This window comes from Anomaloglossus baeobatrachus, chromosome 9, assembly GCF_048569485.1.
Source record: "Anomaloglossus baeobatrachus isolate aAnoBae1 chromosome 9, aAnoBae1.hap1, whole genome shotgun sequence".
NCBI classification, from domain to species: Eukaryota; Metazoa; Chordata; class Amphibia; order Anura; family Aromobatidae; genus Anomaloglossus; species Anomaloglossus baeobatrachus.
In genome coordinates, this window is record NC_134361.1 from 29,888,094 (window position 1) to 30,009,334 (window position 121,241).

The 121,241-nt window shown below is 45.2% G+C and overlaps 4 protein-coding genes and 1 pseudogene across 4 annotated transcripts; 2 read left to right on the forward strand and 3 right to left on the reverse strand.

The window, feature by feature from the left end:
- Window positions 1-1,517: 1,517 nt before the first annotated feature.
- Window positions 1,518-2,468, reverse strand: LOC142251772 (olfactory receptor 6C3-like). Its single transcript, XM_075324822.1, has one exon. It carries the CDS (start codon window positions 2,466-2,468, stop codon window positions 1,518-1,520), a length of 951 nt encoding a protein of 316 aa, XP_075180937.1.
- Window positions 2,469-36,350: 33,882 nt separating this feature from the next.
- Window positions 36,351-82,815, forward strand: LOC142251773 (vomeronasal type-2 receptor 26-like). Its single transcript, XM_075324823.1, has 9 exons — window positions 36,351-36,361; window positions 36,454-36,675; window positions 39,127-39,418; window positions 45,501-46,292; window positions 61,532-61,583; window positions 66,898-67,013; window positions 68,040-68,255; window positions 69,568-69,691; window positions 81,920-82,815. The coding sequence occupies exons 1-9, from the start codon at window positions 36,351-36,353 to the stop codon at window positions 82,813-82,815; spliced, it is 2,721 nt and encodes a 906-aa protein (XP_075180938.1).
- A 6,696-nt stretch (window positions 82,816-89,511) lies between these two features.
- Window positions 89,512-90,455, forward strand: LOC142251774 (olfactory receptor 5V1-like). Its single transcript, XM_075324825.1, is given in 2 exon segments — window positions 89,512-89,968; window positions 89,971-90,455. Coding segments are annotated over 2 exon segments (942 nt in total).
- Window positions 90,456-99,596: 9,141 nt separating this feature from the next.
- On the reverse strand, window positions 99,597-100,528 carry LOC142251775 (olfactory receptor 6C1-like; annotated as a pseudogene).
- Window positions 100,529-110,666: 10,138 nt separating this feature from the next.
- Window positions 110,667-111,620, reverse strand: LOC142251776 (olfactory receptor 6C1-like). The gene has a single exon (XM_075324826.1). The coding sequence runs from the start codon at window positions 111,618-111,620 to the stop codon at window positions 110,667-110,669; it is 954 nt and encodes a 317-aa protein (XP_075180941.1).
- Window positions 111,621-121,241: the final 9,621 nt, after the last annotated feature.

Below are 121,241 nucleotides of genomic sequence, written 5' to 3' on the forward strand. Positions count from 1 at the left end.
GCGTCTTACAATCCGAATGTAGGTTACCGGGAGGTCAAGAATGAGTGCTGTGTTGGCGGCATGGATTGTGCTGGCGGCAAGTGCTGTGCTGGCCAGGCTACTGGGGCTCATGCTGGCGGTGAGGGCCCATGCTGGTGGCAGGGGCTCGTGCTGGTGGTGGGGGCCAGTGCCTATGGCAGCAGCCCACCTGGCTGTGTGGAGCAGGGTTATGCGGTGGGTGTTCCAGATGCTCTGTTGGCGGTGCGGACTTTAAAGAAATGGTACCCAGAGTTGGCACGTGCATAGATGGAGCTCGCAGCTCAAGATCTCATCTGCACACATGCCGCCTCCAGCCCATTAATCCCCCAGCAGCGGACTTAAGGAAAATGATACCCAGAGGTGGCACATGCGCAGATGAGATCTTAGCTTGTCATTGAGCCAAGAGCTCAATCTGCACACGCACCACCTCTGGGCACCATTTCTTTGGGATACCACCACACCACCCTGTTTTGCGCGGCCCCCGCAGCCAGGACAGACCCCACAGCCAGGATGGCCCCCACCGCAGCACCTGCAGCATCGGCCTACTCCAGCACCATCCATACCTCCTGTTACCCCGCTCCACTACTGATGGCGCCCCCCTCCGGTAAGACACCACCAGAGTATAAGATGGACTCCATTTTTATTGTTTTACCTTTTTTTCTCTACATTTGGGTGCATCTTATAATCCGGTGCGTCTTATAGAAAGAAAAATACGGTACTAACTCTACTGCTCGAAAACATGTCACATCATTTTTAAGTTGGCCTATGTAAATGTTATGGTCAGTAGCAACTCACAAAGGATAAAGGTATCACATTAAAAACCATTGAAAACTGCAACTGACCCTTCCGGTTCCTGTACAAACTAGAGATCCCAACCCCACAGTCCCTTGTGGACCCTGCATGAGATGGAATAGCCCTGACCAAAGACTAAAGAATGGCAACTCGGACCTATTCAGCGATCGAGTGCTTCACGTTCCTCCTCCGAAAGGCAGAGCAGAGTGCAAATTACTTACAGAAGTCAAGGTGTGCTCAAGTAGAAAGTGATCATAGAGTAATACAAACAACAAAATACAATAGAGGGTGCATATTGTTAAAGAATATGCTGCCTACTGACTAATACAAGCAGAAGATAGGTGCAGAGTAAAGACCATAAACAGCAGCGAGAGGTATGTTAGTTTCTCTTCCACTGACTGGCATAAACAAACAGCAATATGACTGTACATCAAAATGAGAATATCACCAGCAGGAAGTAGTAGCAGGGGGAAAGTATTTAAAGCCGCACCCGAAAGGTGATTGGGCAGACAAATGAGTAACTGAATAAACCTGATATTCTAATAGAACTAAAGGAAGGATAACAGAAACTAAACACCTAACAAAAAGGTGTATCAGCTGTGATCCGAGCGACAGAGAAGCCGACGACAGAGCACAGACTCCGGGGTTTGAATCCAGACTCATGACAGTAATTCCCTGTGTGAGAATTGAGCATATGCAAACATCTCTCATGTAGATCTCCTGTAACTCTTAATATATCTTAATGTTCGTATCATTGCCGATTTAACATCTTTATTTTTTAAACTGTAAATAAGAGGATTTAAGATCGGGATAGCGGCTGTGTTAAATAGGGAGAAGAACTTATTGGACTTTGAAGTATCTAATGATGTAGGTGTCAAATACTGGAACAAGAGGATGGAGTAAAGAAGTATGACCACGGTGAGGTGTGAGGAGCAGGTGTAGAAGGCCTTTCGTCTACCAGTGCTGGAATGGATCTTCAGTATGGTGGAAATGATGAAGATGTAAGATATGAACTTCATAATAAATGGGGTAAGAGTAAGGAGGAGAAGACCTTCTGTCAAGCTTAAGATCTCCAAGGTTGACGTGTCACTGCAGGACAATATCATGAGCGGCACAAGATCACAGAAGAAGTGATTTATTACATTTGATTTGTAACAAGTAATGGCCAAAAGCAAAATCATGTAGGGTATCACTTCTATCATGCCCAACAGCCAACAGCAAATCGCAAGAATAATGCAGAGTCTTTGGTTCATGACCATGTGGTATCTCAAAGGATCACAAATGGCAACATAGCGATCGTAGCTCATAGCAGTTAAAAATAGGAACTCATCACATATCAGAAAGCCAGAAAAGTACATCTGACAAATGCAACTCTCATAGGAGATCCTGTTATTCCCCGTTATAAAAATAATAAGGATATTATGAAGAGTCACGGTGGTGGAGAACATGTCCAATACAGACAAGTTGGCCAAGAAGAAGTACATAGGCGTGTGAAGATTAGAATACAGACAGACCAAAAACAGAATGATCATGTTACCACCAATGGTTAGGAGATATATAAGAAGAACTAAAAGGAAGATTATCATCTGCAGCTCTGGAGCATCTGAAATTCCTTTAATAATGAAGAACATGACAAGACTTTGATTTTTTTCTATCATTTCCATGTTGTTACCTGTTGGTAAGATCAGAAATGTTCAAAAGATATATAATACACTACTAACGTCATTTAAAATATTAAAGTTATATTTGTAAATGGAAAGGTTAGTGATTGCTTAACTTTTTAGAGACAGTTAAGAAGCAGTAGTGTCACGGCCGGGGATAGAAGCTATACCAGCCATATAGGACACCACAAAGGGAAGGGGAAAGGAATGCTCTATTGCTAGGAAAAGGATGAAGTGGTCACCCCTGATAACAACCTGCAGCTCACCCTCACTGCCCTCACTAGCCCTATACAGGTTCCGCACCTGTTGCCAAGCAGTAATACCTCAACCCTAGATAACATTGATCTGGGCCCTAAGTAAAGATGGAATGGATGAGCGCTTCATCAACACCACTATCACTAAAGGAAGACACAGGGAAACCACAACTGCAATCACCATGCCCTGGTAGATAGTAAAAGAAAACAATTATCTGTGCTGCAGCAACCACAAAAGTCTGGAGCACAGAAGATGACCTTTCCAGAGCTCAGCAAGGAACAAACTATAAACTGCATTCAATCAACACCAGGGTGAGGTTTATAAAGGAAGTCAGAGGCTGTCAACTGAGAGGAAAAACTGACAGCTTCCCAGGGTACTAGAGTCTGCTGCTGCATAAACAAGGAATTGTCAGATAATAACATGTGCTGCCAAGCTCTGGAATATTCTAACACTTGCTGCTACTGGATTGTCAGCCGGCTGTGACACATCCGTGACAAGTAGCTATAAAACAATTTTTGTAGTATAACTTTTCTGATATTGTATTTATTGTATTTTTTCTTATACTGTATATATTTGGATATATACTGTGTAGTAAAACAAAAGTGTAAAAAAAATAAAGGCATCCTCTGAGAATGTGATAAAAATGGATACCTTCACAGACCAAGTAGTTTTCATGGCATAACCACCATTAATTGAATAAGATCCATAATATCATGAATTTTAATATCTCTAAACCATGATCCCAAGATTTACATTAAAGCCTACAAATGATCACTGGTTATTAATTAACCCATGAATAACAATCCAAATGGACACGTCTTTTTATGAAAAATTGTATATAAATCTTTATTATCAAAATTAATTTTTTATAAGGGCACACAATATAGATAGACAGTGTTATTAAAAACATGTGCAAACCACCATGTTAAAAACCAACAGGGCAGTGTGGTCAGTAAATAATATCATTCACATGAAGCATAATACAGCGGTCATGATTATACATCACAGGCTCAATTGTCCTTAGAGGGATAGTGATCAACACATTACAATTATATAACAGCTTGAAGTGGTGTTACCCATGTCACGTACACTGGGAACTTCAATCCATAAAGCATAAATATCACATCTACATTAATCCTGACAACCAGCAAAGTAGTGCAATTTATTGGCAACATATATAGAGGTGGTCAATATTTAGCCTCCTTATTATAGGTAATGTGGACAAATTTATCAGCCAAAATTGCAGACATAATTGCGGGTAGTCATGAATCAAACACGATTGTAGATATTACATCCAGAAGAGCACATCCTTACAGCCAGCAAGAGTACAGCTAGTTAGTATACATAAATATAGTTAAATAGTACAGTCAAATACATAAATCCATATATGCAACCAAGGCTGTAACAGATTTTTATCAGACAGTCAAGTGTGCACAATTATATGTCAGGATTGTAGGTAGCATCATGTGCCATAGAGTTTATCATAGACATTGAGCCAGAGAATGATATAGGCATAAGCCCAAACTTAGAGAAAACTTAGAGTATTTGTCTGAAGATACAGACCCGCTGTAGCCATGGTATCGATCCCGACCACACTGCCCTGCACCTCGACGCGTTTCGCAAGAAAGCTTCGTCCAGGAGGTGCAGAGGCAGTGGGGAAGGCACTTTTTAAGGACACCAGGATGTAACGCACCTGTGTGCATCGGCGCACGCCATCCTGTCACACCTCCATCACCGCGGCTCCCGGCGTCCCGGAAACCAAACCGCGCATGCGCGCGCGGAATGGATTCGATAGGACGCCAGGAGTCACGGGGAGGGGAGGAGAGACCCGAACAGCGCGCGCACCACAGTGCTGCTGATACGGCCATATCATGTGAGGGCAACATAAGGGCAAAACCCTGTCCAATAGGTAATCATTGTCAATATAATACATTAGTCCACACAGGAGAGTCAGGGGCGCACAACTCTGTAATGACAAGCATCATACAATGTATATGAATATATATGATGTAGGACATGGTCATTATACCAGACCTCTAGAGAACTACATTTACCAATTTTTTTATATATTATAGAGTTCTCACACCCCGACTACAACTGCGCAGACAAATGCAAATGCATATACACCGTGGTAGCAAGTGACATATTTATGAATCATCTTTGCTTGATCTCAGATGTCCTTCAGCATATTCATTTGTAAATTGATATTTGTGCCAATCCACACAGCCCTGTAAATTGACAAATATAAAACACACATTAAAAACAGTGCTAGGGACAGATCACTGCAGTCATTGTTATATACAGCGGAGAGCTACAGGAAGGGTCTGAAACTGATTGCATCATTTAACCCTTTCGGCTTGATTGTATCCAAAAGGGTGATCCACTTGGCCTCTTTCTGAGCAAGTAGGTTTTTGAAATTGCCTCCTCTCATTCCTGGATATACCCTGTCAATTCCCCTGAATTTCAGGAGTCTCCAGTTATTCGCATGAAATTCCCTAAAATGCTTAGGGATATTTTTAAGGGCTTCCACATCTTCCCCACTGACGGCTTTGCTGGCATTTTTGATATCTCTTATATGTTCCATAATCCTCACTCTGAGTTCTCTAGATGTCAGCCCCACGTATATGAGCCCACATGGGCATATAGCCCAATAGATGACTCCTGTCGTACGACAATTTATGTAACGTAGGATCCTATACGTGGTGCTGCCATCATTATTGGAGAAGTCACTAACCCTCATAAGCTGTGAACAAGCGCCACAGTCACCACAAGGGTAAGACCCCCATCTTGGGCCCTTTGTGCTGCCCAGAAAGTTGTTCGGAGGGGGGACATAGTGGCTGCGAACAACTAAATCCTTGATGGTTTTGGATTTTTTAGGGGTTATAGCTGGTCTAGGTGTTAAAACACCAGCTAGATCGTTGTCTGACAACAAAATAGGGCAGTATTTGTTGATAATATTCGTCATTTCACGCCATTGGGCGTGATATGGGGTAATGTATCTTACCTTGTGATCTTGTTCTCTTGTAGCTGTTTTAAGGAGCTGGGATCGTGGAGTTTCTTTTGCCCGTATATAGCCCTTATATATGGAGTCCTCCCTGTAATGACGGGAACGAAAACGCCTTTTTAGGTCATTTGCTTGATATTCAAACAACGTATTAGTTGAACAGATACGTTTAGCACGTAGAAACTGACCTATTGGGACAGCTTTGATGGTTTGTGCCGGATGTGAGGACCTCGCACTCAACAAAGAATTGACAGCAGTTCCCTTCCGATGTACATCTGTTGTTAACACGCCGTCACTTCCTTTTGATACTTTAACATCCAGGTATTCAATACTTTCGCTGCTGAAATTGAAAGTAAGTCCAATGTTTAACCTGTTGTTATTAAGTCCATCCATGAACTGTTTTAGCTGTTGGATCTTCCCCTCCCAAATCATAAATACATCATCTATAAAACGCAGCCACATGTGGACTGCGCCAGTTGGACCAGACGGAAATTCAATAGACCGCTCCCACCATCCAAGAAAGAGGTTAGCATACGAGGGCGCACAAGACGCCCCCATTGCGGTCCCCCTCTCCTGGAGGTAGTAGCGGTCCTTGAATAAAAAATAATTGTGGGTTAACACAAATTTTAAAAGTAGGAGGAGGAGATCCACCAGCTGTTGGTCCATGTCTGTCATTCTCAAATAAAACTCAGCTGCACGAAGCCCATCTTGATGCACTATAGATATATATAGTGATTGTACATCAGCGGTGACCATGACCATGTCAGCTTCCATGGTCAGATCTTCTAGCCTATTTAAGAATTCCGTAGAGTCCCTTATGTAGGAAGGCAAAGTACACACACTGATCTTAAGGTAGTGATCCAGGAATCTACATATTGGCTCACACAGGCTATTATTTCCCGATACTATGGGTCTTCCGGGGGGTTGTTCTATACTCTTGTGTATCTTAGGCAAAAAGTATATTGTGGGAGTTACCGGATGTTCTTGTATAAGACCCTCAAAGACTGATTTGGGAATAATCCCCTCATCATAAGCCTTCTGGAGTATGGCCAAAAGCTCAATACTGAATTTAGTTGTTGGATTCCCCTCAAGTTTAGTATAGCAGGCTTTATCATGCAGTTGTTTATATGCCTCCTGCTCATAAGCTTTTGTAGACCAAATAACCACGTTGCCACCCTTATCGGCCTGCTTGATCACTATATCCTTCATCGATTGTAGTTCTTTTAATGCTTGTCTCTGATGACTGCTTAAATTGTCATGAGTTCTTTTTGATGGTAGAGATCTAAATTCTTGAACTACCATCTTGACAAATAATTCTATAGTGGGGCAGGCCGATAAGGGTGGAAAGGTGGTTGATTTCTTTTTAGTATACGAGGGGAATCTTGTAAGATCAGTTGAGCTTTGTTCTGCCAAAAGGGACTCTAGAATCTTGATTGCCTCCTGTTCTTCCCTAGAAAATCCAGTAAAATTTCCCATATCCTTTCTCGCAAAGTATTTTTTACAGTCCATCCATGAACTGTTTTAGCTGTTGGATCTCCCCCTCCCAAATCATAAATACATCATCTATGGGGGGCGTGTCCAGGATGCTGAGCTGAGTGGACGTGGGGAAGAGGAGTTCCTGTTGACCCTCAGCTAAATCAGCACTTATCATAAGCATCAACCTACTCACCGGCTCTCAGGATGGGACCACGGAGGATTAAACCATCGCAGCAGGCATCGGTGGCCCCCCCGCTGCACACCACGGCGCTGGATACTTTCTTGGGCCTGGAACAGGGTCCAGGGGAGGCCCGGACGCCATCTTTCCAGGAGCATGGAGGGGAAATGGAGGCACTGGCCCGGCCTGCTAAGCAGCAAGAGAAGGAGGAGTGGGTGAGCGGGGACACAGGGGGGAGTGGAGGAGTCCCTGCAGCAGATCCAACAGGGGATGCCTTGGCTCAGCAGCCCTGCACTGCATCGGATCCTCAGGCACAGCAGCAGCAGGCCCAGGAGCACATAGTGGCTGTGGGAGATAAGGTGGAGGTCGGGGGGCAGCCCTCCCCACTGCCGGGAGAAGGGACTGCAGCCACAGCTGGTAATATCAGGGAACAGAGCAGCCTGCTTCCCCCCTCTGGGCCTCGGTGTGGAGATCAACCTTCCCAGCTTACCCAGCACCAGACTAAAACTCCAGTGTCTATTACTGCAGGTGCTCACCTTAAAGGGCCAGACACCTTCTATAAGGACATGCATGATTTCATAAGTAAACTTCCTTCTAAAGAGGACTTTCAATGCCTCATACATGAGGTTAAAGCAACTTGCAGGTCAGAAATAGCTGAAGTGAGGAGAGATTTGCAGCAATTGTCTGGCAGAATTGAATCCCTGGAGGAAGAGCATGACATCACCAGATCCCATGTATCAGAATTACACAAACTGGCAACATCGCAACAAAAAATTATGGAGGATATGCAGTCTCACATAGAGGATCTCGACAACAGAGGACGCCGTTGCAATGTCCGTGTGAGGGGGGTCCCAGAGTCAGATGGGCCCGAGGACACAAACTCCATACTACAATCCATCTTTAATGAAGTGTTGGACGCTCCCCCTTCTAACATCATCAAGCTGGACAGGGCACACAGGGCTCTACAGCCGAAGAATTTATCCACCCAACCCCGGGACATCATTTGTTGCATTCACGACTTCTCCACCAAAGAACTGATCATGGCTAAGGCTACAATGAGGCGCACGGCATCTGTGTTCAATGGCAAGGAAATCCAGCTTTTCCCGGATCTTTCTCGCATCACACTCCAGAAAAGGCGACACCTCAAACCCCTCCTCACGAGCCTGAAGGAGCACCAGGTTCCATACCGCTGGGGTTACCCGTTTGCACTAACAGCGCGCAGAGGGGGTAAATCGGCGACCCTTCGCACTCCAGCAGATACTACTCTGTTCTGTGAAGCATTGGCCATTCCAGCGGTCTGTATCCCAGATTGGGACTTGCAAAGGTTGGAAGGTCCGCCCCCTCCCGTGTGGTCCAAGGTGAGGGGTGGAGGGCGTGGGGCTTTGGGGGGGAGAGGAGGTAGGGGCCGCGGGTCGCTCCCCTCCCCGGCTCGCCGTTGAGGACACTCCTTAACCTGGTTGGTGCCTATTTCTTATACCCTCTGAGTTCCAGTGGCTGAGCATGCTTTGTGATACTGTGACTCTCTCTACAGCAAGCCTCTGACTGTCCATTGTGTCATCTGCGGCCCTCTGGGTCTGTTGAGCTGCATAAGGGGGGGGGGGGGCTGTAGCCACAATGATGCCGTGGGGGGTAGGGGGGTTGGCGGGAGCCCGGTCCCCTTACTTGGAGTTAGTGGTTGAGGTTTTTTGTTTTTTTTTTTTTCTCCCTTGTTTCCTTTAGGCACGGGCCCGTGCCCACTGGACTGACCCCCGTGGGAGGGCTACTGGGGAGTGAGGTGGGTGGCTCTCTCAGCCCAGACGGGTTGGGGAACCTCCCTCTAGGTCTCTCCCTTCCGGGTTTACCCCCCGGGAATCTATGCCTAAGGTTTATGCATTTTGGTTAATGTTCTTAATTCATGTTCATTTCTATGTTTGTCCTTGTCTTCCCCCCTCCCCGATGTTTTTTCCTTATGTGTCCTTTCAGGTACCACCCCTTCTAGAGTCCCTGGGAGCTGCGGCCCTTTGTCGTATGGACCGTCTCCTCTGGCCGGCTTCACAGGGGAAGTCATGCCCCCGACGGTATAGGTGTGCCATTAGCTTTTTCTTACTTCTAAGTTTTAGATATGACCAGCATTATCTCTCTTAACGTAAAAGGTCTGAATTCACCCCGTAAGAGGAAATTGCTGCTACAGGAACTGAAAACATCAGGTGCAGACATAGCCTTTATCCAAGAAACACATTTTGTGGAATCAAACACTTTCAAATTTCCGTCCCACCGCTTTCCCATCCATTACTCGGCTTACTCGGGTTCCAAGAGGGGGGGAGTTGCTATTTTAATATCCTCCAGTTGTCCTCTACAAATTACGGGTTCTCACTGCGATCCAGAGGGTAGATATGTGATTCTGGAGGGCCAACTGGGGGGATCCCCGCACATACTGGCCAACATTTATGCACCTAATGAAGGGCAGATACGCTTTCTTAAGAAAATACTCGATCTGATAGGCGGACTGGCACCGGCCTCTACGGTGTTGGGGGGAGACTTTAACATCCCCTTTTCGGAGGTGGCCGACAGACTCTCTGTGGGTGGACACCCTCCATCGGGTGCTTTGAAAAATTTGTCCCGGGACTTTCGTAGGCTCATTAGATCAGGCGCTTTATACGACGCTTGGAGGGTGGACCACCCGGGAGAGAAGGCCTTTTCCTTCCACTCGCATCCGCATCAGACGCACACCAGAATAGACTATTTTTTCATTGACTCACAGCTGCTGGGGCGTCTTGAGCGGGTGGAGATGGGATCCATTACGTGGTCAGACCATTCCCCACTCATAATGGACTTCAAGAAAGATGGTCCTCGACCTAGGCCTCAGCATTGGCGCCTTAATGAATCTCTGATCAAAAATCCCGACACTAGGGCCTTTTTAAATAAGCAACTGGTCGAATTCTTTCAGTTGAACACGGGCACGGTCACGTCGCCGGCAACACTCTGGGAAGCTCACAAGGCAGTGATGAGGGGACTATGTATTAGAGAGGGCGCCAGGGCTAAAAAGAATGCCACAAGTCAGCGGGACTCTATAACGGCCCATCTTAAGCTACAGGAGGGGAGACTGGCGGCTGCCCCATCACTGACTATTCTTAGGAGAGTCATCAGCCTTAGGGAAAAGTTGAGAGACTTGGCAATTGGCAGAGCAGAAAAATTGCTAACCTTTTCCAAACAAAGATACTATGAAAGGAGTAATAAGGCTCATACCTTACTCGCCAGGCAGCTTAAGGAGCGCGCTACATCCTCATGCCCTCAGGCTCTGCGCGACGAAAAGGGCACTATCCACTATCACCCCGCTTCAATAGCTGACATTTTTTTCAATTACTACAACAAGCTTTATAACCTTCCGGTTCCCCCGGGCATGGCTTCGCGCGGGGCTGGGGCACTTGGGGACTATTTTTCGGCCCTTGAGCTCCCTTCACTGCCTTGCGGAGCAGCCGCGGCTTTGAATGAAGAGATTACTACAGAGGAACTAGAGCAAGTTCTGGAAGCCCTGCCTGGCGGGAAGTCACCGGGCCCGGACGGCTTTACTTATTTTTATTACAAGGTGTTTGCGGCAGAGCTCCTCCCACACATGGCCGCCTTGTTTAACTCTTTCCTTCAGGGTGACCCTATCCCTCCATCCATGCTACACTCCCATTTAATCCTCCTGCCCAAGCCACCCAGGGACCCATTGGACTGTGCTAATTATAGACCAATAGCCCTTTTGAACTCCGATTTGAAGATGTTCACCAAGCTCTTGGCGGCCAGGCTTAATCGATGGTTGCCCCAACTCGTGTATAAAGACCAGGTGGGTTTTGTCCCTTGCCGTCAGGGGGGTGACAACACCAGGAAGGTCATAGACCTGGTGGATGTGGCAAATCGGACGAAGCAACAGGCGTTGGTGTTGAGTCTAGATGCAGAGAAGGCTTTTGACCGCCTTGCGTGGCCTTTTCTCTTCAAGACACTGGAGGTCTTTGGGATCTCGGGTGGCTTTATGCGGGCCTTGAAGTCCCTGTATAGCGCTCCTACGGCCTCTATCAAACTCCCCCTCCACATCTCTAAGCCTTTTCTCATCTCCAATGGCACCAGGCAGGGGTGCCCCCTGTCCCCCCTCCTTTTTGTGCTATGCATAGAGCCCCTCGCGGCCTCGGTCAGGAGCAACCCAGACATTTCGGGGGTCCTGGTCAGGAATAAACCGTTTAAAATCTCGCTTTTTGCCGACGATGTGCTCATTACACTTACTAACATCCATGTGTCCCTTCCAATTTTAATGTGCACCTTGGGTAGGTACGGGAGCCTTTCGGGGTATAAGATCAACTCTAGCAAAACGGAGGCAATGCCCTTGAATCTCGACCCGGTGGCCCTGGATTACCTGCGTTTGAATTTTAAGTTTCGTTGGAAGACAGATGCGGTCAAGTACCTGGGGGTTAACCTCACATCTACTTATGATTCCCTCTATAACCTTAACTTCCCCCCCCTTTTCCGAGAGCTGAGAAATCTTTTGAGCAAGTGGTTGCCCCTCCCTCTTTCGTGGATGGGGCGCATTGCGGCGGTTAAAATGAGCTTGCTCCCAAAATTATTATATTTCTTTGAAACCCTCCCAGTTAAGGTACCAATAAAGGAGCTGAAGTCCCTTCAGGCGGCTATCCTTAGATTTATTTGGTGTAACAAACGTCATAGGGTGGCCAGGGAGGTGTTGATGGCTCGGAGAAACAGGGGGGGGCTTTCTGTCCTGGACATCCTAAAATACTATTGGGCGGCCCATCTTAGGAGGATCCCCTGTTGGGTGTCCCTTTGGGCATACAACAGGTGGACTGAGATTGAAAAACTTTGGCTGGCGCCTATACATCCAAACACGCTCCTGTGGCCCCCGGCCCGGTGTGATTCGCCCCCCCCTCTTCTTGGACCGATGCAGTTCAATAGGGACCTCTGGGCATTTTGCATTAGAAGATTTCCTTTGGCATCCCCCTGCTCCCCTCTGGTATCCTTCATATACCAACCCTTGCTCCCAAGCAGTCTGGAGTCGGACATGGTGCACCCCTGGCTCAAGGCAGGTCTATTCAGATTTGCAGACATTATAGATGGAAGTACAATGCAGATCCATTCCTTTGAGTACCTTAGAGATAAATTCTCTCTCTCTAATCGAGAGTTTTTCCAATATCTGCAGATCAGAGACTTGGCTGGCTCCTTGTTTGGCAGGGCAGGGGCCTCGATTCCCACAGATTTTGAGAAAATTTGCAGAAGGGGCACTGATACTAAGGGACTAATTTCGGAAATTTACATTTTGCTTTCTGAGTCACGGGAGGGGCCCGAGGGGTCTTTTCCATACATGCGGAAATGGGAGTCTCTATTGGGAAGGCGGATACTTCCTCAGGAATGGGCAGCAATCTGGGGAAACGCCGCCAAGACGTCAATATGCACACTATATAAGGAAAATATCTATAAAATTTTGCTATTTTGGTACCACACTCCAGATTTCCTTCATGGCATAGACCCCTCCATACCGGCTTGTTGCTGGAGATGCGGGGGAGGCAGGGGCACCATTCTGCACATATTCTGGTCCTGTCCAGGGATAGTCCCCTTCTGGGAGCGGGTTAGAGGGTTGATCCATAAAGTACTATATATAGAGGTTGATCTTGATCCCCTGATCTATGTTCTAGGTCTTGGGAATGGGGGATTGGGAAAAACGGCCTCTAAGCTTTTGTCCCACATCCTTACGGCGGCCAGATGCTTAATTGCAAAGATTTGGAGGCAGCCAGGGACACCCTCACTCCAGAGCCTCAAGTATAGATTACTGGACGTTAGACGCATGGAACATCTCACGGCACTATTGCATGACACAGTTGACCGTTTCCAGGCCGTGTGGGCACCATGGGACTACTTTGCGGGACAGGAGGATCTGTGAGACTGAGGCCTATGGGTCCTATGGAAGGAGCATGGACTCTTGAAACCCTTCCCTCTTCCCTCCTATTTCTCCTCTCCCCTCCTAACCCTCCTCACCTGTCCTGTCATTGTTTGTCTAGGTTCGATAAGAATTCTGAATTTTATGTTTTATTTTATGTATGAAAAACGTAAATTGAAAATCTCAATAAAAATTCAAAGTTTAAAAAAAAAAAAAATACATCATCTATAAAACGCAGCCACATGTGGACTGCGCCAGTTGGACCAGACGGAAATTCAATAGACCGCTCCCACCATCCAAGAAAGAGGTTAGCATACGAGGGCGCACAAGACGCCCCCATTGCGGTCCCCCTCTCCTGGAGGTAGTAGCGGTCCTTGAATAAAAAATAATTGTGGGTTAACACAAATTTTAAAAGTAGGAGGAGGAGATCCACCAGCTGTTGGTCCATGTCTGTCATTCTCAAATAAAACTCAGCTGCACGAAGCCCATCTTGATGCGCTATAGATGTATATAGTGATTGTACATCAGCGGTGACCATGACCATGTCAGCTTCCATGGTCAGATCTTCTAGCCTATTTAAGAATTCCATAGAGTCCCTTATGTAGGAAGGCAAAGTACACACATTGATCTTAAGGTAGTGATCCAGGAATCTACATATTGGCTCACACAGGAGCAATACCTAAGTAAGGATATAACACCTAGGGGGCTCCGGATCCAGGTGTTTCCGGCTTTCCCAGTTGAAGATGAGAATTTTAATGAAAGGTGGGAAGAAGCATGCAGGATGTGCTCACGCACGATGATTGAACTCTTAATAGGTCATGACAAGAAACGCCTTGATGAGTTGGAGAAGGATATAGAAATGCTCAATCTTGAAATAAAACAAAAATTATCCAAGGAATCATTGGCTCAATTTGATACTGAGTTGGAGGAAGAATTTAAGCAGTGGGAAACCGATATTAAGACCAAGAAAGCACGTAAATTTCAACGAGACCTAACAGATTATAGAAACAACACGGTCTTCAAATGGTATCATGAAGGAAATGGTCGACATCCGGTTAACCATAGGTCTTCTAATCAGTCCCTGGCAGAATCAGTCTCATCAGCAGAGAGTGCTGGCAGCTCAAAAATTTCAAATCGCGAGGCCCATGGACAGATACCTCATCGAGGAGGTGTGGAAACTAGAAACTCCTATAAAACCAGCTACAATCAGGACAATTGGAGAAAAGATGGTCCCCATGCCAAGGATACCCTAAAGGTAATAAATTTAACAGATAAAATTCTGACTGGGGCTCAGCTTGAGGTGCTGCAGCTGGGTTTGTCCTTTTCTCCCATGGCCAATTTCGATTTGTTCACGGGAATAAAGGACATCCAGCTGTTTGGACGTAAGCTTCTGCTTAAAAAATACTTTGCGAGAAAGGATATGGGAAATTTTACTGGATTTTCTAGGGAAGAACAGGAGGCAATCAAGATTCTAGAGTCCCTTTTGGCAGAACAAAGCTCAACTGATCTTACAAGATTCCCCTCGTATACTAAAAAGAAATCAACCACCTTTCCACCCTTATCGGCCTGCCCCACTATAGAATTATTTGTCAAGATGGTAGTTCAAGAATTTAGATCTCTACCATCAAAAAGAACTCATGACAATTTAAGCAGTCATCAGAGACAAGCATTAAAAGAACTACAATCGATGAAGGATATAGTGATCAAGCAGGCCGATAAGGGTGGCAACGTGGTTATTTGGTCTACAAAAGCTTATGAGCAGGAGGCATATAAACAACTGCATGATAAAGCCTGCTATACTAAACTTGAGGGGAATCCAAAAACTAAATTCAGTATTGAGCTTTTGGCCATACTCCAGAAGGCTTATGATGAGGGGATTATTCCCAAATCAGTCTTTGAGGGTCTTATACAAGAACATCCGGTAACTCCCACAATATACTTTTTGCCTAAGATACACAAGAGTATAGAACAACCCCCCGGAAGACCCATAGTATCAGGAAATAATAGCCTGTGTGAGCCAATATGTAGATTCCTGGATCACTACCTTAAGATCAGTGTGTGTACTTTGCCTTCCTACATAAGGGACTCTACGGAATTCTTAAATAGGCTAGAAGATCTGACCATGGAAGCTGACATGGTCATGGTCACCGCTGATGTACAATCACTATATACATCTATAGCGCATCAAGATGGGCTTCGTGCAGCTGAGTTTTATTTGAGAATGACAGACATGGATCAACAGCTGGTGGATCTCCTCCTCCTACTTTTAAAATTTGTGTTAACCCACAATTATTTTTTATTCAAGGACCGCTACTACCTCCAGAAGAGGGGGACCGCAATGGGGGCGTCTTGTGCGCCCTCGTATGCTAACCTCTTTCTTGGATGGTGGGAGCGGTCTATTGAATTTCCGTCTGGTCCAACTGGCGCAGTCCACATGTGGCTGCGTTTTATAGATGATGTATTTATGATTTGGGAGGGGGAGATCAAACAGCTAAAACAGTTCATGGATGGACTTAATAACAACAGGTTAAACATTGGACTTACTTTCAATTTCAGCAGCGAAAGTATTGAATACCTGGATGTTAAAGTATCAAAAGGAAGTGACGGCGTGTTAACAACAGATGTACATCGGAAGGGAACTGCTGTCAATTCTTTGTTGAGTGCGAGGTCCTCACATCCGGCACAAACCATCAAAGCTGTCCCAATAGGTCAGTTTCTACGTGCTAAACGTATCTGTTCAACTAATACGTTGTTTGAATATCAAGCAAATGACCTAAAAAGGCGTTTTCGTTCCCGTCATTACAGGGAGGACTCCATATATAAGGGCTATATACGGGCAAAAGAAACTCCACGATCCCAGCTCCTTAAAACGGCTACAAGAGAACAAGATCACAAGGTAAGATACATTACCCCATATCACGCCCAATGGCGTGAAATGACGAATATTATCAACAAATACTGGCCTATTTTGTTGTCAGACAACGATCTAGCTGGTGTTTTAACACCTAGACCAGCTATAACCCCTAAAAAATCCAAAACCATCAAGGATTTAGTTGTTCGCAGCCACTATGTCCCCCCTCCGAACAACTTTCTGGGCAGCACAAAGGGCCCAAGATGGGGCTCTTACCCTTGTGGTGACTGTGGCGCTTGTTCACAGCTTATGAGGGTTAGTGACTTCTCCAATAATGATGGCAGCACCACGTATAGGATCCTACGTTACATAAATTGTCGTACGACAGGAGTCATCTATTGGGCTATATGCCCATGTGGGCTCATATACGTGGGGCTGACATCTAGAGAACTCAGAGTGAGGATTATGGAACATATAAGAGATATCAAAAATGCCAGCAAAGCCGTCAGTGGGGAAGATGTGGAAGCCCTTAAAAATATCCCTAAGCATTTTAGGGAATTTCATGCGAATAACTGGAGACTCCTGAAATTCAGGGGAATTGACAGGGTATATCCAGGAATGAGAGGAGGCAATTTCAAAAACCTACTTGCTCAGAAAGAGGCCAAGTGGATCACCCTTTTGGATACAATCAAGCCGAAAGGGTTAAATGATGCAATCAGTTTCAGACCCTTCCTGTAGCTCTCCGCTGTATATAACAATGACTGCAGTGATCTGTCCCTAGCACTGTTTTTAATGTGTGTTTTATATTTGTCAATTTACAGGGCTGTGTGGATTGGCACAAATATCAATTTACAAATGAATGTGCTGAAGGACATCTGAGATCAAGCAAAGATGATTCATAAATATGTCACTTGCTACCACGGTGTATATGCATTTGCATTTGTCTGCGCAGTTGTAGTCGGGGTGTGAGAACTCTATAATATATATAAAAATTGGTAAATGTAGTTCTCTAGAGGTCTGGTATAATGACCATGTCCAACATCATATATATTCATATACATTGTATGATGCTTGTCATTACAGAGTTGTGCGCCCCTGACTCTCCTGTGTGGACTAATGTATTATATTGACAATGATTACCTATTGGACAGGGTTTTGCCCTTATGTTGCCCTCACATGATATGGCCGTATCAGCAGCACTGTGGTGCGCGCGCTGTTCGGGTCTCTCCTCCCCTCCCCGTGACTCCTGGCGTCCTATCGGATCCATTCCGCGCGCGCATGCGCGGTTTGGTTTCCGGGACGCCGGGAGCCGCGGTGATGGAGGTGTGACCGGATGGCGTGCGCCGATGCACACAGGTGCGTTACATCCTGGTGTCCTTAAAAAGTGCCTTCCCCACTGCCTCTGCACCTCCTGGACGAAGCTTTCTTGCGAAACGCGTCGAGGTGCAGGGCAGTGTGGTCGGGATCGATACCATGGCTACAGCGGGTCTGTATCTTCAGACAAATACTCTAAGTTTTCTCTAAGTTTGGGCTTATGCCTATATCATTCTCTGGCTCAATGTCTATGATAAACTCTATGGCATATGATGCTACCTACAATCCTGACATATAATTGTGCACACTTGACTGTCTGCTAAAAATCTGTTACAGCCTTGGTTGCATATATGGATTTATGTATTTGACTGTACTATTTAACTATATTTATGTATACTAACTAGCTGTACTCTTGCTGGCTGTAAGGATGTGCTCTTCTGGATGTAATATGTACAATCATGTTTGATTCATGACTACCCGCAATTATGTCTGCAATTTTGGCTGATAAATTTGTCCACATTACCTATAATAAGGAGGCTAAATATTGACCACCTCTATATATGTTGCCAATAAATTGCACTACTTTGCTGGTTGTCAAGATTAATGTAGATGTGATATTTATGCTTTATGGATTGAAGTTCCCAGTGTACGTGACATGGGTAACACCACTTCAAGCTGTTATATAATTGTAATGTGTTGATCACTATCCCTCTAAGGACAATTGAGCCTGTGATGTATAATTATGACCGCTGTATTATGCCTCATGTGAATGATATTATTTACTGACCACACTGCCCTGTTGGTTTTTAATATGGTGGTTTGCACATGTTTTTAATAACACTGTCTATCTATATTGTGTGCCCTTATAAAAAATTAATTTTGATAATAAAGATTTATATACAATTTTTCATAAAAAGACGTGTCCATTTGGATTGTTATTCATGGGTTAATTAATAACTAGTTTTCATGGCATGTTGACATTCAATGACTCAGAATCCTATTCTGTGCTATTTTTGGTGTATTTACAGTAATTACATATTTCAAGTATGCTACCCATCTTAGTGCCATGTAGCATAAAGAAACATTGTTCGCTGCATGTGGCTCAACTGTCAGAGGAGCAGCATTGGCAACAAACATACCTGATTTTCTCACTCAGCCACATAGAAAAAACCTACTGGGCTGGTTGGCACAACAGGATTATTTTCTCCAGCTTTTTTTTCTGTTTGCGTCCCCTCAGTCAGTCTCTCGAGCTGTTGTAAAACTGGCAGACTGGCTCAGGACAATTGATTTACAAATGAGCACAGAACAAGATGTACTGAAAAGGCTTTTTTATCCCTCTTCCGCAGCTGAGTGAGCAGATCAGATATATTTGTTCACAATACTGCTCCTCTGACAGTTGAGACATGTCATGAGTTTTGTTTGTTTTCGCTTCAATCTGTCCTGATAGGACTGCAAGACAGTTAAAAAAAAGACATGCGCTGCTGTGTAGAAATCACTGGCACAGTGTATTAGATGAACGGTGGTATCACTCACCTGATTAGCAGGCACAACACTGAAGACAGCTTGCACTAAAGGTCCCAGGCTCGAATCATCACACCGTGATACTTCAATAGGGACCCTGCCAACAGGATGACCACAGCCCTGCACGCCGGGAATCACACATCCAAGATCCTGGAAAGACAAAGGAAATGAATTCCTCGCAGTGCTCTGCTCCAGTGAACGCCAATGCACATGCACCGTCATCGGCAGTGGAGGAGTTCTGGGTCTCACCAATTGTTCTTCGCCACGTGGGTCAGTAGTTCCTGATCTTGTTAGGTATTTATTCCAGAGGCATATAGCCTATAGCACTATGTGTGGGATCGTGGTGGTTGCTGCCTCAGCCACTGGAGGAGTAGAAATGCATATTATGGATTTGAAAAAAAAAACCTGCGGTTTCTTCGGCGCCACACACCATTGAACCATGGCGGTTGAAGTCAAAACTTAAATTTAATTATCACACACTACACATTTCGGGGATGTACTGTCCACGAAACGCTCAGTGTTTGATAATTAAACTTATGTTTTGTCTCCAGCATGATTCAATGGTGTGTAGCGCTGAAGAAACTAACTTTTTTTTTTCAAGTCCATTATCTGATAGGACAGCATGGATATTGAAAATTATGACTAGTAAATTACAATGGGAAAAAAGGAGAAAAAGACAGCTTGCCCAATCCTTCTGGAGCCCGGAAAAACTGTCGTCGTCACAGACGATGATCAGACAAGAAAGGAAGTATGCCCGAGTAGCCTTTCCTAACGTTTGCTGGTTCTATTAGCTGCTCAGTTCAGGCTCCTCTTTTGCACTTATTAAAACCTTTTAGTCCCTCTTTTCGAGCAGTACTATCGTACCTACCATATTTTGGAAAAATGTATAAAATTGAGAACATACTAATTAACCAAAACATAAAATAATTTAATTAAAAGTCAAATGTGTCTGCGTCATCTTTAGTTATATTTTTTTTAATAAAATATTCTAATTTAAAAAATATAAAAGAAAAAAACTTCATTATAGCCAGATTATTCCTTACAGTCAAGGGCAAAAGTGTTGGCACACTTGAAAGTGTTCCCAAAAATAAAGTATTTCTCCCAGAAAATTATTGCAATTACACATGTTTTGTTATATAAAAAAAACTGAGAAAAAAAGGCAAATTGGAAATAATTTCACACAAAACCCCAAAAATGGTCCAGACAAAATTGTTGACACCTTTCCAAAAATATAGGTAAACATCTTTGTTTCAAGCATGCAATGCTTTTCAAAACTCACCTGTGGCAATTAACAGGTGCGGGCAATATACCAATTATACCAGATAAAAGGGGGAGACATTGACCTCATCTTTACATTGAGTGTCTGTGTACCACAGTAAACACAGAGAACACAAATAGGAAGATAGAACTGAGGACTTAAGAACCAAAATTGTTGAAAAATATCAACAATCTCTAGGTTACAAGGCCATCGCTAGAGATCTTGATGTTCCTTTGTCTATGATGCACAACTTCATGAAGAAATTTACAACCCATGGCACAGTAGCTAATTTCCCCAGATGTGTACAGCAGAGAAAATCTGATAATAGATTGCTACCCAGAATAGTACGGATGGTGGATAAGTGGAAAGAGGCCTATGAATAAAAGAACATAGTACCTACAGTTAAATATAGTGGAAGGTCAAAGATATTTTGGGTTTGTTTTGCTGCCTCTGGCAGTGGGTGTATTGATTGTGTGCGAGACATCATAAGATCTGAAGATTACTAAAGGATTTTAGCTTGCAATGTCAGAAAACTGGGTTTACTTCCTAGGTCATAGGTCTTCCAGCAGGACAATGACTTGAAACATACTTCAAGAACTCCCCAGAAATGGATGGAAACAAAGCACTGGAAAGTTCTGAAATTTCAGCAATGAGTCCGGATCTACATCCCATTGAACACCAGAGAAAAGATATTAAAATTAGTGTTGGGAAAAGGCACCTTCAAATATGAGAGACCTGGAGCAGTTTGCAAGAGAAGAGTACAAAATTCCAGGTGAGAAGAGTAAGAAGCTTGTGGATGGTTATAGGAAGCGATTAATTGCAGTTATTTGTTCCTAAGGGTGTGCAACTAAATATTAAGTTGAGGGCGCCAACAATTTTGTCTGTCCCATTTTTGGGGTTTTGTGTGAAATTATGTCCAATTTGTCTTTTTTCCCTCTGTTCTTTTTGTGTTGTTCGAATACACACAAGGAAAAAAAATGCGTTGAACAAAACATGTGCAATTGCAATAATTTTTTGGGGAAAAAAAATACTTCCTTTTCGAGAACAATTTCAAGAGTGCCAACACTTTTGGCCATGACTGTATGTATTAAAGGGTTTCCTAAGGCTTTAAAAAAAAAATCTAAAGAGAACCCCTCTCCATAAAGAATATTAGAATATATGAAAATTCCTCTGTTAAAACATACATGAAAATGTTTAGTGATACTGTATATTCTGAGACCTATGAGCAATTGACAGAAACAAGAAAAAAAAATGTTCTCAACCAAAATTCTTACTTACGGTAAGTTATAAGGACCCATTAAAAAAATCTGAGGAGCTATCCCATAGATTTAAGGACCTACTGTGTAGCAATTAGCAGGGTAGACAATTCTCATGAGTCGTATTCGTATTAATGAGATTTACCAACAACCTCTTAGTGTCGGGAGTCATCATCTGTTTTTAATTGTGGTGAGGGCAGAGCAATATATAGTGTTGACAATCACCCTGAGATGTTTCTCCAAGGACACACAAATTACTTTTGTACTAATCTCCAGAGTCTTTCTAGAAAAAAATACAATGTCTTAATAGGTAATGCAAAAATAGCTACAAAAAAAATTCCCTTAAGTTGATGGATATTTTAAATTCAAAATGTAAAGATCATTGGATTTCCAGTATTTATGCCAAATGGCATCTGAAATATTGGCCTGGAGTTTGGTGTTCCGCAGAAGGAAAATGCAGACTCAGATCTCCAGTCAGAAAGGGGAGGCAGCTGCAGGAACGCAAGACAGAAAAACTTTCAGAAATGTGAACATTTTTTTCTGGGAAATAGTATTGATAGTCTTGGATAGGTTGGTCTTTAGCAGACATGAACAATTCTGCCGAGATTCGAATCTTGTAGATGGCGGCGGTGGCAGAGAAATTTGAGATTCACATCAAAGTTATATGATGCAAATTGAATGTTTGTTTTTATTTTTTTCTGGAGTCTTTCCAGACCCCAAAGCATAATACGTGCATGCTGTAAAAAGTTAAATAACTTAAAGGGAGCCTGTCACCTCAACAATCACTATTTACTTGCAGCTATAGGGTTAATCTGTAGGTAAACAGACATAAAATTATAGCTATCTGCTTTCTTGGAGTAGTGGCTACAGGGAGAAAATGAAGTTACTGTAAATCCTCCCTGCAGCCACTTGCTTCCATTCATCAAAGCAGTGCAGGGAGAGGTTACAGTCACTGGTCTCAATTTTGCTGAACTCTCACGATGTTTCAGGAGAATCCAATGTTTTTGTAAAATTAAAAGAGAATTCAAATTTTTTTTAAATCTTGAATAAATTTGCTAATTTCTATACTTTAGCATAGGCAATCATTGGTACAATCTGATAGAGGAAAGATTACTTGCTCGTTCTGGCGTCTTTTCTGCAATAAGTATTTATGTTTATGCATAGGTATCTTTTACAGCTTCTTATTTCTTTTCAAATGATGGCATTGAAATGCAAAACCAAACATTAAGGTCCCATTCAGATGTCCATGCCAATTGTTCTAAGCACAGACCACTTCAGCAGAAACTGGCTCTCCCAAATCCAGCATGGCAGAGTCACAGAAATATATGAATCTGTAATGCGCCAGTCAAGAGACCTACAGCCAGTCCATGCATTTTGTTCCGAGATCGAACCAAAATCCACAGATGTCTAAATGGGACCAAAAAGAGTACAAGGTCATCAGGAAGATGATATGCAGGTTACCATAGACCAAGAGTTATAACATTATCTCAGAGCACCATTAGGCTATGTGCCCACGGGAGCTTGCTTCTGCGGATTTTGCAGCGGAAAACCTGCGGATTTATCTGGATTTTCCAGATAAAATATAAATCCGCAGGTTTCAGCAAGTACAGACACTCCCTATGTTATCTTATGGGACATGGGGAGTGTCTGTGTCCATGCTGCGGTATGTGCTGCTGCAGAATATGCTGCGGATGTCCCGCAGCCGCACATAACTGCATGTCAATTATTCCTGCGGAATTACCTGCGGAAATCCCGGCCCTCCACTATGGAGATAGAGGCCGGTACGTCCGCAGGTAAATTGCATGAAAGTCCGCAGGTTTGCCGCAGCTATTCCATTGTACTACTGCAGCTAAAAATAGCTGTGGATGCCGGCAGGCAGCTGCGGTAAACCTGCAGCCGTACCTGCGGATACATCCGCAGGTACGAGCTCCCGTGGGCACATAGCCTTACAGTTTTTTTCAAAGGTACATCACCAGTTTTGTTTCGATATTGGGAGATTTTATGCAAGTTTATCTCAAACAGACATTTGTGGCTTGTCGTAAAGATTGGTCATTATAATGTAGTATTAAAGTACCCTTTTAGGGCTAAACTAGATTGTACTGTCACAGCCATCTGATATGACCAGTAGTGATGAAGAAGCATTAAATTGCTCGGGTGCTCAGTGTGACGACTTAAGGTGGTGTCACACACAGCGACAACGACGACGCTGCTACGTCACCATTTTCTGTGACGTAGCAGTGACGTCCCGTCGCTGTGTGTGACATCCAGCAATGAGCTGGCCCCTGCTGTGAGGTCGCCGCTCGTTGCTGAATGTCCTGCTTCATTTTTTGCTCGTCGCTCTCCTGCTGTGAAGCACACATCGCTGTGTGTGACAGCAAGAGAGCGACGAACTGAAGCGATCAGGGAGCCAGCTTCTGGCAGCCTGCGGTAAGCTGTAACCAAGGTAAACATCGGGTAACCAAGGGAAGCCCTTTCCTTGGTTACCCAATATTTACCTTCGTTACCAGCGTCCGCCGCTCTCACGCTGCCTGTGCTGCCGGCTTCCTGCTTCCTGCACGCCAGAGTACACATCGGGTAAATAAGCAAGGGTTTGCTTATTAACCCAATGTGTACTCTGGCATGCAGGGAGCTAGCGCTAAGCGGTGTGCGCTGGTAAATAATGTAAATATCGGGTAACCAAGCCCTTGGTTACCCGATATTTACCAAGCGCAGCACCGCTTCCACCCGTCGCTGCTGGCTGGGGGCTGGTCACTGGTGAGATCTGCCTGTTTGACAGCTCACCAGCGACCATGTAACGACACAGCAGCGATCCTGATAAGGTCAGGTCACCCGTCGTGATCGCTGCTGCGTCGCTATGTGTGAACCCAGCATTAGCATATGGCCACTTGTGTGGAGGTGACTGTTCTTAATTGGGCCAGTATGTTTCCTTTGTTTGTTAAATCAAGAGAAGTTAAGCCTGCTTTACACACTTCAATAAATCTTTCAATCCGTCGTCGGGGTCAAGTTGTAAGTGACGCACATCCTGCATCATTCGTGACGTATTTGCGTGTGACACCTACGTGCGATCAAGATTGAACGAAAATACGGTGATCGCATACACGTCGTTTATTCCTCATACATTGGACGTTTTGTTGTATGAACCTAGTCAATTGTAACGTGTGACATCCCTCATACGATTTTGGTGTCTGAGGCTATGTGCGCAGGTGTGCGCTCTGCACCGCAGCTTAAAAAAGGTCCGCTTCAGAGCGGAGCTGAAAAGCTGCGTTCTGAAGCGCCTCACAATGTCTGTCATTCACTAATCTCTGTCAGTCCGTCACTATCTCTGTCCCTCTCTCTCTGTCCATGTCAGTCTATCCCTCTTACCCCCTCTCTCATACTCACCGATCCCCGATCTCCGGCCCGGCGCTGCACGACATTCACACTGCTCCGGCGGCTTTTACTGTTTTGAAAAAGCCGGCCGCCCATTAAACAATCTCGTATTCCCTGCTTTCCCCGCCCACCGGCGCCTATGATTGGTTACAGTGAGACACGCCCCCACGCTGAGTGACAGGTGTCACACTGCACCCAATCACAGCAGCCGGTGGGCGTGTCTATACTGTGCAGTGAAATAAATAATTAAATAATTAAAAAAAACGGCGTGCGGTCCCCCCCAATTTTAAAACCAGCCAGATAAAACCATACGGCTGAAGGCTGGAATTCTCAGGATGGGGAGCTCCACGTTATGGGGAGCCCCCCAGCCTAACAATATCAGTCAGCAGCCGCCCAGAATTGCCGCATACATTAGATGCGACAGTTCTGGGACTGTACCCGGCTCTTCCCGATTTGCCCTGGTGCGTTGGCAAATCGGGGTAATAAGGAGTTATTGGCAGCCCATAGCTGCCAATAAGTCCTAGATTAATCATGTCAGGCGTCTATGAGACACCCTCCATGATTAACCTGTAAATTACAGTAAATAAACACACACACCCGAAAAATCATTTATTAGAAATAAAAAACACACACATATACCCTGGTTCACCACTTTAATCAGCCCCAAAAAGCCCTCCATGTCCAGCGTACTCCAGGATGGTCCAGCGTCGCATCCAGCGCTGCTGCATGGAGGTGACCGGAGCTGCAGCAGACACAGCCGCTCCGGTCACCTCCACGCAGCTAATGAAGACAGCCGCGCGATCAGCTGAGCTGTCACTGAGGTTACCCGCTGTCACTGGATCCAGCGGTGGATGCAGCGGTGGCCGCGGGTAACCACAGTGACAGCTCAGCTGATCGCACTACTCACCTCAGTTGCTGCGTGGTGGTGAGAGGAGCAGCGGTGAGTAGCGCGATCAGCTGAGCTGTCACTGAGGTTACCCGCGGCCACCGCTGCATCCACCGCTGGATCCAGTGACAGCGGGTAACCTCACTGACAGCTCAGCTGATCGCACGGCTGTCTTCATTTGCTGTGTGGAGGTGACCGGAGCGGCTGTGTCTGCTGCAGCTCCGGTCACCTCCATGCAGCAGAGCTGGAAGCGACGCTGCATCATCCTGGATTCCGCCGGACATGGAGGGCTTTTTGGGGCTGATTAAAGTGGTGAACCAGGGAATGTGTTTGTGTTTTTTATTTCTAATAAAGGATTTTTTCGGGTGTGTGTGTTTATTTACTGTAATTTACAGATTAATCATGGAAGGAATCTCAGGGAGACGCCTGACTTGATTAATCTAGGACTTATTGGCAGCTATGGGCTGCCAATAACTCCTTATTACCCCGATTTGCCAACGCACCAGGGCAAATCGGGAAGAGCCGGGTACAGTCCCAGAACTGTCGCATCTAATGTATGCGGCAATTCTGGCCATAACGTGGAGCTCCCCATCCTGAGAATACCAGCCTTCAGCCGTATGGCTTTATCTGGCTGGTTTTAAAATTGGGGGGGACCGCACGCCGTTTTTTTTAATTACTTAATTATTTATTTCACTGCACAGTATAGACACGCCCACCGGCTGCTGTGATTGGGTGCAGTGTGACACCTGTCACTCAGCGTGGGGGCGTGTCTCACTGTAACCAATCATAGGCGCCGGTGGGCGGGGAAAGCAGGGAATATGAGATTGTTTAATGGGCGGCCGGCTTTTTCAAAATAGTAAAAGCCGCCGGAGCAGTGTGAACGCCGTGCAGCTCCGGGGATCGGGGATCGGTGAGTATATGAGAGAGGGCTGCTCAATTCAGTCACTCAGGAGTTTAGCGGTTACCGGTGAGTCCTTCACAGGTGACCGCTAATCGGGACGCGACACAGACAGAGCCGCAGCATGACCATGAAGTCGGGTGAGGTTCACCCGAGTTCATTCTGACAGTGCGGCTCTGTCTGTGTCTGCTGTCATCTGCCATTCAGCTCTGCTGCATGGCTGTCTGTGTCTGCTGTCAGCGGCCATGTAGCAAAGCTGAATGGCAGATGACATAGTAAAAACGCATCTCTACATTACACACGCTTGGCAAGTCAATAAATAAAAAAAAAAAAAGGTGCCCAATGCATACGTCACAGAACATATGATCTAAAGGATCGCACACAAAATTAATCAATTTAACATAGACTACTAACGCACGTGTGACAGCAAATGAACGACCTACGTGCAATCTCATTCAATCGCATATGCGACCTGGGCGTGTCACATCGCATACGAGATCGCATACCTAATTGTAAGGTGTAAAGCTGGCTTTAGCCAGTGTCTTATGTTAGATTGATTGGAACCCTATTGTCTGTAAATGTGGATTGCCTCAGCCCTTCTGACTACACAATTCAGAGGAACATTATGCAGCTGGAACTAGAGACCAATGAGAGAGCTGCCATCTCCTCCACTCCTGTCAGTAAACTGAGGGGTATAAAAGGGACTTAGTTCTGTCACCAGAGAGTTATTCTACATGACCTTAGCTGAGGAGCTACGGTTCCAGCTGGGGGATCACAGAACTGCTTCACTTTAGATATTCTACAAGACCTCAGCAGATGAGCTTTGGTTCCAGCTGAGGGTTCACAGAACTGCTTCACTTTGGATATTCTACATCATCTCCGCTTAGGAGCTACGGTTCCAGCATTAGCCTAGGATCCACAGTTCCAGCTGAAGAGTCACAGAACTTCTTCACTGCTCAATGCTGAGCTCACAAATTCACTTGGAGAACCCAGGTTAGGACAACTTGGTCACTTGTCTACATATCTTGCTATGCTCGGTCATCTTTGTAAGCTTGCCACTATCTCCTTTCAGTGAGTGTACACCAAAGTCTGCTGGCTGGCATAGTAGTTGGCTCTGAAAGCCCAGGGCCAGCAGAAGGGTGATGCTTGTACCATCTTGTCTTCTTGCTAGGAATGTTCAATATGTTTTTGCCTGTTTGTGAACCAATAAAGTCATACAAATGTTTGGCGCCCTCACTCTGTGTTATCTAAGTAGTGTTTTACCCAGAGTGAAGGAGTGCGGGCGTTCAGTGGGATGAGCCTTGGTCCATTCAGTCTTTCTGAAGACAGCCAGGCCAGCACACGAGAGCACCCACTGACCCTCTTGTCTCCACACTCAGTTATCGAATCAAGCTAATTGGACAGCTTAGGTGCTTGTCTCAAGTAACGAATATAATTTAGGTCAATGTGAAACTGGAGGATTTTCAAGAAGATGCTTCCCATTATATGACAAGATGGTTTCTATAACAACAAAATGGATTGCACTCTCTCACACATGACACTATAATACATTGTCCCTTTTAAACAGAAACTCTCCCTACACTATTTCTGGGTACAGTGCTCCAATCATGGCATCACCGTTTCTTATATAGATCCGATGTCGCAATGCAGCCAGCCAATCACAGTAATGGCAGTACATAATATGGCTACATTGTAGCACCCTGGACTAGCCAGGTCGTTACAGGTAACATACAAACACCCCACCCCCACTAGACAGGGACACCAGCCAAACAAAAATCCTTGTTGCCTCCCTCCAGTGTCTGATGTGCACACCAGGTGGGGCGGAGTCAAGCGGTTGGCTCCCCCCACCGAGGAGTTCACAGGCCTGGAGGCGGGAAAAGTGTCAGTTCAGAGTCGAGTGTTGGAGTTTGAGGAGTGAGGAGTAAGCACTTGGGTGTCTGGGTTTGCGGCCCAGACACTGACAGCAAGGTTGGCAGACGGTGGTGGCCGTCTGCAGGAGTGGTGGAGCAACGCGGAACCGTAGGACCGGGGTCGGGCGTTGGCCCGCCGGTACCGACCGGGGAGCGAAGTGAAGCCAGCACACACAGGCAGGGCCATCGGACCCCGACCAGGCTTGGAGCCGCCGATAATAGTCAAATCCGAGTGTGACCGGAACCCCAGGGGTTTCCTAACAACCAAAAACCCGATAGAAGGCAACCGCCCACACCGTGAGGGTATACAGCTACCGCCTACGGCTAGAGACCGAAGGGCCAGCGCCTGCGGGCAAACGGGCTCCTCCGGTACCCATACACCGGGGAGCGGACTACCATTGGGAATCCATAGTAGTCAACTGAGAACATCAAGGTGCAGGGAAAGACAGCCGCCATCACCTGTCAGGGGAGGGACACGGCAGCCGGCTGCGGGACCCGTCCATCCAGCCGTTTGGTTTACCGAGGACTTTGTACCTTTCTTGCTGAGTGAGTACACCCGTGCCATCCGGCACCGCGCCGCGCTGTCCCTGCGACCCTGCACCTCACTGACCCTGCCTCCCCGTCTCATCATCGGGCCCCGGGACCACCGACCCCTACCCACGGAGGGGGAAAACAACATCCCAGCTGCTCCCAACCATCGCTCCTGGGATCCCCGTCACCAGCAGCGGTGGTGCCCATCTTCACCACGACCCGTGGGTGGCGTCATGGACTAAACCCCCCAAACCAACCACCCCTTTCACTCACGGGCGAGGAGCGCCGCTCGAGTCCCCGGATCCGGCCCACCGCTCGAGCCACCGAGCAGTGGCAGCGGCAGCCGCAGCAGCGCCGGACCTGAGCGCTAGCGAGAGCGCAGCAGTGACGGCGTCGTCCCCACCCGCGACAGCATCATTACTGTAATTGGTAGCCAATCCCCTCATGTTTATTGGCTGAATAATAGCTGTGGTGTAGGGACTTGAGTATGGCACCCAAGTACCATGATACTCAATCAAGTATCAAACGTCTTGAGCACCCCAACGCTCCATTGAGTATTGAGCAGAGCCATGCATGCTCACCCATAACTAATGACCAGTTCTTAAGTGGGTGGTCCGGTACTTTCATATTGATGTACTAGCCATAGGATAGGTCATCATCAGATCATTTGGGGGGTGACAAATGGCACTCCTACCAATCTGCTATTCTTGGTAGCACAGGATGTGCTCAGTTGTGAAGCAGAACATCACAGCTTTGTCAACTCTATAGTGGCCACAGTAGGGTCATCATAGTATCATAGTTTTTAAGGTTGAAGGGAGACTCTAAGGGTATGTGCGCACGTTGCTTTTTACCTGCTTTTTACCTGCTTTTTTGCTGCTTTTTCTTCTGCGCTGTTTAATGCCAAAATGGATGTGTTCTTCTATTCAAGCAAAGTCTATGGGAATTTGGGTTTCTTGTTCACACTATGTTGTTCAAAATGCTGCCTTTTTGAGGCAGAACTTTGGTCAAAAACTCAGCTTTGCAGTGCAAAACTCAAATGGCAAAAACAATTAACATGTTGCTTCTTTGAAAAGCTGAGTTTTTGCCCAAAGTTCTGCCTCAAAAAGGCAGCATTTTGAACAACATAGTGTGAACAAGAAACCCAAATTCCCATAGACTTTGCTTGAATAGAAGAACACATCCATTTTGGCATTAAACAGCGCAGAAGAAAAAGCAGCAAAAAAGCAGGTAAAAAGCAGGTAAAAAGCAACGTGCGCACATACCCTTAGTCCATCTAGTTCAACCCGTAGCCTAAGGGTATGTGCGCACGTTGCTTTTTACCTGCTTTTTACCTGCTTTTTTGCTGCTTTTTCTTCTGCGCTGTTTAATGCCAAAATGGATGTGTTCTTCTATTCAAGCAAAGTCTATGGGAATTTGGGTTTCTTGTTCACACTATGTTGTTCAAAATGCTGCCTTTTTGTGGCAGAACTTTGGTCAAAAACTCAGCTTTTCAAAGAAGCAACATGTCAATTGTTTTTGCCATTTGGGTTTTGCACTGCAAAGCTGAGTTTTTGACCAAAGTTCTGCCACAAAAAGGCAGCATTTTGAACAACATAGTGTGAACAAGGAACCCAAATTCCCATAGACTTTGCCTGAATAGAAGAACACATCCATTTTGGCATTAAACAGCGCAGAAGAAAAAGCAGCAAAAAAGCAGGTAAAAAGCAGGTAAAAAGCAACGTGCGCACATACCCTAACATGTTGATCCAGAGGAAGGCAAAAAAAACCCCAATGTGGCAAACAAGTTCCAATGGGGAAAAAATTTCCTTCCTGACTCCACATCCGGCAATCAGACTAGTTCCCTGGATCAATACCCTATCATAAAATCTAATATACATAACTGGTAATATTATATTTTTCAAGAAAGGCGTCCAGGCTCTGCTTAAATGTTAGTAGTGAATCACTCATTACAACATCATGCGGCAGAGAGTTCCATAGTCTCACTGCTCGTACAGTAAAGAATCCTCGCCTGTGATTATGATTAAACCTTCTTTCCTCAAGACGTAGCGGATGCCCCCGTGTTCCAGCCGCAGGCCTAGGTGTAAAGAGATCTTTGGAAAGGTCTCTGTACTGTCCCCTCATATATTTATACAGATCCTGCAGATTCACTCTGATTCATTCGAATTCGGGCAGATGAACACTACCTGGCCATGACCACTATATGGTTTACAGAGCTGTGATATTCTGCTCTGCAACTGAACACAACCTGCTGGCACTGGGAACAGCTTATTGATGGGAATGTTGAGAACAGCTAATCGGTGGAGATCTGGATGTCATATCCCAACTGATCCAGCATCGATCACCTAACCTACGGATAAGGCATCATTATAAAAGTACTGGACAGCACCATTAAGCTTTGTCCTTTATTTCATCTAGTTTTTTCTTTTTTTACAATTTATTGTCTTCCTTAAACTTTTAGTTATCTCAGTTTATTCCCTATCGTACTTTTTTTTTGGGTAATTCATAATTCATGTAATTACTTCCTACAGAATAACAAGATATAAAAAGTCAACCAAAGACAGTGTTTTCTACATCTACTTATAGCTACATAGCCAGTATTATACGCTGGTAGAATATATAAACCCATGCTTTCCAGGTGCATTGTCTTTGTTCTTGAAAGCAAAGGCACAGACCCAAGAGGAACGTTATCCGTGAGCTTCTATCAGGAACGATCCTGTGATTCGGCCTCTGACTTCCCAGTGCTGGTGACATAGATTTTCTGAGACTTTTCTGAAACTAAGCAAAAATATGATGTAATTGTTTCCTTTTATTTCTCTGTGATTTATAAAATGTATTGAAAATTAGTCAATAGTAATATTATGGGACCCTTAGAGAGAACCCTGGCTGGTCAGCTCCCCATTGCCATTGGGGACAAAGAACGTGCAAAGGACATCACATCACTCTTAAAACAATCTCCAGTAAAATTAATTAGATGGGAAATTGGCCCAAGAGTCATGGGAAGGTAAGGTATGAGGAACAGTTACCAGGCCTTTCTATCCTGGGTGGCAAAACCAAGCACCAAAATGAGAGTCTAGTAGGAAATTCTGACGTAAGGGGATAGCACCAAAATAGTTGGTGGGCATAAAACACTGGGACCTACAATGGTCATGAGAATAGGTGGATTATAAAGAGGGAAATCTTGGCTACAACTCAGGGCCCTAGGCTCCAGAGGAGCCCATTGCCAGATTGCCCTTATTATAATGTTGTTTGCGATGCCACATGTCCGGGCTGGTAGCTTTCCCGGAGCTCCACTGCTGGCAAAACAGGATGGCAGTGCAGCTCCATTAGAGCTCCCGTTGCCTCTTCTGTGACATGCCGGCGTGATGACCTCCTCAACCAGCACTACCCAGCACGTACGCACCGGCCACAAGAAGAAGTGGATCCCAAGGACTAGAACAGAGTGCCATGGGAGCAGGGTGGAGGTGAGTATGTGCTGTTGTTTTTGTTTTTTTTTTTTTAATATGTGTATAGAATGTGTGAGGGCTCATCATCTATACGGAGCTATGTAGGGGCTCATACCGTATATATGGGGCTGCTTTAGGGCACATACAGTACATAGGATACTATGTAAGGGCTCATACTATATACATAGGTCTTGTTGAGGGCTCATAGCGTATACATGGAGTTGTTTAAGGGTTCATACAATATATATAGGATGCTATATAAGGGCTCATACTGTATACATGGGCCTTTTTGAGGGCTCATACCGCATACATGGGGCTGCTTTAGGACTCATACAATATATAGGATGCAATGTAAGAGCTCTTACTGTTTTCATTGGGCTGTTTGAGAGCTCATACTGTATAAATGGGGCTGTTAATACTTTATCTTGGGAGCTATGTGGGGGCTCAGTCTGTATATGGAGGCTCTATGTGGGGGCTTATATTGTATATAGAGGAGCTATGTGAGATCTCATACTGTATATTAATGCCTGTGTGGGGCTCATACTTTATATAGGCGCTATTTGGGCTCATACAGTATTTAGGGGATGTCAGCATATTTAATTATGCTCAATATTAACTGATGCAATTATTATACAATAATTACGGTATATTTACTATGTTAATATTAATATTGAGCAGTATTAATGTAGGCCTAATATATTAATTAATATTAATTTCCTCTTGTTACATGCCACGTGATACATCAGGGCTGGGGGGGCCACACCTTCTAAACTGCACAGGGCCCTGACTACTCTAAAGGCCCCGTCACACGCAGCGATATCGCTAGTGAGCGTACCCGCCCCCGTCGTTTGTGCGTCATGGGCAAATCGCTGCCTGTGGCGCACAATATCATTCGGAGCCGTCACACGGACTTACCTGCCTAGCGACGTCGCTGTTGTCCGGCGAACCGCTTCCTTTCTAAGGGGCGGTTCGTGCGGCGTCACAGCGGCGTCACTAAGCGGCCGCCCAATAGAAGCGGAGGGGTGAAGATGAGCGGCCGTAACATCCCCCCCACCTCCGTCCTTCCTCATTGCCGGCGACTGCAGGTAAGCTATTTTTCGTCGTTCCCGAGCTGTCACACGTAGCGATGTGTGCTGCCTCAGGAACGACAAAAAACGTGCGACCTCAACAATCAATGAACGACGTGTCAATGATGGATGATTTAGTGAGTATTTTCCATCATTAACGGTCGCTCGTTGGTGTCACACGCAACGACGCCGCTAACGATGCCGGATGTGTGTCACGGAATCCGTGACCCCGGCGATATATCGTTAGATACCGTACCTTGTTGCGTGTGACGGTGCCTTTAATCCGCCTCTGGTCATGAGTATGGAGTTCTTCCAAGTTTTCTATTTGAATGGAATGGAGGTCGATCATGTCCAGTGCATCTTCATCTAAAGTCTACGATACTGAAGGAGTTAGCGGAGCACTGTACTCACCTATCTCTGCCCATAGCTTTTGAATTGCAGATGGTCAACCACTGCTCTGTCATACAGTCATATGAAAAAGTTGGGGCACCCCTATTAATGTTAACCTTTTTTCTTTATAACAATTTGGGTTTTTGCAACAGCTATTTCAGTTTCAAATATCTAATAACTGATGGACTGAGTAATATTTCTGGATTGAAATGAGGTTTATTGTACTAACAGAAAATGTGCAATCCGCATTTAAACAAATTTGACCGGTGCAAAAGTATGGGCACCTCAACATAAAAGTGACATTAATATTTTGTAGATCCTCCTTTTGCAAAAATAACAGCCTCTAGTCGCTTCCTGTAGCTTTTAATGAGTTCCTGGATCCTGGATGAAGGTAGATTTGACCATTCCTGTTTACAAAACAATTCCCGTTCAGTTAAGTTTGATGGTCGCCGAGCATGGACAGCCGCTTCACATCATCCCACAGATGTTCAATGATATTCAGGTCTGGGGACTGGGATGGCCACTCCAAAACATTGTAATTGTTCCTCTGCATGAATGCCTGAGTAGATTTGGAGCGGTGTTTTGGATCATTGTCTTGCTGAAATATCCATCCCCTGCGTAACTTCAACTTCGTCACTGATTCTTTCACATTATTGTCAAGAATCTGCTGATACTGAGTTGAATCCATGCGACCCTCAACTTTAACAAGATTCCCGGTGCTGGCATTGGCCACACAAAGCATGATGGAACCTCCACCAAATTTTACTGTGGGTAGCAAGTGCTTTTCTTGGAATGCCGTGTTTTTTTGCCTCCATGCATAACGCCTTTTAGTATGACCAAACAACTCAATCTTTGTTTCATCAGTCCACAGGACCTTCTTCCAAAATGTAACTGGCTTGTCCAAATGTGCTTTTGCATACCTCAGGCGACTCTGTTTGTGGCGTGCTTGCAGAAACGGCTTCTTTCGCATCACTCTCCCATACAGCTTCTCGTTGTGCAACGTGCGCTGTATTGTTGACCGATGCACATTGACACCATCTGCAGCAAGATGAAGCTGCAGGTCTTTGGAGGTGGTCTGTGGATTGTCCTTGACTGTTCTCACTATTCTTATTCTTTGCCTTTCTGATATTTTTCTTGGCCTGCCACTTCTGGGCTTAACAAGAACTGTACCTGTGTTCTTCCATTTCCTTACTATGTTCCTCACAGTGGAAACTGACAGTTTAAATCTCTGAGACAACTTTTTGTACCTTCCCCTGAACAACTATGTTGAATAATCTTTGTTTTCAGATCATTTGATAGTTGTTTTGAGGAGCCCATGATGCCACTCTTCATAGGAGATTCAAATAGGAGAACAACTTGCAAGTGGCCACTTTAAATACCTTTTCTCATGATTGGATACACCTGCCTATGAAGCTCAAAGCTCAATGAGGTTACAAAACCAATTTAGTGCTTTAGTAAGTCAGTAAAAAGTAGTTAGGAGTGTTCAAATCAAGAAATTAATAAGGGTGCCCATACTTTTGCACCGGTCAAAGTTTGTTTAAATGCGGATTGCACATTTTCTGTTAGTACAATAAACCTCATTTCAATCCAGAAATATTACTCAGTCCATCAGTTATTAGATATATGAAACTGAAATAGCTGCTGCAAAAACCCAAATTGTTATAAAGAAAAAAGGTTAACATTAATAGGGGTGCCCAAACTTTTTCATATGACTGTACAAGGGACTCAGGACCCCTACTCTCATGATCCATGGTGGAGCCCAGTTTTTAGTCCTGACTTACACACTTATCATCCATTCTTTAATGAGTTGCGATTTTAGTACAACTCCTTAAATAGAAGGTGATCTCTAACATATTTTCCAAAATTTAGTGCAACTACAAAGATTATTTTTTGTTCTTCATGAACCGGCATATACATATATTGCAACGACTGTCCAATAAATTCAATGAGAATTGTGTAATGCTTCACTTCCCCGGTCAAGGCAATGCAGGAAGGCAGTCAACAAGTGTCAGGTAGGTGTCACTCGGTGATCAGCGCGGTTGGGTATCTACTTTTTTTAAAAATAAATAGTAAAATTAAAGGAATTTTCCATTTTCAGAATACCCCCCCACTTTAGTTTGTTTTAGAAAGACCCCCGTAAAGCTAAGCTTTGCTTACCTTCCCTGGGTCTAGCCTTGAGCCTCTGCTGGTGCCCCGGTGTCTATAATTGTCTGTAGTGCTAACATCACATTAACAGCTCTGCACCCGATCAGTTCTGTCTGTGTAGACAACTCAAATCACCGAGCGCACTGATTGGCAGCAGCGCTGTTGACCTAGCATCATCGCTACAGACAACAGAAACCGGGAGCAGTGGCGGAAACTCGGTGGTGGATGCATAGAAGGTGAGTAAAGGAAAGAAACTCTAAATTTTAGTTTTGAAGTTCTTCCCTTCCTTTGTAAATGTCCTCAAGATTATCTGTTGTCTACTCTATAGAAAGAAGCCAATGAAAGCGGTTTTCACTCTGACCCTGCTATGTATGTTCTGGGTAGAAAGAGCAGGAAGTAAGAAAGGTACGTGTTCCTTGAGCATATCTGGAAACATGAAGCGATACATGAAGGACGGTGACTTGATCCTGGGCGGAGTGTTTCAGCTTTTCCAATTTTCGTATGGAACAATTGAGCTTCAAATGGTTCCAATTTCAAAGCAGTGCCATATGTAAGTGAATGCATGGTCAATGGTTTACATATCTTCTGATATAGTGTTTTGTATACTTCAGTGTGGGCCATTTATATGGCTACACCTAAATAAAATGGGAATGTTTGGTTATATCAACTTCCTGTTTGTGGCTCATTAGTATTTGGGAGGGGGGAGCTTTTCAAGATGGGTGATGACCATGGCGGCCATTTTGAAGTCGGACGTTTTGGATCCAACTTTATATTTTCCAATGGGAAGAGGGTCATGTAACATCAAATTTTTTGAGAATTTGACAATAAATACAATGGTGTGGTGGTGCACATCACATTTTGGGTGTCAGGTCTGAGTATTCCTACATGAACAGTGTCCTAGAAAGTGGATTGGTCATCGTGAGCCAGTTGAATAGCCACCTAGGTCTGACCCCCTTAGACTTTTATCTTTGGGGTCATCTGAAGGCAATTGTTTATGCTGTGAATACACAAAATGTGCAGCATCTGAAACAATGTATTCTGGAAGTCTGTGCTAGCATTTTTTCTGCGGTGTGGCTATCAGTGTGTCAAAAGTAGGAGAATAGTGTTGCATTGACAATCCAACACAATGGGCAGCACTTTGAACACATTTTATAAGTGGTCATAAAATTTTAAATAACTGATGACCAAATAAAGTTACATTAAAACCAAGCACACCATTGTTTTTCTTGTGAAATTCCCAATAAGTTGGATGTTTTACATGACCCTCTTCCCATCAGAAAAAATAAAATTGGATCCAAAATGGCCGACTTCAAAATGGCCGCCATGGTCATCACCCATCTTGAAAAGTTTCTACCCTCCCATATATTAATGAGCCACAAACAACAAGTTGATAGCACCAACCATTCCCATTTTATTTAGTTGTATCCATATAAATGGCCCTCCATGTATACTAGGCAATGGCGGACACAGACCGAAAAGGCCCCCTGTGCTGGAACAGTATATGGGCCCTTTGTAGTTCAATAGTTCTGTCTATGTCTGTATTTGCTTCTTGCTTTGGAGGTAGAAGTGGCACCTTTTCCACTTAGGCTTCTCTGCGGTTACACCGGTTTCACCAATGATACGTCCTCCCCTGATACTAGACGTACATTGCAAATATTCAGTTTTTGTAGTTGGTAAGTAGAAAAGGAGTCTGCATTGAATAATAATTGGTACAGTCTGTTAAATACTATGTAAGTAACTCAGCTAATCAATTTCATAGCTCACAATTACTGGCGGGCTTTTATATGGGGGCACTTTATACAGAAAACACGGTGGAGAAAATTAGGCACTCTTAATTACAAAAAAATCGATGTATAAGTAAAAACACCTTTATTAGTAGGAAAAAATCCATTAAAAAGAGTCAGCGCATGGAAAGGAGAACAAAACTGACGCGTTTCGAACACATTAAAATGTTCTTAGTCATAGCTATGACTTCAGTTTTGTTCTCCTTTCCATGCGCTGACTCTTTTTAATGGATTTTTTCTACTAATAAAGGTGTTTTTACTTATACATCGATTTTTTTTTTTCCACTAAAGAGTATGGATTTTCTCCTCCCTTTTTTTGCGATTCCCTGATGCCGCACAAGATCCGTGCACCTATGCTTTGTTGAGTTGGCATTTCTTCTACTTTATGCAGAGGTATGAGAAACATCAAATAATTTTTATTTCAATATCATTTTGAAAATGTTTAAATTTAACATTTATTTTCCATGTTTTACTTTTAACTTAAAGGGAACCTGTCATCAGATTTGTGCCTAAAAGCTGAGGCCACTACCAGTAGGATCTTATATAGAGCATTCTAGAATACTGTATATAAGAGCCCAGGCCACTCTGTAGAACATAAAGAACACTTTTATTATACTCAGGGGGCGGTCCGGTCCAATGGGTGTCGATGCTCTTGGTCCGGCGCCTCCTCGATCTTGTCCGATCACCATCCTCCTACCCAAACCTGTGTGCATTTCATATCTTGTATCATTCATGGAGAGGCCTCCATTGTGCTCCTGCGCATGCGCACTTTGATCTGCCCTGCTAAGAGAAACGCAAAGAACTGTAATGCGCAGGCGCGAGGAAAGGTCAAAGACTGTCCGTGTATGCACACTACAATAATTTGATCTTCCCTCAGCAGGTCAGCTCAAAGTGCATGTGCGCATACGCGCAATGGAGGCCTCTGTGTGAATAACACAGGACGCGTCATGCACATGGGCCTGGGCAGGAGGACGGCTATCGGACAAGGTGGAAAAGGCGCTGGACTAAGAACAGCAACACCCATCAGACCGGACCGCTCCTAGGGGATTATAATAAAGGTCCTTTTTACATTCTACAGTGTGGCCTGGGCCCTTATATATGGTATTTTGGAATGCTGTATATAAGAGCTCACTGGTGGTGGCCACAGCCAAAATGGAAAAACCTGGTCACAGCTTTCCTTTAAGATTCAGTTTTTGTTAACATATTTGTTTTTTCAGAGCATCTCCTCGTTTTCTAAGGCATTTCCTCGCAGTTGACTTTGCCATTGAAGAGATAAACAAAAATATAAATATTTTACCAAACATCTCTTTAGGATATGATATTTTTGATTCCTGTTTTTATGAAGAAACTGCTGTCGAAGGGGCTATGAAAGTTTTATCTGGAGGTACAACTTTATATCCCAATTATGATTGCCGCAAAAATAATAAGGTGGTCGCTTTCATTGGACACTTACTATCGTCATCATCCCAAGTCATTGCAAACCTTTTTAACATTTATGGCTACTCCCAGGTAAGGTGAATCTTGTCCTGTATAGTCATTAATTGACACAAGTAAGCCTTTCTGATAATGTGTATTATTTGGGTGTAACAACTCTCCCGCTATGGCAGATATTAGGTAAAAAAAGTGTTAGAGGCATGTTGGACCTTAAGAGTGTTACTTCTCTCTCTCTAGCTGAATAAAGCTTGTATGTGTTTGGGATGTTCAAAAGGATTGGGTTCACCACTATATTTGTAAACTGCATGGGCAAGGCCAACATGGAGAAAAAACCTAAGACATATCACAGGAATCTTCTCTCCATTTGACCATTGCCACTCAAAAAAGTCTCTATTTGACCGGAAGCGTCATCTGACCATGCAGCCATTGAGTAGTCATGATGTTGTCACTTTTAGTCCAGCGGTGATCGGTGGTAGCTATGTCCTACTTGGGCTTTCTCCAAACTAGCTTTACTCTGTGATGTTAAAAGGGAACCTGTCATGTAAAAAAATGCAATTAACCTGCAGATATAGGTTTACATCACCACCGCCCCAATCACCGCCGGTTTCTCTCTCTCCCTGTATTTGGACATATGAGTAATCACAGGAAGGGACCGGCCAGCTGCAGCTCTCATTTCCTGTTGAGTACTCATAGAGTCATGGCTGAAAGTGTTGGCACCCTTGAAACTGTTCAAGAAAATGAAGCATTGGAATAGTGCCAGCTCAGAAGCTGACTATGAGTTTTTTTTCTTCCAATCTGGCCAAACATGGGGAACGAGAAGGAGTTGTTCTAGTAATGGACAACCCCTTTAATCGACAGGTAAATAGAATTCTAAAACCTCCTGGCCACCGAACTGAAAGCCCATCTACTGGAAGTCTTCATTCATCCCGGCAGGCTCGGACTTTCTATCTTAGAGGCGCGGTCAGCAAAGCTTCAGTCACCGCTAACTACGTAGTGAGCGATGGCTGTAGCCACGCACCGGCTCTGATTGTTATCCAACTTTCCACTGCGTCAGTACAGATACAGTAGAATATATTTGTCTGTACCCAAAATTGCTACCAATAAGAATAACAGCTTGCCATGGAACCACAAGCCCTACAAAGCTCCATCAATGGTAAAAATAAGATACACAAGACTAGGTGGACACATGTCAGCTGTGGTGCATGAAATTCAGTATGGGCGCCAAACAACAATATAAGCAGAAGGTGATGTGACGCCCTGGGCAAGCCAGGGGTCACAGGTAATGACATCACCACACCCTACACCCCGGATAGGTACACCAAAGCTAAACCTAAAATCCTTGTTGCCTTCCTCCAGGGGCTGATGTCCACACCAGGGGGTGGGCCAGGCGGTTGGCTCCACCCACCGAGGAGTTCACAGTCCTGGAGGCGGGAAAACCAGGCAGTTAGAGTTTGGAGGAGTGAAGTGAGAGATTAGTTTGAGAGGGAAGTGGTAGAGGAGCAAGTGAGAGGAGTTGAAGTAGAAGAGAAAGTGACAGTTTGGAAAGCCTGAAGTTGGTCCGGGTGTGTGCCCCGGACTAAGACAGCAAGGTTAGCAGATGGTGGTGACCGTCTGCAGTGGAGGCTGATTAGAGTTGCCGAAAGGACCGCGGACGGGTGGTGGCCCGGCGGTACCGGACCGGTACACAAGGAGAAGCCAGCACCAGTGGCAGGGGCCTTTCGGATCCCGGCAAGGCTAGGAGTCGCCGTGAATTTGCCAAATCCGTCAGTGAAGGGGACCTCCTGGGTCTCCAAACAACCAAGTCCCGATTGAAGGCAACAGTCCAACCGTATGCGAGAGACACCGCCACCGCCAAGGCACCAGTTTCTCAGGGCCAGCGCCTGCGGGCAAACAGGGGCTCCTCCGGCCCAATATCCAAGTTGGGGAGCGGGTTACCGGTGGGAACCCATCGCTACCAACATTGACTTAGGTGCAGGAAAAGGGACAGTCACCGCTAACTACCGGGGAAAAGCAACAGCAGCCGTCCGTGGGAACCGTCTTTCCGGCCGTGTGTTTTACGAAGAACTGTGTCACCGTCTCAGGCTGAGTGAGTACCACCGTGCCGTGAGGCACAGCGCTGCCCCCGCGACCCTGCACCTCACCAGGCCTGCCATCCCTCATCCCCCATCTCATCACTGGGCCCCGGGACAACCACCCCCTGCCCACGTAGGCGAGAAATAACAACAAAGCTGCTCCCTGTCACCGCTCCCGGGATACCCATACAGAGCAGCGGTGGTGTCCACCAAAATCACCACAACCATGGGTGGCGTCACGGACAATATAAATCCCCAAAACCAATCCCCTTTTCACTCACGGGCGAGGAGCGCCGCTCGAGTCCCCGGGATCCGGCCCATCGCTCGAGCCACCGAGCAGCAGCAGGCCGCAGCAACAGCGGCGGCCGGACCCGAGCAGTAGGGAGAGCTCTGCGTCCCCTCCTCCGCCCGCGACAACTTGGCGTCACGAACAGGATCTTACCGCTCTGCCATTGGGTAGAGGTGCGCCTTGTTACCGCCGGAGGTATCCGGCCAGAAAATTTCAGAAGCCGCCATCTTTGGCGCGAAAAGTTCCCGCTCGAGCGTCTTCTCGAGTAGTGGAGGCGCGAAGGCCAAAACCCCGCCCCGATAGAGGAGGGGCCGGAAAGAGGCTAAGGGGGACTAAATGGCGACTGGTCGCATGTAGCCGCGGCTATAAAAGCAGAGACGCCAGGACTCGGCGGCCATCTTGTTGCTAGTTCCTGGAGAGCGTGACTGCTAGGATGTCCGCTCCAACTAACAGCAGCGAGACCCCTGCACCCGGCACAGCGGCGTGGGTGGAGGACCGGACCGTCCCGCTGAATCAACGTCTGCAGGCCCGCATGCAGCTCCTCCTGGAGGAGTGGGAGGCCGACATGGTGGACGTGGTGGCTACTATGCGGAGATGCGAGGTGGAGAAAGATTTGGAGGAAGGGGTAAGAGACCCACGTCCCTGTATTCCCGAGGGATCGGCCGCTGCGGCTGAGGGGCCCGGCCTACACCCGTTCACCCTACTGTCTTCCCCGCTACCCGCGTTAGCCGCTGCCGCCCCGCCACTAGGCCCGCTACCTGTCCAACCGGTAGCGGTACCCTGCCCGTCCGCCCAAGCGGACCGACCGGCTGCAGATGCCCGGCACAGCCCTGAATTGCTTCCCCAGAGGCCACCAGAGCCGAGGCCCCTTGCTGAAGGTCTGTTGGAGGCCCCGGCAGTGATTGCACCGGGGTCCGTGCCCGAGCCCGGGACTGTGGCGTGTATGAGGGCCAGAGTGGTTGCGTTCAACCAACGTCAGCAGAGTCGGATCTTCCGGATGATGGAGCAGTGGACCGATGAGATGGAGATGCTGATTGCAGCTACCCCGATGTGCAGGGCGGGAACAGAGGTGACGGAGCCGACTGGTGACCCACGTCCCTATGTCCTACCAGGACCGGCCGCTGCGGCTGAGGGGCCCGGCCCAATCCCGACCCACGCCTCACCCGTACCGTTACTTCGGGGGTGCCTCAGTGTTGGCCAGCCTGACCTATTGCCCCACGCTACAGAGGAAGGAGCTGAGGAGCTGGATACTGAAAGCCAGGAGGCTGCGGCAGCTGGCGGCAACCCGCCTGACGCAGATACAAGTGACAGTGACTCCAGCGACTCCAGCTCTGGTGCTGAGCCCGCCCCTGGAGGTGAGGAGACAAGTGAGCGTCTCCGCTATGTGGGGGAACCGGTAGTTTATTACACCACGAGAAATGGTGGGAATGGATACCGGGCACCCATGTCACAGCAAGCCTGTCACTGGATGTTTGATATGCTGGTGGCAGAGGATCCAGCGGATGCTGAGGAATCAGAGTAAGGCAGCGGAGCACCGTTGTCACCGTCCTCATTGGGACCACCTGTGTGTAGAAGTTTTGAAAGTTTGAAAGATAAAGATGAATGATCAACCGATGAAGTCTCACCTGATTGTACCGTGATTTGAAACCGGCCGTTGCCGGCATTGTTGTCCCCGTGGGGACCGTCTACAGTTTTTACATAGAAACTTCTATGAACAGGCCCGAGAACTTGCAGGGCAACCACAAACGTTAAGTGGAATGTAAATAAAAATGTTTTTGTTGCAGCTAACCGTTACCGCCTCCGGAGAGGCAGGTTGGAGGGAGGGCCCGCAGTGGAGCAGGCTGGGGCCCAGCCACCACCGGAACCGGTGGCTACCCTCTGGAGGGGAAGGACAGATCCCACTTGGGTAACTTGGTTCAGGACTGGGGTCAAGGGGTGCTGCCTGTTTCTTAGGGGCAGCATCAGGGCCAGGTTACTTGGGTGGGAGAGAGCGGCAGCAGCAACCGTTTGAAATGTTACAGTAACGTTTAAGCAAAGTGCCTCCCGCTGTGGGATGAAGTTATTATACTTGTATTATGTTTTATCTTTTTTCAGAAAAATAAAACCGGTGTTGGACGGGCAGCCCGCGGACGGTCTGCATTTTGCTAAGGGGGAATGTGACGCCCTGGGCAAGCCAGGGGTCACAGGTAATGACATCACCACACCCTACACCCCGGATAGGTACACCAAAGCTAAACCTAAAATCCTTGTTGCCTTCCTCCAGGGGCTGATGTCCACACCAGGGGGTGGGCCAGGCGGTTGGCTCCACCCACCGAGGAGTTCACAGTCCTGGAGGCGGGAAAACCAGGCAGTTAGAGTTTGGAGGAGTGAAGTGAGAGATTAGTTTGAGAGGGAAGTGGTAGAGGAGCAAGTGAGAGGAGTTGAAGTAGAAGAGAAAGTGACAGTTTGGAAAGCCTGAAGTTGGTCCGGGTGTGTGCCCCGGACTAAGACAGCAAGGTTAGCAGACAGTGGTGACCGTCTGCAGTGGAGGCTGATCGGAGTTGCCGAAAGGACCGCGGACGGGTGGTGGCCCGGCGGTACCGGACCGGTACACAAGGAGAAGCCAGCACCAGTGGCAGGGGCCTTTCGGATCCCGGCAAGGCTAGGAGTCGCCGTGAATTTGTCAAATCAGTCAGTGAAGGGGACCTCCTGGGTCTCCAAACAACCAAGTCCCGATTGAAGGCAACAGTCCAACCGTATGCGAGAGACACCGCCACCGCCAAGGCACCAGTTTCTCAGGGCCAGCACCTGCGGGCAAAGAGGGGCTCCTCCGGCCCAATATCAAGGTCGGGGAGCGGGTTACCGGTGGGAACCCATCGCTACCAACATTGACTTAGGTGCAGGAAAAGGGACAGTCACCGCTAACTACCAGGGAAAAGCAACAGCAGCCGTCCGTGGGAACCGTCTTTCCAGCCGTGTGTTTTACCGAGAACTGTGTCACCGTCTCAGGCTGAGTGAGTACCACCGTGCCGTGAGGCACAGCGCTGCCCCCGCGACCCTGCACCTCACCAAGCCCCGCACCGGGCCTGCCATCCCTCATCCCCCATCTCATCACTGGGCCCCGGGACAACCACCCCCTACCCACGGAGGGGAGAAATAACAACAAAGCTGCTCCCTGTCACCGCTCCCGGGATACCCATACAGAGCAGCGGTGGTGTCCACCAAAATCACCACAACCGTGGGTGGCGTCACGGACAATATAAATCCCCAAAACCAATCCCCTTTTCACTCACGGGCGAGGAGCGCCGCTCGAGTCCCCGGGATCCGGCCCATCGCTCGAGCCACCGAGCAGCAGCAGGCCGCAGCAGCAGCGGCGGCGGCCGGACCCGAGCAGTAGGGAGAGCGCTGCGTCCCCTCCTCCACCCGCGACAGTGACACCAGCAAAATAATTTGTTTATTTTTTATTACAAACTTCTGAAAACATTATCATTGCTAATATACCGAAAACGAATTATGAAGACTCGTAATTGAGGAAACTGTGGGGTTTTTTCATCATTTCACCCTACTGGATTTTTTCCCATTTTTCAATACATTATATGATAAAGTGCATGATGTGATTCAAAACTACAACTTGTCCTTTAAAAACCATGACCTCAGACTGCTACGTAGATGCAAAAAAAAAATGACACTTAAGAGAAGCGGAGGAAAAAATAAAAGGGCAACAAGTGCTAGGAAGGCATTAAAGAGTAGGTTATTTTCTAGATTTGCAAACTTAATGGCCTCTCAAAATTTTATGTATGTTACGTTTTTATTCTAGGTTAGCTATGGTGCTACAGATCCCATTTTCAGGGACAGAATGCGCTTTCCGTTTTTCTTCCGTACTGTTCCCAATAAACAAGTTAAGAACAGAGTTTTGGTGAAGTTACTGAAGCACTATGGATGGACGTGGGTTGGAATTGTCTACTCAGCGGATGACAGTAATCAAAAAGCAGCAGAGGAACTGATACCCCTCATACTAAAGAGTGATGGTTGTGTGGCCTTCACAGTGAAGATATACCAGGAGGGCAGTGAAATATTTGAAAAGGCTCTCGGTGTAATCCAGAACTCTTCCGCTAATATAATTATAGTTTTCAGTCCATTGGAACATCTGCTCTCTATGGTGGGCCATTTGCATAGACATGATCTACTTTCTGAAAAGATCTGGATTTTATCCCATTTTCCATCCATTCAATATCTTCCTATTAAAAAGTACATGATCATTTTTAATGATTCCCTGATCATCTCACCCTACAGAGAGGACATTCCAAATTTTAAGGAATTTCTATACAATGCAAATCCATACAAGTATCCTAACAGGTTATTGACACACTTATGGACGCAAACATTTAATTGTTACGTTCCATCACCAACTAAATTATATTTAGCATCAGAATTGTGCAAGAGTAACCTGTCTCTTAGAACTGTTCCTCTCTGGGAATATGATGTAGACAATTTTCGACTGACCTATAGTGTATATATAGCCATTTATGCAGTGGCCCATGCCCTTCATAGTATGAACCTTTATCACCGTCAGAAGGAAACCACTTTCATATACCGTTATCCTGGAAAGGTAATGTCATCTAAATGATCCAATATTTATGCAATCACATAATAAAATTAAAGACTAAATGCAATACTCTGTATGTGATGGAATACTAACACTGTGTTGCGGGGGGTGTCTGATTATACAAACCAAAGGGATATCAGACAGTCAGGGTCCACTGTGCAAAGTCTGTGCTGCAGACTATGGCAGAGGATAAGGGGTATCTTGTACTACGGAAGCAGTACTGACACTGATACGTCTCAGTGATACTAGAGCCAATCACGGCGTGTACTGTTAAAGTCACAGCGATTACCGTATTTAGCATTAACGTAAAAGGGATAGGTTAATGAGTGAGGAAGAGTATATAAGTGTGCCGCTGTAAATAGTAGTCTAGAGGGACGTGCACAGAGCATCTACCCTCATGCATGAACCAAGAGGACTGAGCGCCGGGCGGCGTGTGTCAGGGTCTTATATAGACTCTGTTCCTCATTCAAGATGGAGGACACCAGAGCCAATCCGCTGCCAGAACGACAGCAATGACGTCACGCTGGCCTATCACCGAGCAAAGCGTCACAAGCACATGACCAGCGACCAATCGGCACAGAAGGTATCAGAGACATGTGACCACGTGTCACAAGCACATGACCAGCGGCCAATTAGCTTAGAAGGTGTCAGAGACATGTGACCTCGTATCAGCGATGATGTCACCCGCACATGTGCAATGGCTCCAAGATAGGACTTAGTCTCCAGCGCTTGCACATGTGCAGTAGCAAGAAATCCGAACATAGTCTCCAGTGCTCGCACATGTGCAGAAGCAAGAAATCTGAACATAGTCTCCAGTGCCACAGCAACCGTAACAGTACCTCCCCCTCAAGGGCACCCCTTCCGGCGACGCAGGTAATCGGCAACTAAGTTGGGAGCATGGACAGCCTCCTCAGGCTCCCAAGAGCGATGTTCCGGGCCGTAGCCCTCCCAATCTATCAAGAAGAAACTGCACTCTTGAACCATCTTAGAACCAACTATGGCTCGTACCTCATAGCTAGAGCGAGAGGAATCAGAGGCAGGAGAGTACACTTCACGACCGTGAGGTAAAATAGCCGGCTTTAACAGTGAGACATGGAATTCGTCATGGATCCTAAGATGGACGGGTAACTTCAATTGGTAGACTACAGGATTTACCTGTCGAAGAACCTCATAAGGACCCAGGAAGCGAGGAGCAAATTTGACAGAGCTCACTCTAAGTTTCACGTGTTTTGCAGAGACCCACACAAAGTCCCCAGAGAAAAGACAGGAGCCGGGCGACGAAACCGATCGGACACCGTCTTCATACGGTCCTTAGCTGCTTGGATCGACTCTTGAGTCCGATCCCAAACCTCTCTGGCATTAGTTTATAAAACCTAAAATAATGTAGCCCCAATTTTTCCAATAAATAGAGGTGGGGATACAAAAGAAAGAGGACCACGAATAATCAAAGTGAAATACAAAATTTAATAATTTGTACAAAAGGTGATACAGGACACACAGTGGAGGCAGGCTAGATGGAAACAGCCTGCCAGGAAACAACCCACAGCAATACCAGGACACACCACCAGATAGCAGCCTGCTGACAGGCAACAATGTAATAAAGATAGTACAAGGTAAAAAATGGCCCGTAGAAAGTCAAAAGGGACAGTGTAGAGAACAAGTTATAATGAGGAGATCTGTAAAACCCCCTAAAGAGTCCCAAATGGCAAAAGGGCATGAAGGATTAATCACTGTTACCTTGCGTCATGTCAGAGCAGGGATGGTGGATGTGTCCGGGCATGGGGGCCGGGCCTCGACACGCGTTTCACCAAAGGCTTCGTCAGGAGCGAGGAGCAAATTTGACAGAGCTCACTCTAAGTTTCACGTGTTTTGCAGAGACCCACACAAAGTCCCCAGAGAAAAGACAGGAGCCGGGCGACGAAACCGATCGGACACCGTCTTCATACGGTCCTTAGCTGCTTGGATCGACTCTTGAGTCCGATCCCAAACCTCTCTGGCATTAGTTGCCCAGTCGGCCACAAGAGGATGAGGTGCAGCAGCGGGAAATGGTACCGGTACCCTAGGGTGTTGCCCATTATTGAGTACGAACGGTGTCTGCCCAGTGGCCTCAGCCAGCGAATTGTTAAGGGCAAATTCTGCCCAGGGTAGGAGGGAGGACCAGTTATCGTGGTTCTCAGCAACAAAGTGTCGAAGATATATAATCATGGATTGATTGGTACGCTCTACCAAACCATTGGTCTCCGGATGATATGCCGAAGAGAGATTCAACTCAATTTGCAGAAGGCTACAAAGATCTCGCCAGAAACGGGAAGCAAATTGTGGGCCTCTATCATAAATGATACGATCTGGCATCCCGTGAAGCCTAAAGACATGCTTGAGGAATAGTTTGGCAAGTACCCTGGCAGATGGGATTCTCGATAACGGTACGAGATGAACCATCCGGGAGAAATGGTCCGTAATGACCCACACAAATCTATGTCCCTGTGAAAACGGAAGATCACCCACAAAGTCCATGCCTACCACCTCCCATGGTCTATCTGGCACTGGTAAAGGATGCAAGAGCCCAGCCGGTCTCTGCCGTAACAGACGGTTGCGAGCACACGAGTAGCAGGACCCGACATATCTCTTGACGTGGCTGGTTAAGTGTGGCCACCAATACCACCTCTCGAGTAACTCTCGTGTCCGTCTAATACCAAAATGCCCACCCACCTTTGAAGTGTGGGCCCACGACAGTATATCATTCTGTCGATCAGGCGGAATAAAGGTCTTGCCCGGTGGGATTTGGTCTAACGTCACAGGGGAGAGCGTATGAAAAACCTTGGAGGGAAGGATAAGATGAGGTTCGTCAATCTCTTCCTGGGTAGAAACCATAGAGCGAGACAGGGCGTCTGCCTTGTTTTTCTTACTCCCAGACAGATAGTTGATGGAGAAGTGAAAGCGGGAGAAAAACAAGGACCAGCGGACTTGGCGAGGATTCAGACGCTGAGCAGTTTGTAAGTACGTCAGATTCTTATGGTCTGTATAGACCTGGAAAGGATGTTTTGCTCCTTCTAGCAAGTGACGCCACTCCTCCAAGGCTAATTTCAGGGCGAGCAGTTCCCTATCCCCAATGGTATAGTTTCTCTCTGCCGGTGAAAAGGTTTTAGTAAAGAAGAAACACGGCCTTTTTCGACCTACACCGTTCTTTTGATACAAGACCGCACCAGCACCCACTGAAGAGGCATCAACCTCCAAGAGGAAGGGCTTATTCTCATCGGGTCTTTGAAGTACGGGAGCAGTTGAAAAGTGTCTTTTTACTGCTTCAAAAGCCTGGGATGTCTCAGTAGACCAGACTTTTGGATTAGCACCTTTCTTAGTCAAGGCCACCAAAGGGGCCACCAAAGTGGAGAAATTGGGTATGAACTGCCGGTAATAATTTATGAATCCTAAGAAGCGTTGCAACGCATTCAAGGAATGAGGTTCGGACCATTCCAGGACAGCAGAGAGCTTCGCAAGATCCATAGCCAGACCCTCTTGTGAGATAATGTAACCCAAAAAAGGCAAGGATGACTGCTCGAATACACACTTTTCGAGTTTAGCAAACAATGAGTGCTCCCTTAAACGGGAAAGGACACGAACGACTTCCTGACGATGAGTCTCCAGATCAGGAGAAAAAATCAGGATGTCGTCCAGATACACCACGACGGAGGATAACAGTAAATCCCTGAACACATCGTTTACAAAGTCCTGAAATACTGCGGGTGCATTACATAAACCAAAAGGCATGATGAGGTATTCATAGTGACCGTCTCGGGTGTTAAAAGCGGTCTTCCATTCGTCACCCTCTCGAATTCGTACCAAGTTATACGCACCCCGCAGATCCAACTTCGTAAAAACCTGAGCTCCCCTCAGTCTGTCAAAGAGCTCCGAAATTACTCGTTGCTACTGTGATCAAGTCCTCCAGAGAAGCAGGGACCTCAAGAGTAGCAAGGGCATCCTTGACATAGCCTGCCAACCCTCTCCAGAAGATAGAAATCAACACCTTCTCTGGCCAATCTAGTTCTGCCACCAGAGTTCTAAAAGCAATGGCATAAGAACTAGTGGATAACGAACCCTGATATAGGTCTAACAGTCTCAGGGCCGCATCATGGGTAACCTGCGGACCCATGAATACCGCTTTAAGAGCATCAAGATAGTCTTGATGTCTCAGAGTAACTACATCAGAGCGCTCCCATAGGGGAGTCGCCCATTCTAAGGCTTTGTCCTGAAGTAAGGAGATGATAAAACCTACTCTGGACCTCTCGTAGAGAAGCGAGAAGAGTTGACCTCTAGGTGTATCTGACACTGACTAATGAAACCACAAGATGATCTGGCATCGCCAGAATATCTGTTTGGCAGAGCAAGTCGAGGATCATGTGCAGATGTCACCATGGTCTGAGGTTTAACCTCTATACTCTTGAGCCGCGACACAAGTACTTGTATGTAACGATGTAACTGCTGATATTCTGCCATAACTGCCAGACCCTTGGCTCAGTCCTAATGTTACGGGGGCTGTCTGATTATAAAAACCAAAGGGATATCAGACAGTCATGGTCCACCATGCAAAGTCTCTGCTGCAGACTATGGCAGAGGATAAGGGGTATGTTACAAACCGGCGCTGCCATAGCCGCAAGCAGCCAGCTGCGGTTTCTGTTGCGCCCAGGCACCGGCTGCCGTTCTTGGCCGTGCCTCGGGTTGTCCAGTTGGCTGCTCCTTCCACCATGTCTAAGTGTGGAGAGGCGGCTAGTGCGCATGCGTGCGCCGATTTACCCCAGCCAGAGTCTAAGCCCGGTGTTTTGCCTAGTGAGCATGCTCAGCAAGATTGTGTTATGTCTGAGACTAAGTCCTCAGTTCAGGCTACTGAGCATGCTCCCACAATTAACCCTAACAGCCTCTTTGCACAGGTACTTAGACTTCGTGCTGTGTCTAAGTTCTGGGATGTGCCTACTGAGCATGCTCAAACTGATAGTCTGCTTTCTGAGCCTGTTGCTCAGGCTACTGAGCATGCTCAGGCACTTAGTGCATCAGAGGCTAGGTCCGGTAAGGACCTCACTGAGCATGTCCGTGAGGTGGCAGGCCCTGATAGGGCAGAGGGTGTCAGGTGTCCTGATGATGTGGCAACTCCAGACTGGCTCGCAGAGACCCGCCCCTATGATCTGGCACCTCACCATTGGTCGTCAGATGATGACTGGTGAAGTGTTTGGGACGTGGCTGCCATGAGGTCATCAATGACATGGCGGTTCCGGACAGGTCGCATGTGACGTCACTGATGACATGACACTCTGCTATTGGACCTTGGTGGTTCCACCCTGGGTTTGGGGTGGACCCACGTTATAAAAGGGGCTGGAGACAACATGGAGGTGCGCAGTCTTCATTTAGAGTTCTTGGTGGCATAAGCCTTGTTGGAAGCGGTAGGTAGGGCTAGGCAAACGGTGCCTGTCATGCCAAGATTCGTGGCTCAGCACATGAGGGTCAGGCGCCGTGCTTCCTCGCTACCGTTCCTGTTGTGCTAGAGCAGCTCAGTGGCGTTAACTGGACTGCGGCTGCTGCGTCACCTGTTCAGTTGCGCCTCCTACGCACATGGACAGAATACCTGTTGCGTCGCCTGTCCGAGAGTGCCCTCTACGCACACGGACAGTGTACCTGCTGCGCCACCTGTCCGGTTGTGCCCTCTACGCACACAAACAGCGCACCCCAGAACCCCTGTGAAGTTAACAGGGTGTTCCTGGATTGGGTGTGTGAACCCTATTATCCTCCTCGGCTTCCCAGTCAAATGCAACTGGTGGGACTACCTGGTCTGACGTGTCCTTTACACACGTGGCCAGTCGAGTGGTGGCCAGAAACGCTAATCGGAGGACCGCTCGGCCTGACGTTTCTTACACACATGGCCGACAGGGCGCTGTCTCAGCGGTCTTCTTGGTCAACGCTAACTGATTACCATCCGGCCTGACGTGTTGTTACACACGTGGTCGGAGTAGCGTCCGCTCCACCGAAATGCTAACTGGGTTAGCGTCCGGTCTGACGTGTCCCTACACACATGACTGGTTCCTTGAGTTATCTCAGAGCCATCCAGCTCTATAGTCTCTGCCTAACCCACAGGGTGCCAGCAGCTCCATTACCATCTGGAGCACGGTGGGCCCCGATTGGCGATTGGGATATATACCCCTGGTCCTAATCTGCCGGTCCCCCCGTAACAGTAAGACTGCGCTAGGGTCTGGCTGGCATGGCGTAGATGGAGCAGCTACGTCCGTTCATACTGCAGCTTGATGCCAGAGTGAGGTCTCTGGAGAAGTCTGCTCTTGCTGCTGATATGGATGATGTGGTGGCTCAAGCGGCTGCAATGGTGTCCGTCACCAAGCCTACTCCAACCCTCCCTCACCTCTCGCTGCCCAACAAGTTTACGGGGAACAGCAAGGCATGTAGGGGATTCGTGAACCAGTGCTCAGTCCATCTAGAGCTGTTGGCTGCACGGTTTCCTACAGAGAGGTCGAAGGTGGGGTTTATCATCTCCTTGCTCTCTGATAGAGCACTGGAGTGGGCTATACTATTGTGGGAGAGGAATGACCCCGAAGTACAGGACTCTAAGGAGTTTTTGGAGTCCTTGCGACAAGTGTTCCTGGGGCCTCAGGTCACTCACGACTCGACCCTACAGCTAGTGACTTTGGAGCAGGGGCATACCTTCTCAAGTCAATATGCTGTGAGTTTCAGGACACTTGCTGCAGAACTGGGGTGGTCAGAGAGGACTCTCATTCCACTGTTCTGGAGGGGATTAGCTTCGCACGTGAAGGACGCATTAGCGTCTCGTGAGGTACCAACTGCCCTTGTGGGCCTCATGACTCTGGCTACCCGCATTGACCTGCGGACCTCCGAACGTCAGCTGGAGCACAGGTCAGAGGGTCGTTCAGCCACTGTAGTGGTCTCTCCTACTGCACCTCCCTTAGAGGACATCTCTGTCCCTATGGACATCGCTAGGGTTGGTGTTGCTAGGTATTCGAGTCGCAAGGGCATTTCCTCTTTCGCTTGTGGGCAGTATGGTCATTATGCCAGCCGTTGCCCAAAGCGTCAGGGTAAGCGACCGCGATTGGTGACCATAGCTGGAGGTAGACTGGACTCTGCGTCATCCATTAGGGTGACGTTTCCCGCATCCATTCCCTTTAAGGGATCAACATGGTCCACAAGGGCAAGTGTGGACACAGGTGCTGGGGATAGTTTCATTTCCTCCTCTTTTGCCCGGCGGCATGCCATCCTGCTGGTGCAAATGCCAACGCCAGTGAGAGTCCGTGTGGTGGATGGGTCCTTGTTGCCCAAGGTAATTCACCAGCGGACAGTGCCCATTACCCTTGCCATGTCATCTGGGCATAGGGAGACCATTTCATTTCTGGTTCTGCCTAAGGGTGCAGATGATATTCTGCTGGGTATTCCTTGGTTGAAGCGGCATTTCCCACATATCGACTGGTCATCTGGGGCGATTACGCGGTGGAGCGAGTCTTGTAGCTCCCCCTGCATGTCTCCATCTTCCGCCCGTCGCTCAGTGGTATCTGTGTTGACTATAGACCATTCTAGTGGGAGGGCCGCTAGAGAGGGGGGTACTGTTACGAACCGGCGCCGCCATAGCCGCAAGCAGCCAGCTGCGGTTCCTGTTGCGCCCAGGCGCCGGTTGCCGTTCTTGGCCGTGCCTCGGGTTGTCCAGTTGGCTGCTCCTTCCACCACGTCTAAGTGTGGAGAGGCGGCTAGTGCGCATGCATGCGCCGTTTTACCCCAGCCAGAGTCTAAGCCCGGTGTTTTGCCTAGTGAGCATGCTCAGCCTGATTGTGTTATGTCTGAGACTAAGTCCTCAGTTCAGGCTACTGAGCATGCTCCCACAATTAACCCTAACAGCCTGTTTGCACAGGTACTTGGACTTCGTGCTGTGTCTAAGTTCTGGGATGTGCCTACTGAGCATGCTCAAACTGATAGTCTGCTTTCTGAGCCTGTTGCTCAGGCACTTAGTGCATCAGAGGCTAGGTCCGGTAAGGACCTCACTGAGCATGTCCGTGAGGTGGCAGGCCCTGATAGGGCAGAGGGTGTCAGGTGTCCTGATGACGTGGCAACTCCGGACTGGCTCGCAGACGCCCGCCCCTATGATCTGGCACCTCACCATTGGTCGTCAGACAATGACTGGTGAAGTGTTTGGGGCGTGGCTGCCATGAGGTCATCAATGACGTGGCGGTTCCGGATAGGTCGCATGTGACGTCACTGATGACATGGCACTCTGCTATTGGACCTTGGTGGTTCTACCCTGGGTTTGGGGGCGGACCCAGGTTATAAAAGGGGCTGGAGACAACATGGAGGTGCGCAGTCTTCATTTAGAGTTCTTGGTGGCATAAGCCTTGCTGGAAGCGGTAGGTAGGGCTAGGCGAACGGTGCCTGTCATGCCAAGATTCGTGGCTCAGCACATGAGGGTCAGGCGCCGTGCTTCCTTGCTACCGTTCCTGTTGTGCTAGAGCAGTCCAGTGGTGTTAACTGGACTGCGGCTGCTGCGTCACCTGTTCAGTTGTGCCTCCTACGCACACGGACAGAATACCTGTTGCATCACCTGTCCGAGAGTTCCCTCTACGCACACGAACAGCGCACCCCAGAACCCCTGTGAAGTTAACAGGGTGTTCCTGGATTGGGTGTGTGAACCCTATTATCCTCCTCGGCTTCCCAGTCAAATGCTACTGGTGTGACTACCTGGTCTGACGTGTCCTTTACACACGTGGCCAGTCGAGTGGTGGCCCGAAACGCTAATCGGAGGACCGCTCGGCCTGACGTGTCTTACACACATGGCCGACAGGGCGCTGTCTCAGCGGTCTTCTCGGTCAACGCTAACTGGTTACCATCCGGCCTGACGTGTTGTTACACACGTGGTCGGAGTAGCGTCCGCTCCACCGAAACGCTAACTGGGTTTTCGTCCGGTCTGACGTGTCCCTACACACGTGATCGGTTCCTTGAGTTATCTCAGAGCCATCCAGCTCTATAGTCTCCGCCTAACCCACAGGGTGCCAGCAGCTCCATTACCATCTGGAGAACGGTGGGCCCCGACTGGCGATTGGGATATATACCCCTGGTCCTAATCTGCCGGTCCTCCCGTAACATGGTATCTTGTACTACGGAAGCAGTACTGACACTGATACATCTCAGTGACACTAGAGCCAATCACGGCGTGTACTGTTAGTCACAGCGACTACCGTATTTAGCATTAACGCAAAAGGGATAGGTTAATGAGTGAGGAAGAGTATATAAGTGTGCCGCCGTAAATAGTAGTAGCACAATTGCAGAGTGCAATACCTCTGTTAAACTCACAGAAGCATATAGTTAGGAAATAAAGCAATTCCTCCCTTACTCAGAGGGTGTGTGGTATGGTCTCTGTTAATGATCACAGAGACAAAATCAGTGAGTGTGAAATGGCACCTACCTAGGTCCGTTCCTCTAGTGGTGCCAGGAGACGGACAGCAGCGTAAGCCGCACAAAGCTCCTACCTGCGTTCGCTCCACTAGTGTGCGAGGACATGAACCACTAGATATGGCACCTGCCTAGGTCCGCTCTTCTGGTGGTGCAAAAAGACTGACAGCATCGTAAGCCGCACAAAGCTCCTACCTGCGTTCGCTCCACTAGTGTGCGAGGACACGAACCACTAGATATGGCACCTGCCTAGGTCCGCTCTTCTAGTGGTGCCAGTGTGACGCCCTGGCACAGCCAGGTTGTCACATAAAGAGTTAATCCTCCTTGGTAATATGATCTCACACCGGTGCAGCCAGACAAGCACAGCCCCCAGTGTAAGGGAAAAGCAGAGGAGAGGGGAGGGGCTGGAGCAGACAGTGTGGAGAGGTCAGAGAGAACAGAGGTCTGGAGTTCAGCTCCCGGCCGGGAGTGAAGCGTTCTCCAAGAGGGCCGGGGCAGGCCGTAGTGAGGAAGGGGCCAGAACAGGTAGCCGGAGCTGGGCGGTGGCCCCTCGGTACCTGGGTACCCGGATCACTACAGGGGAGTAGATTCCCCGTCCCCGGCTGAGGAGAAAGTGGAAGAGAGAGGAGAGAAAGGCACTTGGCTGCAGGGAAGAACAACAAGGGCTGCTGCACCGTGTGTGGGACACTAACACCCCGTACCAAAGGCTGCGGACACCGGCAATTCTTAGTTCACCAGTGACTCCGTGTGACTTTCTTGTGAGTACACCCGTGCCCTCGGGCATCGCACTGCAGCACTGCGCCCTGCTCCCTGCTTACCCCATCACTGGGCCCCGGGACAACCAACCCCGCTACCCACGGAGGGGAGAAATAACATCTAGCTGCTCCATACCATCCCCGGGACCCCCACACTGAGCAGCGGTGGTGCCATCACCACAACCGTGGGTGGCGTCACGAACTATAACAATTCCCCTTACTAAATCCCCTTTTACTGTGGAGCCTGGGATCACAGACCGGGTCACGCCATCGTGCTACCCACAGAAGTGACTCTGTGGCCCGGATCTGAGTACCCCTGGTCCCCAGGCGAAACACCAGGAGATGGACAGCAGCGTAAGCCGCACAAAGCTCCTCCCTGCGTTCGCTCCACTAGTGTGCGAGGACACGAACCACTAGATATGGCACCTGCCTAGGTCCGCTCTTCTAGTGGTGCAAAAGAGACGGACAGCAGCATAAGCCGCACAAAGCTCCTACCTATGTTCGCTCCCCTAGTGTGCGAGGATACGAACAACTGCCAGACGCAGTATAAGGAACGTTACCCTAGCGGCAACGTCCACCTAGGAGTAGAATCACAAGGCCCAGCCGGACCCTGTGCCTCAGGCACCTGCCTATGTCCGCTCCACTAAGATAACAGAAAGCGAAGGAGAGAAGGTGTTCAAATGCCGCGCCAACGGATCACTTAGGCAGATGTTCAGATCAATGTCACTTTATTGTCATATAGGTCGACGCGTTTCCGGAGCATCTGCGCCCTTCATCAGGACCACCAGGAACAGAAATAACATCAAATCTGTCCCAGTAAGACGATACATACAATATATAATCACAATGACGTCATCAGACCATCCCTCAAAAGAAATAAACCGGCGGGAAATGATGCCACGTTGTCAAACATGACGTACTCTATAACCCTTCCAAGGAAGCATGAAAAACACAAAAATAAAACATGAAAGAATTGAATAAATGTAGTCATTCAAAACAATATAGAATGAAGCACAAAATATAAACATATATACATATAATACAAAATTCCCAGTATACAAAAAATGTGAAAAACCCAACCTATATTATTCAATTCTAATTTTATATATAATCGCAAGCATCATATGCTATGTATATGTAGAACAATTATGTGAAAACCCAGGGTCGGGGACGGGAGGAGAACTCTCCCTGTTATGAGAACTATTTGAATCAGTGTGTATATCTACACCCGGCATAAACCCATGCCGCCACTAAAGAAGTGTATATCAATTATCTGAGATAAGTGAGCAGAATAGCCAAGAAAAGCCTGGGGAGATTAGCCCGCACTCTAGGAAAGAAACTAGGGAAATCGCTTCTGACTGATGAACTCAGACTACGGTTCATCAAAGGGCAGAAGCGTGGGAACCGTAAAACAGCGCATTCTAGGAAAGAAACTGAAGAAACCGCTTCTGACCGATGAACTCAGACTACGGTTCACCAAAGGGCAGAAGCGTGGGAACCGTTGAACAGCGCATGCGTCAAACTCTGGATCAAAAGTAACAGAAAGTTTACTGGAGGGCAAAAGCGTGGGAAAAAAACTTTGTGCGCCTGCGCTGCACAAAAGAAGCACAAAACGACCGTGAAAAGAGTCAATAATCAAAGATCATCGGTTCATAGCGACCATTCAAAAACCACAACCCAGCATCAGTACACATAAACACATTCATAGTATAATATGAATAACATAAGAACAAAATACACGAATAGAACCCCGTAAAACAAAATAATGTATATAAGGGTATCACCCATATCGACAGAGGCATTAGCCCAAGACACTAACGTGTATAGTGATGTGAAAAAAGTCCAACAGAATACAAATCCAAGTGCCAATCTAACACTAATTTGACCAAGATAATAGCAGAAACACAGAAGGGGGGAACAAATATATATACTGCCTGTGTCAAAAATAATATGAGGAAACTTTATAGGGAATTGACATAACAAAAAGGTGCCAAATAGGAATAACCGGAAAAAAGTGATGTGCAGGGGAAATTATGTATATATAGACATAAATAACACTCATATAAACAAGTCTGCTATAGTCTAAATCGAAATATAACCAAGTATGTAGACACTAAGAGAATAGTAATGATGAGACAAGCAAACAATCTAAAATCACATGCAAAAATCGACCTCATGAATATAAAGGTAATATATTAATATAGACATAAAATAAGTAAAACACTATATACATATACAATAAAACTATATATATAAAAAATAAAATAAAAACACATAAAACCAGGTGAAGCAATAAAAAACCGAAAATAGGGAGAGACAAAGAACAGACCCCCAAAAAAATAAATAAAATAAAATTAATGGAATAAGTCAGTTACCTCATTTAGACCATGAGGTTTTAAAGTATTTAACTTATATATCCAATAAGTTTCTTTTTTATTCAAAATATCCAACCTATTGGGAATATATGGGGGTATCTGTTCGATTGGAGTAACCTTAAGTATGATTTTTTTATCATGACATATAGTCGTGTGTCGGGAAAGCCCATGCAGCATGTATCCCACCTTAATATTATGTCTGTGGGAGTTAATTCTATTGTGCAGAGCTTGAATGGTTTTCCCTATATAGCGTTTATTGCAATCACATTCAATCAAATATATAACGTAATCCGATTGACATGTCAGATGTCCTCGTATCATAAATTCCATAGTATCATGGATAGACCCAAAACCAACCCTTCCATTCTGGATTGATCTACAACATAGGCAATTCTTAGTCAGACATCTATAGGACCCCATAGGTTTGTTTGTCCCCACCCTACTAGAGGGACTTCTTAGTCTACTAGGGGCCAGCTGATTTTTCAGGTTAGCGGCCCTGCGGAAAGTGACACCAGGTTGGGAAGGAAGCACTCCCTTGAGATATGGGTCATTCTGCAAAATGGACCAGTGCTTCCTTAGTACTCCCTTAATGGCTTCTCCATCACAGCTGTAGGTGGTCAGGAAATTAGAGGTAAAACTATTATTCGATACCGATCTATCAACCACCATATCTCCTAAATGAGAATAATCCTTCTGTTTTTGATGTCTAACATCTTGATACGCTCTCCTAACAACCGTCAAGGGATAATTTTTGTCAAGGAATCTTTCTTTTAGGATCTCAGCCTGGTCCTTAAAATCCTTATCTAACGTGCAGTTTCTCCTGACCCTTTGGTATTGGTTTTTGGGGATATTGAGCAGCCATTTATCATAATGGTTGCTATTAAAATTAATGTAACCGTTGCTGTCTACTTTCTTGAAGAAGGTCTTTGTGAGGAGGGAGCCCTCAGTATGCGAGATGGTAAGATCTAAAAAGTCAATGGATGTCCGATCTATAGTGGGAGAAAATTTCAAACCCCAGGTGTTGTTCTCTATCTCCTGCAGGAATAATGAATAGTTATTTTCAACATTGTCCCAGATAATGAATAGGTCATCTATATATCTCTTATAAATCACTACATGCTTAAACAATTTAGAAGAATAAATATATTGCATCTCAAAGAGTCCCATTACTAGGTTGGCAAACGTAGGAGCTGCCCTAGAGCCCATGGCAACGCCACAGCATTGGTGATATATGTGTTCTTGGAACATAAAGAAGTTATTTTTGGAAATTAATTCCATACTATCAAAAATGAATTTCTTCTGCTCCACTGGTAACCGGTCATCCACTTTTAAATATTGCTTGAAACACTCAAGTCCTAGGATGTGTGAAATATTAGTGTATAGGGAAGCAATATCAAGAGTCAAAAACAGGAACGAATCTTTCCAAGTAACATCCTTTAAGATACTAATAAGGTGAGGCGAGTCTCTAAGAAAACTTCTTAGATTCGTAACGTGCGTCCTCATGATCGAGTCAACATAGGCTGCAAGATTCTCAGTGAGTGACCCAATCCCTGAGATGATAGGTCTCCCAGGGGGGTTAATCAAGCATTTGTGGATTTTAGGGAGATGGTAGTAAAATGCCATTTTTGGATTCTTAATGTCCAAAAATTTATATTCATCTTTGTTAAGGATCCCCAATTCTGAAGCCTTTCTGATAAGCGTACGATAATTACCAATGGAGTCCTGATATGTAGACAACTCCACTATCTCGTAGTGTGTATTATTGGACAACATTCTCAACGCCTCCTGGATATAACTGTCCTTATCCTGCAAAACAATGCCTCCCCCTTTGTCGGCATTACAAATGACCAGATTGGAATTATTTTTTAAGGATATCAAAGCCATTTTTTCTTCCTTAGACAGGTTGGCCCTAGGGGGGGTTTCTATTTTTCTGGAGTGTCTTAAAATCCTCCAACACCAAATCATTGAAAGTTTTGATGTGATGACCAATATTATGCAATGGATAAAAATTCGATTTTATTTTATAATCAGTAGGAAGAAACTCATCCCCCATAACATCTTTCTTAGCAGATACTGACTTGTTGATTTGAAAATGTCTAGTAAGCGTGAGCTTTCTGACAAACTTCTGAAAGTCCAAAAACAGCTCAAAGTCGTCGGAGGATTTGGCCGGGCAAAAAGAAAGCCCTTTTTTTAGAACATTAAGCTCATTTTTAGAAAGATTGTAGCTGGAAAGGTTAAATATACCAGACATGTCATCCTTTATCAAATACCCCTTTTCTCTTTTTTGCTTGAGCCTGTACCCTGCTCTGGTCCCTCTAAAACGTTTTTTCTTTTCCCTCCTCTTGGTGTCAAAAAATTCGTTATGGGAACTTGTGAGCTCCTGGCCAGCGGTAAAAAAGGCACTGCTACATTGCCTTTATGGGTGTTGTCAATAACAATGGTACCGTCACCAGAGACAACAGGCTCGGTCAACGGGGACAATGAGACGGGATTACATTCAAGGGTCTCAGCAGACGTGGGTAGAGGTAAATAGTCATCATGTACAGATACATCCAACAGATCAATGAAATCATTATCCGGGTGAACATCAATCACAGGGGGAGTCATATTTGTCTCCAAAAAGGACAGAGAGTCTCTATTCTTTCGAATCCTTTCAATTTGTGACCTCAAGGACTCAAGTTCTAACCTTGTGTCCTCAAAATCAACAGGTCCTCTGGACGGAGGTAATATCAGGGAAGTAGGTTCAGTAGGACAAATCTCAATGGGTCCTCTAGATTGAGGTAATGTAACAGAGGTAGATTCAGTAACACAACCATCCATAGAAGTGACCTCTGCCCCAGACACTGTTACAGAGGCAGCAGAAAACACTTCATCCGTGTTCTCAATCATCGGAGGCTCACGGGGTATATTATCCACTCGTGTATGAGACAAGGGTGCCCTAAAGGAAGCAACCCTATGCACGGTACCACTGTTATCATGAGTGGTATCCCTCCTATCACGGGAGCTAGTGCTGTTCTTATGGTATCTACTATTGAAAAAATTCCTGTGACCACTACGGGATCTGGGTCTGCGTACAGGAGGGTCCCTAGTGGTCACCACTGCCATTCCCTCCTGCGTTTTTTTGGGGATCATATCAGCCCTGTCCCTTTGTAGTTTTTTAGATTTCCGAAAAATAGTATCCTGTTCCAGTTGAATAAGCTTAGCATTAATATCAGAATTTAGAATCCTATATTCTGGATGTAGGTCATATTTACTAGGATCCTTATAAAGTTCTGAGATATTATTGGAAGCCTCAGTAGCAATAATCAATCGTTTTTTATAAAGACATTGTAGCATTCCTTGCATACAGGTCCTTAGAATAGTATCCCATTCACTGGAAAAAATGGGATCATTAGGGAAGGGCGAATCATGCTTAATTATGAGGCCCCTAGGACAAAGTTTTTCCTCCAAATAAATAGTCAAAAATCGGGCATCAAGCCCAAAACGAAGCTCTTCTTTGAGCAAATCCTCCAAGCGTAAGAACAATTTCTTCATCAAACCAGTGTCCTCCTCTGAGTAAATCTCAGGCAAATCCACATCCCAGTCAATGCTGTGTGCATCAGAAGTACCTACAGTTTGGAGTATCAGCTTCTCCCTTGAAGACAGGCGATTGTTGAAATAGTCCATTATTCCTGATCTCCGACCCTCTGCTGCTCCGTCCACAATAAAGAAGATCTGGTCTTGCCAGGTCCAGTAAAGTAATGCGGAGAAAGACTGTGGAAAAAAAAGCGCAAATAGGGTCTTACCCCAATATGTGTAGGGTAGGGAGGGGGGAGTAAATACACTCACCAGATGCAGTTGTGAAAGTCACAACTACTTATAACCGCATGTGATGTCGATCCACGGCTGCAGCCACCAAACAGCAGATAACAGAAAGCGAAGGAGAGAAGGTGTTCAAATGCCGCGCCAACGGATCACTTAGGCAGATGTTCAGATCAATGTCACTTTATTGTCATATAGGTCGACGCGTTTCCGGAGCATCTGCCCCCTTCATCAGGACCACCAGGAACAGAAATAACATCAAATCTGTCCCAGTAAGACGATAAAACACCACTAAGATGTAAGGATACGGACCGCAGCCGAAGCTGTAAGGTACAAGAACGCTACCCTGCCAGTAGCGCTCACCTAGCATAGACAGAGAGATGCCTAGAGGGATGTGCACAGAGCGTCTACTCTCATGCATGAACCAAGAGGACTGAGCGCCAGGTGGCGTGCGTCAGGGTCCTATATAGACTCTGTGCCTCATCCAAGATGGAGGACACCAGAGCCAATCCGCTGCCAGAATGACAGCAATGACGTCACGCTGGCCTATCACCGAGCAAAGCGTCACAAGCACATGACCAGCGACCAATCGGCATAGAAGGTGTCAGAGACATGTGACCACGTGTCACAAGCACATGACCAGCGGCCAATCAGCTTAGAATGTGTCAGAGACATGTGACCTCGTGTCAGCGATGATGTCACCCGCACATGTGCAATGGCTCCAAGATAGAACTTAGTCTCCAGCGCTTGCACATGTGCAGTAGCAAGAAATCCAAACATAGTCTCCAGTGCTCGCACATGTGCAGTAGCAAAAAATCCGAACATAGTCTCCAGTGCCACAGCAACCGTAACACACTGCACATCACCCTGTAAACGCCATCCCCACCGTCACACATAGTGGTGGCAGCATCCTGCTGTGGGGTGCCTTTTCTTCATGGTTAGAATTTATGGGAAGCTGGATGAAGCTAAATACAGGGCAATCCTGAAGGAAAACCTGTTATGGGCTGAAAAACACTTGAGGCTGGTTCATGTTCGAGAACAACAATGACCTTAAACATATTGCTAGAGGTACAGTGGAGGATTTAAATCAATGGTTCCCACACTTTCTTACCTTGAGAGTAACATTCAATTGAGTGATTGTCGCAAGCCACATACAGGCCCCTTCTCCACAGTAGTGACACTCAGGCCCTACCATTACCGGTATGAACACAGCCAAAGTTTTCCCCACATAAAACAAGCTTAAACTTTGTGCCTCCCCCCAAATAGGCAGTAGAGGTAGAGGGGTGGTTATCAGGGATTGGTATACCCAGGAGGGATTCAAGATTTTCAGTGATACCAATTATTACAGTCTTCTGGATGAGGATCCATCCATATCATATTTTTAGTCATATAGGAATCTTATCAGAACCGCAGTAGATTATCACCTTCTAACAAAAAGATAAAATGCTATTTGGATATTAAAAGTTTATCTACCCCATATTTTTATTTTTTTGCCCAAGATCCACAAATGTACCACACATCCCCCCGGACATCCTTTTACTTCTATTGTCAAGTCCATTACATCTATCTTATCACATTATGTAGATTTATTTTTGCAAAAATATGTCTAATCTTGATTCTTCCCATTTAATAGAGGTTCTACATGAAACCCCTTTGGAGGGTGAATTATTTTTTTTCACCCGTGATGTTAATTCCCTGTATTTTAATATTTAACATAATTTAGGGCTTCAAGCTGTTGAATATTACCTTTCATCTGACAATAACATTCTCAAATCTCAAAAATTGTTTATCCTGAATAGTATTTCCTTTATCTTAAATCATAATTATTTTACTTTCCAGGGTGCGTCGTTTTGGCAGATGAAGGGCTGTGCGATGGGGACGTGATTCGTACTCAGTTATGCCAATCTCTTCACGGGTAGATTTGAGTCCGTCTTCATTGCCCAATCCTCCCTGTCGATGGTGCGCATCCTGTTATATCGGAGATTCATTGATGATTTATTCTTTATTTGGCGTGGAACACTGGATCAAGCTATTTGTAAATGAGCTCAATTGTAATACCTGATGGCTTCGATTCACTTCTACTATTTCCGTTACCAGTATCCAGTTCCTTGATCTTTTAATATCGAGGGATAAAAAGGGGGGGTCTTTACTTCTACTTTCTCTAAGAAAGTAGATGTTAATGTGTCGCCCTGGGCAAGCCAGGGGACACGGGTCACACACCACCACACCCCACACTCCAGGTAGGCACATCTATGCTAACCACAAATCCTTGTTGCCTTCCTCCAGGAGTCTGATGATGCACACCAGGGAGTGGGCCAGGCGGTTGGCTCCGCCCACCGAGGAGCTCACAACTCTGGAGGCAGGAAGTAACCAGGCAGAGGAGCTCAGGAGTCAGCTCAGGGAGGAGTAGGAGTGAGGAGCTAAGTGGAGGAGAGGAGTTAAGAAAGTGAAAGTAGTAAAGGAGGAAAGCAAGTGAAGTGACAGAAGAGAAAGACAGCCTGAAGGGTCCAGCTTTGTGTAGGGCCAGAACAGCAAGGTCAGCAACGGCGGTGACTGTCTGGAGGGGGACCGTTTGGAAGTTCCTGGAAGGACCCCGTTGGCTGTGTGCCCGGTGGTCTGGAGCAGTGTTCCGAAGGACAGTCAGCACCAGGGCAGGGGCCTCTCGGACCCCGGCAAGGCTAGGAGTCGCCAGATTTGCCAAATCCGTCAGTGACGGGGACGCAGCTCCCCCAACAACCAAGTCCCGAGTGAAGGCAACAGCCCAACCTGAACCGGGGAGACACCGCCACCGCCAGGGCACCAGTTTCCCCAGGGCCAGCGCCTGCGGGCAAAGTGTAGAGCTCCTCCGGCCCAGATTGCAGTCGGGGAGCGGGTAACCGGAGGGAATCCACCGCTACCACAAGTCAACATAGGTGCAAGGAAGAGGGACATCACCGTCACCTACCGGGAGTGCAGGTGCAGCCGTCTGTGGGACCGTCCTACCAGCCGTTTGGTTTACCGTACAAACTGTGTCCACGTCTCAGGCTGAGTGAGTACCACAGTGCCGCAAGGCACAGCGCTGCCCCCGCGTCCCTGCGCCCTCCAGGCCCTACACTTCACATCTCATCACCGGGCCCCGGGATCACCACCCCTACCCACGGAGGGGCAACACAACACCTGGCTGCTCCGCATCACCATCCCCGGGAGCCCCGTACAGAGCAGCGGTGGTGAAATCACCACAACCGTGGGTGGCGTCACGAACTATAACAATCCCCACACCCAACAAACACCCCCTTTCACTCACGAGCGAGGAGTGTCGCTCGAGAAACCCCGGGATCCGGCCTACAGCTCGAGCCACCAGGAGCAGCTGCCGGACCCGAGCAGAAGGGGTGAGCGCGGTGTGCTGACACCCTCCTCCCCGCCCGCGACATTAATAGTTACCTAGACTTCCAAAGTAGTCATCTCCCCACCTGGGTTCGGAATGTCCCCTCTGGGCAATATTGGAGGGTCCGTAAAAACTGTACACAGGATGTTGATTTTTATAAGAAATGTCAGATCTTAAAAAAGAGATTTCGTGATAAAAGATATTCTTTAAAATTACTTAATGATGCCTTTATGAAAACTAAATATCTCAGTCAGCAAGATTGCTTGGATAAAATTAGAGTCAATCAGTAGACGGTCCCCTCCAATGTGAACCGGTTTAACTGCAGTCTGGTGACCACATTTATAAAATTCCTACCTCAATGTCAAACAGCTTATCCAGAATATTGATTTTCGTTGAAAAATGATCCTGTACTAAGTAAAAAATTACCAGTACTCCTTTGATTATTTTCAGAAAAAATCTTAATATCAAAAGTTTAGTAGCCCCCAGTTCAAGACTCAATAATTCCTCTGGCAGTGGGAGATCAAATATCAATCCATCTCCCCATACTGAGCTTCCAGGAACGTTTAGATGTGGAAACAAAAAATTATTATGTTGTGGATTAATTTTACATGGCACCAACACATTCACTTCAAATGTTACAGGTACGGTTTATAAGATACATCAGATGTTAAAGTGTCTGTCATCCTACGTAATTTACCTATTGGAGTGCAAATGTGGACTCCAGTATGTTGGTCGTACCATTCAATCAGTACATTGTAGGATGAATAAACACCGCTATAAATTCCGACATGGTATAGTGACCCACAATTGCTCCAAACATTTTCTATTGGAACATAATAAGAAACCTGATAAATTTTAACTTATTATTCTAGAGCAGATTCCAGATAACATTAATGACAGATACAGTAGACTTATTAGGAGGGAGTATTTCTGGATCTCTAAACTGGGCACCTTAATTCCTAAGGATCTCAATGTCTGTGTTGAAAATGTTAGTTAATAGTCGAGCACCCTGCTTTATCTTTTGTTCTAGTATACCATAATGTTTTATTTGCTAGTAAAAATAGCTGTATATATAAATGATGCTACATTAATTATACAAAACACAACATTTTTTTTTTTAAATTGTTATTTTTTAATCTATATTATATCTATTATATATTTTGTATTTACATATTTTAATTTATTCTTTATCTAATAGTGAGGACTGTTTTGTGGATTTCCGCATACAGCTGGATCGTTCTAACCAATGTGTAAATAATGTGCAATTAGCTGGTGTGTGTGTGTATATATATATATATGAACACCGGCTCTATCTGGTCATTTACACCTGAGGAAGGGGACGTTTTTATTGTGGGTCCCAGAAACGCGTTGTGTTTTACTCTATTATTTTGGAATAAAAGTTTTTTTTCTTTGCTTCAATTGATCTGTAGCGCCTTCTTTAAGCCTCTATTTTTTACCATATCCATTGAATTCACTGGTCTCGGTATGTTCGATGAACTTTGAAAAGTTTGGTCATCTCTACTTAACACATCCACCTGAATCTCAAAACAAAACCTACCCATGAGATAACTGCATCCACTACCCTGAACTTAAGGACTGCGCTCTTTCACATGCACCAGTCTGGAAATCAATGCTTAAAGTGTAATATTTCGGAGGTTAAATGGTGATGTAAGTGATATAGTCTTTATCAATCGCAGGGGGGTTATAGAAGGCAGAGATAATTGGGTTGGGGTCTGACACCCAATGATTACACATTGATGGCCTAAGAAAACAGCAACTCTATTCTTGACAGACCTGGCTCGTTGATGTATTAATCAAATAATTTGAATCAAAACCATGTAGGGACATTAGTGGTCAGACATAGCTTACCGCAGCAAGGTATGAGAAGCCGAGCTCTGAATGTGTTGCATTTCTTGAGTTTGTATTTTTCTTCCGAGAAGAGGATCATTGATCCCCCCAACATCTTTTATCCAATCCAATTTCACTGCTATGTTTTATTCTTTATTTCCTTTAGTTGGCTCATTTTCTAAGACATGTATCTTTTGAAACTAACAGCGGAGATAAAATATATTTTAATGAACATGGTGAGACCCCGGGCCGTCTAGATGTCCTAAATTGGTTAATATTTCCAAACGAAGCTACAGAAATTGTGAATGTTGGTGGATATCTTTCAGAACAACTCTCTCTCAACGACAGCAGCATCCAATGGCCATCATCGTACAATTCTAGTGTAAGGTCATACATAAAGTTTAGATGTTACTACTCTAAAGCTAATCAGTCTTTAAGTATATGTAAATTATTGCCATGTAATTCTATTTCTCCAATGCATGTAAAAATAGTAAAATGGAACAACTTTGCAAATAGCCTTGATAATAATTTCCTACCATTTTGAGTTTATAGCTCCTTTGTGCAAATTGAAGCTTGTGAGTCCCAATGCAGAATCTCCAACACAGCCTTCAACTATGACAGTTCTATACCAGTTTTTTCCGCTACACGGCAATCCATTTTGAATGCGCGAAATTAAATAAGGAAAAAGCACAATTACGTCCATCACTGGTTCCACTCCTCTGCTCAGAGCGCCACGTTCATGACATTATCTATATCACTTGAGAGAAGCAACCTATGGGGTGCAGCTTCGTAGTTATGTTAGATAGAACCATGAATAATGCAGCCCATTGGGCTCAATTTTTGAAGCTTGTAGCCCATTAGGCCAGGTTGTGAAGGCTGCAGTCCATCTAGCCCATAGGTTGCAGCAGCACTCACTTGGCATAAACAATGTTACAAATCTCCAGTGGACATAACCTTCAGAGAGAAGGAGTGGTTTCTGTCAGGGAAGTAAGGATGATTTTATATATATATATATATATATATATATATATATATTTGCACACTAGGGACATCCAAAATGATTTGTCTAATCTTGGACAACCCCTTTAACAGTATTGGTCTCTTCATATGAGGTGTTTAAGCCCTGTAGGCTTCATGGTCCTGATGTAACTGCAACCCCTACAGCAACTAAAGTTATAGCTCTGCCTATGAGCCCTAATGGTTGTCAATCATAAATGAACCATATGTAGTCTTATCTAGTAGGGATGCTGTGCACCTTTTTATCTACCACCTATTCTGCATGCAAATGTGGTAATACGCAAAACTCCATTTGCAATAATCATCACCCATCATCAATGGCTTAGTTTGATTGATAGCTCACTGTCTGATTTCCTTGCTTTGACATCACATAGACAAGTGAATTATCAATTAATCTGGGTGAAGAAACAACCTTGGGAAATAGAAACACGGGAAGTGCACTGTCATGTCCAAAGCACTTAACATATTTTTGTCATGTGAATTGAAACACTAGTTTCTCAAGAATGAAGCAACTGACAAAAGATATAAAGGTGTCGATGGATTTACCTTTTGAAAATCTAAATATGGAGAGGCGGGGTTGATCCTTATGACAAAATACATTCAAGGCGGGAAAAGTCATCAAATATCACTTCACATAAACATTTTACAAAACATGTTTTTATGTCCTAAACTTGCAGATCCCTCGATCAGTGTGCACAAAGAGCTGTCCACCAGGATTTCGAAAATCTGGTCGAGAAGGAGAACCTATCTGCTGTTACGACTGTGTTTCCTGTTCAGCTGGAGAAATCTCAAATATAACTGGTGGGTTGATCTAGATTACGTTTAGGAAATGATCATGTTTTAATCCCTCTTTTTCAATTATTTATTATTTAATGGCCTTGATCTCTCTTAAGCCGTGGGGACTTGATGGATCAATGCCCTGTAGAAAGATTTAGCTTGTGTAAGCCTACATAGGTCCATCAAGGTAATCTCTGCTGTCATCTTGACAGTATCAAGCCATCAGGTTGCTGGTCTCCCTCTTTTGCCTTGTTCCTTCTATTCTTCCAACCATGATGTCCCTCTCCAGTAATTGGTATCTTCATATGATGTGTCCAAAGTAGGCAAGTCATAGTTTGGTGATCCTTGCTTTCAGTGACACATCTGGCTTAAATTGTTTCAAGATTGATTTGTTTGTTGTTGTCATCCAAAGTATTGATAGCATACTTCATCAAAACCCTATTTCAAAGGCATTGATTCTCCTTCTGTTTTGTTTCTTTATCATCCAAGTTTTGCATCTGGATGTTACTAAAGAAAGACCAGACTATGTATGAGCCGAGACCAGACTATGTACAAGCCGTGTCTTCAACAACAGTAAAATGTTACTTACAGCAAGATGGAATTGCAGCTGTATATTGCTCAGGCCAAAAGACTACTACTACTCCAGCAGGATACAGCTAAACCCCCACTAGGTGGAGGCAACACAGGTGCAGGTGGAGCCATTCACACTCACTTCCAAATATGGAGGAGGTGATGGCTGGATGGTAAAACTGCACATTGGTGGCTTGCATAGAGCACTGTTCACACTAGCAGACGCACAGTCACAAACCCGCAGCCTATTAGGTGACGCCCATACTTTTAGATCAGGCGGGCTGCCAAGCCGTACCCCCACTGCGCGCTACGTAGGGACAGAAACTCTGATAGCAAGGCCTAACAAAAAGGGGCCTGGCTGTATCCTGTACAAAAAAGTTTTTGAGGTTTTTTGTTAGCGTTATGGCCATAAGACGTAAGCCTACAACCCTCGTCACGGGAACCTCATGCTTGTAGGTCCCTACACTATATATAAATCTAAAAAAGCAAAAAAGAAAATATCATTACTTACAGCAAGATGGAATTGCAGCTGTATATTGCTCAGGCCAAAAGACTACTACTACTCCAGCAGGATACAGCTAAACCCCCACTAGGTGGAGGCAACACAGGTGCAGGTGGAGCCATTCACACTCACTTCCAAATATGGAGGAGGTGATGGCTGGATGGTAAAACTGCACACTGGTGGCTTGCATAGAGCACTGTTCACACTAGCAGACGCACAGTCACAAACCCGCAGCCTATTAGGTGACGCCCATACTTTTAGATCAGGCGGGCTGCCAAGCCGTACCCCCACTGCGCGCTACGTAGGGACAGAAACTCTGATAGCAAGGCCTAACAAAAAGGGGCCTGGCTGTATCCTGTACAAAAAAGTTTTTGAGGTTTTTTGTTAGCGTTATGGCCATAAGACGTAAGCCTACAACCCTCGTCACGGGAACCTCATGCTTGTAGGTCCCTACACTATATATAAATCTAAAAAAGCAAAAAGGAAAATATCATTACTTACAGCAAGATGGAATTGCAGCTGTATATTGCTCAGGCCAAAAGACTACTACTACTCCAGCAGGATACAGCTAAACCCCCACTAGGTGGAGGCAACACAGGTGCAGGTGGAGCCATTCACACTCACTTCCAAATATGGAGGAGGTGATGGCTGGATGGTAAAACTGCACACTGGTGGCTTGCATAGAGCACTGTTCACACTAGCAGACGCACAGTCACAAACCCGCAGCCTATTAGGTGACGCCCATACTTTTAGATCAGGCGGGCTGCCAAGCCGTACCCCCACTGCGCGCTACGTAGGGACAGAAACTCTGATAGCAAGGCCTAACAAAAAGGGGCCTGGCTGTATCCTGTACAAAAAAGTTTTTGAGGTTTTTTGTTAGCGTTATGGCCATAAGACGTAAGCCTACAACCCTCGTCACGGGAACCTCATGCTTGTAGGTCCCTACACTATATATAAATCTAAAAAAGCAAGATTTTAGATTTATATATAGTGTAGGGACCTACAAGCATGAGGTTCCCGTGACGAGGGTTGTAGGCTTACGTCTTATGGCCATAACGCTAACAAAAAACCTCAAAAACTTTTTTGTACAGGATACAGCCAGGCCCCTTTTTGTTAGGCCTTGCTATCAGAGTTTCTGTCCCTACGTAGCGCGCAGTGGGGGTACGGCTTGGCAGCCCGCCTGATCTAAAAGTATGGGCGTCACCTAATAGGCTGCGGGTTTGTGACTGTGCGTCTGCTAGTGTGAACAGTGCTCTATGCAAGCCACCAGTGTGCAGTTTTACCATCCAGCCATCACCTCCTCCATATTTGGAAGTGAGTGTGAATGGCTCCACCTGCACCTGTGTTGCCTCCACCTAGTGGGGGTTTAGCTGTATCCTGCTGGAGTAGTAGTAGTCTTTTGGCCTGAGCAATATACAGCTGCAATTCCATCTTGCTGTAAGTAATGATATTTTCTTTTTTGCTTTTTTAGATTTATATCTAGTGTAGGGACCTACAAGCATGAGGTTCCCGTGACGAGGGTTGTAGGCTTACGTCTTATGGCCATAACGCTAACAAAAAACCTCAAAAACTTTTTTGTACAGGATACAGCCAGGCCCCTTTTTGTTAGGCCTTGCTATCAGAGTTTCTGTCCCTACGTAGCGCGCAGTGGGGGTACGGCTTGGCAGCCCGCCTGATCTAAAAGTATGGGCGTCACCTAATAGGCTGCGGGTTTGTGACTGTGCGTCTGCTAGTGTGAACAGTGCTCTATGCAAGCCACCAGTGTGCAGTTTTACCATCCAGCCATCACCTCCTCCATATTTGGAAGTGAGTGTGAATGGCTCCACCTGCACCTGTGTTGCCTCCACCTAGTGGGGGTTTAGCTGTATCCTGCTGGAGTAGTAGTAGTCTTTTGGCCTGAGCAATATACAGCTGCAATTCCATCTTGCTGTAAGTAATGATATTTTCTTTTTTGCTTTTTTAGAACAGTAAAATGTTCCTCTATTTAAAGAGCTTCTCCAAGTAACTTGGCTTCATTGTTGATTTGCCCATAGCTATTCTCCTATTGACTTTCAATGTCATCACTGCATCCTGAGCAATCATTAATCCAAATAGGTTTAAGTCCTTTGCAACTTCAGTTTGTCACCGTCCATCTTACATGTGTCCTGGTCGAACCTGGAAGTAGTCAATATCTTTGCCTTTTTTCTTTTAAGTAGGAGTCCCATGTTTGAGCTTTCCATCATGACACTCTGTAAAAAGTCTTTCATTCCATCTACGCTTGTTGCTGTTAATGTTGTACTGTGTGTATATTTAAGATTGTTGAAGAATTTGTCCAGCAATTTTGAGTCCTTCCTGAAAATAACTTCTGCATATTAACTGACAAGAAATGGTGAAAGGATGCAACCTTGTTTGACGCCTCGCTTTATTTTGAACCATGCCTATGGCTATGTAAAGAATCCTAGTGAGGCTGATCAGATGGTTTGGTACCCCCATATCCTTCATGGTATTCCATAGTTTCTGACTGAAGGATTTGCGGTATGTAGTCAATGAAACAAAAATAGATCTCCTTGTTTTACTCTTTGGCCTTTTCAATCGTCCATCTAATATTTAATCTCTAGTTCCTCTGCCTGTTCTGAATCCTACTTAATCCTCTGGCAGCTCTGGGTCACAGTAAAGCTATGGCCATCTTTGTAGGATCCTCAGTAGTATTTTGGTGGGATGAGGTATGAGTGCAATAGTCTGAAAGTTTCCACAGTTGGAAGCATCTCCCTTCTTTGGAAAAGGAATAAACACCAATCCTGTTCAGTCCTTGGGTCATTTACCAGTTGTCCATATCTGCTGACACCGACATATGATGACATTAACTGCTGCTTCAGAAGACTTTATTAGTTCTATTGGAATACTGTCACATCCAGACGCTTTGTTTTTTGACAGAAGGTTAATTTCAGCAATGACTTTGTGTTTCAAAATGTTCGGTTCTCTATCACTTCCAGTCTATTTCTTCACGGAACACTGAGTCATTCTTGTAGAGAAGCTCCTTGTATTTTTTTCCCTAATCTGTTTAACCTCAGGTAGTATTTTCCCATTGGCATCTTTCAACATTCCCATTCTTGGCTGAAACTATCATTGTATCTCTTTGACCTTTTGGTATGCCTTCCTGGTCTTGCCCTTCAGATGTTCCTTTTCTACCTCTGTACATATCCTTTGGTAATAAAATTCTTTGTCTGCTTGAGTGGCTCTGATTAGTTTTATATCGATCTTGTCTGAGTTCTGCTTGTTGCCTTTTCCTTTTGCCATTCATCTTTCTTCATTGATCTTAAGAGTGTCTTCTGTTAACCATGGCTGTGGGGGTTTCTTCTGCCTCTTGTTTACTGTCGTCCTGGCTTCTTCAGTAATAATAGTCCCTATATGTGTCCATAATTCCTCTGGCTTTCTGTCATTCTTGTCCAGTGACATATATCGGCTGTGTAGACCGTTCCAAAAAGCGTGAGGTATGTTGGTCAAATCGAAACTGGAAATGACCTGTTGTCTTGTCCATTTGGCAGCTTGACTCTAATCTTGTCAATGTTTTTATTTATACAGTGAGTATAAAAAATATACTTCATGAACTAACTAGAAGGCAGATGAACCAAAAAGTCAACTAGAATGACCAAAAGGTCCTCTCTCCTCCTGTACCAGTCTGTTTTGTATTGTTAATGATTGTTGTACTTGTTTTTATGTATACCCTTTTCACTTGTAAATCACCCTGGAATAAATGACGCTATAATAATAAATAATAATAATAATTAAAGCAAGAAAAAAATCAGGACTGAATCCAGGAGTCATAGCCAGGAGAGCAGTCATGGTTAGAAGAAATAAGTAGATTAATCCACTGCAGATCAAGATCAATTTACATTTTCTGTAATTTGAGGGTCCCTATTAATTTGTACAATTTTCAATAATTAAGGATGAAAAAAAAATTGTCCAAAGCGATTTCACACACTACTGAAGACTACAAAAGCCAAAGAGTGGGCTGATGATGTCTGGTGTATCCATGTGGGCTTCCCTATTATTCCATACAGCTATCGCATCACATGATCTGAAACATCCAATGAGGGGGGCTATCACAGCCAGAATAAAAGATAAGGGCTCACCAATGTGAGGAAAGAGTTAACTAAAATTTAATAGATAGATCACGCTGCTTGCGAAGAGCACAAACAGATTCTACGTTCCAGGCTCGGAGAAAGAACCAAGGACGCTGAAAGTTATGTCTTGCCGAGGACAGATAAGACTTGTGCTTAGCCAAGGACAAACTCAGTTATGAGAAATGAACCTTGGTCATGCTTTGCTGGGAAATGAACTTTACACTTATGCTGAGAAACAAAATGTAGTTATGCCCTCGTACACGGCATCGCTACGCCCCTATTAGCTTGATAAAAACCTGTATGTTTCAATAAATGTTCAATTCAAAGCGCACACTTTTTTGCCTTATGTGCAGATACCTGTCTCATTCTGTATCTCATTAAGGTTGGGAGAAGCAGGGGGGTGACCGGAACCCCCTCCGCATTTGGTCATCGCTGGCAGCAGTTGTGACCCATTAAGGGGTCTTACCTAACACCAAGCAGCTCCACTTTAGCTTTATACACCTTAGGGATAGAAGGTCAGAGTGCAAAGCTCATTACATACAGGGATAGAAAAAGACCTAATCTAAATCTTGAAAACAGGAGTGGTAGTCTCAGTCTGTAAAAAATAATCCAAAGTGATAGAGAAGTGCTGGAGCTGCATAGTCAGTGTGACTGTGAATTGATAGCTCTATGACATACATGCAGTATCAGCACAACAGACCCTTAATAACAGCATTTTTTTAATTCTTCACAACAAGGAGGGCAGTTTAATATTCCTCTTTATTTTTGCAAATCTAAATAAAAATCGTAAAACCAAGTCTTGTGTGCCATGTGTACTAACTAACTTGCGAGATGGGCAAGTTTCTTTTTTAGACAAAAGAAATACCTTCATATTCCAGAAATGTAAATACAACTGTAGCTCACAAAATCTGCATGTTGTAAAAAAAAAAATAAAACTGCTCACTAGAGATGAGCGAACCGGCCGTGGTTCGGCTCGAGTTCGGTTCGTCGAACGGAGGTCTCCTTCGAGTTCAGTTCGGCGAATGTTCGACGAACCGAACTCGAACCACATAGGAAACAATGGCAGGCAATCACAAACACATAAAAACACCTATAAAACACCCTCAAAGGTGTCCAAAAGGTGACAAACAACTCACAACACAACACAAACACATGGGAAAGTGACAAGGACATATACTCATGCGAAAACAAAACAGCTGGACAAGGAAAAAGAGGAGGAGACACAGATATAGGCATGGTACGCCCTTCTAAAATCATATAAAACACCGCAAGGTGACTCCAAGCGGAGTCTCCCTTTTTTCCAAAAATTGGGCCACACAGACACCCACCCCATCAGTGGCAGCACTTGTGCCTCAGTTGTACATTTCACAGGTAGATTTGCATCAAGCACATTCAAAAATACGCCATAATTAACCGTCCCCAGGATGACACCGGGGTAGGTAGCAAAGTCTTTCCTGATCCCAGCGCTCTGCATCTTGGATCATTTTTAAAAACAATGTAAGCAAGGGTTACTCCAAGCGGAGTCTCCCTTTTTTCCAAAAATTGGGCCACACAGACACCCCTTCAGTGGCAGCAGTTGTGCCCTAGTTGCAAACAGGATGTTTTGATTTGCATCAAGCACATTCCAAATCCACAAGCATTTACTCTCCCCAGGATGACACAGGGGTAGTAAATTCCTTGTGGATCCATGACTAGATCATTTTGATGAACGTTAGTCTGTCCACATTGTCACTGGACAGACGCGTGCGCTTATCTGTCAGCACACACCCAGCAGCACTGAAGACACGTTCAGAGACAACGCTGGCAGCTGGACACGACAAAATCTCCAAGGCGTAAGTTGAGAGCTCTGACCATTTTTCAAGATTTGAAGCCCAAAATGAGCAAGGCTCCATTTGCAAAGTCATGGCATCGATATTCATTTGGAGATACTCCTGTATCATCCTCTCCAGCCGTTGACTATGTGTCAGACTTGTTGTCTCTGGTGGCCTTGCAAAGGAGGGTCTAAAAAAATTATGAAAAGATTCAATAAAATTGCTGTTACCAGCACCAGATACGATGCTACTGGTACGGGTAGACTGTTGAAGATGACGAGACCGTCCCATGTTTGTCAAGTTACAACTGGGAGATTCACTCCCTGCACCTGCACGGTTTTTTGGTGGAAAAGCCGAGATAAGATCGAGTAACAGCTTCTGCTGATACTCCTGCATACGTGCGTCCCTTTCTATGGCTGGAATTATGTCCCAAAATTTGGACTTGTACCGGGGATCTAATAGTGTGGCAAGCCAGTAGTCATCATCACTTCTAATTTCGACAATACGAGGGTCATGTTGGAGGTAGTGCAGCAAGAAGGCGCTCATGTGTCTTGCGCGGCCTTGCGGACCAAGCCCACGCTGTGTTTGTGGCATAGAGGTGCTAACCGTTCTTTCTTCCTCTGACATCTCCCCCCAACCTCTTTCAACTGAAATTTGACCAAGGTCTCCCTCATCCGCTGAGTCTTCCATGTCCATGGACAGTTCGTCCTCCATTTCTTCATGTTCTCCTGCACCTTCCTCAACATTTCGCCTGCTACCATGCGCCCTTGTTGATCCCTGTCCCCCATGGTCCCATGCCTGCCGCATTGGTGATGATGAACATCTGGACCTTGGTGATGTTGTTGTGTCTTGCGCATATGAATCCTCCTGTAGTTCCTCCCCTTCCTGTTGTCCCACCCCCAGACTCCGAATAGTGTTTAGCGTGTGCTCCAGCATGTAAATGACTGGAATTGTCATTTATGCTAAACATATTCGTTGCCATGTCGAAACTGTAAATGACTGGAATCGTCATGCTGATAATGGCATTGTCAGCGCTAAACATATTCGTCGCCATGTCGAAACTGTGCAGAAGGGTGCATAGGTCCTTGATCTGAGACCACTCCATCAGGGTGATCTGCCCCACCTCTGCATCTTGTTGGCCCAGGCTATACGTCATGACGTATTGCACCAGGGCTCGGCGGTGCTGCCACAGTCGCTGTAACATGTGGAGAGTTGAATTCCAGCGTGTCGCCACATCGCATTTCAGGCGATGAACCGGCAGACTGAAAGACTTCTGGAGCGATGCAAGTCGCTCAGCTGCGGCGGTTGAACGGCGGAAGTGAGCAGACAGTTTTCGTGCCCTGGTCACAAGGCCATCTAGGCCGGGATAGTGTGTTAAAAATTGCTGGACAACAAGGTTCAACACGTGAGCCATACAAGGCACGTGTGTCACCTTGCCCAGGCGAAGGGCCGCACCCAGGTTTGCAGCATTGTCGCACATGGCCTTACCAGGCTGCAGGTTGAGTGGAGACAACCATTTATTAAACTCAGTTTCCAGAGCTGCCCACAACTCAGTCGCTGTGTGACTCTTATTTCCAAGACATGTCAAGCTAAAGACCGCCTGATGCCGTTGTGCTCTGCTGCCAGCATAGTAATGAGGGGTGCGTGATTCCTTCTGCGCAGTGAGAACGCTGGTGGCCTGACCAGGCAGGCTTGGGGTGGAGGTGGAGGACCCAGATGAGGTGGAGGAGGCAGAAGCAGTGGCGGAACTTGGACAGACAGAGGATTGACACACAAGTCGTGGGGACGGCAAGACTTAACCAGCAGACCCTTCACCATCTATCACCATAGTTACCCAGTGCCCAGTCAGCGACATGTAACGTCCCTGTCCATGCTTACTGGTCCAAGTATCGGTGGTGAAATGCACCCGTTCACACACAGAGTTTCTCAAGGAAGTGGTGATGTTGTGTGCGACATGCTGGTGTAGCGCGGGCACACCTTTCTTAGAGAAGTAGTGGCGACTGGGCATCTGGTACTGGGGCACAGCGACAGACATAAGGTCTCTAAAATCCTGTGTGTCCACCAGGCGGAAAGGCAGCATTTCGGTAGCCAAGAACTTACAGAGGGATAAAGTCAACCTCTTAGCTTTGTCATGGGTCGCAGGAAATGGCCTTTTATTTGTCCATATCTGAGGGACAGAGATCTGGCTGCAGTGTGTAGACAGTGTTGAGTAGGGTGTCCCTGGAAAAATGCAGCTTTGTGAGGAAAGTGCAGGCGTAGACATGATGTTGCCTTCATCCAACATTGGTGCTATCGATGTCTGAGAGAGCTGTACACACGTACTTGTTTCCCCTTCCAAACCAACTGATGACCTACCAAGAAAACTGCCTGTTGCGGTTACAGTGGTGGAAGTTGTGTGTGGAAAACCAGGTGTGACAACTGTCCCCACAGTCCTAGAAGATGAAGAGCGCGCGGATGCACTGGAAGGGGCAGGCGGTGGATGGTTCGCTCCGCTAGGCTGCATTGCAGCACCGTGAGCTTCCCATTGGGACATATGATATTTATTCATGTGACGATTCATGGAAGAAGTTGTCAAACTGCTGAGGTTTTGCCCTCTACTAATAGAATCACGACAAATTTTACAGATCACATAATTTGGGCGATCTTTTGCTATGTCAAAAAAGGACCAGGCTAGGCAAGGCTTGGAGGGCATGCAACCTGCTGAGACGTGCTACCAGTGCTCCGACTCTGTCCAGGAAGGCGCATGGTAACTTTGTCATCGGTTGCATCCATCCTCCACCGCCTCTGTTGACCTCCTCGAGTGCCTGACTGTGGGTTGACAGTAGGTGGGATCTAGAACTTCCTCATCAATTGTTGTGTTTGCACTCCCCTCACCCTCAGACCGAGCCTCTTCTTGCCCTGACCGAATATTTAAGTTATCATCCCAATCTGGTATCTGCGTCTCATCGTCATCAGTATGTTCCTCATTGTCTATAACAACAGGTGTTACAGTTTGTGAAAAAGGGTCAACATTATGCTCAGAAACGTGGTCCTCACGGCCTGAATCAGAGTCACAAGGGTTCTGGGCATCACTGCAGACCATTTCCTGGTCTGTACTCACTGTAGCTTGGGGGCAGACTTCTGATTCCCAGGCTATAGTGTGACTGAACAGCTCTGCAGACTCAGCCATCTCAGTTCCACCATACTGTGCAGGGCGGATGGAGACTTCACAGCTGGGAGAATACAAGTGTGATTGGGCTGACAACTCAGAGGACTGGTGTTTTTTGGATGCGGTAGTTGAGGTGGCGGAGAGAGCACTTGTTGGACCACTTGAGATCCATTCAAGCATTTTCCTTTTTTGGCCATCATCTACCTTTGTTCCAGTTGTTCGTGTCCGTAAAAAAGGGAGCACATCGGATTGTCCACGGTAAGTAGTAGACATCTTACTTTTGCTGGAAGATGGTCTATCTTCAGCAGATGTTAATGGAGCTTTGCCACCTTCCCCACAGACAAACCCTTTTTTTCCTTTTCCAACACGCCTCTTCCCCTTTCCACCAGCATCTGTCATTTTGCCACTCATTTTGATTGCGACAAGATTGTGCACTTAAAATGTGGAAGTAAAAATTGAGAGGTGGTGTAGATTTCAGCGGTGGTCTAGCTTTATTAACAGCAGAATAAACAACAATAATTATCCCTGACAATGCAACTACGGCCCTTAAACTGGCAGCAGCAAAGGAAGCCTCCCTTTCTATCCCTCCTAATGGGGAAATGCAGTGAGGAAATCCCTGACCTTAGCTACACAGATGCTGTCATCTTGTGTAGCTGTTAAAATCTGTTTTCACTGCCCTGACTGTCACCTATGGCTCTGACCCTGCCGGTATTAGCCCTTAAAAGGACTGATAGAAAGTGCTATCCCTATTCTGTACAGCGCTGTGTATAGAGCGTACACAGCAGTATCGGAGATAGGCGCTGCGCCAGCGGTGACTGACACCCAGACGCAGAAGAGATAATGGCGTCCGGACGGGCAGATACTCGATTTTATAATGCAGGGACATGTGACATGGACATCCTATCACACATGCCGTTGCTTCTCTGGCTAAAAGTCCACTTAGCTGTGTGTGTGTCTGGGATTGGCTGACATGCTGGCCCGCCCCACTACACGCGCGCGCTTAGGGAAGGAAGACAAGGAAAAAAAAAAAAATGGCGATCGCCATTATCCAAACAGCAGTGATCTGAATGCGCTGTTCCCGCACACTATACACTGAAATTTCATAATAGTGTGAGTTACAGAGTGACTTACACTATTACAGTGGAAAGCCAGCTAGTAATTAGCTTGTCTTTTTGCTGCTAGAACTGTTCTTGAACGTATCTAGAACTATCGAGCTTTAGCAAAAAGCTTGAGTTCTAGTTCGATCTAGAACAGCCCCCAAAATCACTCGAGCCGCGAACTGGAGAACCTCGAACCGCGAACCGCGCTCAACTCTACTGCTCTCTTCTTAATTGTGATAGTCCGATATTAAATCCATGTGTCACCTGAATACAGGTGTTGGTTATTACTGGTTACCATTAACTTTTCCTTAGCCATATACTGTAGGTGGAGGTCACTTTAATATTACTTAATTTGTGCTTGTCTAAAAGAGCTTAAAAGGGGTTCAATGAACCCCATGGAGACCTCAGAGTGTTATATACATCTTTTCTGGGCAATTAAAGGCGCTTCACTATTGAATTTTGCTGAAAAATTTCTTTACCACAATTTGAATTTTTAACAAAATTCAGCAAACCTCTCACATTTGAATTTCAAAAAGATTTGCCCGTCTCTGCTCAGGATGTTAGACGTCATTGAAGATGTATTCAGTGTATTCCTGGGTCAAACTACTGTTATCAAGGAATAGATTCAAAGGTGCAATACTCCAGAAGCAAGTCTGGGTCAGACATAATATTCTAGTAATAGGATTGACCTCAATACACTGACAACAGTGGAACAGTTGGATCTGATTTGGTCATTTGGTGAAATCAGGGAGACAAATACCAAACATGGGACAAAAGTTCTGGTTTGAGGAGAGGTGAGATCAACCATGCATGGCTCACCTGTAATACATTCCCCATTTATCTAAATGAAGTCCTTAAAATAACAATTTCAATAACACAGCAGTAATTAAAGAAGAAAGGTGTCAGTTACCAAACCTTTTGCCAATCGCTGTAATGAATTTTTTTTGTCCTAAAATGTTTAAAATGGAAATTCTGTCTGCATCTCAAATATTTAACTTTTTTTGTTTGTTTTTTTTAGATATAGAGAATTGTATTTTCTGCCACGAAAATGAATGGCCAAATTTAAGAAGAGATAAATGTGTTCCAAAAATGGTCACTTTCCTATCATTCTCGGATCCCATAGGAATAACACTTACAACATCTTCTGCCGTCTGCTTTACCATATCAGTAGTAGTACTGGGCATATTTACAGCGTATAGAGACACCCCCATAGTCAAAGCCAGTAACCGGGATCTGAGTTACATTCTGCTCTTATCGCTTATGATCTCCTTTCTGTGCACTCTGATGTTCATCGGCCGACCATCAGCTCTAAGCTGCATCTCGAGACAAGTGACTTTTTGTATTGTGTTCACTGTATCTGTTTCCTCAACTCTAGCCAAGAATATTGCGGTTTTTATGGCCTTCACATCCACCAGGCCTGAAAGTAAATTGTGGCCCAAATTCCCATTCCTTAAATTCATCATATTGTTCTGCTGTCTAAATCAAGTTACAATCTGTAGTGTTTGGTTGAGTCGATGGCCACCTTTTCCAGAGTTAGATAGACATACCGAATTAGGGAAGATAATATTACAGTGTAATGAAGGGTCAAGCTTGGCGTTCTACATGGCTCTTGGATACATCGGTCTTCTGGCGTTCTTCAGTTTTGTACTGGCCTTCTGTATCAGGAAGCTACCTGACCGATATAATGAGGCCCATCATATAACTTTTAGCATGTTGGTCTTCTGTGCTGTCTGGATCACCTTCATACCAGTGTACCTTACGACCAAAGGCAAATATTTGGTGGCCGTTGAGCTGTTTGCTATCTTGACATCAAGTTTTGGGCTTCTGGTCTGCATCTTTATTCCAAAATGCTACACAATCATTCTGAAGCCAGAGAGGAACATTCGAGAGAAAATACATGTTAGATCTGATTAGAAATAACAATTATTTAGAGAATTATGATATTTTTTATCATTAAAAGAATGAACCTCCTGAAGCGTGGTTTAAATTGTGTGATGTTCTTGAAGGTATTGTCACAACGTATTGCCTTTGACTTTGGAAAATTAGGGTGTAGGAGATGAAGGGTATAAGCTTAATACTAGTAAAATGTAAACTTAGGGTTTTGTTCACATCTGGAATATTTATAGTAAATGTCTTTTAGTTTTAAGTCCTACCGTATTCATGGGGAGGGCATGGGGCCTTGTTCTCGAAGAAGATGTGGATCTCACCAATTTGGCCTGCATCTATTGGTTCCAGAGAAATTGATGTTTTTCTTAACACATATGAGCTGTTAAGATTTATGAGCCGGATACAGATCTCCCAGGTTGTTTCCTCTAGTCACTCTGGTTGTCCCCTCTGGTATCCCCTTAGTTCTATCAGAGAGCATATAGCGTGCACATGTCCAAGACCACGGTAGTCAATTACTGACCTCAGCGACCACCGCTCATGGATGCCAGCCTTACCACAAAGGTCATTGAATGGACTGCAGTACTCATGTGCACATGAAGGACATAGCCATTGAAAATTTAAGTGTAGATTAAAGTTTGAGTGTAGATTACTTCTTCATTGTACCTTGGTGGAGCAAATGCCTCTGAATTTCAATACCTTAACATGCAATTTGTCCATGTTCTTGATCATTACAAAACTTGCATTGGAAACCCTTCTTTTATTTTCAATAGATTGCTGTCAAGCAAGATCATTGGATAGCACCAGTGAGGAATTAAATGTAAAACTTAGCTTTTAATCTTACTCATTAAAATTGTGCAATATATTAAAAAAGTACACTTTGGATCACCCTGCGGGTAGCCAAAGGCCCGTATTCCCACACCGTGTCAGGGTACCTTTAGGCAACTACCATTAGGGGATAAAAACTGTGTGTGTTAGGGGTATTAGGATCAAGCTGTCAGTATGCAAGGTAGTAGTACAGGGGATGAGGAACAGTGGTCCCACCATTAACGTATGATGTATATGCAATACTGGATATACCAATCCCACAACCACTGATAGCAGGATACAACTTTAACCTCTTTACCAAATAATCAACACACAGAAAAAGCAATAATAAGGAAGGGTTTCACCCATTTAGATGATCTTCCAATGCTTTACACAGCAATTTCTTATTGGAGGGGTCACAGCGGGGCTTGAAATCTGGGCTTGATGTAACTTGCCCTAAACCCCCTTGACGAATGTAGTGTGGATGCGGGCCCGTGTGACACGTACCGGAGAACACATGTCAGTAATTTAAAAATAAAAAAAACAAATATTCACCTCCACCAGCCCCGCAGATTCTACCGCTGCAAACTGTTCCTGCCGGCCGCCGCTCGTTATGAACGTGTAAAGGAGGTGGGCGTGCTGATCTCCACCCCTCCGCTCGGCCAGAAGCAGCGTCAGCGGGGAGTGTGCGGGACTGTAGCCGAAGATCAGGACCCTGGACAGCAGCGCGGACCACATGAGTATGCAAATTACCGGTTCTCCTGTACCCGAGACACGTACTTACCACACGCAACACGCAGGGAAAATACGTGTCTCGCGGCACGTGCGTGTTTTAAACAGATGTGTGTTTCAGGCCTTAAAGAACGAATGATTTTTTTTTTTGCAATGCACTTGTCATCTTCTATCTTTATCTGCTCAGCTGGTGTGGTGGATTATCCAGGCCATATGGATGGAGATGATGATGCAGTAATCCACACAAGGTTCCACGATGATTCCAGCTCTGCTACATACTGAAGTGACAGCATGCGGGCATAGAAGATGTCCATACGCTGTGGGCTTCAGACAGTGAATGACTGAGCTACAGCGGTGAATGATGATGTCGCTCAGTTTATTTGTGGTCACAGCTGGGAAATTCCCACAGTGCCCCACCTGTGACCTCAAGTAACCTGACCTTAGGTGACCTCATTAATCTCAGTAACCTCACCTCAAATTAGGTCACTGAGTTCACAGATCTACATATCCTGGCAGAAAAGCAGCTGATGCATTATTTTAACAGAAGATGCAGATTTGGTGCAGGAATAAGGTGTATAAAAATGGTGCTAAAATTTATACACCCTATTTCCTGCACCAAACCTGCAACTTCTGGCAAAAAAATGCATCAAAGCTCAATGCGGTTTTGAAGCGATAGTGTTGCGTTTTTTTGCCAGGAGATGCAGGAATAGGCTGTATAAATTTCAGTACCGAATCTGCATCTCTTAACAAAAAGACATGGTTTTCTGCCAAGAGAAGCAGGTCTGTCAACTCAGTGACTTCAAATGAAGTGAGATCTCTGAGTTTAATGAGGTCACCTGAGGTCAGGTTACCTGCGGTCACAGGTAGGGTACCATGGGAGCCTCCAGCTTTAACCACAAATAAACTGAATGACATTACCACTCATCGCTGTGGCTCAGTTATTCTCTGCCTGAAGCCCACAGCATGCTGTCATGTTCTATGCCCTAGTACTGTCATTTCAGCATGTAGCAGAGCTAGAATCGTCATGAGACTTCACATGGATTACATGGGTCATGGGTGTTTGAGGCTAATAAAGAGGTGGGAGAGGGTGGGTTTTTTGTCTTTTATTTCAAATTAAAGGCCGCTTTATACACAATGATATTGCTAGCGATCTCGTTAGCGATATGACACGCCCAGATCGTTGCTACGATTTGCCGAGATCGCTCATAGGTCATTTTGTAGCGGTCACACGTACCTATCTCACAAACGACACAACATTGTTCAGCGATATATTGTTTGACCAAGGCGGTCGTGTGGACACCGTCACACAGCATTCCTCCCAACGATTCCGGCAACGACCGAGGCATATATTTGTCCATAGCATACACCCTGGCGTATGATTGACTTGCCCTCTACATGCACCAACTCTGTAATGAAACGCACACAAGACCGCGGGCAGCCACAAAGGACGTCAATGAAACTTTGTGTCTGCCTTATCAACCATGCCTGCCAACTCAGAATGCAGTTGGTACCCCCAATCAGAGCGGAGGAGGCGTGGAGCATTGCTCGTAAAGACACGACCGCGTTGCTGATGACGGACGCACTAACGATGTTGTTCGTCGTTGGCAGGGTGTCAAACGTAGCAATATTTCTGCTGCGTTCGAAACGACAAACAAAATTTTTAAACTGAACAACGTGTCAATGATGAAAGATTTTGGCTATTTTTAAGATCGTTCCGAGTCGCTCGTAGGTGTCACATGCAATGACGTCGCTAACGACGACGGAAGTGCATCACGAAAACCATGACCCCAAGGACATATCGTCCGATAAATCATAGCGTGTAAAGCGGCCTAAAGGATTTTTGTATTTTGTGTTTTATTTCTTTTCACACTTACAGATTAGTAATGGGGGGTCTCATAGACAACTCCCATTACTAATATAGGGCTTAGTTGGAGTCAATAAACCCTTATTACACTGGTTGCTTCCACACCAGGACAATCGGGATGAGCCGGGTAAAGTTCCGGGATTGTTGCATCTAATGGATGCAACAATTCTTGGAGGCTGCTAGTTTTAGGCTGGGGGGCCCAATAACCATGGACCTCCCCAGCCTGATAAAACCAGTTTTATCATGGCTGTGTATCAAATTTGAGGGTGACTGCACTCCATTTTTAAAAATTATTTATTTAAATAATTAAAAAAAAGACACATGTGGTTCCTCTTATTTTGATACACAGTCGAGATAAGCACACGGCTGGTGGCTGCAGCCTGTAGCCATATGCTTTATTTGTGCTGGTTTTTATAATCTGGGCGTCCCTATGCGAATTGTTTTATTTAATTTTTACACCACGATAGGGACACACACAACATGTGAGATGGGTTGCAGTCAGACACGTTGTCAAACTGGATGGGAGCACGGTCTGACTGCAAAAAATCACAGACGCCAGGATTGCTGGAGGGTGGGGGAAGCAGTGTATATGTGTGAAGGTTAATGGGTGGCCAAAGAAATAGTATGAGCAGCCCTGGAAGTAGTGTTACAGCCGCGCGGGAGACTGGTAAGTATAACGCCTCTGCTTCTCACTATCTTCTTTCCACACCATTAAAATAAAAATACGTCATAAACCAAGCTGAAAAAATGTATCAAGAATTGCATAAAAAACTATACGCTCTTGAAAACCTCACCATAGCTTACATGACTTAGAAATAAACAAATCAAAAAAGGTCCGTGGAGCCTCTGTTAGGAGTCTCAACAAAGAAAATAGCCAGATATCCCTGCGGGAAGGACTTAGCCAAGGAGTGGCTCTTTTTAGGAGACCACCATAACCACCATATTAAGTGGGGGCCACTCCTAACAGAAGCTCCACAGACCTTTTTGGATTTTCATACTTCCCAGGGGGCAATGCACCTAGGATTTCACTGTGTTGAGCGCCTTTGATGGCTGTCGGCAGTGTTTTCTCTAGCTGGTCTCCCCGAGATCAGTGATTGCTTTGTCTTGATGACTTAGAAATAGTTTTAGATGTGGCTTTTTCAGCCTTAAAAATGTGTGAACATACCCTTACATGAGTCCGCAAAAATGTTGTTGGAGGAGATTTATCAATAATGTCTAACAGTATCGGTATTAAATATTAAAATCAAAAATGTCAGTGGAGCCTCTGTTAGGAGTCTCGACAAGGAAAATAGCCTTGGCTGGCTGCCGGCAGTGTTTTCTCTGGCTGGTCTCCTCGAAATCAGTGATTGTCTTGTCTTGCTAGTCTACTAGGCATTGCTCCCACCTGGCCAGAATCCTACTCCACACTGATGAGGGGCAATACCCCGAAACAGCTGTCTGTGGATGGATACCTGGCCTTGGTATTTCCCTTGTCATATCTTTAAACTCGTGAAGAGCTGGATATTGACTAAAAGGGCCACTTAATATGGTGGTTATGGTGGTCTCCTAAAAATAGCCACTCCTTGGCTAGGTCCTTCCCGGAGGGATATCTGGCTATTTTCCGTGTCGAGACTCCTAACAGAGGCTCCACGGACCTTTTTGATTTGCATACATCCCAGGGGGCAATGCACCTAGGATTTCACTGTGTTGAGCGCCTTCACTGGCTGCCGGCAGTGTTTTCTCTGACTAGTCTCCTCGAGATCAGTGATTGTCTTGTCTTGCTGGTATTGAATATTAAAAATGGTTCAAATTGCTACACTTTGGTCGAAATAGTAGTTACGAGTGGAACTGCACATCTGGCATTTATTGATTAGAACAAGGGGAGGGTTTGCAGCACTCGGCCACACTCATTGCATTGAACAGCTCAACAACTCAACACATCTGGCTGGCATCAGGAACAGCTGATTGGCGAAGGTGTTAGGTGTCGGGTGTCAAACCCCCTGATCAGATATTTTGGTGACTTCTTTTAAGGATTGGCCATCACTATAAAAGTCTAAGACAACCTTTTAAGTACCATAGTTATCATTCTAGGGAACCCCTCTAAATCTCTCTTTCAGCTCAGGAGGAGTCCTGCGAAATCTAGGACAGTTGGAAACTCTGCCATTTTTTGAGGATAAATAAAAATTAGGGTCAAAAACACCTACTAAAATTAATCTACAGTATATCTTTAATTTATTTCTGGTGCTGGTTAAATAAAGGTTTGTTGTATTCTTGTTTAGGTTTTTTTTTCTTGTATTATTTATCAGAATTTGCATTACGTGTCCTTTGGGTTCCTTCCATTGAGATCTTTGATCCCTTTGGATTTTATTGACAGGGGAAATCCTAAAATTCTACAATTTATCTATATAATACTCTCCTTGTAGGCTCATTCATTTATACACAATAACTCTAACACCACCATTCATTTATTTCATCCCCTGATTCCATCACTACCAGGATCCATTCATTTATGGTCAATGCATCGGGCACTTTACTCTTCTCCTCTTGGCTGCATATATCATGTACATTTGTGACGTTTCACCAGAGGCTAAGAGAATATTCTGTTATCTTCTACTCCTAGAATGTAACTATGCGGTAAGACATAATATTGAGCATCCTTTACACTCATTGATTTTGTACATTTTTTTAAATAGGTAAAATTCTAGCACAGCAGGTCTTGATTAGAGACACTTAAGTATTTTCGTTGACAACCAGGAACTACATTGATGTACTGTTCAGTGTGTGGTGGAACCGGGCAGTGTGTGGATGCTGCTTGGAGCAGCAGATACGGCTTTTTATTGACCAAACTGAGCCAGGAGAAGTGCCTGGATGAGTGATAGACCAGGGTCTGTGTGTGGAAGCAAGAAAAGTCCTCTGGTGATGGCAGCCTCAGCCAGAAGCTAAGAGGGAGAGGACTGGGATCTGAATGGGCGAGCCGCTCCTTGTCTACTGCTATATGAACTGTTGATTTTTTTCATACCTTTGTGCCCGGAAGAAGCTGTTTTGTTTTCGTAACCACTGGAGTCTTATGAAAGTAATACAGCTTCGAATGTTTGGACCAGACCACATTACCTGTGTGAATGCTATCGACTACCAGAAAGAGGGAATCTCTACAGTAATAAAAACTAGAGTAAAACATTGATAAATTTGGGTTTGGAATTTCTGACAATGAAATGTCTCAATTTGGGCAAAAATGTTGCCCCAAGTGCAATGATAACAATCCCCCCTTTGACTTTTACACTTATTTTTTTAATCTATTTTATTGTAGTGTTGAAATTTTGAACTGATTTAATTTCACAAATTTAATGGATTATAGAAATTTGAGTGTAACAAGCTATTTCATCATTTCTGGGATCTCAAAGGGGCCTTTAGCGGAGTTTTATGTTTTCCTCCTGGTTCTGCTCATTTATCTGATCACTCTCGGAGGTAACATAACCATTTTCCTCCTCGTTTGTCTCGATCACCATCTCCATACACCCATGTACTTTTTCTTGGCCAATTTATCAATCTTGGACATTAGTTGTTCTACAATCACTCTTCATAAAATCCTTGTTTCTTTTATATCGGGAGATGACACTGTCTCGGTTCTTGGATGTTTTGTGCAGATTTTTGTCTTTTTATCCTTCACTGGTGATGAACTCTTGATTTTGACAGCTATGAGTTATGATCGCTATGTTGCGATCTGTAACCCTTTACGTTATCGTCTTGTCATGAACTCTAAACTTTGTGCCCTTTTGGCTTTTTTATGTTGGCTTTTGGGGTTTTTGAAAGCTTACCAGTTTTTATGGGTACCATTAACATAACGTGTTTTAAATCCAACAGGATGGAACATTTCTTCTGTGACATTATGCCTGTCCTTAAGTTATCGTGCAGTGACACATTTTTTCTTGAGCTCTATATTCTCACTTTAGGGGTGGTCCTTACTGGTTTTACCCCCTTTATCCTTACATTCATCTCCTACGTCTTTATAATTGGCACCATCTTGTCTATACGTTCTAGCAGCGGCAGACGTAAAGCCTTCTACACGTGCTCCTCTCACCTCACAGTGGTCATTTGTCTCTATGGTTCTCTTGTCTTCCAATATCTTAGGCCAACGTCATCCATCAATTTAGGTTCCAATAAATATTTCTCTTTGTTTAATGCAGCTGCCATCCCTATACTGAACCCCCTGATCTACAGCTTAAGGAATAAAGATGTAAAAGCCGCTATAAGAAGAATAAGAATTATTGTACTACCGGCCAATACTTGAACAAGAGGCGCAAACTTATCATTTTCAGTACATTCAATGACCATAATACTATTTTTTTGGGAAATCTAAGAACAAAGATAAAAACTAAAAAAAAATAACATTTTTAAAAACTCTGCTTTACTATCTCGTAGTAATCTCAAGATCCTGAGTAACTGCAACCAGTCAGTGCATCCTAAGGAGCCAATTCATAAAGCAGTTTTTGCCAAAATTCTGGTTCAAAACTTCTTGAAATGTGACAATTTTTCTTGCTCAACTCGCAGCTTTGTGACTTGTGTTTTTTTTTCTGCCAGTCCTGGGGAGCTCCGCCAATCTCTAGAGCAGTCAAAGAAGCTAAGACGAGGTGTGGCCAAGCTCACCAGACAAGTTCATAATAATTTACATGGCAAAGGTAGGCTAAATTTCAACAAAAATGTCCTTTAGTCCCTCCCTAGCAAATATGTTTGTTGATGGCACATGATAGTTGAAAGCACCAAATTCATTAAAGAGGTACATGCTTCTTTGCTAATTTGGTGCTTTATACTCCACAGCTTACTTCATTGAAGTTGACATGCAAAATGGCATTCTTACTGCATCAAATCCCAAGGATTAACATTTGCCAAATTGTCTCTGGCTGTAAATAAAGCTAGCACATTTTTAGACTGTCTAGTTAAGTGAATGAATAAATTAAAATTGCATTATACCCGATTTTTACAAAAATCCTTATCTCCAAATTTTTTTGTACGTCACTCCCACGCTGTTGGCCACTATTTTTCTGAACAACACAAGGCCATTGAAAGAATACATAATTTTAAAAAAACTAATACTACCCCTCACCGCCACACATCCGGTCTTTGTCGCATTTTCATATCTTGGCCTTAGTTGTTAGTCCAAGGCTTCCAGGTTTCTTCGCATGCCGGAATGGACTGGTGGCAGTGAGGAGCTATATATGGAGAGGTGAGCTGTGAGGAGCCGTGGGGATGGAGATTTGAGTGGTGCGGAGCCATGGGGCTGGAGAGGTGAGTGGTGAGAAGCTGTGGGGCTGGAGAGGTGAGCGGTGAGGAGCCGTGGGGTTGGAGCAGTGAGCAGTGAGGACTGGAGCCGTGGGGCTGGAGAGGTGAGCGGTGAGAGTTGTGGGACTGGAGAGGTGAGCAGTGAGGAGCCGTGGGGCTGGAGAGGTGAGCGGTGAGAGTTGTGGGACTGGAGAGGTGAGCAGTGAGGAGCCATGGGGCTGGATAGGGGAGTGGTAAGAAACCGTGGGGCTGGAGAGGTAAGCAGTGAGGAGACGTGGGGCTGGAGAGGTGAGCGGTGAGAAGCTGTGGGGCTGGAGAGTTGAGTAGTGAGGAGCCGTGGGGCTGGAGCAGTGAGCGGTGAGGAGCCGTGGGGCTGAAGAGGTGAGCGGTGAGAGTTGTGGAGCTGGAGAGGTGAGTGGTGAGAAGCTGTGGGACTGAAGAGGTGAGTGGTGAGAAGCCATGGGGCTGGAGAGACGAGCGGTGAGGAGCCGTGGGGCTAGAGAGGTGAATAGTGAGGAGCCGTGGGGCTAGAGGGGTGTGTGGTGAGGAAGCATGGGGCTAGAGAGGTGAACGCAGAGGAGCCATGGGGCTGTGTGACAGCGTCTGAGTGCAACCAATCACAGGCGCTGTCTGCGGGTCAGTATCATGGTATCAAAATAAATAAATAAAATACTTGGAAGAGGGTCCCTCCGTATTGTAATACTGAGCACAGATAAAGCATACGGCTACAGGCTGCAGACCCTAGCCGTGTGCTTATCTTGGCTGTGTATGAAAATAAGAGGAACCACATGCAACTTTTTCTTCTTATTATTATTTTTATTATTATTATTATTATTATTTAAATAAATAATTTAAAAAACTGTGTGTGGTTCCCCCCAATTTTCATACCCAGCCATGATAAAGCCTGACAGCTGGGGGCTGGTAATCTCAGGCTGGTTATTGGGCCACCCCTTGCCTAAAAATAGCCACCTGCAGCCGCACATTGATTGTCACATCCATTAGACACGACAATCCTGGTGCTTTACCTGGCTCTTCCCGATTGCCGTGGTGCAGTGGCAATCAGGGTAATAAAGGGTTAATAACAGCCTACAGCAGCCAATAAGCCCTAGATTAATAGTGACAGGTATCTATGAGACCCTCCCATTACTAATCTGTAAGTGAAAGTAAATAAAAACACAAACACCAAAAAAATCCTTTATTTGAAATAAAATACAAAAAAAACCCCTCTATCACCAATTTATTTACCCCCCAAAACACACCTTCTGGTCCCTGCTAATCCACATGAGGTCCCATGATGATTCCAGCTCTGCTACATGTCTGAAGTCACAGCGCGCGATTATGGTACATACCTGAACACTGTGAGGTTCAGGCAGAAGATGAATGAGCCGCAGAGATCAGTGGTGACGGCACTCAGATTATTTGTAGTTGTAGCGGGAGGTGTGAATAGTCCTCCACCTGTGATCGCAGGTAACCTGACCTCAGGAGACCCCAAGGGAGCTCAGTAAACTCATGTTCACAGACCTGCATCTCCTGGCAGAAAAACCGCGTTTTTTTGCCAAGAGTTGCAAATTTAGTGCTGAAATTTTTACACCATATTCCTACACCCCATTCTACACCTCCTGGCAAAAAGTCGCATCACTACTGCATCACACCTTACACTGTGTGCAGAATTTTTAGGCAAGTTGTATTTTAGAGGATTTTTTTTATTATTGATCAACAACTATGTTCTCAATCAACCCAAAAGACTCATAAATATCAAAGCTTAATATTTTTGGAAGTTGGAGTGAGTTTTTTTTAGAATTGGCTATCTTAGTAGGATATCTGTTTGTGCAGGTAACTATTACTGTGCAAAATTATTAGGCAACTTAATAAAAACCAAATATATTCCCATCTCACATGTTTATTTTCACCAGGTAAACCAATATAACTGCACATAATTTAGAAATAAACATTTCTGACATGCAAAAACAAAACCCCAAAAAATTAGTGACCAATATAGCCACCTTTCTTTATGATGACACTCAACAACCTACCATCCATAGATTGTGTCAGTTGCTTGATCTGTTTACGATCCACATTGCGTGCAGCAGCCACCACAGCCTCCCAGACACTGTTCCGAGAGGTGTACTGTTTTCCCTCCCTGTAGATCTCACATTTTATGAGGGACTACAGGTTCTCTATGGGGTTCAGATCAGGTGAACAAGGGGCCCATGTCATTATTTTTTCATCTTTTAGACCTTTACTGGCCAGCCGCGCTGTGGAGTAGTTGGATGCATGTGATGGAGCATTGTCCTGCATGAAAATCATGTTTTTCTTGAACGATACCAACTTCTTCCTGTACCACTGCTTGAAGAAGTTGTCTTCCACAAACTGGCAGTAGGTCTGGGAGTTGAGCTTCACTCCATCCTCAACCCGAAAGGGTCCCACACATTCATCTTTGATGATATAAGCCCATACCAGTGCCCCACGTCCACCTTGCTAGCGTCTGAGTCGGAGTGGAGCTCTCTGCCCTTTAGTGATCCAGCCTCTGGCCCATCAAGAGTCACTCTCATTTCATCAGTCCATAAAACCTTTGAAAAATCAGTCTTAAGATATTTCTTGGCCCAGTCTTGACATTTTATCTTATGTTTCTTGTTCAAAGGTGTCGTTTTTCAGCCTTCCTTACCTTGGCCATGTCCCTGAGTATGGCACACCTTGTGCTTTTGATACTCCAGTAACGTTGCAGCTCTGAAATATGGACAAACTGGTGGCAAATGGCATCTTGGCAGCTTCACACTTGATTTTCCTCAATTCATGGGCAGTTATTTTGCGCCTTTTCTTGCCCAACACGCTTCTTGCGACCCTGTTGGCTATTTGTCATGAAACGCTTGATTGTTCGGTGATCACGCTTTAAAAGTTTGGCAATTTCAAGACTGCTGCATCCCTCTGCAAGACATCTCACAATATGGACTTTTCAGAGCCCATCAAATCTCTCTTATGACCCATTTTGCCAAAGGAAAGGAAGTTGCCTAATAATTAAGCACACCTTATATAGGGTGTTGATGTCATTACACCGCACCCCCCCTCATTACAGAGAGGCACATCACCTGATTTACTTAATTGGTAGTTGGCTCTCAACCCTATACAGCTTGGAGTAGGACGACATGTATAACAAGGATCATGTGATCAAAATACTCATTTGCCTAATAATTCTGCACATAGTGTATGTGGTTTTGATATGTTTTTTTTTTATTACCAAGAGGTGTAGATTGGGTGCATGAATATGGTGTAAAACTTTCATCACCAAATTTGCATCTCTTGACCCAAGAATGCAGAAAAAAGGTTTGATACCATTTCAGTGCAATTTTCTGCCAAGAGGTGCAAATTTGCTGCTGAAATGTCTGCACCAGATTTCAGCACCAAATTTGCACCTCCTGGCAGAAAAAAAAATCGTTTTTGCATTTTTGAGACAAGAGATGCAAATTTCGTGATGAAATGTTTACACCATATTCATGCACCCAATCTACACTTCTTGGCAAAAAAATGCATTGAATGTGCATGAGGTATGATGTGGTAGTGATGCGATTTTTTTTTTGCCAGGAGGTATAGAATGGGTGTAGGAATATGGTGTAAAAATTTAAGCACCAAATCTGCATGTCTTGGCAAAAAATACCACCGTTTTCCATAATCGCACAATGTCAATTCAGTTGTTGCAGAGCTGAATTGGCAAGAGACCCTCGTGTGGATTATGTTGGACTTGCAGGGGTGTTTTGAGGGTTAATAAAGTGATGAAAGAGGGGTTTTTTTTGTATTTTATTCCAAATAAAGGATTTTTTCGTTTTTTGTGTTTATTTACTTTCTCTTACTGATTAGTAATGGGGGGGGGGTGTCTCATAGGCACCTGCAATTACTAATCTAGGACTTAGTGGCAGCTGTGGTCTGCCATTAACCTCTTATATTACCCCCATTGCCACTGCACCAGGGCAATCGGGAAGAGCCAGTCCAGGGTGGCTGCAGGCTGGTATTTTTAGGCTGGGTGACGGCTCAATAACTATGGGCCTCTCCAGTCTGAGAATTCCAGCCCACAACTGTCGGGCTTTATCTTGGCTGGGTATCAAAATTGGGGGGATCGCATGCCAGTTTTTTAATTTATTTATTATAATAATTTAACAAAAAAAATTTCCTCTTAGTGTGATACACAGCCACGATATACTTATGACTGGGGGCTGCAGCCTGTAGCCGTGTGCTTTATCTGTGCTGGGTATCATAATATGAGGGACCTTATGCCAATGTATTTATTTATTTTTATACCACGATAGATGCACACAGTGTCTGTGATTGGAAGCAGTCAACGGACTGTATGAGAGCGTGTCTAACTCCAACCAATCACAGGTAGCGGTGAATGGGGAAAGCAGTGCATACCCAAAGAATGTAATGTGGGGCCCAGGAAGTGAATGCGTGGCCTAGAAGCAGTGTACACCAACGATGGAGCTTCGCTAAGTACAGTGCGTCTACTTCTATCCCTATTCCTTCTACCACCTGCCAGTTCCCATTATCTGGTTTCTAAAATCTGGTCCGGGACGGATTCTGGTCCCCATATAAGTTTATGGAGACCAGAGTTTGGTGATTAAAAATGGTCCTGGTTATCTGCGAATCCACTCATCACTATCCAGAAACTATTTTTTCTTCTTTTTCTTCACATGTTCCTTAAAACACTAGTGGAGTGACATGTGTGAGAATTTTGACCTTATAAGACATTTCCACTGTACTAATACCTAGATTATAAATCAGAGCACAATCAAAAAAGAGCTGCATAAAATGTTACAAAAAAGGAATAAAAAGTCCCAATAAAAGTCCAAAATATTGGACATTTAAATTCCCTTTATCAAATTTTAACTGCAAGCTGGTAAATGCAGTAGCAGAAAGTTCACAGAGGACTTTACAACAGAGGAAATAATACAGTTAAATTAGGACCACTAAACACTACCACAGTTTGAATGTTGTCATGCGTTACATTTAGTGGGTGTTCTCAATATTTAAAATGCTATCCAAATTAACATCGAGATTCTCTATAACTCCGAGTGGCCAAAACATAAAAAAATGCATAAGCACATTTTTATTCTGAAACAAATTTTTCATATTCACAAAGGAGTAATCAAAAACAAAATAAATATTTTCAGCATTCTACTTCATCCAGGGTTTCGTCCTTTCAGCTTCTTCAAGGAACTATAAAGTTGTAATACAGGCATTACTACAAAAGATAATGGTCTATATCTATCTATCTATCTATCTATCTATATACACACAGTATAGACCAAAAGTTTGGGCACACCTTCTCATCTCTAGAACAACTGTTATGTTTGGGCTAAAGGACACAAGGAATGGACATTGGACCAGTGGAAATCTGTGTTTTGGTCTGATGAGTCCAAATTTGAGATCTTTGGATCCAACCACCGTGTCTTTGTAGAAAAGGTGAACGGATGGACTCTACATGGCTGGTTCCCACCGTGAAGCATGGAGGAGGAGGTGTGATGGTGTGGGGGGTGCTTTGCTGGTGACACTGTTGGGGATTTATTCAAAATTGAAGGCATCCAGAACCAGCATGGCTACCACAGCATCTTGCAGCGGAATGCTATTCCATCCGGTTTGCGTTTAGTTGGACCATCATTTATTTTTCAACAGGACAATGATCCCAAACACACCTCCAGGCTGTGTAAGGGCTATTTGACTAAGAAGGAGAGTGATGGGGTGCTACGCCAGATGACCTGGTCTCCACACTCACCAGACCTGAACCCAATCGAGGTGGTTTGGGGTGAGCTGGACCGCAGAGTGAAGGCAAAAGGGCCAACAAGTGCTAAGCATCTCTGGGAACTCCTTCAAGACTGTTGGAAGACCATTTACGGTGACTACCTCTTGAAGCTCATCAAGAGAATGCCAAGAGTGTGCAAAGTAGTAATAAAAGCAAAAGGTGGCTACTTTGAAGAACCTAGAATATAAGACACATTTTCAGTTGTTTCACACTTTTTTAAGTATTTCATTCCACATGTGTTAATTGGTAGTTTTGATGCCTTCAATATGAATCTATAATTTTCAGAGTCCTGAAAATAAAGAAAACTCTTTGAATGAGGTGTGTCCAAACTTTTGGTCTGTACTAATATATATATATATATATATATATATATATATATCTATATATATAAAATATATTATATATATATATATATATATATATATATATATATATATATATATATATATATATATATATATATAAAAACACCAGTGAAACTGTGACAGTATTGAGCACCCAGAATTTTATCTTTTATTTCCACTGTACTACTGCCTCAGGGGCTCAAAAAAGCTGTACTAAAAAGTCATATGGCACTTGTTTTCTGAGTCCTGCTGTGTAACCTAACAACAGTTTATATCACATGTACTATAGTCTAATCCAAACACCACATATGACCAGATCTACTATATTACTTGTTGTAAAAATTTAAATTTTGAGCAATAACAATATGATTTAGGAATATTTTTTTTACCGATATAAAAAATCTGAAGAGTCAAAATGGTCACTATATACATATTTGAATAACTTGAAATGAAGTGTTTAATAAAAAGTCACTTCTGGGAGATTTCTACCTTATTCATAACTTAATATTACTGCGGCTCCAACATGGCGTCCAAGAAGCTGCGCCGGTGCCCCTTCCTTTTTGGGCCACGCTGCAGAAACCATTGCTTGAGACCAAACAACGAAGTATAGCCTCATTCTAGAGAAATTGTCCGACATGTTGTGGAGTGTTATTCTCTTTTTCTTCTTTTAAGTTTTTAAAAATATGAAAAAAAACACAACTTCAAATAACTTTCCTTTTGCGCGACTGAAAATAAAACAATTAAAAATACACATATTTGGTATCGCTGAGTTTAGACATTTCCAATCTATTAAAGTATAAATAAAATTATTCCAATCTCTTTTTTCTTTTGCTAATTATATAAAACGAATGTTGCCATAAATGATGTTTACTTGATATGTCGTTATCTGTTGAACATTCTAAAATAAAGAAATAAAAAATTAATCCGATCAGTAAACAGAGAAATGAACAAAACAATTAAAAATGCTGGAATTATATTTCTCTGCAATAAAATGCAATGAGGAGATCAAAACATCACATCTACCCAAAAATGTATCAGTAAAATTGTCAGTTTACTGAGCCCCAGATCCTAAAAGATAAAAATGTTGTGGTTCTCGGGAAATGGCTCCAAAAAAATTTTTTTTATGAACTTCTGAATGTTTTTCACTACTTAAACTGAAAGAAAAATATACAAGTTAGGTATCTACATACTCCTACTGACCTGGAGAATCAAACTACTAAACGTAAACTAAATGAGAACTAGAACTCGAAAAACAATCTTGGAATTGCGCTTATTTTTGAAATTTAACGGCACTAAGAATTTTTTTCCGTTTTTCAGTACACTATGTGGCAGATTCAATGGTTTCATTCAAAAGTACATCTCTTCCTGCAAAAATCAAGCAATGAGGTCCTGGAAAGTCTCTTCCCAGATCTAGACCAGGACTTCAAGTAGCTCCAGGACCTCTGCAATGCTGGATGATGGTGTTAGGTGCACATAATGTCCTAAATGTTCTCAATTGGATTGAGGTCTGGGGAACAGAATGCCCAGTCAATGGCAAAAATACCTTGGTCATTCAGGAACTTTATACCCATTCTGGAAGGATGAGGCTGGCAATGTCATGCAACAAGAGGAACAAGAGGCCCAATGGAGCAGCATAAGGTCTGACAATGGCTTTGAGGTTTCTGAGTATCTAAGAGCAGTCAGGGATCCATTGCCCATTATTTGGAGGCTTCTGCGACCCTAGAAAGATATGCCTCTGCAGACCATCAATTACCCACTGCCAAATCGGTCATGCTGGAAAATGTTGGAAGCCGCATGCTGTCACCGGTATTATTGATTCACCCATAAGAACATTACCTAATATCTAGGGACATTATGGTTTATTTCCACACTGATTCAAGTTCGAAAGATCTAAAGATTTGTTCAAGATATTACAGCTTGTTAAAACTTTATCTGTGATTTTTATCTTGGCTTTAGATTTTTAAAAAAAATTCCATAATGTGTACTGAAAATGAGAGGCTTACATTTTCCTCTCATGGGCTCAAATATCGGTTGATACAACAAATCTGATTTTTCTGTCTACAGCGGCTTTTACATCTTTATTCTTTAAGCTGTAGATCAGGGGGTTCAGTATAGGGACAACAGCTCCATTAAGCAAAGAGAAATATTTACTGTAACCTAAGTCTATGGATGTAGATGGCCTCATATATTGGAAGGTGAGAGAAGAATCAAAGCAGATGACAACTGTAAGGTGAGAGGAACATGAGTAGAAGGCTTTACGTCTGCCGCTGCTAGAACGTATAGACAAGATGGTGCCAATTATGAAGACGTAGGAGATGAATATAAGGGTGAAGGGGGTAAAAACAGTAACCAGCCCCCCTAAAATGTAAATGTAGAGCTGAATAAAAGATATGTCACTGCAAGTTAATTTTAGGAAAGGCATAATGTCACAGAAGAAATGGTCCATCTCGTTGGATTTAAAACACGTTAATTTAAAGAGCTGCATAAAAAGTGGTAAACGTTCAAGAAACCCACAAATCCAGCAGAAAAGGGTCAATGGGGCACAAAGTTTCAAATTCATGATAAGATTATAATGAAAAAGTTTACAGATAGCAACATAGCGATCATAACTCATCACTGATAAACCAACAGTTCGTAACAAGAGACCAACAAAAAGACAATAAGTTGCATACGACATTGAAGAACCGAGACAATGTTATCTCCCGATATGAAAGAAGAAAAGATTTTATGAAAAGTTATTGTAGAACAAGTAATGTCCAAGATAGACAAGTTGGCCAAGAAAAAGTACATGGGTGTATGGAGATGGTGATTGAGACAAATAAGGAGGAAGATGGTTAGATTTCCTCCGAGAGTGATGAGATAAATGAAGAAAACCAAGAAGAAAACAAATGGCTCATCCGAGATCCCGGTGATGAAGAAATAAGTTATTGTGCTCACATTTCTGTGATCCATGTAATGTATACATTTTAAAATATATATATATATATATACATATATATATAAATTTCAATATGAAATTAAAATTGATTGCAAAAACATGAATATGCCCAAAATTACCGAATGTTTTAAAATCATGTATAAATAACTCAGTATTTCTGTAAAGTAATAGTTACAATAGCAAACAATGATTGTACAGAATTTTCAGTATTATCTGTTATTTCATACAAACAAAATACTAAGTAGTTAGAGACACTCTACAACCATTCATGCTGGGTACAATAAAATTTTGGTTCCTGGTGAAACATGACACATGTAAATGATCGATCCAGCAAACTATACCATCGAAGAGTAGAACGTGAACATGTCAGGGTTATTCTCCATGGATGCATGGAGCATGGTAGTGAGAAAATCAGGGGTTTATATAGAAAAATAGCAGAATTTTCAGGCTTCACCTAAGGCCCGTTTCACACGTCAGTGAAAAACACTGACGTTCTTCACTGGTGTGTAAAATACGCACATGTCCATCCGTGTCCTGTAATTCACGGCACACGTGAGTTGTCCATGTGCAATCCGTGATCCGTGATCCGTGATTGCACATGGACATTACTCACCTGCCTTCATTACTGCTCTCCACGGTGCTGAAGTCTCCTGCTCTGCAGCGTCCGCCCACCGCTCTGCAGCTGCTACATCCTGGTCGGGTTTTCCTGCTCTCATGAATATTCATGAGCCAGGCAGAAGCTGTCAAGAGCGGAGGCTCCAGAGCGAATCGCAGGCAAGGTAAGTTGAAAATATTTAATATGTTCGTGATTTTATGGTACGTGTTTCACTGATCACACACGGATCACACCATAGTGTGATCCGTGGGTCATCAGTGATGCCATAAAAAAACTGACTTGTCTCCGTGCAGAATCACGGCCATGGGTGCACGCTGCATGGAGACAAGTTCAGTGAAAAATCACTGATGTGTGAGCAGACCCATTGATTAAAATGGGTCTGCGTATGTCAGTGATTCTGGAACGTTTAAAAAAAAGCACAAACGTACCAGAATCACTGACGTGTGAAAGGGGCCTAAGGTCAATAAAAGCCGATGGGATGAGGAACATCAAGACGAGAGACCCAAAGAACACATCTTGTAATGGAAATGTTTTCTCAATTGCCTTTTCTTATTACGAGTGTGTTCTGTATACTAATAAATATATTTGTACAAATATATTACAGAAAGTGTTTTGAAAAAATTTTAATCGTGATTCACCTAAAAATAGATAACATCAGTATATAAAAAAGAAAGGAAGTATATTGCCTACAAAATATGTCTTACTAAATATTTATTAAAAACCGTGATAAATGGATGGGAGGTAAGTATATAAAAAATAATTCTAGCAATAAAAACATAATTATTATTATTATTATTATTATTTTGCCAGATGGAGGAAAAATTGGTTGGGTATCCCTAGCTTTCACTTACTGTAAACCTGACACTCCCTAGCTTGCTACAGAGGTTGGCACTAGTGATGAGCGAGTACTAAAAAGCTCGGGTGCTCGAGGCTCGGGCCGAGCATCCCCAGATACTCGTGTACTCGGCCCGAGCACCGAGCCCAATGTTATCCTATGGGAGACCCGAGTATTTTTGTGAAATGACCACCGGCAGCATGTAGAAACCCTAAAAATGGCACAAAAGTCTCAGAAGAGTGCTCAAATGACATGGCAACAGCATGGGGAAGACCTCTTGAAGCATTTATCACTCAAAAGTCACAGCTGTGAACAATTTTGTCTGCGTTTTACGCCATTTTTACGGACTCACCAGAAAATCTTCCAAAATGACACCAAAATGAATTTTCATGGCGGAAATTTTAAGGGCACATACCCAATAGTGAGATAGAGCTAATGTATGTTACTTTTTGAGATTAATACATGAAAGATTTTACGTAAAACATTGTGTGGCACTCCGATGTCCCTGAGAAGAGACGTACATAAAGGCCTCTGAGTCTAATGTGCCCATTTTGAGGAAGTGAGTCTTTGTAGTATTTTCCTTTGCCAGGGCAGTCCAAAATTGGGAGGTTCACCAATGCCCTGCATACAGACGTGCATGAGGGCCTCAAAACATTAAGTGTCCATTGTCAGGAAGTGGGTGTATTATAGTATAGCCCTTAGGCAGGGCAGCCAAAAATTGGGAGGCTCCACGTTGTCCCTGGATAGAGACGTGCATGAGGGCCTGTAAACCTGAAGTGCCCATTGTAAGGAAGTGGGTCTATTGTAGTATAGCCCTTTGGCAGGGAAGCCAAAAATTGGGATGCTCCACGTTGTCCCTGGATAGAGACGTGCATGATGGCCTGTAAACCTGAAGTGCCCATTGTCAGGAAGTGGGTGTATTATAGTATAGCCCTTAGGCAGGGCAGCCAAAAATTGGGAGGCTCCACGTTGTCCCTGGATAGAGACGTGCATGAGGGCCTGTAAACCTGAAGTGCCCATTGTAAGGAAGTGGGTCTATTGTAGTATAGCCCTTTGGCAGGGCAGCCAAAAATTGGGATGCTCCACGTTGTCCCTGGATAGAGACGTGCATGAGGGCCTGTAAACCTGAAGTGCCTATTGTAAGGAAGTGGGTCTATTGTAGTATAGCCCTTTGGCAGGGCAGCCAAAAATTGGGAGGCTCCACGTTGTCCCTGGATAGAGACCTGTTAGGTTCTTAGTGCCTCCGTGCTTGCATTTAAAAACCGCACGTGTGTGCCTGTTGGTGGCAGCTTTCCGCTGCACTTGTGTGCGTTTTGCAAAAACTTGGATATAACGCACAAGTCTAGTGAATACACATCAGCACAGCATTGCAAAATGCGCAAGGGCGTTGTCAACGAACAAGGAAGTGGACGTGATGGTGGTGCAGGCAGAGACCGAGGTCGTGTGCAAGCTCTAATTTCGCCACAACAAAGGGCCACATCTACTCGCTCGCACGTCCTGTCCCAAATTCTTGGGGACCGCAGCAGTACACCGCTCTTGAACCAAGACCAGTGTCAACAGGTTGTTAGTTGGATAGCGGATAATGCTTCCAGTCAGATTGGCACCACCACAAACACTCTGTCTTCCACACGGTCAAGTGTCAGTAGCCGTGATACTGCACCGCACATTTCAGAACCTGATCCTCCTTCCTACCACCAGGCCGAGTACACGTCCACGGACATTACTGATCCCACACTTGGACACTCGGAAGAGCTGTTCGTTCACGTTTCCATTCACACATTCTGGCCTCTCGCCAGCTCCTGTTGAAGTGGGCCATGACGAGATTGTATGTACAGATGCCCAAATATTTGAGCAGCCACGTTCTCACGAAGTTGGCAACGTGTCTCAACAAGGGGTGGACGATGATGAGACACAATTGTCAGGAAGTCAGGAGGAGGAGCAGGGTGCGGAAGAGGAAGACGACGTGGTGGATGATCCAGTAACTGACCCAACCTGGCAGGAGGATATGCAGAGCGAGGACAGCAGTGCACAGGGGGAGGGAGGCGTAGCATCCCAACAGGCAGTAAGAAGCACAATTATATAACGCACAAGTCTAGTGAATACACGTCAGCACAGCATTGCAAAATGCGCAAGGGCGTTGGCAAGGAACAAGGAAGTGGACGTGATGGTGGTGCAGGCAGAGGCCGAGGTCGTGGGCAAGCTCTAATTTCGCCACAACAAAGGGCCACATCTAGTCGCTTGCACGTCCTGTCCCAAATTCTTGGGCACCGCAGCAGTACACCGCTCTTGAACCAAGACCAGTGTCAACAGGTTGTTAGTTGGATAGCGGATAATGCTTCCAGTCAGATTGGCACCACCACAAACACTCTGTCTTCCACACGGTCAAGTGTCAGTAGCCGTGATACTGCACCGCACATTTCAGAACCTGATCCTCCTTCCTACCACAAGGCTGAGTACACGTCCTCGGACATTAATGATCCCACACTTGGACACTCGGAAGAGCTGTTCACGTTTCAATTCGCACATTCTGGCCTCTCGCCAGCTCATGTTGAAGTGGGTCATGAGGAGATCGTATGTACAGATGCCCAAATATTTGAGCAGCCACGTTCTCACGAAGTTGGCAACGTGTCTCAACAAGGGGTGGACGATGATGAGACACAATTGTCAGGAAGTCAGGAGGAGGAGCAGGGTGCGGAAGAGGAAGACGACGTGGTGGATGATCCAGTAACTGACCCAACCTGGCAGGAGGCTATGCAGAGCGAGGACAGCAGTGCACAGGGGGAGGGAGGCGTAGCATCCCAACAGGCAGTAAAAAGCAGGGTGGTGGCCCCAGGCAGACGTCAGGCAACTGTTCCCCGGAACAACACGACACAAGGTGCCTGTACAAATGTTAGGTCTTCCCGAGTCTGGCAGTTTTTTAAGTTGGCTCCAGATGATTCTAAAAAGGCCATTTGCAACACCTGCCGTGCCAGCATCAGCAGGGGTACCAAAACTAGCAGCCTGACCACCACCAGCATGATCAGGCACATGTCAGCCAAGCACCCGACTTTGTGGGATGTACAACAGAGTCGAGGAGCAGTGCTTGCTGATGTCACTGCTACGTCTTCGCTTGTTGTGCATGCGAGCCAATCCCCTGTCCATGCTGCCCGCGAACAAGCCTCCTCCGGCCCTGCACCTGCAGTTGCCCACGCAGAAATAACACCATCATCAAACACGTCCTTGTCCCAGCGCAGCGTTCAGTTATCCATTCAGCAAACCTTTGAACGCAGGCGCAAATACACTGCCAACGCCCCACATGCCACACTTCTAAATGCTAACATTTCGCTACTGCTTGCGCTGGAAATGTTGCCTTTTAGGCTGGTTGAGACAGAAGCATTCCGCGACCTGATGGTGGCAGCTGTCCCACATTACTCGGTCCCCAGCCGCCACTATTTCTCCCGGTGTGCCGTCCCCGCATTGCATAACCACGTGTCACAAAACATCACACGTGCCCTGAACAACGCTGTTTCAGCCAAAGTCCACCTAACCACAGACACATGGACAAGTGCATGTGGGCAAGGCCGCTACATCTCGTTGACGTCACACTGGGTTAATATTGTGGAAGCTGGGACCCAGTCTGAGCGAGGGACGGAACACGTCCTTCACACACCAAGTTTTGCAGGCCCTACCTCAGTCAGGGTTTCACCCACACTCTACAGCTCCGGAATGTCATGCTCCTCAGCCTCCTCCTCCTCCTGCGCATCCTCATCCACTTTACCCTACACACCAGTCCCAAGCTGGAAGTGTCGCGGGCGGAGGAGGGGACGCTGCGCTCTCCCACTGCTCGGGTCCGGCTGCCGCTGCTCTACGGCTGCTGCTGCTCGGTGGCTCGAGCGATGGCCGGATCCCGGGGACTCGAGCGGCGCTCATCGCCCGTGAGTGAAAAGGGGTCGTTTGGGTTTTGGGGATATTGTCCGTGACGCCAACCACGGTTGTGGTGATTGTGTGGACACCACCGCTGCTCTGGACGGGGATCCCGGGAGCCTGTGACAGGGAGCAGCTTTGTTGTTATTTCTCCCCTCCGTGGGTAGGGGGGTTGGTTGTCCCAGGGCCCGGTGATGGGGTAGAGATGGATGACAGGCGGGTTGCGGGGCCTGATGAGGTGCAGGGTCACAGGGGCAGCGCTGTGCCGCACGGCACGGAGGTACTCACTCAGCCCAATGATGATGACACAGTTCACGGTAAAACAAGTGGCTGGATGGACGGGTCCCTCGGACGGCTGCGGTTGTTCCTCCCTGCAGGTTAGTGATGACTGTCTCTCCCTGCACCTAAGTTCAGTGTTGGTAGTGATGGTTTCCCACCGGTAACCCGCTCCCCGACCTGGATATGGGCCGGAGGAGCCCCTTTTGCCCACAGGCGCTGGCCCTGGGAGACGGTTGCCCTTGGCGGTGGCGGTGTCTCGCCTTCACGGTTGGACGGTTGCCCTCTATCGTGACTTGGCTGTTTGGAAACCCTGAGGTCCCCTTCACTAATGGATTTGGCAAATTCACGGCGACACCAAGCCTTGCCGGGATCCGAAAGGCCCCTGCCAATGGTGCTGGCTTCTCTTTCTATACCGGTCCGGTACGGCCGGGTCACCACCCGTCCACGGTCCTTACGGCAGACTCCAATCGGCCTCCACTGCAGACAGTCACCACATCCTGCCAACCTTGCTGTCCTGTCCGGGCCACACACCCGGACCAACTTCAGGCTCTTTGCTGTCACTTTTCTCCTCTCTACTACTTTCCTCCTTCCACTTCCTTAGCTTAACTCTCACTGCCTGTGTTTTCCCTCCTCTTTGGTGGGTGGAGACCAACCGCCTGGCTCCACCCCCTGGTGTGGACAACAGCCCCTGGGGAAGGCAACAACGATTTTGTGTTTTGACTATGATATGCCTGCAGGGAGTGTGGGGTGTGTAAGTGTTGTGCTCTGTGGCCCCTGGCTTGCACTGCAGCACTGCCTCGGCGAAGTGGCAACAGGCTGTGCTGAAGCTAATCTGCATAGGTGACAAACCCTACAATGCAGAAGAGGTGTGGACAGCTCTGAAACAGCAGGCAGATCACTGGCTCACACCTCTGAACCTAAAGCCAGGAAAGGTCGTGTGTGACAATGGCCGGAACCTGGTGGCGGCTTTGAGGCGAGGCCAGCTGACACATGTTCCATGCGTGGCCCATGTGCTCAACCTCGTGGTTCAGCGGTTTCTAAAGTCATACCCAGAGCTGTCTGATCTGCTGGTAAACGTTCGCCGCCTGTCTGCACATTTTCGAAAGTCACCTACTGCTTCAGCCGGCCTTGCCGGCTTTCAGCGCCATTTGCATCTTCCGGCTCACAGACTGGTGTGTGATGTCCCCACGCGTTGGAATTCAACTCTGCACATGTTGGTCAGGATATGTGAGCAGAAGAGGGCAGTTGTTGAGTACCTGCATCACCTAAGCCGTCAGGAAATGGGTCAAACTCCACACATAACACCTGAGGAGTGGAGATGGATGTCCGACCTATGTACCATCCGCCAAAACTTTGAGGACTCCACCAAGATGGTGAGCGGCGATGACGACATTATTAGCGTCATCATACCACTTCTCTGCCTTCTAAAATGGTCTCTGCTCAAAAAACAACCATGATGCATTGCAGACAGAGCGCGATGAGTTTGAGCAAGAAACAGTAGTGGGTGTGGGTGATAACACACAGCCCAGCCTCGTCTCATCACAACGTGCAGTGGAGGACTATGACGAGGAGGAGGATGAAGACATGTAGCAACTCTCTGGCCAAATTGAGGATATGACATGCAGTCATATCCTCGGTTCAGCGTGGCTGGCCAGAGGACAGGGTAGATGATGAGGAGGAGGAGGAGGAGGACAGCATGTTCAGTCATCGTGTTGGTCAGGATACTGAAGTGATGGCTGTTAAGAGTCTGGCACACATGGCTGACTTTATGGTAAGCTGCCTGTCTCGTGACCCTCGCGTTAAGAACATCTTGGCCGACAATCATTACTGGTTGGTAACACTGTTAGACCCACGCTAAAAGGAGAACTTTATGTCTCTTATTCCCGAGGCGGAGAGGTCAGGCAAAATGCAGCAGTTCCAGAAGGCCATAGTCACGGAAGTAGGCAAAGCATTCCCCTCACAAAACGCTAGCGGCATAGGTCAGGAATCAGTGGACAACCAAGGCGTACAGCCGAGAGGGGCACAAGTCTAATCCGCCAGAGGTAGGGGAACAGTCTTTAAGATGTGGGACAGTTTTCTCAGCCCCTCACATACCACAGCCCCTGAGGTGCGGGGTAGTGCCACAAGAAATCCTAAGTTTGCCCAGATGCTCAAGGAGTACCTTGCAGATCAAACAACTGTACTCCGACATTCCTCTGTGCCTTACAATTAATGGGTATCCAAGCTGGACACGTGGCATGAATTGGCTCTCTACATTTTGGAAGTCCTGGCCTGCCCTGCCGCTAGCGTTTTGTCAGAGCGTGTTTTTAGTGCCGCAGGTGGAATCATTACAGATAAACGCACCCGCCTGTCAACTGTAAATGCTGACAGGCTGACTCTGATCAAGATGAACAAGGGTTGGATTGGGCCAGACTTCACCACACCACCAGCAAATGAGAGCGGAATTTAAAGTTTGTAACGAGATTTTGCCATGTACCTCCACTCACCCATGGTAACACACTTCTGGACTTTGGCTAATCGCTGGACTGCTCCTCCTTCTCCTCATGCGCCATCATGATGACCGTTACAATAGTTAGGCCGTTGTTTCAGGTATACCCCAGTGGTAAATTTTTTCGCCCATTCTTTCAGAATGGGCATTACGACAGGAGACCCGCTCCTTTGCAATGGGAACAATGTTTTGAGGCCCTCATGCACATCTCTATCCAGGGACAATATGGAGCCTGACGCTGCCACCGACAGGCACACACGTGCGGTTTTTAAATGCAAGCACGGACGCAATAAGAACCTAACAGGTTTTTAGGAGCGACAATTACTGAGAAGTCTGACACTATCAGCCACTGCTGACTGACGTGTATTATTCACTAGACTTGTGCGTTATATAATAGTTTGTGAAAAACGTGCACCTGTACGCTGCCACCGACAGGCACACACGTGCGGTTTTTAAATGCAAGCACGGACGCAATAAGAACCTAACAGGTTTTTAGGAGCGACAATTACTGAGAAGTCTGACACTATCTGGACTGTTTTAGACTGTGTACACCAGCCCCAGATATGATGAAGGCTGGTATACGGTCACCACTAGGAATGGCTATATACCCTGCCTGCCTGCCTGCCTGTAAACTGCTACAATAGTCCTGACAAGGACTCTTCTGGTCACTAGCCTGTATTCCGACCTGGCTATACCCTGCCTGTATATAGCAACAATAGTCCTGAGAAGGACTCTGCTACTGTACTCCGACCTGGCTATACCCTGCCTGCCTGTATACAACTAGAATAGTCCTGAGAAGGACTTCTGGTCACACTGTTTGCAGCCCTGCTCCGGAACTAGCTATAAAGGGCCGCAAACCTTTCCCTGAAGCAGCGACCCTCTCCCTGCACTGACTGTCTGGATGGCTGTGAGCAGAGCACAGCGCGCCCGCCGGTATAAAGGCTCGGTCACGCTGTGCGGGCCGGCCAATCACTGCAATTCCACAACTAACAGGGCTGTGGCATTGCAGTGGTCTGCCAGCCAATCCCTGCATGAGGGCTGGCTCTCAAAAGAGCGCCAACATGCAGGGATGAAGACCACGAGTACAGCACGAGTATCGCGAGATTACACGGTCCCCGCCGAGTAGCCCGAGTACAGTGATACTCGTGCGAGTACCGAGTAGTAACAAGCATGCTCGCTCATCACTAGTTGGCACCAATGCTTTCCCCACAGCAGCTGGTAGGCTCTATAAATCCCTATTTTGGTTGTCAGGGATAATTTTTAAAAAACAAACAATTTAAGGCAATTAGTTCAAATCCCGACAGATACAAATCCACTGCCATGATAATATTTTGTGCCGAATCAATGTACGCTTGCAGCTTCATGCAAGATAGTGCTAAACATGAGGCAGGTAATATTTCACATTCATTGTCATATCTTTGAAAAGCTTTGAACATAGATATGTTCATGCTCTTATCAAACGCCTTGAAGGAGCGCCATGACAGTTGAAAGAATACGAAATGAAGTCTGTCCATCCATTCGACAGCCAAGAGATGCACATCCAGGCTAAATATCAGAAGCCTCGTTCTAGGCCCTAGAGGAGGTGGAAGAAGCAGAAGCAATATAAGAAGAGATAGATCCAGAGTTTTTTCCCACAAGCCTTCAAGATTTCAAATTTTGGGAAGCAGCCCCTTTACCGCCTGCCCCCGCAACCACCAGAGTAACTCAGTGCCCAGTCAGCGAGATGTAATGCCCCTTGCCATGCCTTGCTTGTCGAGGTGTTAGTGGTGAAATACACCCTGGGAGACACAGAATTTTCAAAGGAAAAGGTAATGTTGTCAGCGACATGATAGTGTAGCGCAGACACAGCTTTATTAGAGAAGTAATGGCGAATGGGCAACTCCTACTAGGGGACTGCAATGGCCATCAGGTTTTGGAAACTGTCTGTATCCACAAAGGCAGTATTTCTGTGGCCAACTATTTAGATATGATGAGTTTCAAAGTGTTCGCTTTTATCAGATGTTCATTGAATTTGTGCTGAAAATGAAAGGTTTACATTTTTTTCTCATGGGCTTGAATATTGGTTGATAGAACAAATCTCATTTTTCTGGCCACGGCGGCTTTTACGTCTTTATTCTTTAAGCTGTAGATCAGGGGGTTCAGTATCGGGACAACAGCTCCATTAAGCAAAGAGAAATATTTATTGTAACCTAAGTTTTTAGATGTAGATGGCCTCATATATTGGAAGGTGAGAGAAAAATAAAAGCAGATGACAACTGTAAGGTGAGAGGAACATGTGTAGAAGGCTTTACGTCTGCCGCTGCTAGAACGTATAGACAAGATGGTGCCAATTATAAAGATGTAGGAGATGAATATAAGGATAAAGGTGATAAAACCAATAACCAGCCCCCCTACAATATAAATGTAGAGCTGAAGAAAAGATATATCACTGCAAGTTAATTTTAGGAAAGGCATAATGTCACAGAAGAAATGGTCCATCTCGTTGGATTTAAAACACGTTACTTGAAAGATCCCCATAAAAAGTGGTAGGCCTTCAAGAAACGCACAACTCCAAGAAAAAAGGGTCAAAAGGGCACAAAGTTTCAAATTCATGATAAGATTATAATGTAAAGGTTTACAGATAGCAACATAGCGATCATAACTCATCACTGTTAAAAGCAACAGTTCAAAACATGAGACTAACATAAAGACAATAAATTGCATTCGACATTGAACAACCGAGACAATGTTATCTCCCGATATGAAAGAAGAAAAGATTTTATGGACAGTTATTGTAGAAGAAGTAATATCCAAGATAGACAAGTTGGCCAAGAAAAAGTACATGGGTGTATGGAGATGGTGATCGAGACAAATAAGAAGGAAGATGGTTAGATTTCCTCCGAGAGTGGTGAGATATATCAGGAGAACCAAGAGGAAAACAAAAGGCTCGTCTGGGATCCCGGTGATGAAGAAATAAGTTATTGTGCTCATATTCCTGTGATCCATGTAATTTATAAATTTTAAAAAATATACCGTATATAAATTTCAATATGAAATTAAAATTGATTGCAAAAACATGAATATGCCTTAAATTACCGAATGTTTTCCAATCATGCATAAATAACACATTATTTCCTTAAAATAATATTTACAAATGCAAACAATGATTGGACAGGATTTTCAGTATTATCTGCTATTTCATACACACAAAAAAGTACTAAGTAGTTACTATTCACACTGGTTACATTAAAATGTTGGCCCCCTAGTAAAACATAACACATGTAAAGAATATATCCAGCAAACTAGACGATCAAAGAGTAGAACGGCAACATGTCAGGGTTATGCTCCATGTATGGAGCATGGTAGTGAGAAAATCAGGGATTTATAAAGAAAAATAGCTGAATTTTCAGGCTTCCCCTAAGGTCAATAAAAGCCGATGGGATGAGGAACATAAAGGCGAAAGGCCCAAAGGACACATCTTATAATGGAAATGATTTCTCAATTGCCTCTTCTTATTACAAGTGTGTTCTTTATACTGATAAATATATTACATAAAGTGTTTATACAATTTGGATTCCTTATTCGCCTCAAAATAGATAACATCAGTATATAAAAAAGAAAGTAAGTATATTGTCGAAAAAAAATATATTTCATTAAATATTAATTAAAAATTGTGATAAATGGATGGTAGGTAAGTATATCAAAAATAATTACAGCGATAAAAATACAGTTATTAGTATTTTGCTAAATGTACAAAAAATAGGTTGGGTATCCTTAGCTTTTACTTACTGTAACCCCAAAATACCCTACCTTGCTACGGAAATTGGCACCCTACGTACACAAACTTTGTGGCTGCTCCACAGCAGCTAACCCTGGTAGGCCCTATAATTCCCTATCTAGGTTGTTTTTAAAGGACATAAATGCTTTAAGGCAATTAGTCCAAATCCTGATGTATGCAAATTCACTACTATAATATTTTGTGCCCAATCAATGTATGCAGCCTCACACAAGATAGTGCTCAATATGAGGCAACCAGTATTTTATATTCATATTTTTGCAAAGTGAAATAAAAGTGACTGCCTTCTTGCAGAGAAATGTTCATGCTCTTATCAAACACCTTGAAGGAGCGCCGTGAGAGTTGGAAGAATACAAATTGAAGTCTGTCCATCCATTCAAAAGGCAAGAGGTGGATGTCCATGCAAAATGTCGGGGTCAGCAAATTGGCTTATCACAAGGTCTATCAGTTCTGGAGTGGCAAACATGACAGAGGAGTCAGCTCATATGCGTCATGATAGTGAGATCACAGATATGCATGCCAGCACTGTGCTTTGAAATGTTGGAAGCAGCATACTGTCACCAGTATTATTGATGCACCCATAAAAACATTACTTAACTAGAGATGAGCGAACCTCTTCGATAAAAGTTTGCCAATTTCAAGTTCGGCTTATGCCCAAATGTCGTCAAAGTTGGGTTTTGTTCGATCACTAATCGTGTTTTCCAAAAATGTTTTCCTAATAACATGATATGCGTTTGGATAGGATTATGGTACGTGTTCCAAATTAGGCAGTGAAGCACATTTCTAGGTATTGTTATTTAGTAGTGTCTGCTTCAAATTTGATAGTGAACCAGTTGAAAAGGTCTTAGAACCTTTCATTGCCTGCTCAAAAATAGGCAGTCAACCACATTTTTAGGTATTGTTATTTAGTAGTGCCTGCTGTAAATTTGCTAGTGAACTAGCAAAATAGATCTTTGAACTTTTGAGTGCCTGCTACAAATTACATATTGACACACATTTCTAGGTAATGCTAGTTAGTAGTGACTGCTGTAAATTTGTTAGTGAACTAGCAAAATAGGTCTTGGCACTTTTCATTGCCTGCTCAAAATTGCGCCGTCATCCACATTTTTAGGTATTGTTAGTTAGTAGTGCCTGCTGTAGATCTGTTAGTGAACCACCTAAAAAGGTCTTGGCACTTTTCATTTCCTGCTCAAAATTACGCAGTCAACCATATTTCTAGGTATTGTTAGTTAGTACTTCCTGCTGTAAATTTCCTATTCAACTAGCTAAGAAATTATGCAGTCAACCAAGTTTCTAGTTTTTGTTACTTTTTAGTGCATTCACAGTATTGCCAACTCAGGCAGGAAATAAATAATTTATCTTTCGTGTAAGGTGTCTGACCGGAGTGGGCGTTGGGTTTTGAAACATCTGTTTAAAAGAGGAAGAGTACATCGACCATGAGTGGCTAATCACAACGAGGTTGTGGTGGAAGGGTGAATAGGTGGGGTGTTGGAGGTGTATGTGTGGGAAATTCTGTTAGTCAAAGCTCTACTGTGCAAACACTGGTTCATCCTTTCCAAAGTGAAATGAGAACAACTTCCATTGCTGAACAGCCTACTTCCCTTGATTTCTTTGACATTGCATCAAGTGTTCTCTCCTCCTGTTCCTGCACCTCAACATCCCACACAGTTCATTCCTCAGAGATGCCACGCCAATTACACTTGTCTCCACCTTCGTCACATATCTACAACTGGCAAACAGACTGTGGGGAACCACACATGAGCGAGTCTGCAGAGCTGTTCACACATTCTATCCCATGGGCATCAGATGTCTGCGCCAAAGATTCCCAGACTCAAGAGGAGGAAAGCATCTGCACTGATGCCCAAAATCTTTGTGAGTTGGATCCTGGCCCGGACAAAGTAAGGTCCAAGCAAGATCCCAACCCTCATCAACTATTCAAAGAAGAAGAAAAAAATCCACGGTATAAAGGGCGCTGCTCACAAGGGAGATAGGAGATAAATAGTGAAGATTTATTTGAGCTACAACGCGTTTCAGGGATACAATAAAGCAATAATAATTTCCCCCTTCCTCAGGTAGCATAAAGATAAAAGTGTTGCAGACACATATATATATATATATACAATGAAAGGATAAGATAATGCACAGACCATCCCTCAGTGTTGGTCCCAATTAAGAATTGATTACCCCATATGTAATTAACCCTCAGATCTCCAAAAAACAATCTGGGGTGTCGGAACTGGATTATTATGGAATGAATCATTGGGGTTGGGGGTTATATTAATTCAATTAGAATAAATGTGCATAAGAGTTATGACATAAAAATTGAAATAAGATTAAGGATGATGTTGGTATTTCCCAATTATTAATATTATCTAGAGCTATACCCTGGGAGTGTAAATTATATTTTGAAAGAACCAGGAAATAGCAAACTGCAAAGTAATAAAATATATATAGTATAAGTACATACAGGAAATGTATGGATAATTAGAGATGAATCAATCCTAAAAAAGTTGTTAATTTGTTGGGTTTTTTTGGGGGGTTTTTTTTGTTTTTTTTTTATTTAATATAAAATTGTGTGATGAAATTTTGATGTGAATGAAGATAAATTACTGATATAAATTATAAAAAAACATATAGATTTACATAAATATTACATAGAAATTACATATAAAACAGATTAAATTAGTTGGACTAGATTATGGTTTAGCTCTCGATTGGTAAGAATAATAAGGCTAAAAAAATTGCAGTGAAATTATTCAGTGATATATAAAATCATGGGAACCTTAATTGGCACTTCAATCAATAATATTAAAAGTATATAAAAATATTAGCAAATAATGATTCCCAAGGCCAATTATCAATCAATGTTTAAATAGAAGTCCATAGGGGTTATTATATAAAACTGATCTTAAATCCTTGATTATTTACTACTTTCTGTTAATATTTTATTGAATTGTTCCCACAAATTTACTTTAGTTAGTGATGGGATACTTTACACATATCTACCCAGCCGGAAGATCAATCTTTATTTTACCCACTCTGTCATGATGTTCAAACCCTCAATTAATAATTGGGAAATACCAACATCATCCTTAATCTTATTTCAATTTTTATGTCATAACTCTTATGCACATTTATTCTAATTGAATTAATATAACCCCCGACCCCAATGATTCATCCCATAATAATCCAGTTCCGACACCCCAGATTGTTTTTTGGAGATCTGAGGGTTAATTACATATGGGGTAATCAATTCTTAATTGGGACCAACACTGAGGGAGGGTCTGTGCATTATCTTATCCTTTCATTGTATATATATATGTGTCTGCTACACTTTTATCTTTATGCTACCTGAGGAAGGGGGAAATTATTATTGTTTTATTGTATCCCTGAAACGCGTTGTAGCTCAAATAAATCTTCACTATTTATCTCCTATCTCCCTTGTGAGCAGCGCCCTTTATACCGTGGATTTTTTTCTTCTTCTTTGAATACCTTATCTCTCCTTTGGGAGTCCACGGGGTGCCGCAGCTCCAGCCTTAAGGCCCCGTCACACTAAGCAACATCGCTAGCAACATCGCTGTTAACGAACAACTTTTGTGACGTTGCTAGCGATGTTGCTGTGTGTGACATCCAGCAACAACCTGGCCCCTGCTGTGAGGTCGTTGGTTGTTGCTGAATGTCCTGGACCATTTTTTAGTTGTTGCTGTCCCGCTGTGAAGCACAGATCGCTGTGTGTGACAGCGAGACAGCAACAACTAAATGTGCAGGCAGCAGGAGCCGGCTTCTGCGGAGGCTGGTAACCACAGTAAACATCGGGTAACCAAGAAGCCCTGTCCTTGGTTACCCGATATTTACCTTTGTTACCAGCCTCCGCCGCTCTCACTGTCAGTGCCGGCTCCTGCTCTGTGCACATGTAGCTGCAGGACACATCGGGTTAATTAACCCGATGTGTGCTGTAGCTAGGAGAGCAGGGAGCCAGCGCTAAGCATTGTGCGCTGCTCCCTGCTCTGTGCACATTTAGCTGCAGTACACATCGGGTAATTAACCCGATGTGTGCTGTAACTAGGAGAGCAGGGAGCCAGCGCTCAGTGTGCGCTGCTCCCTGCTCTCTGCACGTGTAGCTCCGTGCGCTGGTAACCAAGGTAAATATCGGGTTGGTTACCCGATATTTACCTTAGTTACCAAGCGCAGCATCTTCCACGCGGCGCTGGGGGCTGGTCACTGGTTGCTGGTGAGCTCACCAGCAACTCGTGTAGCGACGCTCCAGCGATCCCTGCCAGGTCAGGTTGCTGGTGGGATCGCTGGAGCGTCGCAGTGTGACATCTCACCAGCAACCTCCTAGCAACTTACCAGCGATCCCTATCGTTGGGATCGCTGGTAAGTTGCTTAGTGTGACTGGACCTTTACCTGCGATCCCTATCAGGTCGCATCGTTTTCGGGATCGCTGGTAAGTTGCTTAGTGTGACTGGGCCTTTAGGAGATCTAATTATATTGACTCAAACATCAGATTAGCCTGGCTCTGTGGGAACGGAATTCCTCTTATCTGATCCAGGAGTGAGACGCTGACCCAAACAGGAGGATTGCAGGAGCTCTGAGCACCAGCAGCAGTGAAATGTAAGGCTGCTGTGTGATCATCCTCAGCAGGATCTGTGTCGGCCAGCCAATGGGTAACCTGGATCTCTCTGTCAGTGCTAACAGACAGTGTTGTACCTGGAGTACAACACTCATAGGTGAGTGGAATTGTTTCATTATTCACCACATAAAGTTTACTCTTACACACAGGAGCGCTCTCTTCTCTCTTTTTTTCTTTCAACCCTCATCAACTGACAGTAACCCCCGGGGGAAGAGGTGATGATGATGAGACTCAGATACCTGATGCACCCATGTACTGTCCTATGATGTCAGATCAGGAAGAGGAGGAGTGGGACAACATAGAACATGCTAATGATGTTCTAGATCCCACTTGGTATGAACCCAGAGGCATGCAGCTGAGTAGCTCAGCAGATGAGGAAGAGGAGGAAGAAGACGAGAATGTTACATTAACAATTCCTACAGAAATACATAGTGATGAATAGAGTTGAGCGCGGTTCGAGGTTCTCCAGTTCGCGGCTCAAGTGATTTTGGGGGCTGTTCTAGATCGAACTAGAACTCGAGCTTTTTGCTAAAGCTCGATAGTTCTAGATACGTTCGAGAATGGTTCTAGCAGCAAAAAGACCAGCTAATTACTAGCTGGCTTTCCTCTGTAATAGTGTAAGTCACTCTGTGACTCACACTATTATGAAATTTCAGTGTATAGTGTGCGGGAACAGCGCATTCAGATCACTGCTGTATGGATAATGGCGATCGCAATTTTTTTTTTTTTTCTTGTCTTCCTTCCCTAAGCGCGCGCGTGTAGTGGGGCGGGCCAGCATGTCAGCCAATCCCAGACACACACACAGCTAAGTGGACTTTTAGCCAGAGAAGCAACGACATGTGTGATAGGATGTCCATGTCACATGTCCCTGCAGTATAAAAACGGACATTTTCCTCCAGCACGCCATTATCTGCCTTCTGCGTCCTTGGTGTCAATCACCGCTGGCGCAGCTCCTATCTCCGATACTGCTGTGTACCCTCCATACGCAGCGCTATACAGAATAGGGATAGAAGTTTCTATCAGTCCTTTTAAGGGCTAATACCGGCAGGGTCAGAGCCATAGGTGACAGGTCCGTGAAAACAGAGTTTAACAGCTACACAAGATGACAGCGTCTGTGTAGCTAAGGTCAGGGATTTCCTCGCTGCATTTCCCCATTAGGAGGGATAGAAAGGCAGGCTTCCATTCCTCTACCCAGACCCACAACCCTGCCACTGTACCCTCCTGTCCTTTGCACACTCAAACTCATTGTTACTAAGCCATTATACTAGCAAATACTGAGGAAACTTAGTGGCATCCTAAACGTGGCTGTTGGACTTCTGTATTGTCCCACTAGTGCAAAGATATTTGCAGCACCTCTGCCTGCATTGCACACTCAAACTCATTGTTACTAAGCCATTCTACTAGCAAACACTGAGTGAACTTAGTGGCATCCTAGAAGTGGCTGTTGGAGTTCCATTATTGTCCCACTGGTGCCAAGCTATTTCTAGCACCTGTGCAGGACACCCTCATGCACATTTTGCTATGCTAATTTTATAGCAAACTCAGGGAATTCCTTGCTGCATTTGATCATTCGGAGGGATATCTGTTCATAGACAGCATCTCTTTGTCCACACCCGAAGAGCAATTTCTCCTCCACGTGTAAGTCTGGAGAGCCAGCTAGTGCGCATGCGTGTGCCGATTTACCCCAGCCGCAGCCTAACTACAGTGTTTCGCCTAGTGAGTATGCTCAGCCTGACTGTGCCATTCCTGAGGCTAAGTCTTCATTTCGGGATACAGCGCATGCTCCCACACTTAGTGTGAAAAGTCTCTTTGCACAGGTACTTGCACTCCGTGCCGGGTCTAAGTCCTGTGTTGTGCCTAGACACCATGCTAAGGCTGATAGTCTTTTTTCAGAGACTGTATTTCATGCAACTGACCATGCTCAGGCACTTACTGCATCAGAGACTAGGTCCGGTAATGAACTCTTTGGCCCTGCCCCTGATGTGGGGGGCCCATATAGACCACAGGGCATCAGGTGTCCTGACGATGTGGCCAGGCCACTCCCAATTGGCTTGCAGAGGCCCGCCCCTATGACTTGTCACCTCATTATTGATGGTCAGACGATGACTGGTGAGGTATTTGTGTCATGGCAGCCATGAGGTCATTATTGAAGTTGCGGTTCCAAATAGGACGCTAGTTATGCCACTCATGACGTGTCACTCTGCTTTTGTCTCCAGGAGGTGCATTGTGGTCCACCCTGGTTTGGGGCGGAACCAGGTTATAAAACGGGCTGGAGCCAACAAGGAGGTGCGCAGTCTTCTATTATGCTCCGAAAGAGCACACCTCCATGTGTTGAACCCATTGCGTCTTTAGGCCAGAGGTAGGCAGGGATAGGGCGTCGATGCAGGCCGCCACCACAGTTGGTAACGCAGAACGGTTAAGACCAGCTCCTGTCCTACCAGTCCTGCTTGTGCAGCCCAGTGGCATTAACAGGCCTGCTGCTGCTGATGCGCCTGCTGTCCACAGGTGTGGCCCCAATGCACACGGTCAGCGTACTGAATGGACCCTGTGATGTTAACAGGGAGTTCCTGGGCTGGGTGGGCGTGTAGACCCTGTGACGCTAACAGGGCTCCCAGTCTCCAGATCCGAGTGGCGTCTAACTCGGTTCAGGCAACTATTAGTTTCATAGCCACACAGATCTGTATCCTCCACCGAACCTTCCAGTTGCCAACCTCTCCTTTTCCATCTGGGAGCACGGTGGACACTGACTGCTGATGGGGATATATACCTTTCTCTTTCTTTTCTTATTAATTTTCGTTATATAGCGGTAACATAGTATATACCACCTTATCCAAATCTGCCAGTCCCACCGTAACAGATGGTGTTTCTTCATCAAATGTTACTTTTGCTTAACCACCAAACCCACGGACAAAAACTTTTTTCCCCTTTCCAACACAACTGTTCCCCTTTCCACCAGCATCTGTCCTTTTTCAACTCATTTGGTATATGACCAAAAGTGCAACTCTGCAGGGACACCGTACTCAATGCCATCTCAGCACAGCAGCCAGCCCTCGGTCCCTCAGATGTGGACAAGTAAAAGACCATTTCCTCCTATCCATGACAAAGCGCTGAGATTCACTCTGTGCAGCACTGGTGTTTACTGGAAAAGCAGATCTAAGAATCCGTACCACCTTCTGCAGATACTCCTGTATACGTGCGTCTATTTCTATGGCAGGAATTATTTCGCCAAATTTTATCTTGTACCGGGGATCTAACAGTGTGGCAACCCAGTAGTTAGCATTACTTCGAATTCGTACAATCCGAGGGTCATGTTGTAGGTAGTGCAGCAAGAAGGCGCTCATGTGTCTTGTGCATCCAGGAGGACCAAGTCCTTGGTGTGTTGGTGGCAGAGAGGTGAGAATCGTGCCTCCGTCCTCTGCCCTCTCCCCCCAACCTCGCACAACTGAAATGTGAGCAAGCTCTCACTCATCTGCTGAGTCTTCCATGCCCATCGCCAGTGCGTCCTCCATTTCTTCATGGGCTCCTGCACCTTCTGTGGCGCCCCAGGACCTGGTCGCCACAACAGCATTGCCCTTCCAAAGGGTTAATGCTGAGCCTGGAGGTAATTGGGAGGTCCATTGGCCAGCAAGTTTAACATCCAACGCAGTTCTCCCTCCGGCCAGCAGGGGGAGCTCTGAACCTGGAATTCCAGGGAGCATTCCTCAAGTCTGACCTGAGGGAGGAAGTAGTGGTCAGTCTGGAGAGAAGTGATAGCAAGCAGACGCAGAGTGTGCTGTCCTGTGGATCTGGGCCTAGAGCTGGAGCAGCTTGGCCCAGGGACGCAGGAGTAGCAGAGAGGCAGAGAAGAGACTCGGACATCGGAGTCTGTGGCCACCAGGGCTTAAAATATTCCCTGGTAGCCGAATCCAAAGGGCAGGAGAGCTGCAAGCACCTGGCCCATAAACAGCCCGAAGGTACAGCTGCAGCATCAGGGCCCGGTGAGGACTCCAGCAGAGAAGCACCAGAGAGGGCCTGCGCAGCCTACCACAGAGGGAAAGGGACGTACCACCGGTCCCAGCAGCAAGAGGGCCATTGCTAGATCCATAGAGCAGGGTCCTATCATAGTAAAGAAAAGAACAGGAGTAGGCCTTATACTCAGCTGGCCAGAAAGATCACACCAAGTACTTCCAGGCCGACCGGATCCCCTTTACCACCTGTG

Coding starts and splice junctions, on each gene's coding strand:
- LOC142251772 (XM_075324822.1), bottom strand. CDS start 2,468: ATGATAGAAAAAAATCAAAGTCTTGTCATGTTCTTCATTATTAAAGGA.
- LOC142251773 (XM_075324823.1), top strand. Junction 39,419..45,500: donor ACATTTATGGCTACTCCCAG/GTAAGGTGAATC, acceptor TTTTTATTCTAG/GTTAGCTATGGTGCTACAGA. Junction 46,293..61,531: donor TATACCGTTATCCTGGAAAG/GTAATGTCATCT, acceptor TGTGACCTCAAG/GACTCAAGTTCTAACCTTGT.
- LOC142251776 (XM_075324826.1), bottom strand. CDS start 111,620: ATGGATCACAGGAATATGAGCACAATAACTTATTTCTTCATCACCGGG.